Source organism: Plectropomus leopardus, chromosome 10 (assembly GCF_008729295.1).
Source record: "Plectropomus leopardus isolate mb chromosome 10, YSFRI_Pleo_2.0, whole genome shotgun sequence".
In the NCBI taxonomy this organism is placed as follows: domain Eukaryota; kingdom Metazoa; phylum Chordata; class Actinopteri; order Perciformes; family Serranidae; genus Plectropomus; species Plectropomus leopardus.
The window spans coordinates 33,531,155-33,634,893 of record NC_056472.1 but is presented as its reverse complement, the minus strand read 5'-3'; the positions used below and the strand labels follow the sequence as shown (position 1 = coordinate 33,634,893).

Sequence of the window (103,739 nt, the reverse complement as noted above, 5' to 3'; positions counted from 1 at the left end):
TTGTGAATAGAAAATAATGCCTCATGGAAAACATGTCAATTCTCATCATTTTCCATTTACCACAAAACGTGTTATTTCAGGAGATTTGAAAAGCCATACTTGGGAAAATGGCAATGGAAACACTTTTTAGTTTTATCTAGGTCACATGATGCTATGAGGTCACATGACGCTATGTCTATGTGCTCGTCAGTAGGAACTGGCTCCTTCATGATGCAGCAGGAGCTACAAGAGCTGTTACTGCATCACATAACTCTGAGAAAGTTGAGCAGATCATCTGGAAGTTTTGAATCCACAATTCCTCTGTGAAATCGTGGACTACTTCTCCCAGAAATCCCTCATACGTGGCCGCTCCCACGTATAAGGGGCTCGCCTTTCCATCATGGCTCCATAACACGCCTACGTGGCCTTGGATTATAATGACGGCTAGTTTGGTGGCTGCAATAGAAATAAAGCTGCTGATGTTTTGAACATCCATCGCCATGGTTACTGGGATATTATCGCCAGAGGACAAACTGCAAAACATCAGTCAGTGGAGACGCAGTCATCTCCACAATTGTGTTTACGAAAATATTGCTTACGTTTTGTGCAAATCTGTGATGGAAACCCAGCCAGAGATGAAAATTTTCTGCAAACATTTCAGCTATTGAGCTGTTGAACAAAGTTTCAAGGATGCTGTCTGAGAGCTCTACTGTACTTTAAGGACTGAGGAGAATACCAGCAATTCTGTTGAGATCTCAAGTGTCTGATGATTGCATGAAAAATAAATCAAAAGTTGCATAGAGCAGAGTCATTGGACGATAGTGGAGAGGGTGATTTTACTCTTCTCTCTCTGACCACAGCCCTCCTTCTCTTTTGACTCCACCTGCTCTTCAGGGGAATTTTCCACATAAAACTGACCCTCGCAAATTGCACGAGACGTCAGATCTAAAAATAGATGAAGCTAAAGGAGACTGAAAATTAAAAGGCTCCACGGCAGCAGCTCGAACAGTCTGAAAACAGGCAACTTTGTACTTCAGTATCACACATTCTACTTTTTCTTTATCTTCAAGACAAAAGTGAAATGACAATTATTCTACAATGATTTCAGTTTCAACATTTATATATAACCTCTGTGTTACTGCATGTCGTGACTTCCTGCCCATATGTGGTCGTTCATATGTATGACTCAGCTAAGACGAGGGGGGTTATTATGAAAATGTCCACAAAGAGATTGAAAGAAGATAAAATGCAAGAGAGAGAAAGTGCAGAATATAAAGGCTGCGTGGGAGGAAGTAAACAGTGAAGGAGGGCGAACATGCATCGATCAAACTGAAGTCACGTTGTCAAAACTCCTCACGCAGTCAGTGAAAACAGGAGTCTGTGCAGGCCAAACTGTGAATCATCTTTCATTGCCCTCACATAAAATGCATTCAATAGCGACGTTTTTCCAAAATCCACAATTTTTTTCTCATTCATATTCCACCACCTGCAAAACACTGTATGTCTGCAGCACCTTTCAGATGCTGACACACTTTTTTCAAATCTTTTTTCAAAACAAAAAAAAGCAGAGTTCTGGTGGATGTTTTGCATTTCTGCAGAAACCATTTTGAAATTTATAAAAAGTCTTAGCATCACGTCAGTGAAGAGTCTCAGTTATCCAGGTCACAGTGTTTCTCGGAGCTCAATCATTAGCAACTGGACTTTTTTGAGTTTTTTGAAGACGGTTTATCTCTCAAAAGAGGCTTCTTTTCTAACAGACCAGTGCAGAGTCGCAGGCTTTAAAACTGGTGTGGGTGTGAATTAAATCAGTTCACTGTTGAGATATTGTGTAATGTGCAATATAATAATAATAACAATAATAATAATAATAATAATAATAACAAGATAACAATAACAAGAACGCCTTAAATTGGATTCGAGGATGAACTGATTTGATTTTGGTGTTCAGAGGTCAAGGTCACTGTGACTCTGCATTCATACTATTCGTGTGAACACAATATCTCTGCTGGTATGGATGTCGTGTGTTCCTGTTTTTTGGCTGTGTTTCTGTGTGCTGTCAGAGGCTGGGCGTGGCCTCTCGGTGCCGGAGCTCTGCATGCACACCTGCTGCTCATTCCACACTCATCAGCTGACACTCTCCAGCTTAAAAACCCGGAGCTCTCTCTTCCACGCCGCCAGATTGTTTCTGATCTTTATAGTGTGCCTCTCTCCTCTGAGCTCGAACACTTCAACTCCATCCAGTCACCACCAGCCCCAGCTTTACTTCACCCAGGATTTCCACTGCTTGTATGTGCGTTGTGGCACGGCTCAGCTGCAGTTTCTTCCGTGCTCCCTCATCCGTCAACTCCCGCCGGTTGCGGTTTGAGCGCGGCATGGCGCAGCACTGCTGGATCAGCTGGAGTGGCGAGACCGAGGAGTTCCCGCAGTAATTACAGAATCATTATATCAGTACAGAAGAAGTTATAACTCCATTCAACTCTTGATATGGTCTTCCACGCCATTTCCTCTCTATGGTTGTCTTATAAAAAAGATAATTTTGTGGTTTTCCATAATTAGCTTCTCTTACTCCGTGTTGTTGGTAGTGACCTCCGAAATCCTCCCACCTGTTGACTCCAGGTCTGGATCTGCTCACTGTGACATATGTTGACGCAGTTCGGTGAAATACGATCAGATGTAAACACAGAGCGTTTTATTCTGAAAATTAACCTGACCTTGTGTTGCTGTCTGACTTCCTGTCTGCTCTGTGCTTAATTTGGCTGAATTGATGCAAAGTGCTCCGGCGTACGGCAAAAAAGGGGCCTTGCGTATCTGAACCGCAAGGGTCCGGACTGCCAGAGCTGGGCCGGAGTCAATTCACGACGCAGCGGAGTCAGTGGAAGTTAACACATAGACTGATCTATTGGCTCCGTCTGCCATGACGGTTTGGAGCCGGACCAAAACGGAGCCGGACCGAAATGGGAATTAGGGGTTAGTCTGCCTGCTTCATTCACCTGCAAAAACCCCACAATGAATTCCTTTTCTCCCGTTTTCCCTTTATCTTGTGGTGCTGTCCAATTTAAATCCGCAGTAAACCATTGTTATCTCAAGAACGTCTCAAAGGAATTTCTTCAAATTGGGCGTAAATGTCCACTTGCATCTGCACTATTCTTGTAAATGGGATATCTGCAGAATACCATGAAGGACGTTTTTGACCTCGTGTCCATCCAATATTCGTGAACACGATATCTCAGAACGTCTTGAGGGAGTTTCTTTAACTTTGGCACAAACATCCACTTGGATTCAAGAGTGAACTGATTTGATTTTGCTGGTCAAAGGTCACTTTAAAATCACTTCCATCCCATAGTGCTGAAAGCAAGATCTCAATGATGTCTTGAGGGAATTTTTTCAAATTTGCCACAGACGTCAACTTGTACTCAATGGTTAACTTATCAGATTTTCTTGGTCAAAAGTCAAAGTTGTTGTGACCTTGCTTCCATCTTATTCTCATCACACAGTATTTCACCCGTACCTCTAAACTGGTGACACTAATTTGGGGTTTTCACCTTGAAACTGTGCTGATTGTGCAGATCTTCTATGCTGCCATGTTGAAGATGTGTTTGAAGCATGCTTGTTTAAGAATATGTGGCGTCTTTGCCGCAACATCTGAAGCATCGTCATGGCAACACACATGAGTGTGGACAGACATTAATGTAAACTTAACAACTCAACCCAACTTTGTGGAGGCATAAAACCACAAGGCAGTAATTCTAGGTTGTTGTGGTTTTTGTAGTTATTATTGCAGCTCTGATGTTTAACTTTTTTTTTGCACCTTTCTTATTTATATAAAAATTGTTATATCCAAAAACAGAGAAAAAAAGACTAGAAAGACCATGCTAGAGACCTGAAAAGACGTTACAGTCTGTGTGTGTCCATGTCATTCAACAGAGCGGCTCTCGTGATTCTAAACAAACCCTTGTGGCAACATGCGGACCGTCTGATTGGTCAGAGGACTAATTGACTGTTAATTGGTTCTTCATAATCAGCACCAACACTTAACAGACAATTAAAGACGACTGTGTGGGCGGCTGGAGAAGTGTGTGTGTGTGTGTGTGTGTGTGTGTGCATATCTGTAATATATTCAGGTCTTTGTTTCTCAAAAGGCTTTTGAGGCAACAAGTAGAGCAACAGGGACAGAGCGGAGAGATTTAATTATGGACATTAATCTGACAGAAGCTATAAAGCAGCTACATTTTTTTTAGTCATTTCATGAACTATGTTTTTGAAGGATCCTCACCAGACATTTTTAAGGACATTAATCTGCTTTGAATAATAATTTATTTAGGATTTGTTTCCACAAAAAGTTTGATTTAAAATCACATCTACCTCTTTTATTTTATTGAAATGCAAAAATGGTTCATGGTTCATGTTCACAGTATATAATTATGATAAATATAGTGTTCGGGACATTTTTCCCTATTTTTCTTTATTTTTTTCTTTTTAAAAACAAATTTTCAGGTCATTTTCTTGTCACCTTTTACTTATTTCTTGCAATTTGTGGGACTTTTCTTGCCAAGTTGCTCATTGCCTTTTTCTCAATGTTTAAAAAACTGTTTTGCTCAGGTTTTAATGAAGATCCAGATTTAAACGGGTAAATAGAAAAAAACAAACATTTAAAATTGTGTCATTCTAAGCTCATTTTACACCACAACAAATTGCCTACAAGTGTCGACTCATTTCAGTTTATTTCACCTTATTGAACCTTCTTTTGAGATACATTATCACAATTACAAGAAGTTCAGTTCATTGTTCGTCCCCACAGCTGCTCACATCCACATCTACACTAAAACTATCTCATCGCTAAATATCACATGAATAATAATGTAATGAATAAATGGGCGAGATTTTAAAAGTTTAAAAAGCTTTTTCACTCGGAGGACTTCGAGCATTGAGACTGGTTTGCAGAGGTAGAAAATGACTTTCTAACCTGTCACTGTCTGAAGGGGAGACTCCTCACGTGACGTCGCCGTCATCACCACCATCTTCCTGTCCAGAGCGGAGCAGAAGGAGCCCATCGTCAGCAGAAACCAAAGGAGGAGGAGGATGGAGACGCCTGACAGACGGAGGACTCTGTGTCTCTGTGTTGATTCACATGTTGGAGAGACATCTTCCTCCTGCTTTCATCCGCATGCTGCCGAGCCGCTCTCAGGCTGTCTGACTGCTGCCGTCTCTCTCACTGCCTCCCTCTCGCCCTCTCTGCACACTCACAGGTGATCAGAGGTCTGCTGCCCTCATGAGCAGGTTTCAGCCATGGAAGAAGGGTCAGTCTGTGTGTGTGTGCGTGAGTGTGCGTGTGTGCGTGTGCGTGCATGGCAACCAGGATTTTACAGTTGCAGTAGAGCACTTATAAAGTTTACAGTAGGAAGGTTTGCATTGACCCTGAAATTGTGCAAACTGAAACAGCCGATATCAAAACTGTCTAATGGAAACACGTCAATTTAGAAAAAACCTCCCATGTGTCGCGAAAAGTTTATACGCTTGCGTGAGGTGGCATTTCAGACATATTTGTCCACACTGCAGTGAAAACACATTTTAGTCTTTTCTAGGTCACGTGACGCTGTGAGGAAACATGATGCTGTGAGGTCACATGATGCTGCGAGGTCACATGATGCTGTGTCTATGTGCTTGTCAGTAGGAACTGGCTCCCTCATGATGCAGCAGGAGCTACAAGAGCTGTTATTGCATCACGTCACTCTGAGAAATCGTGGACTACATCTCCCAGAAATCCCTCATACGTGTCCGCTCCCACGTATAAGTATAACAAAAGTCGAACAGCATATCATTCATAAAAGAAAACCTGGTAAAAAAAAAAGTGAAGAAGAAGAAGACGAAAACAAAACAAGACAAAGGTACCAAGTAAAGTGTAGGGTATGTATGAAATTTACAGTGCTCTATGTAGTCACAGTTTAACATGCAGTCTGTTTGCCACTTGCAAATTTTTTGGTATGTGAGGTAATGGGTTAACAGGAAAAAGGTCCAACAGCAACTAGCTGAAAGGGGGCGTTTTTCCACCGACCGTGGAGAAGCCGCACGTACGAAATGGTCAAATCGAACTATAACTGTAGCTCGACTTTACTGTTCATTTGAACAGTTTTCACGTGTATTTGTCAGCCCCTCTGTAACCACAGCGTTATAAAAACACTGATGTTTCTTAACACCAAACTGATTTTTTCTGTGTTTTACTGGTTTAAATCACCTGGTTTGTTAGTTTTGGAGAGGAGGAGACATCTGCGGATAACCTGGCTTTGGTTTCAGACGGTTGAATCTGCGAGCACACTGAGCAGAGGTGAAACACATGCACTCGCCCACTCGTCTGTGCATACGTGAAAGATGGTGCCATACAAAGTAATAACAGTAACGGCAAACGTTTCTGCCTCTGTTATTTATTTATTTATTCATTTTCATGTTTAGAAAGAAAACACTGTGGAGTTCGTGGCTGCCCACCGCTCCGAAACACTGAGGACGGGTCAAATGCAGAGGATGAAAGTCCCTCCACAGAGATTTAATTTAACAAAAAACACAGATGACTCAGAGAAAGAGAAGAGCACCAAAACACAAAGACAAAGACACGGTCCTCAACAACACGAAAACAAGCAAGAAAATAATCTTTGTTTCAAATCTTTGACAAATAAAACCACATCTAATAAAAAGCCTACTGCTAGAAAGAGGAGAGAAAATAAATAGCGATTTTTTAATTTGGATTAACTTATTTCCAATTACATAAAAAAAAATCTTATTTTCTTTAAAACTGGGATGCTTTTTAACTTTTTTTGATAATATATATATACACATAAATGTTATTATTATTGCTGTTTTTGTTGTTGTTGTTATTAATTATTAAATCTTTGAAACCTGAAACAAAAAACATGGAAAGAAGGCAATAAGCAACATACAAAAGAAATTACTCAAAAAATTTGAAAATGACATAAAATTACCTGAAAAGTTGTTTAAAAAGTCAATAAGATTTGGAAAAAGTGCTCAAAAAGTATACAGTTCTGTGACATAACTTTAAATATGTAATTGTGATCATTATAAATATGTTTTCCCTTGCTTTTTTTTCAATAATAATTTTCTAAATCTATTAATTCCTTGCAAATTTTTGGAACATTGCTTACTAAGTTGCTCATTGCCTTTTTGCCATGTTTTGGAAAAAAAACAAAAACAAAACAATTTACTCTGGGTTCAAAGGTTTAAATACGTGTGAAAGGCGCCTGAAAGGTGACGTCGCTCCAGGTTTCAAAGGGTTAAACTGTCTAACGGAGCGCTTTCTCTTCCTCCTTCAGTGTTTGGATCCGTTCATCGTCGGCGTTTTGTAGCTCCTCAGTTGTTCCAGGAAGCCGGGGTTTGGGGAGGAGGCCGGCCGAGCCGATTTGACCAATGAGAGGGCGGCGTCAAAGGTCTGGCCCTCACATGACATCAGGTAACCAATGACCACCGCCGGCGCCCGTGACACGCCGGCGTTACAGTGGACCAATACGATGCCTTTCTGAGGAAGGCAAAGAGGAAATGTTTATTTCAAAGATGAAATAAGAGAGTCAGTCACCTGGAGGACGAAAAACTCTTAAAAAAACTTTATCTTCTCATAAAGTTTCTGTCGAACAAAGTTAGCAAACGTTAACATGCTGCCTTCACATGCCACTCGGAAATATCATATTTGCGAGCAAGATTGTGATTTGCAGTTCAGCTCCTACAATAAGTCTAAAATACACTGTGGAAACTAAATAGTTACATTCAGACTGTTCAGGTCCAAAAATGCTCCATTGAAACCCATTCAAACTGACATTTTTGATCCCACAGCCATCAGAGCAGAAAAACAGGACTTGTATTATTTCTGGGTGTCATTCTGGGCTTTTGACTCTGAATTTGTCATTTTGACTATTTTCCACCTGATGAGGTCATTTTGACCATATTTGGCATATGGAGGAAATACATGCTATTTCCACTAGGTGACCTGTCACAGTCAATGTAGCTGCTGATCACTGACATATCCCAGACTGTCAGCAGCTACACTCACACACTGACATATCCCAGACTGTCAGCAGCTACACTCACACACTGACATATCCCAGACTGAGATAATAAAAGAAAAATCTACTTAACATGTAATATATTGAAAATAATGAAAAATTTAAAATTAAGATTAAAATTCTGAAAATTAATGAATACTTGATATTTGTAATCAGAACTGATGATTTTGTGTCTGTAATATTAAAGCTCTAAAGGTTAAAATCAGTGCGGGTCCATGGCTCAGGGTCTAGTGGGACTGAACTTGAACGGCAGAGCCGCTCTCTGAACGTCAGAGGGCTCCGCAGATCCACAGATCAGAGCTGACCGCCGCCGCTCCAGCCGCTCGCCTCGCCTGAGCTGTTAAGTTAATAGCCGGCTTGTTTGTTTGTGTCCATTAGCTTCTCCATTACAGCCTCTGTTTTCCTCCTCATGGAAGGTTTACACCACAGCTCTGTCCCACTTATCAGACCGAAACCTCGCAGCGCTGCAACCAGAACCAAACTGGCATCAGCGCTCTCATCTGAGGACAGAGAACAAAGAGCTTCACTCACATTAACACGCTCGTCCACCAGGACTTTACAGAATCCAGTTTGGACCGATTTTATTCTCACCAGAAGCAATAAAAACATCCTGACCTGCAACTTAAGTAAACTTTGATACTTTCAGTTTGTGGACGGCTGTTTCAAGGCTCAAGTTTGAGATATTGGTTGGTTTTTTGGAGCCAAATTTGGAGAAAAGTGTGGAGCTGTGGAGGAGTGAGACGACCTCAGACTGCGTTCATGTGATGTCTGAAGGTCGTTGTTTCTGAGTCGGGAAGACAATCTTTTCCGACTTTGTTGTGTTCGTGAGCTTTGAGGTCGTAAAGTGGGATCAACGTGGGAAGCAAGGCATGACTCGAAACTTTCCGTAAAACCCAGAAACTTTCTTGGGGCATATTTCTTGTTTTTCCCCGTATTTATTAATGTGTATTGATTATTTTTCTCTTGATTTAAGCTAATTTTCAGGTCATTTTTTGTCACCTTTTACAGATTTTTTGCCATTTTCAGACCGTAATGACAAGTTGCTTATTGCCTTTTCTTCCCCCGATGTTTTTGAAAGAAATCAACCCAAGTGCTCACGTTTCAAAAGTTTAAATGCTTGTGACGCAGCACAAGAAATCTGATGGAAATCCAGGTTTCAAAGGGTTAAAAACACACCCAGCATGTCCTCTAGTTTATGTATCTGCACCATGAACTCAGTCACATGATGCTGTCGTCGCCATGACAGCGTCAAAATGTGAATGTCATGATCAACCAGATGGCCTGCTGGGTAATCTGACCCTGCTTTTCAAAGTAAAAGCATCAGTTTGATTATCAGGGCTGGAATTACCCCATACACACACAGTAACATATCATAATGAACACACACTTCCTGTAATGATACACCTCTAATGACTGCCTAATGACTGTGTGTGTGTGTGTGTGTGTGTGTGTGTGTGTGGTGTCATGTTAAGGTGAGCCGCAGGCTTTGCTGCTAAAAGCTTGTATGACAGTGAGATCTGATCTGTGTGCAGGTTAATAAAACATGAACAAAACTAAAACATCTATTATTTAAAGGCGAGGAGAGGAGAGAAGGAGAGGAGATGTAGAAACATGTGTCACATGTCAACCCTCATTTTAAGACCCTTACACCCGTCTCCCTCTTCCCATAATCCTTTTGGCCTTATGGGATTGCTTCCTGTTGTTGGATTTGATCCGGTCATTTGTTTCACCTGAGCTGGAGCAGCTCTCACCTCACCTCCTTATCTAGCTTACAGTATCTGTAAAACTCCTGGTTATTTGTGTAGAATACAAAATTAAACGGCGGTCTCTTTGACTTTTAGTCATGATTGTCCACAACGAGGTGAAACGTGACTGCAGCCTATAAGAGATCAGCCTGGAGACGATCAAATGATCAGAAACGGAGACGAGCGTTTGATTTTCCTGCAGTGTTTGCAGACAGGATGTTTGAAGAGGATTCACGCTCTGTTTTATGTTAACAGAGCTGAAAACATCAAGGTCAACAGCTTCCCGTTAGTTTTCACAGTGATTAACCCTTTCAAACCTGCATCAGTTTTCTTGTGCTGCATTCAGCCGCCTTTCACAAGCATTTAAACCTTCTAAACATGTGCACATTAGATTTATGTTTTATCACAAGACAAGGGGAAAACAAGCAAAAAGCAACTTGGCATGAAATGTCAGAAATTGCTTAAATAAATAAAAAGTGAAAGTTGGTGAGAAAAGTACCTGAAAATTAGCTTTAAAAATGTCAAGAAAACTACAATTTTTAATTGTTATAATTATATATTTAAAATTAGGTTACAGGAAAAAATATTTTATAAATTGTATTTTTTTAATGAAATTTTTGATTTTTTTTTTTTTGGTGCTAATTGCAGGTCATTTTCTTTCATTTTCCTCATGTCTTGCTAATTTTGGTTAGTCATTGCCTTTTTCCAGTGTTTTTGTGAGAAATCAAGCCAAAGGGTTAATGTTTCAAATGATCTTTTTAGGGGAAAAAACACTCCAATCCAAGCACCTCAAATGTGAGGATTTACTTCTTTGTCTCCCTCTTCGGGTTTTAGGACTGTCGGTCAATAGATAAATGAACGAGTGAATCTGATGTGATGCAGTGACGGTGATGTTACCTCGCTGCGAGCCTGCTGGATGAAGTCACAACAGTCCTGCATGTAAAGCAGCACGTCGGTGTCGGGATGATCCAGAATACTGACGGTCTTATAGATGAACAGGTCAGGAAACACGTTTTCCACCCCAAACGCCACATTCAGGATGTGAGACACCTGAACAGGAAGAGGAAGATGATATACGGCCGTAAAATCTGAATGACAGACAAACAAGAATCACATGAGAGGCAGCTAACAGCTGTATTCAGGATTTACTGTGTCTTCAGGATTTATTTTGTCCCAGCGGTTCTTGCTCAGTTTTCTCTCCCCTCGTTCGTCACTGCAGGTCTGAGGCTACATCCACAGTGAGCCGTCTCAATTATCAACATGCTTTTTTGTTACATTAGGCTGTTTTAGTGGAGGCGTCTGCTGACAGATAAATCTCTTTTTCACCCTCTTTACTAACAACCAAGCTGCATCACAGCCAACACCTGCCGAGCAGTGAGACGGACAGCTCGCTGAATACATCATTGTTTCAAGCTCGAGACATCGTTGACAAAATCAACATAAATGCAGGTTGAGGACAGCAGCTGTGTTATTGTCTAAATCAGCGTTTCCCCAAAATTCTCCTCCAGTACCACTTCTCCCGCATGTTTTAGATCTGTGTCTGCAGCACAGCTGAATCAAGTGAAAGCTGCTTAATAACAGGCTGATCATTTAATTCAGCCGAAGGCGGGTTTTCGTTACAGATTCGTGCAAAACTTAAAAGATATTTTGGAAATGTCGATAAAACATAAATACGCGATGACCGCGTTTCCACTGAGCGATGTTCTGAGACTTCTCCTCTGGTGATGACTTCGACTTTCCATTGCAGTTTTTTGTGAAATATGAGTTAATGGAAACCCACCTAGTAATGCCTACATTGACGTTTTGAGAAGATTAATATGTTTGCAGTCATCTCAAGTGCAGTTGCATTGCAGTTTTGCGAAATATTCAAATTTCCTAAAAAGTTTTGTGGAGAATGTGATCAGTGTGAGGTTTATGGGAAAGTTAATAGTAAAGCCATAAACCCATTTTATTATGTTAAGTATATGCAGAGAAGTACCATCATTACATTCTATATTTAAAACTGTTTTGTTTTGAGGCTCCATCTGGTCCCGGAGACCATTTTGTTTTATTGAACAGTAGATTATCTGATAAGAGCCAGCTTTGTAAGACTTTGAAATCTGACTGAAGGGCAGATTGAATTTGTAATATTTGTAGTAAATGAGTTTTAGACGTATACATGACAGTGTCATCTGAATAGAAATGAACAGAGGAAGGATGATTGTTGATACATATCTCGAAAAAAGAAGTGGACCCAGTGTCGAGCCCTGGGGTACACCTCTTCGTTGAACAAATAAATCAGATTTACACCCTTTAATGACACTTGTGAAAAGACAAAGGGCTGAAATGCAGAGAATAGGATGAATTAAGTGGTTAAACCGCCTTACTGTGGACACTGTCTTGTCATTTAGTCTATAAATATGCATATCACCAGTAAAACCAGTTTTAGGACCATTTTCCTAAGAAAAGGTCTAACTTTGAAACAGTTTCTCTCTCCAATGGTTTTTCATTTACTCCTTTTCTCAATTCCATTGTGGATGGATATGATGTATCACATTTATTTGGGTTAAAAGAGACTTAAAATAAATCTGCCAATGTATGTGTTTGATGAAGAGTGAGTCATAAGTGTATTATTTTGATTTATTTTGATTTATGCGTGCTGCATAATATAATGCATGTACAATACAAATACACATGTACAGAACGTGTTTGATCTGTTTTTATCTTAATGCTGTTTCACTTGTTTGGCTGCTTTAATCTAGATGAAAGAAAGTCTAACCGGGGACTGAAGCTGCAAATTACAATGACATGTGTTTCATCCTTATGTAACACTGTTTACCTGTTCGGTTTTTGTTCAGTAAATGAATAAATTCAGCTTGTGTCTGAAAACCTTTTACAGCTCTGCAGAAGCCAAAGCAAAGATGGATTAGTATGTAGAATCAGTTCAGAAGGAAAAGAATCTCACCTTGTGTTTTCTCAGAGTGCCAAAGTCATGTGCAGCATCTTGAGAACCTACACACACACACACACACACACACACACACACACACACACACACACACAGTGAATTACTGTCTTTGTTTGGCATAAGGCGCTGTCCAGGGTGCTGAACCAAAAAGTAAACCTTAAAAGGAATTCCCTGCTGTGTGCGTGCACGGCGTCTGCTGCAGGTCACGGGGTCATGCATGGTCCACCCTGATGGGTCACCTGTCCCCCGTCCTCCCCCACGTCTGGGCTCAAGTTACCGTCTGCTCTGAGCTGACAGTTTTCAGTGTTGAGGTGATTTCCAGGACAGGGCGGGGGGGAGGAAGACCCGTCCATCGACTGCAGCGGCTGCTCGATGAATCAGTTCAGTCTGCTGGTTGGTTCGTCCTGTCGTTGGTTTTTGGGATTGTTGGGATGTTGTGAGTATGACTGAGACATCCTGACTAACTGGGCTGAACACAATCCAGACGAACACAGTCTAGAACCGCAGCCACGACATCACAGAAACACGCTAAAGCACAGATACTCAACCTGCTTTGTTTGGGGCCACTTTTCCAAAATGACAGCAGGCCATGTTCCAGTGCCAGCAGCCCCATACATGTTTCTAGGATTTTAGGACGTTTCTAATAATTTAGGATGTTTCTAGGCTATTAGGACATATCTAGAACTTTGGGAAATTTCTAGGGCTTAAGGACATTTCTCAAAATTTGGGACATTTCTTAGATTTTAGGACGTTTTAGGATTTTAGGACATCAGGGTCTTAGCTAGGACCTCTGTCAGGGAGTGCGGGGGATCCCCCACTGGTGCTTTTTTGGATAAACAAGTTCTTCTTTGATGCTTTTTTATGCACTCTGGCATATTATGGAGACTAAAAGCACAGAAACAATTCACAGTGTTTTTATTGTGAATCAGAAAATAGTTGGGGGCCACCCAACACCCTATTGGACGCCGTATTTGGCCCGCAGGCCATAAGTTGAATTCAGTCAAATGAAATGAGAAATGACTGAAGGCTGACTCCTTGATTTGGGGAATCGTTTGATGACAGAACTCTACATGTGGTCCACATGAGCTGACTGCTCAGTCAGTCATTATGTGTCCTGTTAACTCACCCAGCAGCAGGAAGGGCTTGACGATGCCGACCTGCAGGTCCCAGGAAGTGTCCGGGACATACCCCAGCATCTTCTCCGGGGGGACCGGTTCTTCAACCACAGTGATCGTAGAACCTTTCCAAGTCTCGATGATGCGACGGCCGCTCAGTGACGTCACGCGGGTGCACTGCTTCCTCAGCCGCGTCCTGGAGAAACTCTGGATCTCCTCAGTCAGGGACTGCATGGCTCCACCTGACTGAAGTGGGTTGGACTGGAGTGAACCTGAAAGATAAGAAAAGGCGGTTGGATGATTTTTGTAGTAGATATAATGATGCAGGATGAGGTGATTAATGTCTACAGTTGTGCAAACATGCTCACAGTGATGAGGATAACATGCTGATGTTTAATAATGTTACCATCTTTAGCTTCATCATGCAGCCCAATTATCAGGAAATAAATTTGCATTGGACCTTTCTGTAAACCAGTGATATGTTACATTTGCACAGTATTATGTAGCTAATACGTTTAAACTTGTACGGTAATGTTTAGACACAAAAACCACTATGATTCAGAAAAGATCATGTTTTGGCTTCCCCGCTGAAGAGCCGCAGCTGTGCTTCTGCGAAAAACAACTGCTTTTCTAGGCACTATTCTCACTGAAGGAACAGCAACAGGGCACCAAAAACACCCACACACTGTAAAGCTGCAGGAAACACAGTGACGGGTGCCTAAGAACACCTACATTTGTTGCCTACAGACTCACTGGAAATAAAAAGCTGCTGAAAAAACGTCAAAAAACATCCAAATTTGATGCCTAAAAAGTCACTGCAAAAATGCAGTGAAGGTGCCTTAAAAACATTTGAGCCTAAAAAGATGCTGGAAAAACAGCAAAAAAAACCCAAAACAAAACATGTTTGCTGCAAGTCACTGGAAATGTAACAATGAGTCGCCAGAAAACACCCAAATTTGATACCAAAAATGCCACTGGAAATATATATATATAAAAAAACACTCATATGTGCTGCTTCAAAAGCTGCTGGAAATGCAGTCACAAGTCGCTAAAAACACCCAAAATTGACTGGTACATAAAAATCTGCTCTAAAAACAGAAGTACTGAATTGCCAACAGTTGGTCAAAGTTTTGGATGGATGGACTTGAAATTCATGATCTTCACAGGATGAATTTAATAACTTTGGCTCCTTTTCATCCTGCACCATCATCAGATCAACATTTTAATGTGTGTAAAAACACCTGAAAAACCGAGCACAGCTTTAGATAACAGCTGTATTTTGTGGTTATTAATAATAAGCAGTACACGTGAGTATGCTCTGATGGTGAACTCCAGCTGCTAAATTTCAGCAGGTCTGCTCTTTTTTGTCCAGTTTACTGCATTTATTTGTCGTGATAAACAGATTCATCAGATTTAGACCTTCACTGTTCATTTTACTCATAAAATAAGCACAGGGATCATTTGAAATACAGTACATATTGTATGCAAATATGTAATATATTGTATGTAATAGAAAACCTGTTTGTTCAGATGGTCTGGGTCGGTCCGGCTCGGCTCAGAATGGCTCCGATTCAGCTCAGAGTCCAGTTCAGTTTCCAGAAAAGAAAAACACTTTCTCCCTCATTTTCTGTTCCAGGATAAAAAATCCTCCAGTCTGGTCCTACCGCTGAAGAAACCTGGTCTGCGACAAACCAGGTCCAGAACAAATCCAGTCTGACTGTCTGTAGTCCTGCAGTCCGTCTGTCCCACCTGTGAGCTGGACGACTCTGCAGGAGGTGACACCGAACTGCTGCCGAGTAACATGAAACCTGCCGTCTGTCACTGCTGCTCCATGACAGAGACGCCTCGACCACTGACGCACACCGACGCCACGGTCAGTAATGTCGGAAATGATTTTAGATACGTGAAAAAGGAAGCACACGGCAGGTTTGGTGCCACTTTCTTTAATGTCATTAACTCTCTAGAATCTTTCATTGTGCTGCTTTCAGAGGCCTTTCACAAACATTTAAACGTCAGAAACCTGCAAAAATGGTTTTATTTTTTCAATAAATTGCAAAAAAAAAAAAAAAAAAATAGTGTGTAAAAGGTTACAAGAACATGTTTTGTTTTTTTTTAAAAAAGAAAAATAAAAAAAAAATAGCTGAAGGGAGATAATACATATTACAAAAAAATGTCCAGAAAATTATGTTTTTAATTCTTATAGTTACATTAAAAAAAAAAATATATATATATATATATATATATATATATATATGTTATTACTTTTGGGGGGGGGGGGGGGTAAGTAATTTTCTTGTAACTTTTTACTAATTACTAATTTCCTCCTAATTTTTAAGGCAATTCTTTAGTTGATCGTTGTATTCTTCCTATGTTTTGCCAATTTACTCAAGTGGTTAAAAAAACTTACAAACACATCACACAAATGCAGAGAAAGCTTGAAACGTATTTTTTATTTGAAGACATTATAAAATGATAACATTAACCTCATGTCCATTCATATTTCAACCATTTAGACGTCAATTTAGGGTGTTACTTCTTAAAGAATCCACAGGAGGGAGCCACATTTCTGCTTTTACAGAAATGTTTCAGGAGAAACTGCAGCTGAAGAAGCTGATGAAACTAATATGTCTCTTTTTATAAATCCTGAAACAAAAATAAAAGAAAATGGAACAAAATGTCTTAAAATGTCAGAAATGTATTTGTTAACAGGACATCTTCGGTCATTTTAACACAAATAGACGTTATATTAACCTGTTAGGAGGAACATAATTTTCTTTTATGAATCATTTTAAAACTAAATTTGCTTGATTTTTTTTCCAAAATCAATGGAAGAAAGCCAGGGCAACTTAAGAAGAAACTGCACAAAAATTAGCAAAAAATATTGAAAAAGTTCACAAAACTTACCTAAAAATTAGCACACAAAAAAGAAAGAAAACAAACAAAAACACAAAATGAGAAAGTGAAAACAACAAACGACAAAAACAAGAAACTGACGTGAAAAAAAGTGCTGTAAATTAATATTCAACGTGTATTTATGTCATTTAAAAAGATGGTTTCTGGATATTTTCCCTAGCATTTTAAAAAGATATATTCCTTAATCTACTCTTTTTTTTGTTGCAATATGTAAAACATTTCATGCCAACTTGCCGATTGTCTTTTTTCCATGTTTTTGAAAGACTCAAACCGGCTTATAAAAGGTGTCTGAACGCGGCACAAGAAAAGAGTTGTCGATGCAGGTTTCAAAGGGTTAATATGACGTCAAAATAAACACTTGAGTCGATCGGTGTTCCATAAATAAATGCCCTAAAGTGAAATCACGTGACTCAGAGTCGGCTGAAGCGTTTGAAGCAGTGAGGCTTTTCTGCTCATCTCTGCTGCAGCGCAACACCTGAGTCTGTCAGCGCTCCAGGTGCATTGTGGGTAATGTGTGCATCAGGTTCTGACAGGGAGGAAGAGTTTTTGGGAATAAAATGTCCATCGTGAGTTCAACGATGTTACGGGAGTGCAAAGCTAAATCTGTGGAGTCTTCTTTTAATATTTAATATGAGCTTTTGGTCCCGCTCCGCCCTCAGGACAAACCGCAGCTCCACGTTAAAGCTCTGTAGCAAAATCTGTAATTGTTGTAGATTACTTTCAGTCCTCTGTGTGTGTGTGTGTGTGTGTGTGTGTGTGTGTGTGTGTGTGTGTGTGTGTGTGTGTGTGTGTGGACAGCTGCAGTCTTATTTATGTTGGAAAAGATTCTGGTAGTTTCCAAGAATATTTCCACATACAGAGAGAGAGAGAGAGAAACAGTTTTCTGGCTGAAATTGGACCTTTTCATTCCCCACAACACACACACACACGCACGCACGCACGCACGCACACACACACACACACACACACACATGCACACACGCACACCGCATATGCAGGTCAGGTTTCTACAGAAGTTTGTTTTGCCTCTTAGAAAGAAAAGAGAGGAAACGAGAAAAGGAGAGGAGAAAAAAGGAGAAAAATGAGAGAAGACAAGGACAGGAGAAAAGAGGAGAGGAGAGTGCATGAGGTGTGTGTGTGTGTGTGTGTGTGTGTGTGTGTGTGTGTGTGTGTGTGTGTGTGTTCCAGCGATAAGATTTTCCTGCCAAATGTGAGCAGCTTTTACGTCAGAAACACAAACACACTCGAGAGATGAAATCATGAGAACGAGGAGAACAAAAAGAAAAAGAAAGAGGGGGAGAGAAGAGAGAGAAGGAGGGATGGAGGGGAAAGTGCTGACTCGGTTTTCTGCATGTTGATCCATGAGTCAGAAAACCCGGAGAGACCGTGTGTGTGTGTGTGTGTGTGTGTGTGTGTGTGTGTGTGTGTGTGTGTGTGTGTGTGTGTGTGTGTGTGTGTGTTGGCTGTAACTCAACCCTAACATGGGAAGCTCCTCCAACATCTGACAACCATTACTGCTACACACACGCGCGCACACACACACACACACACACAGGTTGCAGCGTCATATTCAGGTTTAATGGACCAATAACGGAGCGGTTGATGCCAAGAGTTCACCGGGGTCAAAGGTCATCGGTTACATCACTGTCAGTCACCTCACTGGTCAACAGAAGTTTAAGGAGTTCATTTATTTTTGAAACACTGCAGCAGTTAATTGTGTGTTAAGGGCAGGGGGTTGCCATAGTAACGGGACAGCAGTGTTCCTGCAGGGCATTATGGGAAATGTAGTCTTGTGCATAATAATTGGACATCTTTCCAAAAGCGCTGCCGGAGGAAGCGCTCACTTCATCTTCTGACGAGATTACAAACAAGAGCAACCACAGCGGTTTGTTTCTGTCCAGTTTTAGTGAAGTGTGTTTTATGATGAGTTAACGAGGAAATTAATCCTCATCAGTCTCCTGTGACGGAGAGAAAGGTGAATTCAAAAGGTGGACAGGTGTTTTTTTCTGTTAAATAAGGAAAACAAGTGTGAGAATATTACTAACATTAAGCCGGTTTGAATTCGCTAGAATTCACATTTACCTACCAGAGAGACGCCGAAAGATTACAAAGAGACGCAAAGGGACTGCAAATAGACACGTAATTACTACAAAATCAGGCAAAACAACTGCGAAGAGACACAAACTACTACAAAGTAACATACAACATCCACGAGGATAAACAAAAGGACGACAAGGAGACAAAAAATGGAGAAGAAGGTAGAAGGTAGATTTATTTATTTTGTGGCATTTAAGCACAAAATGCCGCTCAAATAAACTCGCACCGACCAGTCAGAGGGTCAAAAAGACCACAAAGAGACATGAAAGATTCCAAAGTGACTCAAAGTTACTGCAAAGAGACACAAAATAACAACAAAACAGGCAAACAACCACAAGGAGACACAAAATAACTACAAAGTGACATAAAACAACTACAAGGAAACACACAATTACCACAAAGCATGACAAAGTTACCACAAGGATACACAAAATCTACAAGAAGACACAAAATGACCACAAAGAGACACAAAATGACCACAAAGAGACACAAAATGACCACAAAGAGACACTCAACAACTACAAAGCAGCACAAAATAACAAAAAAGAGACTCAAAATGATAAAGGGTGACACAAAACAACCACTAAATGTCCCTCAAAAAAACACGTCCTGACCAGCTGCTGCATTTTCATTCGAGTGACATTTTGTGGTCAAAAAGACCACAAAGAGACAAAAAGATTACAAAAGGATGCAAATGAACTGCAAAGAGACACAAAACAACTGCAAAGCAACACAAAAGGTTTTACAATGATTTAAACATATATATATATGTGTGTGTGTGTGTGTGTGTGTATATATATATATATATATTATTCTGCAGAACAAGTACTTCTACTTTTGATACTTCGTAGTACTTAGTAAATTTTGCACTACTTTAACTTGAGTATAATGAGTGCATGACTTTTTACTTGTAATGGAGTATTTTTACACTGTTGCATTTGTACTTTTACTCCAGTAACTGATGTGACTTCATGAGATGTAACGACACACACATCTATGAGCTTTTAGCGGATTTACTGGTGTTGACTTTTCATCTAAAAGGAATCTATCTTTTCGCACGGAGGATAAGAGAGGAGGAGGAGGAGGAAGGAAGACGAAGAGGAGGAAAGCGGAGAGGTGAGGAGGAGGGGAGTGGTGGAGAAGGAGGGATAGAGGAAGAGGAGGAGGAGGTGAAAGTCTGAATAAGAAAGCAGCTCCTCCCGCTTCCTCGAGCTGCCTGCAGTCCGGACAGCAGCGGCAGAAAAGCACCAATCAGCCGCGAAATCGCGTCCTTCTCTGGATTTAACGCACCGACGGTGAGCGACACTCCGCCGGAGCACCGACAGCGAACCCACCGCCGACATGCTCTCCCCGGGACTCTCCGTGTCTCTGCTGGCCGTGTCCTGCGCCCTGTGGCCGGCTGCGGTCCGGGCGGCGTCCTGCGAGTCGGTGCGGATCCCGCTGTGCCGGTCCATGCCGTGGAACATGACCAAGATGCCGAACCACCTCCACCACAGCACGCAGGACAACGCGGTGCTGGCCATCGAGCAGTTCGAGGGGCTGCTGGGTGAGTTTAATTAAACTGCTAATTAACTCTTTAATTAAGTGACTGATGCATTCACGGACTGACTCTACACGCAAAAAGTTCAAATCAGACTCTGTGTGCACTTAATCCTCACTCATGTGGTGATTTTTTTTCTTTAAGAAAAACTCTTTCTGTTAAATATTTCACACTTTTTAAACTGTGTTTTGATAAATATTTTACCATTTTACCAGACCGAAGTTCACATTTTTACAGCTCGTTTTTTACAGATGTTTTTGTCAAATAAGTCGAAATTCTTAAATTGTTTGATTTTTTTAAATGATCTTACCATTTCTCCTCTTTGCACAACATGCAGTCTGAATTTCACATTTATTTTTACTTCTGTTAAATAATTCCCAATTCTTAAGGCGATTTTATATATTTATTTTCTTGTTTCTTCTCTTTGCAAAACATGCAGCCTGAAGTTTACATTTTTAAACTTTTTTCTTTTTAGGGGTCTTTTTACAACTCTTTCTGCCAAATAATTCTTAATTTAATTGTATTCCTCTGTGTAAAACATGCAGCCTGAAGTTCACATTTTTATGCTTTTATTTTCTTGTTTAAAGATGTGTGAATTATTTAACACGGTAAAAGGTCCTGAAAGGGGGAAAAAGTATAAAAATGTGAACTTCAGGCTGTACGTCTTGCATAAATGAGAAATGGTAAAATAAAAAAACAGATAAAATGACTCTAAGATACATAATTCAACAGAAAGAGTTACTAAGATCCTTAAAGTGATTTTTTTTTTTTTTCATTTCACCATTTCTCCTGTTAAACGTGCAGCCTGAAGTTCTCATTTTTATACTTTTTTTCAGGACATTTTACAACTCTTTCTTTTAAATAATTCACATTTTTTAAAGTGATTTTATTTTTCTAATCTTCTTAAAACAAGCAGCCCGAAGTTCACATTTAAATTTTTTTTTTCTTTTTTTGACAGAATTTTGAATAAATAAATAAATAAAATATTTTAATACATTTAGGTTTTTATTTAAAAGGGACAGTGCAAATAAGTGAATACACAAGGTATTAAGTGCCAGAATTAGCCAGGAGGCTATTTTTCATCCGTAGTTTCTCAGCCGAGGTGTTACACAAAGCTTCCTGATTCATTTTCTGTAATATTTAACGCACTAATTCTCTTATTTTAATTGGCTCCTCGCTATCACACAGCCTCTGAAACAAGCAGCTTTAATGACTTTGATGAGAGCCAAATAAATTCATCACTAAAAAATCGATCTGGATTATTTTGATCATAAAGCACAAACAGGAGCATCTCTGAGGCAGACAGTGAAACCTGAAACACAACACATGATCACTCAAATAATGATGAATAAAAGTTAAATAACATCTAAACTGGATAAATCAGTTTTACTGTGCTGTGTTCAGGCACCTTTCACAAGATATTACATCTATTGAAACTTTAGAAAATTAGTTGTTTGGTTTTTTGGTTTTTGTTTTTTTTTTCAAAATGATAAACTTAGTTAAATGTTACAGGAAAATTACCCAAAAAATAAAACTTATTAGAAAACTATCTAAAAACAGGGAAGAAATGCCAAGCAAACTATGATAATTTTATACTCACAATTTTGTTACATAAAAAAATAATAAATCATAGGAAATATACTCTTTTCTTTCTTTTCTTTTCTTTTTTTTACTTTCAGCACTTTTTGGTCATTTTCTTGCCTGTTTATATGTTTCGGCTTTTTTGTTTCCCTTTTTTTGTTGCTTATTTTCAGGTAATTTTCTTGAAACGTTTTCTTAACTCTTGAATTTGGAGCATGTTTTTGTTAAGTTGCTCGATGTCTTCTCCACGTGTGTTTGTAAGAAATTAAACCAACTTTCTGAGGTTTCAAAGGGTTAAGAAACTGGATTAATTTACTTCTCAAATGTGATTTTTAAAATGTGACATTTTAATGCTGCAAACACCGCAAACTGAATAAACCATTTTATCAGAGTTTAGGCAGAAATCTCAGAGAAATACATTTTAAAAACAGACTATTTGAGCCAAAACTAAATTAAAAAAGATACTGTTTGTTTTTTTGGGTGAACTGAACCTTCGTCTTGACATAAACTGACAGATTCGACATGATGTAGCTGCCGCGGCTTCTTCTTCTTCTCCTGTTTGTTACTCAGAGGAGAAATAAAAGCGTCTGCAGAGCTGAATCTGCTCTGAACTCCACGAAACCTTAAACCATCAGTTCACTTGGAAATCATGGAAACATTTTTGTGGAAACCATCATTCTGATTGAGTTTATTCAAGAAGGAAGAAAAGCTTGGCTCCTGCAGCAGCAGGCGGTGATAAAGCAGCCGTGTTTTGAAGAGCTGGTCAGAGTCACGGCACGATGTTGGTTTCTGGTTTGACTTTAGATCCAAGACGATCACACCGCCAATCTCCGTCCCGAGGAACGTTTCGGTCGGTCAGATCAGTTAGAGGAAGAATGCTGGAAACACAAACCAAAATCCAGTTTTCTATTTGAGATGACTGAGTATCTGTAAAGATATTGATCTTCTTAAAATGGAAAGGCATCAGAAGGCAGGTTTCCATTAACCCTTTAAACTGTGCACATTGCAAATATAAAATACGCCTAATGGAAACATGTCAATTTTGGGGAAAAAACTCCCATTTATCGCAAAAAAGTTTCGACGCTCGCATGAGGTGGTATTTCAGGCGATTCAGAAAAGCCATATTTTGCAAAAACTGCAATTGAAATCTTTTTTGGCTTTTATAGTTGACATGATAAATGTCGGGCAGGAGCTGCAAGAGCTGTTACTGCATCACATCACTCTGAGAAAGTTTGAATCCACAATTCCTCTGTGAAATCGTGGACTACATCTCCCAGAAATCCCTCATACGTGGCCGCTCCCACGTATCAGGGGCTCGCCTTTCCATCATGGCTCCATAACACGCCTACGTGGCCTCGGATTGGAAATGATGACGGCTAGTTTGGTGGCTGCAATAGAAATAAAGCTGCTGATGTTTTGAACATCCATCGCCATGGAGAAGCAGAGTTTTGTGCAAATCTGTAATGGAAACCTGCCTGCAGTTTCTAACGGTAAACGGCGATGTCATGAAATGTCATGTTTTACTATGATAAGAAGGGAAAAGCACAAAATTCAGACCTCGAGAAGCTGGAACAAACAAATATTTCACATTTTTGCTTAAAAAAATAACTGAAGCAACAATTCCTCATGCTAATTTTTTATAATTTTTTTTCTGTGGCAGCGTGTCGTCCTGCCTCGGCCGTCTTTCCTGTGGTCACGCAAGTCACAGAAGGAAGATAAAGATCATTCATTTATTATCCGTCATTCTTTTTAACACCGAAATAACAGTTTCAAAGCATCATGAGAAAACCTTTAACCCTTTGCTCAGGTCAGCAGAGCAGACGGCATGTCAGTGTGTCAATATCATAACTTCACACTTCTTCAGACCTTCATCATCTCTTATCACGCCTCCTCCTCCTCCTCTTCCTCCTCCTCTTCCTCTGGATCTTTTACAACCACCAACTAAAAGAAAAAAAAGGCTGAATCATAATTCTGCGGCGTCTCTTCAGAACCTGCCCGTTGAATTCACAGTAAACGCGTCATGTTTTACAGTTTCAGCTCTCTGCGCTCACACACACTCAGCTGCGCGCTCGCAGTGACTGAGCCGTCGTGGTTTCGTGTTTACGGGGTTAACTGTCCTGGTTTAGGGTCCGTTTACACGGCAGCGGTTCTTGCATGAAACGTTAAACTTTTTGTTGCGGTTTGGCCTTGCGTTCACATGACAACGGCGTTTTGGTCTGTAAACCCAAACTTTTGAAACCAGGTTCCAGCGTGTAGTCTTTTGAACTTTGAACTGTGACGTCACGGCCGCACGTCGCACATTACGTTTCAGACAAACAGCCGCGGCGAGCAGGAGGTCAACAATAACAACGATGGCGTCCTGCTGAGCTGTGTTTGTGCTGCTGACTCCACTGAGATTATTAACGCTGTCGGTTTTTGTGCGTGCGTCACAATCGTCTTCTTCTTTGTTTATACTCAATGGTGGAAGAACGCCTTCATGTGCAGGCGCGTGGTCTTCTTCTATCGTGTGTCAGTACAAAGTTGCCTCGCCAACTCCTGGCCTGGCGTGCAGACTGCAGCATTTTCAGTTGTTGTGGATTCGTGTGCACGAGGATTGTTCTCACAGTGTTTTCATATGAACACAGATGAGCGAAGACTTTTCCGTGTGTAGTTTTGCCGTCCTCGTCCAAACGTGACCGTAGACCGTAAGACCGTAAAGAGCTGAACGTCGTTATCTCTGCACGTGTTTGATCATAAAGAAAAGTCGTGGCCACGCTGACATTTTGACCTGATGTTTGCTCGAAAGTGAAAAAGTCACAGAGAAGCACTTTAATATTATCATATTTCACTGAGACTCCAGAAGAGTCGGCCTGCAGGTGGCGCTGGAGGAAACATCAGAGGATCACTAAAGTCGGCATGCTTCATCCTCTGAGGACCATCAATATCTGCACAAAATTTCATAGAAATCTGTGCAAAGGTTATCCAGATATTTCAGTCAGGACGTAGTTGGTAGACCGAGCAGATGTGATACTGTAGTATTGCCATTTTCGAGGGTAAAATCCAGAGTTTAAAGGTTTATTCGGTGTATATTTATTCGGTGTGTATTGGCTCTTTGTTGTGTTGAGCTGAGGCTGTTTTACTGTCGGGTCATTATGAAGGAGGGCCGCTCCGTCCAGCTGCACTGCTGCCAAACCTTTGTTTTACACTTCAGTCCAGAAGGTAATAAAATCAAATCTGATCATTAGATGCAAACGGCCTGACTATTAAAAGTTCACCTAAATCATAAAAACACTCTTTTTATTTTAACCATGCAGGCAGTTTTGTTCTAAATGATCCGTCTGTTGAAATCTCTGCCTCCACGTCATTTCAAATATCACAGCTTTTGTTTCAGGTCTGCAGCTATAAAAGTGAATTTATATGCAGAAGATTCAGATTAATCAAACATGTGTCAAAGCATTTAGTCAGTTACATTTGAACATTTAACAGACAGAAACTGGCGACTGTTTTCTCTTTATTTCTTTGTGTTTTCTCTTCCAGCAGAAACTTTTCTTCCTTAAATGTCAGCTGATACTGAATATCAAAATCTGTGTGTGTGTTTTTTGATAAGCTGAGTTCATAACGCTGCTCTGCAAACCTGCACGTTTGGTACACAAACACTATCTCCACCTGCAAACGCTTTTATAGTTACCAGGTTTTTTTTTACAATGTACAGACTCGTTTCACTTTCTTTATCTTGATGTTTTTCTTTGTAGGAAACAAATATTACACACTTCCTGTATTTAAACAGGAAGCTGATTCAGTGAATCAGTTTAAACTGTTTCCACACTGATAAGATTTCATGTTTAACGCGGATATATTATTATGAGTTATATTTTCACGTATTTTATCGTTTTATTTATCTAAATAGGTGCTGCTAATATTGTTTTCTGTATTTATTTTATTCATGTGGAAAAGCTGTGTATCACTGTGCTTTTCATGATTATATTTAACCCTCTGATACATGAAATGTGAGCAAAAACATGGGAAGAAGGAAGAAATGACCCAGAAATAAGCAAGAAATTAGTAAAATTAAGTAAAATAATAACAGTAAGAAGATGAAGTTGTTTTGTTTTTGTTTGGTTTTTTTTTAAGAAAATTATCTGGAAAATGTGCTTTAAATTTAAAATTCCTGCAACATAGTTTTAAATATGTAATTATGATAATAAGATGTAAAAAATAATCCATCACATTTTCCGCTAGCTTTTTAAAAATAATTTCTCTGCTAATTTCTTGTTGTTTTTGGAACAGGTCTTACCAAGCTGCTCATTGCCTTTTTTCCCATGTTTTTGGGGAAAAAATGAACAACAATTTGCACGTGGTTCACAGGTGCAAATACTTGTGAAAGGCATCTGAAAGGGTTAAATTGCAGCTGCGATATTCACATGTACTCAGCAGTGAGTTATCTAACTGTATCTAACTTGTTGCATAATGTAAATGTTTGTGGTCACAGTCATCAGCGTTCTGTGCCGAGCTCGGGGCTTTGTGGCACGGACCCGTTTTTAAATCTTTTACTGTAAAGCGAACGTAAAGGCATGTGGACGACCTCGTTAACTGCAGACATATTTCATGATGCGTACACGCCTGCCTTCAATAAATACATTTAGGTATTGGCTGGCGCTCAGCTGCGGTCGGAGGAGAGGAGAGGGAAAGTGGAAAGGCAATGAGCTCTAACCAGAAAAATGTCCTAATGAAAGACCTGCAGGCCAGAAACCAGGAAGTCGTTTCAGGTCACAAGTTCAAAGTATTTCTGTGACTCCTTTGTGGAGCCGTGCAGCCAAAACCTCAGAAAAAAAACACCCGCGTCCTCCTCTACAGGCCTGAACTCTTTCTGGTCCCGTCCTGGGAAACCCACATCAGGGTAGCAGTCAGCTTTAGTCCTGTTTGGGTTATCCAGATGTCCCTGAACGCACCGTCCCCTCGCCGTCAGAGCAGGAGGACTCTGTAACGTCAGTCAGCCGCCGCCATGACAACCATCCCCACACAGGCCTGAAGCACACACCGTGTTCCCCCAAATATGTCCAAAAACAGGAGAAGCAAAAATATTGTAGTTCATTTTTTTTCAAAGTACTTTAAAGTTTCTTTAACTCAAACTTCACCAAATTCATCCTCATTGGTTGATTAACCCTTTGAAACCTGAGCAAACTGGCTTGATTTCTTAATAAATGTTACAAAGTTTTATATTATATATATATATATATATATATATATATATATATATATATATATATATATATATATATATATTACTATATATATATATATATATATGAGAGAGAGAGAGAGAGAGGAAAAAGTAAAAAAGACAAAATTATCTCCAAAAACTTATTTTCAGGTCTTTTTTTTTTTTTCAGGTCACCTTTTTGTAATTTCTTGTGATTTGTGGGGCAAACTGCTCATTGCCTTTTTTGCGATGTTTTCAAGAAGAAGAAGAAGCAATTTTGTCAGGTCTTAAAGATTTAAATGCAATTTAAAGCCAAGAAAACTGATGTTGTTGTTCCGTGTTTCAAAGGGTAAAAAAAGAAAAGCCCTCGTGGTAACGCGCCTGTCGGTGTTTTCCAGGTACCGGCTGCAGTCCAGACCTGCTCTTCTTCCTGTGCGCCATGTACGCTCCCATCTGCACCATCGACTTCCAGCACGAGCCCATCAAACCGTGCAAGGCGGTGTGCGAACGGGCCAAGTACGGCTGCGAGCCGGTGATGAAGCGCTACAACCACAGCTGGCCCGACAGCCTGGCCTGCAGCGAGCTGCCGCTGTACGACCGCGGCGTCTGCATCTCACCGGAGGCCATCGTCAAGGCAGAGGGACCAGGTAGCACTCCATGTTTATTATTAATATCACCACCTTTATATTTATGTGTGGAATTTGTATCCAAAGGCACCTGAGGTTGTATTTTTGTCAAAAACATGTTGACTGTTTGTACAAGGGTTTGAGGTCGAAGTAAAAAACGAGAAAAAGGAAGTGTTGTGTTGAACTCATGTAGCTGAGGGGCAAAATGTACAACTTTGTGCTGCTGCCAAAATCACATACTGTGCACATTATACCTAATATATGTACTTACAGCATAGAGGTATACGGTGTATGAAAAGTGTGCAGCATTAACCCCGGTTCTACTTATTTTCAGCTTTTTATACAAACACAATAGAAACCCTCAAAATATTGATAAAAGTAATATTCTCACACTTATTTTCCTTATTAAACAAAGAAATACAACTGTACACCTTTTGAATTCAACGTTCTCTCGGTCACCGAAGAGTGACGAGGCTTAATTGCCTCATAAACTCGTCATAAAACACAAACCGTCGTGGTTAATCTTCCTAGTAATCTAGTTAGTAGGTCCACTGTTCAGCCAAAGACTGTAGACCGAGATACAGACGTTGCCATCATGCGAGGGTGATGTCACTGAGAGGCGGAGTCTGCACAGTAGCGATATCCGCGGTGGGGGAGTTCCCGATAAAACACCCGTTAGACCAGTCATGAGCAGCTCCATTGAATGTGAGCACAAGGATTGGCTGTCACAGCTGCCAATCATGGCGGAAAATCCTCTTTTTATGTAGTTTAATAACTCATTAAAAGCAAACTTTTAAAAACAAACACTTGAACAAACATCAGGGGGATGAGAACTACCTTCAGTGACAGAAACCATCTTTGGGAAACATTTATGTGGTGTATACACTGACTTTTTAGTTCGGCCCGTTCACTAACATGGAGGGGCGGGCTTTATGAGTTATACTGCAGACAGACACCAGGGGGCGATGCAGATTGAAAAGATACACTTGGGGGGAGCTCTCATGTTGTCCATCATCATATACAGTCTGTTCCAAAAATCATCAGCTCCATTTTGGTTGAAATGAATCCTGTATTCGCTAAGTTAGATGTAAAAGAAAATGCGCCGTTATTCCCCACGCTCTCTCTGCCTGCTGGCCGCCGGCTGTTTACCGTCCTGTAACTTCTCCCTCCATCACTAGGTGTCGCTTTGTCTTTCAGCTCAGCTGCCTGTCCCACCAGGACAGACCGCAGACTGAGCTCTGGCGGTGCATGCTGCGCAATACATACAATTACTTAAACAGAAAGAGGAGTGCCTGTATGTATGACGGTATTGAAAAAAAATACCTTTGGGATTTCTAAATACCGTGGTATACCGTGATACCGCACAGCCGCGTTTCTGTAAATATTAAAAGTAATGTACTCTATGTACTCTGTTACATCATCATACATTTTAAAAGATAAAGTACATTAGAGATGAAACAGAAGATATGAGCTGTCACTAAATTTTAATACAAATATATTGTCTAATATCTTTTATTTTTATTTATTTATTTTAACATAATTTAAGATAATTTAGAAGATTTTTTTGTGTTTCCTTTTGCCCAACTTTTTGGGGTTGTAGTCAAGTTTCATATACTGTCGCATCTTCAGCACCAAGGCAGTTAAAGATGTTTTACATTTCTGTTTGTCCAACAACAATGAGAGTTATGAATTCATCATCCATATATCAGATTATTACGATATTGCTTCTGTTTTTACCTGAAACTGATAGAAGCAGTCTTCACAAAACTTCCATTGTAATAATATATTCTTACTGAAAAGGAAAATATGGAAAAAGTCAGAATTAATTACGTGTCGGTCTCTTATTAAAGTTACAGATCATGGACAGGGAACAGGTAGAGGAGCACCCGCACACACCCATCTCAGATATTCACGTTTAGTCTGATATCAGCGACTTCTTAAATGTCACAAACTCTGTAAACGTGTCAACACGGAGGCCACTTCTGCATATTTGACTCTGTCCAGTGAAAAACACGGACTATCAGGAAGCACTTTCCCTGCTTAGCTGAGCCCTATCAGTGTTTTCTATCGTGTTTCTGCTCACAGCAGTTTGTTTCTGCTCCGTCTCCCAACAGATAGCGTGAGTCATTTCCCCTCCGACTTCACTCCCACTGACTTTCTCAAAGAGCTCCTTGATACAGGCAGCCCACTCGTTTTACACTCAATAAAACCCTCACTGTCCTCTGCTTCTTTAAACAGGCCCCGGACCAGCGAGTCCTGAAAAAAAAACTCATCTCAATCCCCTCGACCTCCATAACGATACGCCCACGTATCTCGGCGCGGCCCCGGCTCGGCTCGGCTCAGCGGGGTTTGGGGATTTTCCCTCGGTGTGAGTTGTTGATTTGCTGAGGTTCAGCCAGGGCAGATCGCTCCAGTCGTTCAAGTGATTTTCAGCAGACGGTCTCCAGACTGAGAGTTTGTTTCTGAGCGGAGCAGAAATCTAAAGCAGTTTGCCTTCGTTCTCTGCTCGTGCCAAAAGCAAAACTCTGCAGTCACAAAGTCAAACCCAAAGCAGAGTAATCTCTGCAGGTGAGAACAGGTGATGAATAAACAGGACTGTGAGTCTGGCAGCTCTGTGAGGCTCCGCTCACGCACACAGAGGCCGGTTTTTACTACGAGCTCCCCCTGGACATGTGACGCCAAAAACACACCAAGCAGCAGCGAAGTGCAGCCGTCAGCGAGCTTCTTTTTCTATGAAAAGCTGCTGCAGCCGCTCTGAGCTCGACGAGCTGCGTCTGTTTGAATCTGCTGCAGCCAAACTAAACGGCCGTTTACACGGCAGCGGTGTTTGCATGAAACGTTCATTCTTTAAAAGCTGAACCTCACTTTATTTAAACCTTTGAAATCTGAGCAAAATGTTTTGCTTTCTTTCAAAAACCCCAGAAAAAAAGCCACAAGTAGCTTGACAAAAACTGGTCTGCAATTTGCACAAAATTATGAAAAAGCTATCTTTAAAGAAGCAAGAGAAAGATGTTGTTGGGGTCATCTACTTTTTTCATGTTATTTTTCTTTGGTTTTCTAATTTTTAGGCAATTTTCTTGTACTTTTTACAATTTATTCTTTTATTTATTTTGCTAATTGTTGTCAATGACTTGTCATGTTTGTTTTTTTTGTTTTTTCGTATGTTACTGTGAAGCAAGCAGCACTGTGTCAAAGACAAATTTCCCTTTGGAGACAAATAAAGTTTAATGGTTCAATAATCAACTGCATGTATTTTAATCCACTTAGAGGAAAAAAAAACGTGGCGGAGCGTCGTTTTTTGTTCGTAAAATCTTCTTAAAATCTTCTTAAATGAACTCCAACACAAAAATGTTTAAATGCATTTAACAAATGTTTAATCAAAACTGAAACGTTTAACATCATATAGAGCAAGTTCCCAGCAACTTTTTTTTTTAAAAGTCAAGTGAAAAAAAAAACTAAATAAAAATAGCCTTGAGGTTTTACGAAGCAGAAGTTTCGGCCCAGGTGTTTTTTTTTTTTGTTTTGTTTTTAAATCAGTTTTATTGGCGATTATTAAAATAAAATGCTGATACAGATCATCCAAAAATACCAAATATGGGTGCCAATAATCTTTCAGGCCAATAACCTGTCGAGCCCAGATGAACACCGTTAATTGTTGTTTCACATTCATGTTGCTCTGAAATAAACGCAGCAGTCTCTGGGGGACGCTGTGATGGGACATAAAAGCATCTGGTTTAAACGGCAGCATGGTTCAGTATTTGTGATTTCTGACGCTGACCGCTGCCTCTCTGTCTCTGCAGATCCATACTACCAGGACCCAGCCAGGTGTAACCCAGGTGAGGCTGACCTTTGACCTTTTCTCTGCCCACGCTCAGATTGCTTTCCTAGAATTGGGGTGAATAAAACAAACATACCATCTCAGTCAGAGCAACAACACAGTCAGACTTGTGTCTGGAGATTCTGTATTTCTCACTAACATGCATGTCCAGTTTAACCAGTATGCTTTTCTGGGTTTGATCCTCTGACAGAATCCAGTCCAGACTTCCCAATGGACTCCAGCAACCTCCACTGCAGAGGACCCAACGGAGGTAATGTGTCTGTTTACCTGTCTCTCCCGCTGTTCCAGTTCAGGCCTCTCCTCCGAGGAAGGTGGTAAAATAAGTCAGCATTTAGGGAAATCTAAATTCATTTTCTTGCAGAGATTTAGACAATACCATTCTCATATTTTTACATTAAATATCATGCAGTTTGAGTTAATATGAGACCTAAAAATATGAACAACAAAAATGTCATTGTTCTCCAGCTGTCTTTATTTTTCTGACACAATAACACAATAAATACAATAATTTGTCTGATGTTACTTTTTTAAACTATGTGGATTTTGGCTGCAGTTGGCTCCTGATGAAAATGTTCCTTATAACCACAGTCCATATGTCAGTTAGCTAGCCTGCAATCGAAAAGCATCTACCACCAGAAATAAATGTTGTATTTTTGGAGCTGGACCAAGTATTCGGAGCACTATTGAATATTTATACTGTTTGGTTATTCATTGCATCACACTGTCGGAGCACAGAGCATACTCTGGACACAGAAGGAGCAGCAGAGCGCCAGGTGCAGTGAAAGTGAAACTGAACTGGTTTATTCTTTGGGGTCTAAAGTTTGCTTTCACTCGCTTCTGCAGCAGCTGCTCCTCTCATCCATCGATGTGATCTGATGTGTTCTGATTGAATCAATAGAGTTATGCCTGAGCTGCATTCACGGACCTGCAGAAACCTCCAAATATAGAGAGGGGACACAAAATGATACAAGGGACACACAAAAGAAACAAAAAAAAAAGAAAATGGAAAGTTTGCCAAACCCCTCACCTCCCCTCGTCGTCAGCTGGCACCATGCGTAGATTTTAATTATTTCGGAAACACTGTTCAGCCTTTTTGAGTTAACGTGATCAAGACATGAACACGTGACTCTTTTCCATCTCTAGTATCCGTCCCACGTGACATGAACTCAAAGTGACAAATTCAGTCGAGTTGAATGGACTTGTAAGTAGGTGCAGCCTGAACAGTTTGTGTTTGTTTGATTGTTTTTGTGTGTGTGTGTGTGTGTGTGTGTGTAGATCGCTGCAGGTGTAAGACAGTCAAAATGGGCCAAAAGACCTACGTGAAGAACAACTACAACTATGGTGAGTTAGCTCGGACTTTTTCAAGTTTTTGCAAATATGATAATTTATTTTAGCGGGACGCGGATGTAAAAATGAATACCTGCTGATATATTGAGAAAATATCTGTCATCTTTGTATGAGATGATCTAATAAAGTTGTTGATCTAAGCAGTAAATCCTTCCCCTGAAAGTGTTTCCATTACTGCTAACCCCGCTGAGAATCAAAGGTCAGTCTGCAGCTCGGAGACGATTTCTGCAGTGTTCAGGATGTTTTCTATTTCATGTTAATGTTTCTTATAATAAAACAAACACAGAAGTTCACCAGAAACCCGGAATATTTGTGATTATGAGAACAGTAACTTGTATTTGCAACTTGCTTTAACTGGGTTTTTGGTAACTTCCCAAATCAAAGCTTCAGGGCAGCGATACGCAGCCTGCTTTGCAAAATGACAGGAGGCCAGTTGCAGCGGTGTCTAGGATTTTAGCACAATTTTAGGATTTAAGGAAATTTCTAGGATTTTTGTTGTTTCTCGGATTTTAGGAAGTTGTTCAAGTTCTAGGATGATTCGCGGATTTTAGGACATTTGCAGGATTTTAGGACATTGGGGTCTTGGCTTGGACCTCTGTCAGGTGTGGGGGATCCTACGCTGACACTTTTTTTTGGATGCTACTTTATGCACTCTGGCAGCTCATGTATACTAAAAATACTATTCTCAGTGTCACTCACTTTAGTTTTATTGTGAATTAGAAAATGGCTGGGGGGCCAACTGGCACCAAAAATCAGTTTTTCAGGTGATAATGTGGTCTGAACATCAGCAAATCATCACGTGAGATATCAAGTCTTAGTCCGCATCACTTCACTAACTGTTCTGTGTTAAAAAATCTTTGATGTGTCACGAAACTCTTCAGCGGATTCTTTCTCTCTGACTTGTTTTCCTCCTCCGTGTCGAGGGAAAGATTTCGGTGCCGAGGCCGTTTGGTTACTCAGATTGAATTAGACACACTAAAGCTAAAAGCCCAGAAAGGCTTTTCCAGATGATTTGGCAAATCCAGCAGAGATTTCCATGTGGAATTCTGGAGCTCACTAATGCCTTCGGCCACAGGATCCATTTGGGGAAGATTTTAGATTTTTTTTTTCCAGCCGTCATTAAAAACGAGCTCACTTTCAAAATATTCAGATATAATTACAAGAGTTCAGTGAAGCGTGGCGGCACGTCATGATGGTCTGTATAATCTGACTGCTGGCGTTCTCACGTTGCTAATTAACGCCGGTTTTGCTGTTGACTCCAACCTGCTACACCACAATGTTTCTGGCTGTGCTGGTTTCGCCTCCATCTCTGCAGCGTGCACCTTTTCTCTGTGCCATAATAACGATGCTTCATTCTCGCAGTCTCATACCTTTTCAGTTCTTTCTAAGAAAAACAGTGAAGGTTTACCTGGTTTGCGGCTGTTGGGTGTTCTGGATAACAGCAGGTTTTGTGACAGAGGTGGAGTCAGATGGGATGGAGTCCAGGTTTTTGGTGTCACTGGCAGCTGAGGATTACTCGTGTCCAGTTTAAACGAAAACAACTGCAAGACACTTAAGGAACGTAAAGGGGCTCTATGCAAAGTTCAGACCTTACAAGATGTCTGGACACCAATTTCAAGCCGGCGGGTAGCCACTGTCAGCCATGTTTTTTGTTAAAGTCTGCCGTGGTGTTCGATGAGCTTGTTGGTTGGAAGTTTGGTATTCCAGTTGGGAAACTCCGACCTCCAACTTTGAGTTTTTTAAGGCCACATCAGAACCAGCTGTCTTTCCAGCACCAAGGACAGCAGTTTTCAGAGTGACTCATTTTAAGAAATCCAACAAACAACAAAACAACAACAAAAGTTTCAAGATTTAAAGTCTAATGTTTCCATATATGCTGATGACACTCTCCTTCAGTGATCAGGGCCAGGGTGAGGGAGGTGAGGAACCGCGGCCTGGAGCCCACAGCGGTGGTGGAGGTGAAGGAGGTGCTCAAGTCGTCTCTGGTCAACATTCCCAAGGAGACGCAGACGCTCTACTACTCTTCCTCCTGCCTGTGTCCCTCTCTGTCTCCCGGGGAGGAGTACCTCATCATGGGCTACGAGAACGAGGAGACATCCAGGTATGAGTACGGTTAACAGATAGTTTAAGTGTGTTATAGACGACCAACTTGACTCCAACGTGATGCTCTTCTGGGTAAAGCGTGCGTCCAGTTGTCCAAATTGTAAAAACTCTGATGTTTTGTATTTTTTCCTCGCAGTTAAACACGCTGCTCTGATTAAATGTAGCACCGCTAGCCTCTCTGAATAAACCTCCCTCTGTGTTTGTGGTTGCAGGTTGCTCCTGATTGACGGCTCTATTGCTCAGAGGTGGAAGGACAAAATGGGCAAGAAGGTCAAGGTGTGATTCACATCCAAACGGACACACACACTGTTTCTGAGCAGCAGTTTTAAATCTAAAACACACTCACGCTGCTGGTTTCAGAGCAGCGTCTCTTTTCCTCAGCAGCGCTACAGGCCGAGGCTTTATAGGCTGACTGTCGTACATGCAGCCGGCTGCACCATCTGAACATTAGTATGATCGGAAATTTGGGTTCCCAGAGGCTTTAAACATTATGAACAGCATTGGTATCAACATTTTTTTTTTGGATATGCACAAATATCACAACAGCGACCTGTTCAAGAGAGAACAAGTCCGTTTTGAAGCAAGGAGGCAAAATAACAAGTGGCTCCAGCTGTTCTACTTTTCCATATTTTGATAATAAATAACATTTTAGGACAAATTAAAAACTAATATACACGGCTGCATGTAAAAGGGAGCGTTAGTGGAATATTCTCTTTCATGAAACATTTAAACACCTAATCCTAACTCCTCCCATTAACTTTAAATAAAATTTGCTTCGCTTGCACCTTTACAATAAATCAATCAAACAGGTGCTAAAAATCCTACAGATCACCATGGCAACAGATCATGAACATAACTTATTGTGTATGAGGTCACCGATCTGAAATTTGACTTCCTGTCTGTCTTTGTGTCCAGAAATGGGATCAGGTCCTGCAGGGGAAAGGCCGAGCAGCTCAGCGCCGGAGTCGCCACTGAGATCTGACTGTGTGTGCGTGTGTGTGTGTGATCATGTGTGTTTGCTTGCGTGTGTGTGTGTGTGTGTGTGTAGATATTGCACTATCACAGGCTGTTGTAGCTGAATGTAGTTCATCTCTTCATCCGTCAGACTGTTTGCAGTCTGAGATTTGTCTTTTATTTTCTTTGCACAAACAGTATTTAGTGTGCGTTTTAGTGTGTGTGTGTGTGTGTGTGTATTTGTGAGTTTGTGCATGTGTGCGTGCATGTGTGTGTCTGTGCGCGTGCGTGTGTGTGTGTGTGTGTGTGTGTGTGTGTGTGTGTGTGTGTACACCTAAAGCACTCAATTGAGACAAGAAGGGGGTGGAGCTTCAGAGCTGTAGTACTAAACCCTACGCACAGCCATGCAGTATGTACATGACACTTTTTTGGACCAAATGCTCCTCGCTGTGGTCACAGCCTCTAATTATCCGGGAGGTTGACCATGTTGCCGTGGCGATGTGACGGAGGACATTTGAAGCCGTTTGGACTTGGACATTTTGGACGATGTAAATCTGTAGCCACGACTTTAACTTTACTGAACTCTGCAAAAAAAAAAAAAAAAAAGAATGATATTCAAGCTGTGTTCAGACAGCAACAAGCAACCAGAGCAACAGCAACCAGAGCAACTAGAACAACAACAACCAGAGCAACCAGAGCAACAGCAACAAGAGCAACCAGAGCAACAGCAGCAGCAGAGCGTGGACAGCATGGTCCAGCTCCTCCTCTGGTCTCAATCACAACAGAAAAATGTTCATGTTAAAAACTGTCGGACAGGAAATCTACACTCAGTGGCCACTTTATTAGGTACACCTGTGCAATCTAATGCAACTCAGTGCAACAGTTAAGCCGTAAACACTGCCTTCACAAAGTGTATGATATTCAGTTTTTGTTGAAACCTGACAACATGGGGAAAAGGCATGAGCGACTTAGCAAGACACGGCTCAAAAACTGGCAAACATCTTTAAAATGCATCTTTAAAATGTGTATTTTAATTGATTTGGTCATTTAACAAACGTTTTGCTTTGAAGGGAAAAAGTGCAACTTAAACCATTATTGAGACACACTGCTTGTTTTATTGTTGTGATGCATTTCCTGTTGGATATTGGGTGAGTGAGGGATATTTAAAATGTTTTTTGTTTTTTTTCATAGCAGACAGTTCGATTTGGCGTAGTAGGAAAAACACGTGTTACTAATGCTGCATTTCCGCTTCGTGGCACGGCTCTACACAACTCGACTCGCTCGTTCTGAGTTTTCTGTTGGCAGAGGTTGATAGTTTTCGCTCTGTTTTTTATTTTTATTTTTTCATTTTTTGGTATCAGTAAAAAGTCGCCTGAATTGATACTAAGAGGTTGACTTAAATTCCTGCAGACTATTGAATGGTCAGAGAGAGTTGTGCGATGTGACATCCTGCACAAACTCACTATGTACAAATCATAGCAAATGCAAGAAAATGTATTCACTCAACACTGATTTTTAAAAATGGCAGCCTGAAAAACGAGGCCGTGCACTATGTACACTGCGCCAAAGTACACAGCAGACCACTGCAGGAGTTAATCTGTTGGGCTGCCAATGAAAGGATTCAGCGAGTGTCACATTAAAGATGATGTGGTGGCAGATTAACGCGGCCCCAGCCTCCCCTGAGGGCCCCAAAGCGAGTTGAGTCGAGCCAAACTGTGCAGTGGATACGAGGCGCAATACCATTAACAGTCGCTGTGTTTCAGTCAGGCGTCCCGGTCAGACACGGCAGTGTGACGGCGAATCAGCATAAACAAAACCAGGACCCTGAAACTGAAGCAGTGGAATTCAACCATCATTTTATTATTACGTTTGTGCTTTTCCTGCTGTCTGAACACGGCCTGTGATAAACAAACTCTCCATCATGTACACTAACACTCAATACTACACTTATTTTATCAGAAAACTATACCCGATATTTTGAACTCTGGATTCTTCAGCTTGAACCATTAAACATGATTTTAGACGACATGGTCGAAGTTCTAGTCTGTGGTGTTTTTGTCTGGAAGGTCTCACTGGTGTCCCACAGATACTTTGCATTTATGCACTATTGTTATGGCTGTCAACATTAACTCGTTCATTAAATCTGTACATAATGCAGTTCTTTTAATTGGCTAAATAACACTTCAAAGTTAGGCTAAAATTTGGGCGGTGAAAAAGCCTCATGGCCATTTCAAAGGGGTCCCCTGACCTCTGACCTCCAGGTACTTGAATGAAAATGGTTTCCATGGGTACCCATGAGTCTCTCCTTTATGAACACGCCCACGCAGTTTTGGGCAAGAGAAAAACATGCAGATTTTTGCATGCAGTATAAATATGTTATTTCATTGTATTTGAATATTTCTGCATATTTGGGTCCCTAAACAGTCTTGAAATTGCTCCCACCTACAAGCTGAGCACACAGGTGCAGCTAATCAGACTGATGTCAGCCGGCAACCGCATCACCAAAGTGGCAAAGCACTATTGTGGAGTGTGTGAATCTCCACAGAGCTCTGGATTAAAATAAAGAAATTAGCTACAGCGCTGCTTAATGGTTGGAAACTTACTGCAGAGGAGTCAATAAAAGCTGTCATTTGATTCCCAATCAAGATAATCTGGTAAGAACTGCTTTACTTTGTTGATATGGACTTCAAAACTGTGTTGAAATGCAAAATAATGGAATTGCAAAAATGCAATTAAAAAAAACGATCAACTAGTGAAATCCACCAATTAATCTCAATTTAAAGAATTTGTTTGACAGCCTGCGGTGCGACCCGTTTTCATTTATTGATGCATAGATCCTCACTTAACAGCTATGTTTAAAATTTATGAGGGGCTAGTGGAAAAATATGACATAAAATAAATCTAAAATTAGTGTGAAACAGGCCTCCAAAATTCAGATGGAGTATCAAACTAGAGGAGTTCAACCTTTAGACCTTCAGTGTTTCTTACTGAAGGGAGGAAAGGGAGCAGCAGCGTGAAACACAGCCAGAGAGAGTGTGTGTGTGTGTGTGTGTGTGCGTGTGTGCGTGCGTGCGTGTTGGTATGTTCAGTGTGTGTGTGTGTGTGTGTGTGCGTGCGTGCGTGCGTGCGTGCGTGCGTGTGTGTTGGTATGTTCAGTGTGTGCGTGTGCGTGTGCGTGCGTGCGTGCGTGCGTGTGTGTTGGTATGTTCAGTGTGTGTGTGTGTGTGTGTGTGTGTGTAGGCATGCTTCCAGTAGTTCCTGCCTACTAATTTCCAGCAGTGTTTTCTCAGCTGCAGTTTCCATGAGAGAGAAGAGAAAATGTTTTCATGGATTTACTGCTATTACACCTCCTTATCCTCCTCCGCTCTCCTCCTCGCCACTCGTCTCCTCTCTCCTCCGTGTTTGACTTCAGCTGACGGCCTGACTGAAAACACACCTGGTGTTGGTATAAGGTGTAGTCTGTTCCTCCGGGCTGAGTGCCTCTATTCATGTACCTGAGTGCTGACACAGCAAACAGTCACACACAGAATATTTTCATACCGACTGACCTCGCTGAAAGCTCTTAAAGCTGCGCGAAGTGAGTTTTCAACACTAGAGGGCGGAAAGTGGACAAAAACAAACAGCTGGAAGCCTCGATACACTGCATCAACTCACCAACGTCTCAAGGCCAACGCATTAACACAAGCAGAGACGCATATTCGTCCCATTTCAGTCCACTCTGAGCTTCAGTCCCATATTTGCTTTAACTCTAGTTTGGACCGGTATTTATTGCTGTTGGCCGGTTCGGTCTTGTATTCTGTGATGTTTTAGTTACAGTTTGGTCCAGTATTTGCGAGAGTTTTAGTCAAGTTTTAGTCCAACAGTTACATTTTAGCCTTGGTTTGGACCTGTATTTATTGGTGTTTGGCCGGTTCGGTCTTGTATTCTGTTATGTTTTAAGCCTGGAAGCCTTGGAGTAATTTCGGCATGAGATCCTGACGCCAAAAGCCACCTTCGCAGCCGTATGATACGACGCGGTCAGTGTTTTCATTTTAGCCTTGGTTTGCTCTTCTGTTTTTCTGTTGTTTTAACTCTGGTTCAGATCAGTATAATCTTGTGTTTTATTGTCCTAATATTTGGTGGCGTTTTAGCCCTGGTTCAGTCTAGTATTATCTGATATTTTAGCCCAGGATTGGTCTGTTTTGGTGGTATTTTAGCCTCGGTTTGGTCTAATATTTCCTAGTGTTTTAGCTTTGGTTTATTCTTCTATCCTTTTGGTGTTTTATCCCTGGTTCAGTCCAGTATTATCTGATATTTTAGCCCTTCGTTGGTCCATTGTTTGGTGGTATTTTAGCCTCGTTTGGTCTTAGTATTATTTTGTTGTTTACTCCAGTATTATCTGCTATTTTAGCCCAGGTTCGGTCTCACATTCGCTGGTGTTTTAGCGGTGAGAGTCAGAGTTTTGATATATTTTATTTCAGCGTCACAGGAAGCGCTGCTGTCCAACTCAAACACGCACATCCAAAGCTTCAACAATCCAACACACAGCGATTTTAATCTGACATCATCATCCAAACACACGCTCACAGTAATACCAGGTCGGTTCCCACAATACCTCGGCGAGCGTTTATCCAACTTGCTGCTCCATTTCACATCATGAAACAATAGAGCGCACACACAGTAAGTGGTTCCAGTGGTTTATGGAGCAGTGCTGCGTCAATGCTGACCTCCGACTGCCCACAAAACACAGAGAGGCTGAGCAGGAGGGCGAGAGGGAGACATATACACAAATGTCCCGCTCTAATCATACTCACGAGTGGAAAGTAGATGTCATTTAGATAATTACAGCAGAGAACATTTTTAAGTGGTGGTCTTTTATCAGAAATATTTCCACTGTGCGAGACCTTTTACTCCTCCTGGCTGGATTTTAGACCATGAGAGAAACTCCTAAAATCTGAGCTACGTGAAGTTGAAAAAGTATAATCTGGGGTGCGAGGTGAAGCACACATGAATCACTCTCCTGTTTTTTGCTTAGTTCTTACAAGTTTATTTGCATATTTAGATATGAAGAAGAAAAAACAGAGAAAGGGGTTATAAAACAGTTTACATGTGCACGTGGCATAAAAAGCAACAATGGGCTTTTTTAAAGAAAGCATAAAATATATATCGATTTAAAGTTACAACATGATGCAAAGTAAAATATCAATAGAAATGCACATCTCCCACCCAAAAATAAATCAACTTCCTCAGTGATTCCCAGCTGGTCCAGCCACTGTGTCCAGATTTCTACTTGGTCATTAATTCACATGCACATAAGAGAAATGACCACATATTCCATTTTATTTGACAAAATGTAAATAACATGAAGGCTTAAAACACAATGAAATAAAAGTATTATTATATTATAATACTATAGTATAGTAGTATAAACAATAAAGTGCTATTAGTTGAAATCAGGGGTGTTTCTAGGATTTGAGGACATTGGCGGCATAGCACAGACTTCTGTAGTAAAAACAATTGTCCAAAAAATGCAAAGAATAAAAACAACAAAAGTTTTTTAAAATTGCCCAAAAATTTTAAAGGAAAAATGTTCGCCAAAACATTTCAAAGAAAAAAAAATTGCCAAAAGTTTTTTTTTAATTACCTAAAAATTTAAAAACGAAAAAAAGAAAAAGTTTTTTGGGGGGCATGGATTCTTTTTGTACTCGTTTTTTTTTTCTCCCTTTGAAATTTTGTTGGTGATTTTCAAAATGTCTTGCTAATTTCCTTTTTCTCATTTTTTTTTCTTTTTTTTCTTCTAAAGGTTTTGACCCACTTTTGGACTGCGACCCAGCAGTTGGGAACCACTGATCTGTACAGCACTGAATGTTTTTGACATCAGGGACAAAGACGTAGAATCAGTTAAAAAGTTGAAGTTCATGTTTCATAATTTGTCTCTGTGGTTTTTCAGTAAGTGTGTGATACTTTGGTAGGTTTTATTTGTCTAATAGGATAAAAATTACCTCAGAATTACAGATAAGAAATCATTTAAAGCTTTCTGGTAAGTCTGTTGTCATATACTTTACTTTGAAAACAAACAAACTAAAGAGAAACATAAGACGATTAAAACATTATATTCCAAGAAAAGAGGAGACGCTGTCGCCAGTCTGCACTGACTGTTCATCACAGTTCAGATACTTCCTGTTTCCTGTTGAACTGTTTCCCAGAGGAAACACAGCTGAGGAGCAACAGTGTCCCCTGCTGCTTCACCTGGAGACGCTCAACGAACCGTTGGACAGCTGAATGAGGACTGTCTATCAGAGTCAGTGAAGGTTTTATGTTTTGTTTGTTTTGTTTTTTTTATTTGTTTAAGGTTTATTGTCTCATTTTATCACTTATGTTTTTGTAATTAATAGTTTCCTTTTTAAAATTTGCACTTTAAGAAATTATATAACATAGTAACACGTGGGTTACAGATCATGAAAGATGCAAAAAAAAAAAAAAAAAAAGAAGTCAAAAAAAAATACAGAAATAAAAATACATAAAAAAAATATGTAAAAAAAAAAAATATGTAGAAGAAAACAAAAACAATTACATAACATTTGGGAATAATTAATTTAGGACCGTGCGGCCCTGAACGCACCGTGCTGATGTCATCGGAATGCGGCCGTCGGTCGCTGAGTTTCGTCAAGTTCACACAGCTGATGAAAAAACACGCGGGTAAATCACACTTCTCTGCTGTCAAAATAAAAGCGCAAAGTCAACCGAGTAAAACATGGGGTTATTTGGATTTCCTGATTAAATTATTTCGACCCACTGTCTTTTTAACATACCATACAGACAATTAAAGATTTGTTTCTGGGCCCTGACAAGGTGCCAGGTGCTAAATTCTTTGAGCTCTTCTAAAATCCTAAAAATGTTCTAAAATTTAAGAAATGTCCTAAAATCTTAAAAGAGTGCTGAATTTCTCGAAATGTCCTAAACTCCTGGGAACATGTATGGGGTTGTTACGACTGGCCCCTGGCCTCCTGTCATTTTGGAGAAGTGGCCCCCAGACAAAGCTGAGGTGTGAATCGCTGCTTTAAGGCTCTGTTTGCTTTCTGGTTTAGATGCCTTTATTGTGAAGGGCTCCTGGCGGAAGCTGGATGTGTTGTTTTGTAGCTAGCTGTTAGCTTGATCCCGGTGTGTGTGTGTGCGTGTGTGTGTGTGTGAGCCGGACGCTGATGCGGATCTTCAGCTGCTTCTGAAAGTTGGGACACATCTGAGGTGAGGAATCTGCTGCTTCTTCATTCAGATCCAAAGTTTTGTAAACGATGAATAATTATTATCTTTAGCTTCGCCGAACAAAAGGCGGGAAGATTAACGTCCCGGCGAAGCTAATCGGCTAATTAGCTAGCAGGTTGTGTGAGAGTTGCTGCAGACTGAGGGACACACAGCTAGCTAGCCTAGCTTACTGCAGCGTAATTTTAGCCTTTTTATTGTGTCAAGAATGAGTTAAAGTCTGAGACATGTCGTGTTTGGCCGTCCTGATACCCGGCAGCGTCGATGTCACCGCTGAACTCTTTCCTGTATTCGTTTATCGCAGTATTTTTGTGTAAACATGTTATCTAATGTTAGCGACTGTTCATCCAAACTAAATGTTCCCAGAATGATCCGAAATGTGTTTTTATTCTAATGCGATTTCTAAAAAATCATTTAGGAGATACCGTGAACGAGTAATGGGAGAACTACGCAGATACTTTACTGTAGTAAAAGTACAAATACCACAGTGTGAAAATACTCTGTTACGAGTGCAGTACTGCACTGAAAATGTTACTGAAGTAAAAGGAAGTTTAATCAGGAAAAAGCACTTAAAGTACCCAGTGCAGAAAAGTCTAAAAATACAAACAAAACACCTCATAACCTCAAAAATACCTTTAAAAAACGAGAGGGCAAAAAAGAATAAAGTCAAAATTATTTAAAAACAGGCTTTAAAACTCACTCCAAAAACTAAAAAATTCAATTATAACTCTTTGAATGTACATGTGAGTATTGTGTTATAATAAACCTGAAAAAAAACTGGATCGGTCTTTATATTACAATTACATGACCGGGTATTTAACCCTTTGAATTCTTTAGATTTCTTTCAAAAACACGAGGGATAGAGATGGGTAACAAAAGAAGGAAGCACCCAAAAATTAACAAGAATTTTTTAAATGGTACAAGAAAATTACTGGAAAATTAGTTAAAAAATAAAATAATTTTTTTTGAGGGTAAACTAATTAAATCATAGAAATGTCATTGAAATCTAGAAATGTCCTAAAATCCTAGAAACGTGTGGGGCTGCTGCGACTGGCCCCTGGCCCCCTGTCATTTTGCTAAAGTGAGTTGAGTTTCTCTGCTGTAGGTGCAGGCAGCAGTAATTGAGAACAAATACTGGGACAGCAGCTGTAGAGATGCGGCTCCTGCTGACGGCCCAGCGTGTTTTAAAGTTTGAGGGGTTGGCGGCTGGTGAGGAGACACTCCCCCAACCGCCCTCAGCCAATCCTCCTCAGCCACATGTGCACACGGGACGTTCACACACTCAGAGAACAAAACAGAGCAACACAGTACAATTAGGTTTGAAAAGTACGGGCTGTAAGGGTTTGCACATCATCCCACTAAACTAGCGTAACTGGAGGATGTAAACGGCTGCAGGGCTGGGTGGACGAGTTATTTAATTTTGGGTTTTCATCACGCAGCAGTAAACCTGGCAGCACTGACTTACTGATCTGCACAGCGAGGAAGCCGGGATGTCCCGATCAAGCTTTTTTTTTGGCTGTAATCAGCCAGAAGTCATTTGACATTGAGTATCTTTATACAAAATATCAAAGTAAAACAAATAAAAATATTTTATATGGCCTTTATCACAGTTCCACTGCAGCTTTTGTTTTTTGTTTGTTTTTTTCAACTAAATAACAAAATTAAAAAGTGGTGTCAGTTGAACATGAAAAAACAAACGGCTGATCAGGCCTGATACCAATCCTTCTTTGGTACGTTCCTACATGGAAGCAATGACGTTTGTGTGTGTGTGTGTGTGTGTGTGTGTGTGTGTGTGTGTTAAGCTGCTCCTGCTCTGCTGGTGATCGTGGTTGTACTGGGAGAACTGGTGATGGGGCACAGGGTTGTCCTCGGGGTTCAGAGGTCTCGTCTCGTTCAGCTCATGGTGCCGCCGCTGCTCGTCGTCGTCCTGCTGGCGACGGCGTCGTGGGCGGAGAGCCAAGACTACTACGGTCTGCTGGGAGTCAACAGGGAGGCCACGACCAGAGAGATCCGACAGGCCTTCAAGAAGCTGGCGCTCACCATGCACCCCGACAAAAACCCCGTGAGTTACTCCGAGAAACTACCAACCATTCGCCAAAAACCACAAACCCCGAGTTTAACCTGGGAGGTCGGTGTACTTTTCAGTCTTTGAATTTTCCTTTCAGAAACTGAAATAAGAAAACAAAAAATAATAACTTTTTGATTTCAAAATCAAAAAAGGAAAAATAAAAACAGGTCAGTTTTCGGGGACAGAAATATAGAAATAGAAAAGTCCCTTACTGTAAAACTTTGAAGAAAAGTCCCACGAAAAAGAGAGAATTATTAAAATTTTCAAGCTTTTTTTCAGGTCTTTTCTGGCTTTGTATTTTTTAAATTTTATTTTACTTTTTACTTTCTTGTTTTTTTATTTTGTTTTGTTTTTCTGCAGATTTGTACAGGTTTCTTAATTTCTTTTTCTGAAAGTTAAATTCAAAGACCAAAAAGTACACTGATGCTGAAACCACCAAAAAACCCAACAGTCAACGATGTACAAATCCTGAGAAAAAGTGTTGTGTTTCAGGGCGACCCTGCCGCCCACGAGAAGTTCCTGAAAGTGAATCGAGCCTACGAAGTTCTGAAGGACGAAGACCTCCGAAAGAAATATGATAAATACGGAGAAAAGGGATTGGACGAGCAGCAGCAGGGAGGACGCTACGAGAGCTGGAACTTCTACCGTTATGACTTTGGTAAGTCTCCGTTATAACTGTGATGACGCTACAAGACCGACAGCTTTGGATCCTTTTTAGGACCGTGATAAGACAAATGTTGTCTTTGAAACTACCAACTGATTTTACTGTGAAAAAAATCTTAAATCTGTTCTTTTGTGCAGGTATTTACGATGATGATTTGGAGATCATCACACTGGACAGCGGGGACTTTGGTAAGAGCTCGTTTTATTTTCACACCTCTGTATTAACTGTTATTTTGCTCCTTTTAATCAGTATTTGAAGTTTCTAATTTCTTTGCTGCTGTCACATTTGCTGGTTAAAGGGTTTGAACAGCCCTGAAAAGCCTCCATAAATGTTCCATGTTTTCTTCAAAAATCACCCAATATTTTAAACAAAAACATTTTTTTCTTTTAAAACCACCTAAATGTTGGGGCGGCCTCTCGCTCAGTGAGTAGAGCGTGCGTCCTCAGCAGCGGCCCGCGTTCGATTCCAGCTTGCGGCCGTTTGCTGTGTCATCCCCTCTCTCTCTCCCTCTTTCCTGTCACTTAAATAAAGGCAAGACAAGCCAAAAAAAATAATCTTAAAAAACCCGCCTAAATATGTAAAGTTAAAAAAAAAAGTCACAATTTTTTAGAGAAAGACGTTCACCTAAAAAATAATGGTGAATATTGAAGCAGCAAACGCAGATATTTCCTGAATTTTAGTGCTCAGCAGCTCGATCTCACACTGCATTTTCCACAATAGTGTCTCACTTTGTCTCTCTTTGTCCCCAGTGGCTGTCTCATGACTTTGAGACAGTACAGGCACTAAAACATGATTACTGTGAGAAAACGCAGACGCGACATGCAGATGGGTAAACATGCAGTGACTGTCGTGTGTGTGTGTGTGTGTGTGTGTGTGTGTGTGTGTGTGTGTGTGTGTGTGTTTTCAGAGGCAGCAGTGAATTCTGGAGAAATCTGGTTCATCAACTTCTATTTCCCACGATGCTCACATTGTCACCAGCTGGCTCCAACGGTAATATAACACAAAAATACAAAATCATCACATGTTTGCAGCTCACTGTCAACTTTTTTTGATTCTTGATTTTTCTTGTAAGCTCATTGTTTTGCTCATTTTAAAGTCTTTGTTTTATTTTCCTCTTAAACGGCTTTACTGAAAAAGTCTTTAAATCATTGATTACATTCATCTAAAAATAAAGCCTTAATTGGCATTAAAATGTCTATTTTAATAGAACGTTAATAGAACTTTAGTTCTATTGAAAACACTCGAGTTAGAATAAAATGAAACCAGAGGACAAATATTGCAGTAATGCAGGACGCACGATGTCAGTATAAAATAGTACAAAGAAAAAGACCAAACACAACAACAGAAACAACAAAAGCAATAAAACCACAAATAAAAGGAAAATAAAATAGATCACATGTAAATAAAAGATAAAAGAAATAAAAGTTTCTCATTGTTTTCATGTGTTTTTATGAGAAATCAAGCCAGGTTTCAAAGGGTTAATCAGGAAGCTGTCTTCAATAGAAATCAGAAACACACAGACGAGTGTCCGTCTGTATGTCTCTCTGTCTGTCTCTCTCTGTGTCTCTGTCTGTCTGTGTGTGTGTCTCTGCCTGTCTCTCTGTGTGTCTCTGTATGTCTCTCTGTCTGTCTCTCTGTGTGTCTCTGTCTGTGTCTCTCTAACTAACGTGTCTGTCTCTCAGTGGAGGGAGTTTGCCAAAGAGATGGACGGAGTCCTCAGGATCGGAGCGGTGAACTGTGGAGACAACAACGGCCTGTGCAGGAGTAAAGGCATCAACAGCTACCCGAGTCTGTTCATATTCAGAGCAGGACAGGTCTGTGTGTTGATCCTGTCCTTATCATCTATAAATATGGAGCTGAACGCGCTCTGCATTTCAACCCACAGCAGTGTCTCATCTTCCTCCTCTTTTCATCTCCATGTGAAATGATCTGTATCTCATGTCCGTGTTTACACTAAAAACCACCTGCATTAATGAAATTCAGCAGTCATCCAATGACAGCTCACCGGTATGATTTTGGTGAACATTTAAAGTGCAGATTCTTATTTTATTGTATTTTATTTTATTTTATTTTATTTTATTTCGTTTTATTTCGTTTTATTTCGTTTTATTTCCTCTTTTAAAAAAATAGTGATTTATTTTTTTGTAAAATCTGATGTTTTCCGGTTCTAAGATGTGAGGATGTGCTGCTCTCCTTGATCCTACATTTTAGTAAATTTGATATTTGGGGATTTGTGAATGTTGTTTGGACAAAAAAAGACATGTACTTCAGTTACTTTAAGCTCCAGGAGATTTCGGACTTTTATCACTGTTTTCTAATATTTTGTAGATCAAATGATTCATGAAGATAATAATCTACTGGTTAATTGGTTATAACATAATTGTTATAAGTAGTCCTTATGTTATATCATTAGTTAATTCAGTGTTTATGTTTTGATTTTTTCCATTTGCAGCAAAAAAATTCCAGTTTCTGTAAATCAATTACATTTTTATGGAGCAGTGACAATATTGGGGAAAATTGTAAGAAAAAGATCAGCTTTCTCCTGTTTTTGTCTGTTGTTGCTTTAATGAGCGTCACCTGCTTTCTTTTTTTTTCCACTTGTCTGTCGTGTACAAATGTCAGTGAATATTTTGTTTTTCTGGAAATGTGTTTGTCTTTCTATAGAGACCAGAGAAGTTTAATGGGGAGCGCTCTAAAGACAGCCTGGTCCGCTTCTCCATGCAGTTCATCACGACAACCATCACTGAGCTCTGGCAGGGTGAATTATTCTACGTTTATGTCCTTTTGTTTATCTTCAACCTGATTATCAGGCTGGTTGTTGCGGTTCTGTGTGGTCTGACCTGTAGGTGTGGTTGTGTTTTATCAGGTAACGTGTTCAACGAGATAGAGAGCGCGTTCTCGTCGGGGCTCGGCTGGCTGATCACCTTCTGCTCCGACACCGGAGGTAACACGCAAACTCAAATTACTTTTTTTATGCCTCAAAGTGTTGTTGCACGTCACATACAAATACACAGGTGTGTGTGACGTGGCACAAATCTATCAGAGATGTAAAGTGTCACATCATCACACCTTTTTCTGTGTTCACACAAATTTCACATTTCCTGGGAAAACTTTTTTTTCCAAAGTTTTTATTGTTGATTTTTAAAAAAGTTTGGAGGGCATGTTTTCTTTAAAAACCCTTCACAATTATTTTATTTTATTTTATTTTATTTATTTATTTTTGAAAAATCTTTGCTTAAATCCCTAAATCTTTTAGCAGTTTTTTTTTTTTTTTTAAATTTATTTTTTATTGACATTCAGAATCAGACGTTCAGAAACAGACATTTACATTTGGGACATCATTTGGGCGTATATCTAGTTTCCGTTGTCTGCCTCAAATGTCCGGAAAAAAGGAAAAAAGGAAGAAAAAAAATTGTATATGTATATATATACATACAACATATATACTTACATACGCACATACACACCCATACATACATACATATACATACATACCCGCACATATGTATATCTTTCTTTTCCTTAAACATTAACACTAACATGAACATGGGGTGTTTTCTGTTGAAATATTACAGTTAAATAGATAATTAATCCAGTGCGTCTTTATATGGTCAAAAAATGAAAATAAAATAAATACAGAAAAAAGAACCTTAAATAAAAGAGGGGCGTTTCAGGGAGATATACATTTTCCATTGCTTCCAGATGTCATCGAACTTAGATTGCTGAAGCCTCATTGAGAAAGTGATTCTTTCCATAACGAAAATCTCATAAATGATATCATACCATTCATCTATAGTTGGGGTGTCTGGCTTAAGCCATTTTTTTGTTATTGCTTTTCTAGCAGCTAGACTCACTTTTAGCAGTTTTTATAGAAAAGTTTAAAAAATCTGGGCGATTTAACTTTCTTAAATTTTTGAAAGCTATGTCGGGAATGATGTCAGACGTTCTGACACAATATTCCTGTTAGTATTTAGTTAACCATATCGAGTAATAATCATGTACTTTCCTTGCTTCCTCTCTCAGATTGCCTGGAGTCGAAAACAAGACAGAAGTTGGCGGGGATGTTGGTGAGAACACAGCAGTAATATTGTAACACCGGATTCCTTCGACAAAAAATATAATTTTTTTGTGATAATTCTCTAATAACCCCCCCTTCTTTTTAAAAATAATTTGTAGGTAATTTCTTGTCACCTTTTCCTAATATACCACAATTTGTGGGACACTTCTCGCCAAGTTGGTCTCTATTCCCCGTGTTTTTGAAAGAAATCAAACCTGTGAGCTCCGGCTATAAAGGGTTCAATAGCTTCAGAAAGGCATCTGAAAGAAGCACAAGCTGTAGATCTGGTTTGAAAGGGTTAATTAATGATGGTAGATATGTGTGATCTGACTGTGTGTGCACGTGTGTTTGTGTAGGACGGTCTAGTAAAGGTTGGATGGATGGACTGCACCACACAGGGACAGCTTTGTGACAGCTTCCAGGTAAGAGCCAGTGCAACTGCAATACTGCTGATACTATTACTGTCAGATACTTAGAGCACTCACTTCCCAGTTTGTGGTCCTTTGTTGGTGAAAAGACTCCCAAAATTCTTTGCTAGTTTGGTTAATGTGGGAGATAAATCAGAGTATCGTCTGCAAAGATGCAGAGGGAGATCATTTGTTTCCGAGTGTCTTTGACTTCTCTGAACTGTAGATTTATTTTCAGCTACAAAAATGAGCCCAGCAGGAAGAATAGCAATTGTGGTTTTAAGTAGCTGGGGTATATTTTTTTACTGCAGTACTTGTACTCGTGCACTTCTGTTGTATTTCAGGTGACCAGTGGAGCGACTGCTTTATTCCCACCTGGAAGTTCTCTGGATCAAAAAGGCAGCGTGCTGGTGAGACACACACATTAACACATTAACGTCCGTATCTGCACAGCGTCTCCCGCGGATCCTTAAAAAGTCTTGAAAGGCATTGAATTCAGCAAGCTAAAAATAAGGCCTTAATACGCATTAAAATGTCTTAAATCAGTCTTTCAAAATTCTTAAAAATGCTTAGACATTGGAGTTAGGATTTTTTTTTTCATGTCGTTGCAGTGAAAAAACTCATTAAGAGCTTGAAGCTACAGAATGCCTCTTGCATTAATTTCACCAAAGAAACATGTTTTATGTTGGAATATTTTTCCATCAGTATTGGCAGTTGTATAACTGGTCTTCAATTTTAGTTCAAGTTGCATCAAAAGAGACTTAAAAAGTCTTAAAAGGCATAGTATTTATTTCTCTATAATAATAATTAAAATATCTTTAAAATGCTCTTACATTAGAGTTAGTCTTTTTTTCGTCTCTTTTTCTCTAATTCGGTGACATTAAAAGCATAATTCACAGAATGTGTCTTGTATTAACATGACCACAGAGTCATGTTTTAGGGTACAATAAATAATTAAAAAACTAAAATAAAATTCTCTCTAACCTTAAGTTATTGATTTCAGTATACGTTTTTTTTTTTGTTAATTATTGGCGATTGTAAAATTGGTTTTAAATCTCAGTTCAAGTGGCACCAAAAGAGTCTTAAAACATCTTAAATCCCACTTGAGAAGTTGTAGGAGCCCTTGTTGTACTGTGTTAGTAATACTGTGTATAGTACTGCAGCACTGACTCAGTGTGTGTGTGTGTGTGTGTGTGTGTGTGTTTCAGTGGTTGAGTACTCTCGACAGTAAAGAGATTTACAGTCAGGTCATCAACCATCTGCCGGATCTGGAGCTGCTGACCGGTGAAAACTTCCAGGTACATTCGTAAACGTACCGGAGGCTTCAGGTTTTACATCAACGCTCGACGCTACATATTTAAATCCTGTTGTCACTTCCTGTCCCCAGAGGAAGCTGGCACATCATCGCTGGTTGGTCAGTTTTACATTTGGAGACAGAAGCTCCGCCTCCAACGAGTACAAGAAGCTTAAAGCTTTCCTCCGAAACGACCACATACAGGTACCTGTCTGTCCGTCTGTCTCAGCGTGTCTCTCTGCCTGAACGTCCAGCTGACCGTCTGTCTCTGCAGGTCGGCCGAGTCGACTGTTCAGCGGACTCACAGTTGTGTCAGTCTCTCTACATCCATAAATCCTGCGTGGCCGTATTTAAAGGACTGGGAATCCACGACTTTGAGATCCACCACGGTCAGTACTACAGACTGTGCAGGGTTTTGTTTTATTTTATTTATTTTATTTTATTAAGTTTACAGTCAGGAAGTTTATGTGCTTTGAAACCTGAAATAAAATAAAATCAAACCACTTTGCTCAGGCTCCAAAGGCTGTGAAAGAAAAAAATCATATTTTAGAAGTTAAATGGATAATAGATTAGCAAAAGAGTTGCTGATTAATGCTGTTTATTCTCTCCGTCCCGTCTGTAGGCAAAGATGTGCTGTACAACATTGTGGGTTTTGCGAGGGACAGCGTTCGTGCTCACGTGACGACTTTGAGACCCGACAACTTTCCTTCAGACAGAAAGGAGCCGTGGCTGGTCGACTTCTTTGCTCCGGTTCGTAACTCTCCTCTTTAACTCTTTGAAAGTTGGAGCAACATCATTTTTCTTGTGCTGCTTTCTAATGACTTTTACAAGAATTTAAACCTTTGCACCCCGAGCAGATTAATCTGATTCTTTCTAAAAATTGTACTATTTTTTAAATGTATTTATTTTGTACTATTTGGCTCCGTTTTCTTTTCTTTTTTTCAAGCATTTGACCCTCCAGCACTTTGTTTCACTGCTGTTAACTCAACACACACTGAGCACGCCAGTCTCAATATTTTTTTTAGAGCTGGGGTAAATGTCTGGGGAAAAAGGGAAAATCTAAGGAAAATTATCATAATTAAATATTTTTATGTATGAATTATAATGTTTAAGCACTGTAATTTTCCAGCTTTTTTTTTAAATTAATTTTCAGGTAATATGTTTGTACGTTTTAATAATTTCTTGCTATTTTAAAGCTCATTTCTCCTTTCGTTGCTCTGTGCCTTTTCAGTTTTTTTTTTTAATCAAGCCAATATGCTTGGGTTTCAAAGGGTTAATCAAAAGATTGATCGATATTGCCTGATCAGGTTAAAACTTGACTCCAGTTTCTAAGTGGTGATACTTGGTTTTGGTCATTTAATCTGGTTTTTTTTGTAGCATTTGACAAAGTAAACCACTAATGACGCATCTGTATCTTTCTCACATGCTGTATCTCAAGCCTCTTCCCTCCCAAAAATAAATACACCGCGTACCTTAATACGTATGAGTTCGTCTCAGATAGAAGCAGGAACGTCTCATAAAACACGTCCTCCTGATCATAAATCAACAGGTGGAAATGCCACATCATCACTGACAGGCTTGATTTCAGCTCAGATCGTTTTGTTCCTCCCGTGATGATCGGCCCGTCTGACTCCCTGTTTACCTTCAGGGCTGGTGATGGTGTCACACCTCCAACACAAACACCGAGTGACACAGACAGAAAAAGAGAGGCGGGCAGGAATCTACCTCACGGTGCACGCCTTTATGTGTGCCAACGAGTGAAGATTACTGTCCAATCAGAGCTGAGAACTTAAATTACTGTGAGAAAACATTAAATGTGCGTGAAGAGGGGTTTATTAGACGAGTTTCCATCAATTTTTCGTGCAAATTCTGACTGAATTTAAAGAAAATTGGTTGAATGAATGCAAATTAATGCATGTCTCCATTTTTGCAAATAACAGAAGTGTCCGGACCACGTCTGTTTTGCCTCCTGACTTTATCCGGTGGTTGATATTGAGAATCTGCTGATTTACTTGATTTCTTTGGAAAAACATGAGCAATTTAAGAATAAATAACCCACAAATTAGAAAGACATTTGTAGAAAATTAACTGAAAATTAAAAAATGAAAGGAAAAAAAAGTTTAATAAAAAAGAAAAGAAAAGAAAAAAGAAAAAGACCGGGAAAAATAAAAATAAAAAACAAAACTAGATAATAATAAAGGTAAAGGTATTAAAAGGTTTAAATACTCTGAAAGCAGCACAGGAAAATCGATGATGATCCAGGTTTCAGAGGGTTATTAAATATTTGATTCTTGTGTGCAGTGGTGTCCTCCATGTCGAGCTTTGCTGCCTGAGCTGAGAAAAGCCTCCATCCAGCTGGCTGGACAGATGAAGTTTGGCACTCTGGACTGCACCATCCACCACAGCCTCTGCTCCATGGTAAGCACAGACACACCTGGGCTGCACCACTCTTTACAGACAGGTACATACCACGGACGGGGCGATCATTTTTTGTCTTTCTCTGTTTCTCAGTATAATATTCAGGCTTATCCCACCACAGTGATCTTTAACGGCTCCTCTGTTCATGAATATGAAGGACAACATTCAGCCGACGGCATCCTGGAGTTCATACAGGTACGACTGCACGCCAGTCTCATACTGATGCAGCATAAAACACACGACCCCTGTTGTCTCTGCCAGCAGGAAGTGACTTTTACAGCTGCAGCCTTCCCCCAAAAAAGGTTTCAGTTAAAATGGCTGCATCATAATCGAGTGAAGAACGTCTTTGTCTGAAAGAGATTCTCTTTGTCTCTGCAGGATCTGGTCAATCCATCTGTGGTGGTTCTGGATCCTTCCAGCTTTGCAGAGAGAGTTAAAGGTAAAAGTATTTCTGACAGCAACAGAAAGTCACAGTACAAACTGCAAAACCAGTTTGCACAAAGATGTTTTAATGCATCAGATTCACCCTGACCCTCGGGGGTGGACACCATCAATGATATACACATAATGGTAAATATCAGCCTCTCACTTAATTTACAAATGGTTAAATTCACTAAAATAAAGAATTTAGAGATCTAACAGACTTTTACAAAAACTCCTAAACAAACCTCACAGATATGATGATGAAAACCAATACGCTGTTTGCTAATGTAACTGCATTATCATTTAAAGAAATGCTAGATTATCTCCCTACAAAGGTGCTTTTTTTCTTCATTTCACATATATTATTGTTCCACACATCCCTGTTCTATGCTCCAATAAAAGCAGGTTCTTTTACCTCTTTTTATTTTTATTTTATTAAATTAATTTTTTTTAAATTTATTTTTAATTATTTTAGTCATGCTTAATATTTATTTTTTTTTATTATTTACTTTTTTACTTACTCATCTATTTTCTTTAATATGTAGATGTGTGTGCATACTTGCACACACATCTACATACTTGCTTTTTATTATTTTATTTACTTTTTTAAATATAATGCTGGATAAAAATAGACTCATACCAAAATGTAACTTTCTATCAACAGCAAAAAAACAACTGACAAAGTCAGGAATGAATGCAGTACTCTGAAAAAAAAAATTATCCAGGCTGCACAAAACTTTCTAGTTACTGACCGAACAGCTCAGTTTTTTTAGCAAAGCTCTTTCACCCATCAGTCTGGGAAAACAAAAAAATCCTCTCAAATTTAGAAACTGTTTTACTGTGAAAACACTTCAGGCAGCAGCAAACATACAGTGTGTATTCTGGAAAAACTTCACAGTTACGGGATATTTTTAGTGACTCTCCACCAGAATAAGTGTCAGTATTTTTAAAGGCATTGCTGCAGCCTGTAAAAGTTGTTTTTCCTGTTTTTTACTCCCTCGCTGTAACAGCTGAAAACACAACTCTCAGTTCTTAAATAGCCCTCAGGAAAGGTGGATTTTTACATTTTTAATTATTCATTTAATTATTATTATTATGAGTGTCTTTATTTTGATGCACCTCGGACCAAGTTTTGTTACTAGTTGTCATAAATAAGTTTCTCTGTCCTTGTGTGCTCTCTCCCGTGGCGTCGGCTGCAGGTCGAGCTGAGGGGCAGATCTGGGCGGTGGATTTCTACGCGCCGTGGTGCGGTCCCTGTCAGGCTCTGCTCCCAGAGTGGAGACGCATGGCGAGGGTACGTCACACATCATACACACCAAACACACAAACACACAAACACACACACACACACACACACACATACACCGAAACAACCTGGACCGTGTAAAGAAAACCAGCACAGAGCGATACTAACTGTAAACTATCCTGCAGAGAAACTCAAAAGCACCGGGGGGGCGGCTGGTCGATATGGCCAATAAATACAGATAATTAACCCTTTGAAAGCTGATTGGCTTGATTTATTTCTAAAACATTAGGAGACAATGAGCAACTTAGCAAGACAATACTGACAATAAATTTGTTTCAGAAAAAGAAAGAAAGAAAATGACCTGGAAATTGGCACCCAAAAGAATACAAGTAAAACAACACCAAGAAAATGACCCAAAATTAGCAAAATATAAAAAAATGACCTGAAAAAATGAAGAAAAGAAAATAAGACAAGAAAATTACCTGAATATTAGCAAAAAGAAATGGGATATATAAAATAATAATAATAATAATTTTTCAAATTAATTATAAGTATAAATAATAAAGTTTTGTGGTCATTTTGCTGTAATGTCCTAAAATCCTACAAATGTCCTAAAATCTTAGGAACATGTATGGGCACATTGAGTGTCCTTGCTCCTGTGACAAAGACCGCTTAAAGTGAGAATTTTTCGGGGCTATAGATGCCTGCGTTTAGTGGGGCAGGTGGAGTATTTTGAAGGGCATTGCCTAGAACCGCTTTAGCATCACATCACACGGGGTCTAGACTCAGAAGAAATGCAGTTTTTGGACCGGACAGAAGTGTAACTTGTATAACATGTGTCTTTCTTTCTGTCTCACCCTGCAGATGCTGTCGGGTCAGATCCTGGTCGGTTCAGTTGACTGTCAGCGGTTTCAGTCCTTCTGTCAAGGTCAGAGTGTGAGGGCGTACCCTGAAATCCGCCTGTACCCCGGCAACGCCCGGCAGCCTGATCGCTACATGTATGTACTACTACACTTAAAAATACTGTTCGTACAGACATTTTTTTCCAAAGTGTGTGCACACTATGACATGTTGGGAAACTCTGAGTTAACAAGTCAGATTTTTTTTTTTAAATAACACAATTCCAATACTTTAATAAATTATTACGTTTATTGACATAAGCTTTTAGCTTAGGTTGTGCAGATCATAGGGATATGAAACATTTGAAGATACTACAAAAATGACATCACAATAAGCAAAAACACCAATTTAAGCACTGGAGGACCATTTCTATTGCACAGAGTTCCCACCGATCCTTAAAAAGTCTTAAAGGAAATTAAATTCATTAATTCATAAATAAGGCCTTAATTTTGATTAAACTGACATAAATTAATCTTTCAAAAGTCTTAAAAATGCTCAGACATGGGAAGAGGAATTTTATCTTTTTTTCTGATAATGTATTGTAAAATCTCAAAATAATTGGCAACATTTTTTTTTAAATAAAATAAAATTAAATGATTTAATAAAACCATTTTCTTAATGTTGTCTTGATTGGAATCCAAGCCAGAAATACCCAATATTTTCCTTTTCTGTCGGTAAACCAAATAGATACTTTTATGATAATAAAATATTTTTTTGTCTGCCATGTGTTGAACTCAAAAAAGGGTTGTTTTTCCAACATTATAGCAAGATAATCAAATTTTTTTACTGGACTAAAAAAAGTCATGTTTTGTGTTACAATAAACATTTGGGAAAAATAAATTTGTTCTTAAATTTTGGTTTTTAGAAAAGTGGTCTTAAACTTAACTGCAAGTGGCATTAAAAAAGTCTTTAACAGACGTAAACCAACCTTGCCTTAAGCTGCAGGATCCCTGTCGCTGACTTCACAGGGTTAAAATGTGATAAAGTGTCAGTGTCGTGTTTGCAACTGTTTCCACAGCCACCCAGGTAGCCAAAAAAGCAGATATTGCAGTTTTTAATTCTTCAGGTAAAGTAATGAAGCACTGATTTGCTGTGGAGTTCCTCAGGGTTCTGTGTTAGGTCCTTGTCTATTCCCATCACATGTCCAATTTGGAACTTGTAATCCAAAAACACATCATGTCTTTCTAAATGGGATTTTTCTCATTACTTTTGAATGTTAGTATCATCAGTCACAATGGGTTTAAGAGCGTTTCTCTTATCTTATTGATCCTATCTTTGTGTCTCTTCAGGAGTTATAACGGTTGGCACAGAGATGCCCATTCACTGAGATCATGGGCACTAAGGTGAGTCACAGCAGTTATTACAGCGGCTCCCAACAGGTGGATCCACCAGGTGCAAATTTCTCCTTCATCATTAGTTCAAGGTCCGCACATACGAGAGATTACCACATATTCAGTTTCATTTCACAAACTGTAAATAACACGTGGGCTTAAAACAGAATGATAACATATTGCAAATGTACAGTGCAGTTAGTTAAAATAAGGAGCGTTGAGGACACTGGGGGCTAAGCTTGGACCTCTGCAGAAAAACATGCACTTTTTTTGTCTCTTTTGAAATTTTTGGTGATTTTTAAAACTTGTGGCAATTTTTTTTCTTTAAAACTTTTTGGCAATGTTAATTTTTTTACTTAATTTGTTTTTGGGTGAGGGGCATTTTAATTTTTTTTTTTTTTCGTTTTTTCCCTTTTTTTTTCAGTTTTTTTTTTTTTTTTTTTGCATCTTTTATAATTTTGGTCTATTTTTTAAGAAAACGCGCCTTCCAAACCAGCGGGCCTGCCAAAATAAGTCACCAAAATTAACACCATTTATAACAGCCAAAAACTGTAAAAACAGAAATTATTGTTGGATTTTCACGTTTCTGAAGGTCCCTGAATACATCATGTGTCTTGTGTGTCCAGCTCTTTACCGAGAGCGTCGGTGGACCTGACTCCAGAGTCCTTCAGGTCTCAGGTTATGTCAGGTCAGGATCACTGGGTTCTGGACTTTTACGCCCCTTGGTGTGGTCCCTGTCAACACTTCGCCCCGGAGTTTGAAGTCATGGCTCGGGTGAGACACCGTTTTGTTTTCCAAACAATTATTTTGATCTAATAACTTCAGTTCTGTGGCGCGGGTCAAGCACAGGAGCCACAGACATGAATTCGCTCGCTGACGTGTTAAAGAGAAGGTTTCTGTGTAGCTGAGGCTCTTTATGTGGGTGTTTTTTTGTGTGATTGACAGATTCTTAAAGGAGAGGTTCGAGCGGGGAAAGTGGACTGTCAGGCTCATTTTCAGACCTGTCATTCAGCTGGAATCACCGCCTACCCAACCGTCAGATTCTACCCGTACCTGGGAACAAGGAGGGTAAGTACACACAGAAATAAAGAGCTTCACCTGTCCAGACTTCAGTCTTTAGGTATCATATCAAAGTATGAAAACAGACACCTACGGGGTTTCCTACACATTCATTTATTTGTGGCGGACCACCACAATATAATTTGCCTCCACGTATGGATTTTCTCTCTGTGTCTTGCGTTTGCTCTCTCACTCTCCTGTGCGTGCTTTAACCTGTGTAACAGCAGCAACAGAAAGTTTGTTTTCACTCACCTCTGCAGCTGCTGCTCCTCTAATCCGCTGATTTAAGTCTGGTGGCTTCAAAGAGATCGATATAACAGCTTCAGTTTCCCATCAGAAAGGGCTTTCTGACGGCAAAGTTATTCAAAATAGTTAATTGAACACTTGAACTGATAATGACGTTTATCGGTGGCTAAAATGCATTTTGTGTTTTTAACCTCTGTGGCGGTACTCCTGCCTGCTTTTCCAAAATAATACACTGACGATGGAGAAGAGCCTCATGCAACCCCGCTTAAAAAAATCCCCAAACTCTCTCTTTAAACCTAAGCATGTACTCGTTTTTGCTGACAGTATGAACATAGTGGGGAACACATCAACAGCCGGGACGCCAACGTGATCGCCGACACCATCAGACAACGACTACAAAAAGTGTCGCCACAGTTACACAAGAAGGTGAGTCTCTGTTCACCTCAAATTCAAACACAAACCGGACGGAGAAACTGAGTCTGAAATTGTTGTTTTTTCTCTGCAGGACGAGCTCTGATGATCGGTGGGCGTCGCCGTGAGAAAGACCAGTGATCTGATTGGTCGGGGAGGAACAGAAGTGAATTTGATTGATCCGGCACAATAATCGATCAGTCGACACTCTTTGACCACAGCTGTAACTCAGAGACAGACAGACTGTCAGCTGCTGTGCGTTGAATGTACAGAACACTCCTGCCTTGTTTTTATTTGTTTTTCTTTTTGTCTCCATCGTTTGTATTTACTCTATGAAGTAAAACTGTGGGACGCTGTTTACGGGACACGTTACTGACGGGCGCTGTATGGCCAGCCCTTTTAACTTATTTAGTGACTTCAGCGTGTTAAAATGTTGATTTAAGATCTCTGTAAAACAGTTTTGACATGTTGCATATATCCTTCATTTAACCATTTAAAAGTCTCACTGAGATTTAAATCTTTTTATAGAGAAACCTGGCCAATTTATATAAATTTTCACTTGTAGATCACATTTCGCCTGACCAAAAATGATGCACAGATATCTTAAACTTTTGAATGAAGTACCTCAAAAACGTTAGTTGACCTTTTAATTACCATATTTATTTAGTGGAATTTTTTTCATATCTTAAAATTTAATTCTGTCTAGTTACAAAAGGTATAAAAGGATCTGTAGATATCTCAAATATAATTGTTGCTAGTCCAAATACATATTTTTTTACTAGTTAGAAATGTATTTAAGATATCTAAAATGCAATTCTAGATATGTTATTTATTCTTCTAGCTTAAATTCCAAACATACAGTAAATAATCAGTAAAAGTTGACTAGTTGAAATTAAAGTATCCAAAATGAACATTTCTACTCATGAGAAGTGAAGGGTAGATATCAGTAATTTGAAAAGAACAGTAAGTTTGAATGGAAGTCAATGGTAAAAGGTGATTTGTAATTGTTATAGATATCCACAAAAAAAGCATTTCAACCAGTAAGACATGAACAAGAAATGAACTGTGGATATTTGTAATGACTTTTGAATAGAAGTCAATGGTATCAGTTGACTAGTTGTAATTAAGTTTAAGATATCTACAATTTCACATTTTCACCAGAAAGAAATAAACATCACGTTTTATTTGAAATGAATTGTAGATATCTGTAATTCAGTTTGAATAGAAGTCAATGGTTTCTGGTTTTCACCAGTTAGAAATTAATTATAGATATGTTAAATTTCTATAAGCCAAAAAAGCAGTCGTTAATGTCTACAGTTGGTATTACAGCTGCTGATTAAATGTTAAAAGGGCTTGCCACACACACACACACACACACACACACACACACACACACACACACACACACACACACACACACACACACACAGCCTGATGTTGACAGTGTTGTACTTTATTGTTCATGTAGAAACTGTTGGACCTTCACAATAAAACGGTGTGTTTCTGTTTAAAGATTTAAAGTCACGTCACTTTTACAACATTTACTGCAGTTTTCTTTTTATTCCACTTTTTTTTATGAATTCAGTCTCATCTCAGAGGTCATAATAATAATGATGATAATAATATAATGTTAAAGATCATTAATTGATAAGTCATCTGACAGACAATTCAACTGTTTTAATTATTCATTAATTATTTAACTCTTTGCGATACTGGACATAAAAAATGCATTTTTGTGTGAATTAATGACTGTGGATTTTGTCCCCCTCTCTTCAGTGTAATTATGGATGCGTGACTATTGTTTTACAGCAGATTGGGGAAAATGTGAACGTATTCTTTAACCCTTTGAAACATCGATCAATTTTACAGATATTTAAAACCTGTTAACTCTGAGCAAACTGCAGCAATTTTTTCAAAAACATGAAAAATAAGGCTTTTTTTTAAAAAAAAAAAAAAAAAAAAAGCAGGGGAATATGCCTAGGGGAAAAAAAGATAAAAGCTATGGAAAAACTATATTTACAATTACATAGTTGAAATTATCATACAAAATCAGAATTTTGAAGTCCCTTTTCCAGGTCTTTCCTTGTTTAAAACTTTATTTTTTTTGTTTTTGTTTGTTATAACACATTTTAATTAGTAAAAAATAGTTTAGGAGTTAATAATAAAGGAGTTAATAAATAAAAAGGGGGAAAAGTCCAGAAAACTATATTTATATATGTCATAATTACATGTTCATTGTTTGAAATTATTAATTTTTTTCTGTGTTGTCTTTTCTGTTTGTTTGTTTTTCTATTTTTTTGATTAGTAAATATAAATGTTTAGATATAGAAAATTACTTTAATAAAAGCCAGGGAAAAATGCAAAAAAAAAGTAAGAGGTGACAATAGAATTATTTAAAAAATAAAGTCCAAAAAATATTTATAGCTATCATGATTACATATCTAAAATTATGTTACAAAATTATTTGCATTTTGAAACTTATTTCACGTCATTGCTTTGTCTGTTTTTACTTTCTTTTTAATTAAAAAAAAATGTGCTTCTAATTATTATTTTAATTGTGCTACTAATTTCTTGCTAATTTTTCGGTCATTTCTTTTTCGTTGCTTGTTGCCTCCTTGTACAATTTTGGAAAAAAAATAATGCCAAGTTGCTCATGTTTCAAATGCTTTAAACCTCGGTTCATCTGTCAAAAAATAATAATAAAATATTAAATAAAATTTGGTTTTATAAATTCCGCGGGAAAAAAAAAAACTCCCTTGAACGCATCTTCACACTGACGCAGTCTAAATGCGCCGGAAGTTCACCCAGTTAGCCCAGTTAGCCGCAGTGCTGCCAGCTCCGGTCAGTCCAGTCCTCCAGCAGCTCTGAGCCCCAGAAACAAACCACAGCGGGCGGAGACATCACGCATTTAACCGCTCAGCTCTGATTAATCGGATAATACCCGTTATCTGTTGGTTTGGGCCGAATACTCGGAACACAGGGAGTTACCGATACGTTAGCTCTGTGTTAGCCTCCGGAGCTAGCCGCGCAGCCCTGCGTGCTGGCGTCACTTCCTGCTTTTAAAACTCGCGGCCAGAAAATAACGAAAGAAAAATGGAGCTACAAGGTAAAGAAACTGTTTTCTAACGTCTCTAATCTGTCTGTGTCTGTTTTAAATCATGTCCTGCTGTTAACGCGTCTAACTGTCCCCTGTCTGCGCGGACTTCCGGCTAGCTGCTTTGTTTCCTGTTTCTGGTGTTTAAAAAGATGAAAACATTTAATCAAACGCTAAAGTTAAAGGATTTATTCTCAGATTTAGATATTTTATGATGTGTGTTACTGTTTCTGTGATCAAATTCACCCCGAACAGCGTTATAATCTCACTTTACCTGCAGATACTTTTACTTTTACGAGAAGGATTTATAGTCTTTTTTTAAGGTAATTAAGAAAAACTGAAATCAAAATGAGTCCCTAAATCCTACATCTTTACACACTTATATATATATATATATAAGTAGTAAAGTATGTACTTGTACTGTACTGTACTAAGTCGAGACAATATTATTTTGATTTTGTTGCCATGTACTGAATATTGCTACAAACCAGTGCTGTGCAACTTTTGTTTGTTTTTTGGAGGCCGCTTTTGTAAAATGACACGATTTTAAAACATTTCTAGGATTTAAGGATGTTTCTGGAATTTGGGGATATTTATGGGATTTCAGGACATTTTTATTTTTACACATTTCTATATTTTAGAACGCGTCTAGGATTTTAGGATGTTTAGATGGTTTTTGCACGTTTCTAGGAATTTAGGACATTTCAGTGATTTTAGGATGTTTCTTGGATTTTTGCACATTTCTTGATTTTAGGACATTTCAATGATTTCGGGAGGTTTTCTAGGATTTTAGGACTTTTCTGTGGTTTTAGGATGATTCTGGGTTTTTTCTGTAACATAATTTTAAAATCTTTGGACTTTTTTTTCTCCTTTTTAATAAGCTAATATTGAAGTCATTATCTTGTCACCTTTAATTTATTTCTTTTCTTGCCATGCTGCTCGTCACCTTTTTTCCATGTTTTTTAAAATAAATTAAACCAGTTTTCTCAGTCTTTAGCGGTTTCACTACTTGTGAGGAACACTGATCCCGGTGGTAAAGGGTTAAACTGTCCCTGTCCCTGTCTCTGTCTCTGTCTCTCAGTGGGATCTGAACCGATGACCCTGGGCTCTCCCACCTCTCCAAAGTCGACCCCTGGAGCTCAGTTTCTGCCCGGTTTCCTGATGGGCGACCTGCCGGCTCCGGCCAGCCCGCAGCCCCGCCCCTTCAGTCTGACCACGCCCATCGCAGAGAGCACAGGTGCCCCAGCACGAAGACACCTGTGTGGACACCTGTGTGGACACCTGTGTGGACACCTGGTTGTTGTTACTCTGTGGATTTATTCTTGTGTCTTGTTGTGAACTTCAGGAGGAGGTGGAGGTTCGGCCCCGCAGCCCGTCGTCCCCACGCCCAAAGATAAGAGCGGAGCCCCACCTGTTCGCAGTATCCATGACGACCTGATCAATGTGGCCACGCCCCTCAGCACACACAGACAGGTGAGTCCAGAGACGGCGTCTAAAAAACGCAAAGTATTCAGACTCGGACGGCTCCGATGATAAAAACGTGATCGACGTCTGAACTCGTTTCCTGTTTGTCTCTTCAGTCTTTTCCAGTGATGCAAACTCCTCTGTCGGCACGCGGAGCCTCAACTCCAGGTACGCTCCGCCCCGCTGCGCCCGAAAAACTGACAAGATGTTTTCTCTCAAAATCGCCAAAAGTTTTTGAAGGCAAAAAAAAAAGTTTTCTTCAAAAATCTCTAAAGAAAAGGCTAAAATGTTTTCTCCAAAAAGTAAAATAGAAATATGCCAAAATGTTTATTTCAGAAATCATGAAAAAAAAGTCTGTCTTCACCTGTCTGTCCTCTGCCTGTCTTCACCTGTCTGTCTTCACCTGTCTGTCCTCTGCCTGTCTTCACCTGCCTGTCCTCTGCCTGTTTCCTGTCTCTGTGTCCAGGTGTGCAGCAGCTGTGTCTGTCTCCGGCTCAGGTGGACCCGTTCTACAGTCAGGGAGAGTCTCTGTCATCTGAGGACCAGCTGGACCAGACCTGGGTCACCGTGTTCGGGTATTTATACCCCTAAAAATACTGCTAACACTGCTGTACTGCATCATTAATATACTGTGAATTCTCCTACATAAACTCTGTGTGTGTGTGTGTGTGTGTGTGTGTGTGTGTGTGTGTTAGTTTTCCTCCAGCGTCAGCCTCCTACATCCTGCTGCAGTTCGCTCAGTACGGAAACATCCTCAAACACACGGTGAGACACAGACACACACACACAGACACACACACACAGCCACACACACACACACAGACACACACACACACACACACAGACACAGGCACACACACACACACACACACACAGACACAGGCACACACACACACACACACACACACACAGAGACACACAGACACAGGCACACACACACACACACACACAGAGACACACAGACACAGGCACACACACACACACACACAGAGACACACAGACACAGGCACACACACACACACAGGCACACACACACACAGAGACACAGACACAGGCACACACACACACACACACACACACACAGAGACACACAGACACAGGCACACACACACACACACACACAGAGACACACAGACACAGGCACACACACACACACACACACACACACACACACAGGCACACACACACAGACACACACACAGCTGTGTTCGTTACTTTCAGCAGCTGAAGATGAAAAAACCTCGTTTGATTGTTTATTTATCAGGTTTCTTTTGGTTTTTGAGGCAGAAAATCGTCTGCAGACGCTCAGACTGCAGCGGTTCAGCTGCAGCTCGTCCTGCAGAGACCGCTGACAAATAAAGACGCGTCGTCATTTAAACCTTAATAAAATAACTAAGCTTTATGCGGCCTGATGCTGCGTTCACGTGATCGTAGTTTCTGAGTCGGGAAGTCGTTCTTCCGACTTCGTTCTTCGTGTTCAGGAGCTCTGAGATCGTAAAGTGGAAACAGCACGAAGCTACAGAGAAGACGGTTTTTATTTTAATGCTAAGAGCATTTAAACAGCGTTTATAGCTGTTTCCACTTTATTAAAGTTACATATTTATTTATTTATTTTAAATGTATTTTATTTTCTTATTTTGGTGCGCGGGAGGCAGATCCGTGCTGAGAGCGCGTGCTCGCTGTGGAAAAGCTTGTGGTGGTTTTGTGCTCACAGAGACGACGTGAAGAAGGACAGCATTATTTAACGTGACGCCTCCGTCATAACGACAGCTCTGACCGGCGGCGACGCCACGTTGAAAACAAGACAGGAAGTTGTGAAGATAGCAGGAAGTTTGAGTTTTACGTCATGAACTTGGAGAGAAATCAAACTAATGGACTGAATCATGTAAACCCGTCAGATCAGATTGTTACCATCACCGGATTATTAACCAGTTATGGCACTGGAGCGCCGTGACGCCGCCGTCGTTCGGTCTGCAGTTAAATCTGAAAACAGCTGCAGTCAGACTGGTGCGTCCCTGCTGTCCCCGCTGTCCCCACTGTCCCTGCTGTCCCCACTGTCCCTGCTGTCCCCGCTGTCCCTGCTGCGTCCGCTCGGAGTCTCGTTGCGGGTCTGTGTAGAGAAATGACGGCTGTGTCTCCTGACAGATGGCGTCTCCTGGAAACTGGATGCACCTCCAGTATCAGTCCAGGCTCCAGGCCAGGAAGGCTCTGTCCAAGGACGGCAAAGTGTTCGGAGACGCCATCATGGTGGGAGTCAAACCGTGCATCGACAAGGTCAGTGCCCGTCTGTTGCCGCCGCCGCTCTGCCGTCTGATCACGACATCGGGTGACACTTTGAAGTCTGTCTCTGTCTTTCAGAGCGTGATGGACAGCAGCGTCGCCGTCTCGCCTCCCCTCTCCACCTCCTTCTCGTCCTCCGCGCTCCCCTCCACGCCTCGCTCCGCCATCCGGCCGCTCAGCGCCGCCTACAGGAGCTCCGGCAGCGACTACCAGGTGACCTCTGACCTCACAATTCACTTAAAAATCCTAACCCAGGGTTCCCATGTGCATGGAAAACCTGGAAAAGTCATTCAATTTCATAATCACATTTTCCAGGCCTGGAAAAGTCAAGGATAAAGTAAAAATCATTTTATTTTATTATTTTTAAAAATATTTGAATTTGGCAACACTTTTGTTATTTTTGTTTATTTATTTTTTCATTAATGATTTTTTTCATTGTTTTGGTAATTTTTATAGAAAACTTAAGTTTGGCTTTTTTTAAAATATCCTTTAAAAGAAAATTTTGATTTTTTGTCTTTTTAATATTTGGCTAATTTTTATTTCATTAGAAAAATTTACTGATTTTTATAGAGATTTTGCATAAATCAGGGCTATTTATTTATTTTTAATTGTGTGACTTATTTATTATATTATATTTTTTTTAAGAAAACAGGGTTAACAGTCATTTTTCTTTTTAAAAATGCCATCATTTATCGCAGCCAGAAACTGTTCAAACAGAAATAATCGTTGGATTTTGAAATTAGAGCTGCTCCTTGAACACATCATGAGGGATGCTAAAATAATGTTTGATTATAGTTTGAGTCATTCAGGTTTTAAAAAACACCCAGCAAGCGGGGCACGAACAGGAGAACGATTTTGGGTCCTTGAAAAGTCATGGAAAAGTTTTAAATTTAGTCCATGAAAAACATGTGGGAACTTTGTTAACTGCATTTAGTTAACGTAAAAAATGTGTGTGTGTGTGTGTGTGTGTGTGTGTGTGTGTGTGTGTGTGTTTAGGTGTTGGCAGACAGACAGACTCCCAGGAAAGACGACAGTTTTGTTTCCAAGGCGATGGAGTACATGTTTGGCTGGTGACATCACACAATGCATCATGGGAGAGAGGGGAATCCATGGACGGACGGATGAACTGATTCACTACACTGTGTGTGTGTGTGTGTGTGTGTGTGTGTGTGTGTGTGTGTGTGTGTGCGCGTGTGTGGAGGTGGAGGATCTTTCTGTCTCTCTTCTTTTATAATCAGTGTTTTTTATTGTTTTTGTGTCAATAAAGTTTTTCTCTGATTTGAATTCAGAGAAGCAGAGGTTTCAGTCAGAGGTGAAGTTCTTTCTGCAGACGCATGGTGGCACCGTTCACGCCGTTCACACCGTTCACACCGTTCACACTGTCCACACTGTCTCAAAGTGTAGTCACGTCCTCATATGTTGTGGACAGAAGTTTATGGACACTGACGTGCCGCTCTAACTGCCTCCACTCTGCAGTTTTTGAGCCTTGAAGCTGCTGCAGGGATTTGTTCCCTCAGATAAACGTCACAGCTGATGTTTGGGGATCAGCTCTGACTCACAGTCAGTGTGCAGCCCAAAGATGTTGAAGTCAGAGCGCTGTGCACGCCAGTCAAGATTTTCCATGCCAAACTGGGGGCACGTATTTCTTCATGGAGCACAGGGACAAAACACAGACGCTGTCGACACAAAGCTGGAAACAATACTAAAATATGATTGTTTAATGCAGCATTTAGACTTCTTTTAGTGAAAGTGAGAAACCCAAACCACAGGAAAATAATATATTTATAATATAAAAAGAATAAGGAAAACTGTCTAGCAAGTTACATTTATTATTGCTATAATTATAGATTTAAATTAATGTTTTAGAAAAAAATATGTATGCATGCATTTATATAATTTGTGTGTGTGTGTGTGTATTAACTATAATTATAGATTTAAAAGAAAAAATGTGCATGTAAATATTTATTTGTCTATTTTTATATTACTATCAAAAAAATAGTGAAAACTGTCCAGAAAACTATATTTTTTAGTACTATAAATGAAGATTTAAAATGATGTGAAAGACGAAGAATATATATCAGTACATGTATATCTTTTTCAGTTCTCAGCATTTATTTATTTTATTTTTTTTTCAGGTAATTCCCTTTTTTTCTAAACCTGTGAAATTCCTTCTCGTCATGTTTTTGACAGAAATCAAACCAGTCAGGTTTCAAAGGGTTAAATTTGAGGTGGTCGGTCTCGGCTGCATCGATTGTCACAAAGATGCATTTGTATAATTTAATGGACTCTGGTGTGAGCGGGAATTTTATTTTGTCCAGCAGGTGGAGCCAGCATTCCTGCTGCCACTCAGTTTAAGAAGTTCATTACAAAAATCTGTGTTAAAAGTCCTTTAAGAGTCTTTTAGTGTTTGAAAGATGACTATAAACCTGCAGAGCTCAAGTTTTCCTAAAAAAGTAACAGAAAGGTTCATTAATTCAGTTTAAAGACGTCACAGGTTTATGTAATCAGTCCTGCCGCACGCCCTCTTACATCAAGTTCAGCAACATATTTTGAGTAACAGGCAGGAGCACCTCAGTGTTTGGCGTGTGTGTCGGTAAATACACGGACGTCACTGAATGACTCACGGATAATGACGAATCAAGTTGATACATGGTGCAGTTAGCTGCAAATACACACATCGACGTTCCTGCTCAACCTGCCGAAGAGGCTCAACGAGTTGTTTAGATTTAATGAATAAAAATCAAACTAGAGGGTCAGTTTTTCTGTCTCATGACGGCTCAGTTTCACCTGCAGAGTGACTGATGCCTTGAGGAGTAAGGGGGGGGGTTTCCTGTCCTTATCGCCTGTCATTTCAGGAATCTCTCACCGGTTGACCTCTCTCCCAGGAGCCAATTACCTCTGTGTCCCTTCTGCCAGCAACATATGGCCTCCTCAGCCCCCGCTCCTCCAGCAGCGCAGAGTCCGACGATCAATGACTGAGCAGGCCTCACGGGCGACACTGTGGACAACAGAAGGTCCACTGCCAGAGGACGGAGCGAGAGGAGGGGGCTGTGTGGAGGAGGACGGGGGAGGACGGGGGAGGACGGGCGAAGGCTTTGGTTGAGCTTCTGCTTAACCCTGCTGACCTTAAAGGGCATTTGAAACCACACGATCAGGGGAAACGGTTTATGTAAAATCTCATGTGATACTTAACTTACAGCTCCCGATAGGATGCATTTTTCAACATTTTTCTGTAATCCAAGAAACATCCCAAAATCTGAGATACAGACTAAAATCCTAGATTTGCCTTAAAATCAGGGAAATGCCCCAGAAACGTCCTAAAATCAGAGAAACTTGCCAAAACCCTTAAAATATTCCTAAATCATGGTAATGTCCTAAAATCCTACAAACATTCTAAAATCTTAGAGTCTTCCTAAAATTATATAATGTCTTAAAATCCAAGAAACATCCTAAAATCCTACAAACGTCCTAAAATCCAGAATGTGCTAAAATCCTACAAATGTCCTAAAATCCAAGAAATGTCCTAAAATCTTGTAAAAGTCTTAAAAATTCTATAACGTGCTTTAATACAAGAAACATTCTAAAATCCTAGAAACAGAAAAATCGTATAGATTTGCCCTTAAATCTTAGGAATGTCCTGAAATTCTGTAACGCCCTAAAATCCAAGAAATGTGCTAAAATCCTAGAGACACGGAGCTGCTGTCATTGTCTTTGTGCTGCAGGTTGTTTGACATCTTTCTGGATACATATTCTCTGTATGTTTGCACTTATTATGTTTATTCAAAGTGTACTCGTAACGTTGTTATTTGTGTATTCTGTGCATAAAACATTTCTTATTTGTATTTCTGTCCTGGAGGAGTTAAAGGTAAAGTTATTGTCCGTATAACTTTGATAAGAGAACCCCAAACTTATCTAGAAACACTTCTTAGTTTAGGTAAAGTGAGGCAATTTTAATAATAAAGCACATTTCATACACAGATACGGTGGCCCCGAGGGTCAAAACTCAACAGCATTTCAGAAAACCAAAAAAACATTTCACAAAACAAAACAACTTTTCATGAAACTAAACATTTGGCAAAACAAAACAAAACAACATTTCACAAAATGAAACTTCTGAAAGGCTTCAGGTGCTCACTGAGTTCGTGCATGTCAGCTCCCTTTTTGTGTGAAGTTTTCGGTTCCTTCGTGTCGTGTTAATGCTGCGTTATATGTTATGTGCACACGTCAAATGTCACTTAGTGCAGTCAGGCTGCTCAAGTTTTTCAGTGTTTTTTTTTTTAAATAAATACTGTTTTAGGTGGTGTACTTGTACTTCACATGAATATTTCCATTCTATGCAACTTTACACTTGTACTCCACTACATCTCAGTGGGAAATATTGTACTTTTAACTCCCCTACATTTGTCCGACAGATTCAATTACAGCTTTGATTTTACTTTAAATTTGCTTTTAATGCTTTTACCTAAGTTAAGTTTTAAATCCCCCCACACAGATTTTTTCAAGTGACTTTCTTGTCACTCTTTTCTTGTCACCTTTAAAAAATTTTTTTTAAATTTTCCTGACATTTCTTGCTAAGTTGCTCGTGTTTTCCCATGTTTTGAAAAAAGAGGTTTAAACCCTCGTGAAAGGCGTCTGAATGCAGCCCAACAAAACTGATACCGATCCAGGTTCTAAAGCGGTAATTCTTTGAAACCTGAGCACATTTGCTTGATTTCTTTTCAGGATGAATAACCCACAAATTAGAAAGAAATTGGAAAAAAAACAAATTACCTGAAAAGTAAAAAATAAGAAAATGACAGGAAAAAATAGTATTAGTCATAAAAATATTATTATTAAGTCAAAGTCATCTTTATTGTCAGTTCGAACATGTTTGTTAGACATACAGGAATTGAAATTGTGTTTCTCTCCATGCCCACAGTGCAAATAGTAAAAGAAGAAAAGAGGAGAGAAAAACAGGAGAAAAAAGCTAAAAAGTATATTTGTACAGAAATTAAATAATCGGGCAATAGAAAGAAAGAAAAAATATAGACATGGTGTATATACATACCTACATACAAATATATGATATGGACATTTAATAATAATAACAATCAGAATAATATTAATAATAATAATAATAATAATTATAATAATAATAATGCAGGAAGAACATTACTCCAAAAGCATCAGATAGAATAGTATAACACTGACATTGGGGACATTTTTCTAGTGCTAAATCAATACTGTTACTCGTCTTCATGCAGTATTTTGACAGTGTGGCAGCAGTATTTTTCCTTCGTTAAAGGCCGGAGTATTTGATGCACCGCTGCCGTAATGATTGGTTTCATGTGTCCGCAAATAGCTGCTTCTCTCTCCACCAATCCGCGACGAAAACCAAACATCGCGAGATTTGCCCGTCAGAGCGCCCCGGCCTCGGGTTACAGAGGCGATATCTCGCGCTACCTGCGCGCTCGGTGTCTCATTCCACCACGGTCACCGGCAGAGGCTCCGCCACCGCTCACACTAACCATTTCATCTGGAAACTTGAAACGGAATTTATATATTTATAACCAGCATCGTTTTATTTATTTAAAGTAACCGTCTAGATAAACGTCACAGGTAACCGTCGCCTCAAGGTCGTAATTTGTACTGAAAAAAGGAAGTTAACGTAACAGCAGAGCCGGTCGAGCTAACAAAGAAAATCCTTTCTCTTCAGAAATAATCCCCCATTACTCTCTTTAGTTATGAGTCATGTGGTCGTTGATAATCCACACGGTCTAGATCAGCAGGTGAGTACTTTAACTCTTACTTATTTATGTCTTTAAATTGTTAAAATGTGTTGGTTATTTTCCGCTACGCACATGTAGTTTCGGCTGATAAAAGCGTCGTTAGCCTCGCAGCTAAGCTAACGCTGCGGCTGCTAAAATGGAGGTGGAGATGTCGGAGGAGGTTGTGATGGCGGAGCTCGTCACTGCGCTCCGCCGGCTAACATCACCAACCGGCGTCCCAACGCCACATCCCCGCTTTAAAAACACAAACAGGTGCTTTAAACCAAACTACACGCACCGCGCGACTTCGCATTTCACCAAAATATCTTCCAATAAGGTGAATTTCCGCGGTTAGCTGTCATTAAACGTCGTGCCGGCATCGCAGCGAGTTAGCCGGCTAACGTCGGGCCTCCTCAACCTGAAACGTGGCGCAGGAAAAAATGTTGGCAGCGTTTTTTCTTTTTTTTCTTTCTTCAGCCACCATTAATGTTTCCGAAATTTTAATGATCTCGAGATATGAAACCAAACGTAGAATACGATTTTAGATTATCTATTTTACTGCAAGTATCACAGCGGACATTATGCAACGTTTTTATTTGATCTGCTTCAGTTTGTCACCGTTTCCTTGTTTGGTAGTCGGTTTTGCCAAGTTGGTTGTTTGGTAAATCATGCTAGTTTTACTTTAAGTCTTTAAAGGGATTGAATTTATTCATCTGAAATCGAGTATCAATCTTAATCGCTTAAAAATTCGCGTGGCGTTAAAAAGTCTTAAATCTAACCTAACATGTATGAAACCTGTTCTGATATGTTAAAAATAATGTTTGAGTGGCATTAAATACTCTTATATAGCTTTAAATCTAACTTAATGTATACAAACCCTGTTTTTATATGTTAAAATTAGCATTGCAAGTCTGTATTTTTAAAAGGCCTTGAGTTTATTCTTCTGTTAAATGTCTTTTATCGATCTTACAAGTCTTAAAAATTCTAAGACTGATTTTGTCTTCAATTTTGGTTGTTGCAAAGTTGATCTTAAACGTTATTACGAGTGTCCTCAAAAAAGTCTTGCTCAAAAAAGATGCCTTACATTTACCTTGCCTTAATTTACAGGAACCTTGTTTAAACACGTTAAAATCAAGATGGCTTTAAGTCCTAAAAGGCATTGAATTTATTCATTTAAAATCGAGGCCTTCATTGGTATTATAATGTCTTTTATGTGTTTTTAAAAAATCTGGGACTGGTTTTGTCTTCAGTTTTGATTGTTGCAAAGTTGAGCTTAAATCTTATTATGAGTAGCATTAAAAAGTCTTGAATCTAACTGGCCTTAATGTGTAGGAACCCTGGTTTTGTACATGTTAAAATCAGAATGTCTGTAATTTTTTAAAAGGCATTGAATTTATTCATCTAAAACTGAGGCCTTAATTGGTATTAAATATTTTATCAATTTTTCGAATTGTTAAAATGCAGGATGTTTTCTTTTCCTTCAGTTTCGTTTGTCTCAAGGGGCATTGAATTTATTGATTGCTGGCAATTATTCTAGAATTGTTGCCCTATTTGATATTGAAATGTGTTTCTGTTAAGACTGATGCTAAAACATTTCTAATGTTACAAATCTTTAAACCTTCCACTGAATCCAACATTGTTTTATACTTACTTGGGATGCACTATATAGCATTTTTTTTGCCAATATCCAATATGTTGATGCTGATATCAATATACCCTTTTTTCTCCACCTACTTCTAGTGACCATCATGTCTCTTTTGTAATTAAATTAATATCGGATTATGCATACTCTAAGTGTGATGTTCCACCAGCAGATGGAGACATACAGCACAATGCCCTTAAATGTCTGTAATCTTCATTCATTGTGCAAAATAAGAATACATGTTGGCCGATTCTGATCTTTTTAATGTCGATATTATATCAACATTACGACATAAAACCCACTTCTGCACAAGATCACAAACTACCGGCATTTATACGGGCCCGCAACTCTTTGAAAATTTGATTTGTTCCGAAAATCTGTCTTTAATTTGGTAAAAATATCTGGTAAAGCTTTTAAAAAGCATTACATTTCAGTGTCTTGGACAGCCACTCATGTTAAGTTAGAAAATAACTTTCATCATGTTAATTAAATAATACTCATTGTGTTGTTTTCCTCCACTATTTGTTGATTTGTTGAGATTCATAGGAACTGTTGATGTGATTTTGAACCCAATTACGTCTTTAATTTTTCCTTTTTTTCTGTAGCTTGCTGCCCTAGACTTGAACTCTGCTGACGGACAAGGCGGAGGAACTGGCAGTAAGTAATAAAACAGACTTTACTTGACATTATCACTCAAGTTTTCCTCTGTTTGTCTTCATGAAACTGTTTTTGCAAATCTAAATTAAAGTTACTAATGCAAACCACTGTCTTTGTTCAGCAAATGAGAGTATTTGTACAAGAAGAAAAGATAATGCCTTTTGTAGTGCACTTACCAAAGAAAGTCGGTGGTTTATTCTGGATAGCTTCCATCTATTGTAACAGTGTCTTGCTAACCCGAAATGCATGTGTTTAATTGTATGTGTGACATGTTTTTTTTTCTCCACCTAGGGCGTTACATTCCACCTCACTTGAGAAACAAAGATGCATCTAAAAACGGTGAGTTTAATCTCTCGACTGAGTCACATTGTGGCCTTCAACACGGGTTAGACTTGTGTTGTTCTTAATTTTAAAAAGCCCATCAGAGCATGGTAAAAGCAAGCACAATTGAGGGGAAAATGGGTGAGGCATTAATATTTGTTCTCAACCAATTGACCAGTCAAGAAAAGCGGTTTTGCTGCTTTAGACCACACGTGCACAGAATGAGGAGAGGGAGCCACGTCAAGTGGTTTTTCCATGTCTGTGCATGATAGCTTATTTTGGCATGGCTTAAGTAGGGCAAGTGGTTCTGTAAAATGCCTGGAGCCTGAAACTTTGACCCCAGACTGATCACAAATAAGAAAATGAGGCAAATTTAGAAAATACTTCACACTGTTAGTAACTATTTTTCATGGAAATCTCATCCCAAGTTTATAGTGTCTCACATGTGAACACGATGAGTGCTAGCTGTTGGCTGCTCTGATGAAGGGAAATGTGGAGGGTGGGCTGTTTTTAGTTAGACATTTATACTTTTAACAATGCTTTTAGCAAGGACGAGGTGGTTTTTGAATTTTTTTTCTGCACTTGTTTGGCCTCATAAAGGCGTTAAATCGAAACACATGTTGTGTCTGGCATATAATCAGCCACGTAATTTTACATTTTAAGAAATCATGGAATAATGATACTGTGTCATTGCACACTTGACGTTTTTCTCGTTCTACTGTTTTCTTATTCCACAGCAGGAAATGCTTATTCCGCTGGTAGACAGTGCGGTTATTCAGTGGCACCAGTAAATCTCTGTAAGTCCCTTCTGTCTGCTTTCGCTGAGGGCAACCTGCATTTCCAGATGCATGAAATAGCCATTTTACACACCAGCAAAGCCAGTGCGAAGGGGGAGAGGGTTAGGTTAGAGCTGCACACTTCACTGTAAAAGTTAATGATGGACTCATGATTAATTGATGTGCTTCTCTCAGCTGGGATGCTTGCATTCAAAATGAGAAATATTGTATGAGTAACAGGCGGTGGTGGACAAAGTACACAACTCTTATTGTTTTAGTCAAAGTATAGATACTCCTGGTCAAATATTACTCTAATACAAGTGAAATATGCTCAGTAAAATTATTTGTCGTATTTAAAGTACTGGAGTACTTGCTCTCTCTCTCAAAAATAAATTAAATGTTCACTATATATATTATGACTTTAAAACAATCCCCTGGATGCACTGACTTACCTGTAGGACCTGCAGAATAAAAAGCTCATTGAATATGCTGCAAACCTTAAAAAATACCCATAAAAACATAAAAAAACACTGCAGTTCATGTTTGTATCTCTGTTCCAACTAACTGCCAGCTCAAAAAATTCTTATCATCCAGCAAATGCCCTGACCAACAGTGACCTGCTGTTGATGCAGTTTCTTCAAAAAATAATAAATACAATTTAAAAAAACAAAAAAAAACCAAAACAACCCCACCGTAACATCGCAGTTTACACATCTGTAGCTTTATAACTGGTCAGCAGAAACTCAGCTAGATGAACAAATCTTTAAAAACATTGTTTGCATTCACATCCAAAAATAACTTTCGATAATTGATTTTAAGATAGGTTATCCTTTATCAGTCCAACAATAGGGTACCTACATTCTTACAGCAGCAAAAGAATATCAAAGCAAGGTAAAGATAAATAAAGCAAGAAGAACAATATAAACAGTATAAACTAAACAGTTGAAAATTATTTACACCAATTGCACATGGATAATTGCACATTTTGATAAATTGGACATTACAACATTTTAGTGTGTATGGTCTACTGGGAGCAGTGCTGGTTGTAATTTTTGGAAACATCCATCCAATTTTTAAGTCCAAAATTGAAATTCTGTTTGCAGTGCAAACAATTTGTTGTGGATTTATGAACTTTTGCATTTTAGAAAAGAAAAGATCCGCTCACTTATTGACTAACAAGAATCAAAGGTACACATTTTGGTATAAAATGTAGTTGTCAAAGAAATAAGTTTCTAAAAAATAATCACGTAAAGTACAGATACTAGAAAATTGTACTTAACATAAATGTACTTTGTCACTTTCCACCACTGGTAAAGGGTAATTTGATATGAGCATATGCTTTTTGGGGTTAATGCATTCCTTCACTGTAGCGTGTTGACTTTTAATCTATTGAAGCATACGACAGAGTCACACAAATGTTGTTTTCCACTGTATTTGCAAGCCCATATTTCACCTGCAAATGTCCCCTCAAGTTTCTTCAAAGCAGTACCCACAACCATGGCAGGCAGAGTGTCAGCAAAGGCACAGAAATGACTTTACAGCAGGATGGGATGACTGTAAGATTGGTAACTATTAGTGTAAAAGTCAAGCCCAGCACTCATACTGCATGAGCCAGTATTTATGGGTGAGTCTTTTTATAGCCTGCTTCCCTACCTTTGCTCAGGTTACCCAAGACTGGCCTCTCAAGAGCTTGCCTTTTACCATGCCTACAGTGGGGGTTGGCGAAACAGATGTGGTATACCTTGACCTCTACCTGCATGCCAAGCCATCTACTCGTTGGCAGAGATTAATAGTACATATAGCTGAACACTGGGGCGTAATCAATGTGCCCTTGCTTTGTCATGGTCACTTGAAAAAAAAAGCAGCAGAAATGTGGGCCTAACACAGCGTTTGTCAAAGCTTGCAAATGAAGTTTCTTATGATGCATGGAGATGGTGCCTTCAGAGACTCTGCACTGCATCACGAGTGGCTGTCATACTAATAATGAGACAATGTCCGCAGTGAAAGATGTATACCTCTTTTGAAAATCATTCATACGCTTTAACCTCTTTTAGTCAGTCATGAAACTAAAGAAGGGGCTTAATTTTTCAAAGGAACATTACATTGCTGCATTGACATGACTGAACCCCACACATTATTAATCACACGTCTTCTTCAGAGACCTTGTAGCTTTTTGCGTCTGCCCGCAGCACACTGTTGAAAAAGTGGGATTATTGAACACTGTGCTGAGAGTGCATGCAGGCTTTTGTTCTACAACCAGCCGCTCCAGGTGATTTCTTTTCACTTGTCACTTCTCTTTTGTGTGAAGTAGGGTTGCAACGGTATGCGATTTTCACGCTGCGATAACCATCTTAGTCAGAATTACTCTTAACCCTTTGAAACCATGAGCAGCATCAGTTTTCTTGTGCAGCCTTCAGACAACTTTGATAAGTATTTAAAACAATGAACGCATATTCCACAATTGCACTTGTGGATTTAGAAAATAAAAGCTTGGGAAAATGTTCAGGGAAGTATGAAAATGAGCTAGAATCATAATGGCATATTTAAAAGTATGTTATAAAGTTATTGTTTTTATGAACTTTTAGTCAAGTGATATCCTTTTTTAAAAACTAATTTTTAGGTTATTTTCTTTTACGTTTTACTAATTTCTTTATCAATTATAGATAATTTCTTCGACCATTGCTCATTGCTTTCTTCCCCTGTTTTTGAATGAAATCAAGCTAAACCTGAGCAAAGAAATGTTCCACAATTGCAAGAAATTTGTAGATTTAGAAAATTATTTTTTTAAACTTGTCTAGGAAAAAAGCTAACTATTTCAAATTGTGATTATTGTATATTTAAATTATGTTACAAACTAATAATTTTTGAAGCACTATGTCCAGGGCTTTAAAACTCATTTTCACTTAATTTTCTTGTTTACTTTTCTTTTGTTTTTTGTTTTTTTTAAATTTATATTTACTTTTTACTAATGTCTGAATAATTTGGGGGTCATTTAATATTTTGCTGCTTATTGCCATGTTTTTGAAAGAAAACAAGGCAAATCGCTCAGGTTTCAAAGGGTTAAAGGAAAGAAAAGGAAACATTTAGTTTCGGCTGAACAAACGTTTTATTACTAAAATGAAACTTGAAACCATTTTTAATGAAATCATGTGTAGAAAGTCTCCCTTTTGAAAGTAACTAAATTTGAGGAGAGATTCTCCATCCTGTTGCATTATTTTTTTAAGATATTGTTGTTCAGCAAACATACATGATATGATTTACCGTCAACTTTCATATCACAGCATACGTTAAAACCGGAATATCGTTGCAACCTTAGTGTGAAAGTAGAATAACTGTTGAAATCTTGTGGTGCGCTCGGTGGAGGAACAGAAACCTGAATGCAGTCACCTCTGCAGGTGATTGAACACTCCTGAGCTGCAGCGTCTGAAAGGGATGTTTCTGTCTGCTGAGTTATTTCAGAGTAGAGTGATTATCAGGTGTTTTCCTTGGCCTTTTCTTTGGCATTTGCAATTTAATGATGAATATAAAATCTGGCTTTTAGGCATTTTAATCTGGCTTGCACTGTGCATTTTAAAGTGCTCGGGTGATGATGCACCAGATTGTTCTGTAGCTGATTTATACTCCCAAGTATAGCTCTTGGGTGTAAAAAGGAATCTTGCAACATGCAGCTTTTGAAGTCGAGCAGGCTCGGGTTGCTGCACGAGTATCTCCAGAATATGCAGTTAATTTGCTGTCTGGAGTGTGGCGCACCTGGCGGCGTGATTAAAAGGGCGCATCATGACTTGCCTGGAATATGTGAGACTGTGCTAGACTTGGTCCTTTTCCAAGCAGTGGTGGATTCACCAAACATTTGAAGCTCATACATATCAGATTTGAATTTCCTCAAGTCATAAATGTGTGTTAACCTAGAATCCTTAGCTACACATTAATATATTCTTGTTTCTTCTGTAAAATTAAGACACGTATCTGTTAAGCATTCACTGTTTTTTGTGGGGCTTTTTTTTACATTATGCACAACACATCAGGAAAATTACATAACCTCTTAACTAAACAAATGATAAATCAAGCTTATTTTTTCCACTGATATCTTTCTCGTACCATTATCATTATTTGTACACCTAGTTTTGGCTTTTACATGCTATACTTGTATCTCTATATGTAGGCTGCTCAATTATGTCAAATCATTATCGCTATTTTGGTCAATGATGACACAATTATTTAACATAGTTACACATTAACTTTGGACCATCATGTATTAGTTAAACTTCTAAAAATTGAATATAATTGAATCCAGCATTGCTTAGAGAAGGAGAGTAGTTGCTCTACTACAGCTTTCATATTTTTGGTTGCTATGATGCCGTGGCAATATTTTAATATAACTTCAAGGGTGAGCTTAGTGATGTAGTTGTAACTTACAGTGTCTTAGTACTCGTAGAGTTGTCTGATGTTTGTTAATTTTGGTGGTTTGATGTGAATCATAACATCACTTGCGTTGCAGTTTTAGAAAGTTGGGCTGTGGCACTGCTGCACAGTGTGCGTTGCAGCGTGCACACTCATTATTTCTGTCTAATACCAGTCTGAGTGACTAAATTCCACCACAAATTCTGGTGCAGTATTTTTGTAGTTGACTGAAAATTGCACAAAGCACTTGTCAACCCGTTGAAACCCGTAAGAACACAATTTTATTGTTTTGGGTTCAGACGTTATTCACATACACTGAAATTTTGCAAATTGGTTTGATTTACTTAAAAAAATGGCTAAAAGGGCAATGAATATGATGAATGAGTGATGTCTCAGAAACTGCAAGAAATAAAGTTACCATTAAATTAGTTTTAAATAAGACATGAAGAAAAGGAGTTTTTTATTTTAGTTTTTTTTTTTCCTAAACCTATCTGTGTTTTTGAAAGAACTCAAGCCAATTTGCTCAGGTCTCAGAGTAAATGGGACGCTCAAATCTATTTGTTTGACACTTGCTGTCAACAGCAGAGATGTGTGAACGCCACATCTGAAGTTGTAGTGATTAGTCCCACGCCCTCTTTGATTGCAATGCAGCCCCAAATACTCTCCAAACTGACCAAAATCTCTATCTTGTCACTGTCAACATGTGACCTCTTAAGCTTGTTTGGAAAATGTGTTATTGTATGTTGTGTAATAAAGAATTTAATTGCTCAGATCAGTATTAGAGACAAAAAATGACTTGTTGATGGATGGATCAGTGTGTGCCTGTGTGAAGCATTACAAGGCTTTTCCTTTGTGCGTACTTTAACGGGGCACCGTGATGGAAGCATTTACCTGTCGGCCCACAGGTAGAAATCAAGATCCTCACCACAGATCTAGAATCGGCCACTTTGGCTGAACCAATTGAAAGCGAGACTAATGAGACTAGATCTGTGTGGCCGGTCTGCCTCTGGGTGCTGTCGTGGCGTAGCCTCAGCTTCTTGGCGAGCCTCAAACCGTGGCAGGGTTAACTGTCCATTGTCCCCCAGCAGCCTCGTCCTCAGCCTGCACTGATAACAGTGTGGCCAACGATGGGAACGATGACACAGCCAGTGTCCACAGCTGGGCAGATCGTTGTGGTAAATGTCCCATACCGGCAGAGGACAGGGCTCAGTAGGTCTCTGGGTACAGACGAGTCATCCTACCCAAAAAAAGAAGCCAGTGTTCTGACGGTTATGTAGTAAAACAGTAGATTTTATTTATTCTACCTATAACTTTTTGATTTCTCTGCATCTGTTCTCTTCCCGTTAACTACATTAACCCTTTGAAACCTGAGCAAATTGGTGTGATTTCTTTCAGAAACATGGAGGGAAAAGTGGTGATCAAACTGGCAAGAAATGTCCCAAAAAAGTTTTATCAAATAATCAAGAAAAGTTTAAAACGTCCAGAAAAAGATATTAACTAGAACAATGATTATTATATTTAAAATTGTGTTACAGGAAAAAAAAACGAATAAAATAAATGCATACATATGATTTAATTTTCAGCACATTTTGTAAATTACATTCCCTCTTTTTTTCTTTCAATTTTTTTGGGGCCATTTCTTGTCAAGTCGCTTTTTTCCTTTCTTCCTTTCTTTTTTAAATAAAATCAATTCGCTCAGGTTTCAAAGGGTTAACTTGTGACACAAATATTGCAGCATTTAAAAAAAAAATTGTAATAGTTATACAGGCTTTCAGTCCAGGTTCAGGTCTACTATGGAGTTGCTTGCATCCCTCCTGTCAGTTATTAGGCCAAAGGTCAGTCACTTGAATTGAGACTCATGGCGAGGAAGAACTATGAGTTCAGCCAGCAGTGAACCAGCTTACTGACACACAAACATCACGTGTGCAGCGTTACGCTCTTCCTCACACTAATTCTCTTTCCCTTTCTCTTCCCGTTAAGACTCACCTGGATGGGACGGAGGACGCAGCAATGGATTTGTGAATGGTTACCACGACAACCGCACAAATGGGGGCTTCGGAGGGCGAGGACCCCCTCGCAATGATAGAGGTGGGCGTGGCGCCTACCGTGGTAACAGGGGTGGAGGCTCGTTTAATCAACCATTACAAAATGCAGGTGGGGAAACCCTGTCGTGATGTAAAATGTCTAACTTTAGCGCCGGTTTTTAGCGATGACAGTGTAGCTTAAGATGGAAACTCGACCCTCCCCCACCCTTGTTGACACAGTTAAGATATTGCATATGTAAAATAGATTTGCAGCCAGGCATAAATAATAATTAGCATAAGCTGTGCAAATAATTTATGGGAATGATCTTTGCTCTTCTTTTGGTAAGAAAGTGGCGCCCTCTGATGCTGATTTGAAGAAAGCGTCCCTAACAGGCTTTGTTTGTTACAGGTTTTGGCGGTGACGGCAACTGGGGAGGAGCTCCTCGGGATGCTGCATACAACAGCTTCGGCGGGCGTAACGATAGGTCAAAGTCAGCCTTCTTCAATGACCGCGGGGCGGGCTCAAGGGGAAGGTGGGTACAGTCGATCAGTATCCAGCCGTAACTCTTGTCGTGTGGGAATGGGTCTGTTTATTGATGCTACTTGCAGCTTTAATGTCATAAAATATCTGAAAACTTGCAGTGAAGCATTAAATATTATTTGAACATTTTTTTAATCTCATAATTTGCTTTGATGATAATGAGCATTTGCTTTATTTGTACTCTGCTTGTTTTAGCAAAGAACCTAATCAGTATGTTGGAGGTTTGATCCACATTTTTATGTCTAAAACTTGCTCCTATTCTTTTACAATGTGCAAATACTGTTACATTAAATCAGACATGAAACTTAAGGGTTTCTTTTAGCTCCATACTTAAAAACACACTGTGTGTGTGTGTGTGTGTGTGTGTGTGTGTGTGTGTGTGTGTGCAGATACGAGCGCGGGGGCTTCGCTGGTGGCGGAAACAGCCGCTGGGTGGACGACTCCAGAGAAGAAGACTGGTCCAAGCCAACTGCTCCCAATGAGCGCCTGGAACAGTAAGATGGATTATGCTCACAAATAACAATCACAGCCATCTTGTATTTGCATTCGCTCTCAACTGTTGAAAACATTTCTGTTCTAGTGAGCTTTTCTCTGCAAGCAACACTGGGATAAACTTTGAGAAATATGATGATATTCCCGTGGAGGCCACTGGAAGCAACTGCCCTCCCCACATTGAGAGTGTAAGTTCAGACTCGGGATTTTTGCACATTTGTTTATTTCTTTTTTTTTTATTGGTTGATGTGAACTTACAAAGAAGATACACAACCAAAAGAACATCAAGACCTTTCAGTCATGTTAAAAGGAAAAAATAAATGAACAGATTAATAAAGAATGCTATAAAAAAATAAAGGAAAAAAGGGGAGGTTTTTAGATCAAATTCACATTCACAAAATATCCATCTGTATAAATTGATTTAAAATATAATTTACATTTTTTTATAGAGCAGTTTGTTTGCTTTACTGACAACATGTTTGACTGTTCTGCAGTTCCACGATGTGGACATGGGGGAGATTATTATGGGGAACATCAACCTGAGTCGCTACACTCGCCCGACCCCGGTTCAGAAGCACGCGATCCCCATCATCAAGTCCAAGAGAGACCTGATGGCTTGTGCCCAGACTGGTGAGTTTTTCTGTTTTGCATTTGACAGCCTTAAATACATCAGTCAGCATGATTACAACTATATCTTATAAGATTAAAGAAAAGAAAGATTGATGAATCATTTAAGTAACACTTTTAGGCTCCCTGGTTTTATTTTGTAGTTGTAGGTGATCCAAATAATGTATGAATTGTCCCTGCTGTGTTTCAGGCTCTGGAAAGACTGCTGCTTTCCTGCTGCCAGTGCTGAGTCAGATCTACAGCGACGGGCCCGGAGACGCTCTGCAGGCCGCCAAGAACAGCGGACAGGTACTGGGGAAAGAAAATGCACTAACCTTTAGGGACTGTTTGGTGCATTTTAGCCGCTTTCTTTCTTCTTTTTTTTGACGATTGTGTGTGTGTTGATGCATGTGTCCTAAATGTGGTCCAGATTGTGTATTTGAGTGTAATCAGTGAATTTCCAGCTCAGCTCCTACAATAAGTCTAAAATACACTGTTGAAACTAAATAGTTACTTTCAGACTGGTTTTAACCTAAAACCATAGCAGCAACATGACAAAAACCTGGCATTTAAAGGGTTAAAAAGAAAGTTAATGAATATATATATATATTGTGCAGAGAGCGATACGAATGTGTGTAATATTAAAGCGGGCCCTAAGGGTTAAACGTATTCTGCATTACTGTTTGATTTATTCTAACATGATTTCTTTCACCTGAAGGAGAATGGAAGGTATGGCCGCCGTAAGCAGTACCCAATCTCCCTCGTCCTCGCTCCCACCAGAGAGCTGGCTCTGCAGATCTACGACGAGGCGAGAAAGGTGAGCGCCAAACACAGTTATTGACACAAACATAGAACAAAACATTGTTTACCTGAACATTGAATATGCACCTCAGAGTTTAATTGTTTCCCCATTCTTTTTGCGTTTTAGTTTGCCTATCGCTCGCGTGTGCGTCCCTGCGTGGTGTACGGCGGCGCTGATATTGGTCAGCAGATCAGGGAGTTGGAGAGAGGCTGTCACCTGCTGGTGGCCACACCTGGACGTCTGGTCGACATGATGGAGAGGGGCAAGATCGGCCTGGACTACTGCAAGTCAGTATAACTCAGAAATCCACACTTATATTGTTAATTTCTTTTATTGAAACAAACTGACTCGTATATTAAATTTTTGATTTGTAACTGAATGTAAAATGTGTCTGTGCAGCTTCTTGGTCCTGGATGAGGCTGACCGCATGTTGGACATGGGTTTTGAGCCTCAGATCAGACGCATTGTGGAGCAGGACACAATGCCGCCTAAAGGCATCCGCCAGACCATGATGTTCAGCGCCACCTTCCCCAAGGAGATCCAGGTGTGTTGGATAGTCAAAACATCAAAATAATCTTGCTCAGTATTTTTTTTTTGTTTTGTTTCGTGTTGTTTTTTTATGTAAGGGTGTTTTTGTGCCCTAAAATGCCTAATGTGGTACATATCTGCATACTTACCTGATTGACTTGTCTGCGTAGATCCTCGCTCGGGACTTCCTGGAGGACTACATTTTCCTGGCAGTGGGCCGCGTTGGTTCCACTTCAGAAAACATCACCCAGAAGGTGGTCTGGGTAGAGGAGACCGACAAGAGGTCCTTCCTTCTTGACCTGCTCAACGCAACAGGTAAGATCTGCATAAAGAGAGCTGAGAACGGTTTGGGTTTCTGCTTCTCACGAAGGTCACTTTGGGCTCTAATCCATCATCCTGTGTTTGTCAGTCTGCCCCATATCAAGCTAATATTGACTTTGCTACATCTCTGTTAACAAATGTTCATTATAGCCAGAGCTTGCAGTGAAAGATAAAATATCAACACAAAATGTCATACAGGGGTGAGCAGGGACTGAGCTGTGTTTAGCGGGTTTGCTTCTCATGATGATCTAAAGCTGTGATGTGTGTACTGAAGCAGCCTTACGTTTACTGGCCGGTCTGGTTTTATATCTTAGTTATTCCCAGTGAGGTTCAGGAAAATGTGACAGAGGCACCAGAGAAACCGGGTAAGTGTGAACATATCATAATTTCACTCTGACCACAAGCCAGAGACATCACATCCCACAGCTCATCCTGTCCCTCTGCTCCCCAGCTGACATGCTGCCTCCGTTTTGTTTGTGTGTTTTTTCCTTTTCATTTCCAGTGAGAGCTTATAGGACCAACAATAATGTTTGCCTCGCACCGCATGGACTATCCGAGTCAATAGTACAGTCCTTTTCAGCCACGGCGTTACAGAGTGTTATCAACACTGGCACTGAGGTCAGCTGGCTCGCCGTGATCACGTTGGCTGGTTGTCATAGAAAGGGCTCTCAGTTTCCATGAGTCATGTGGCTGTGACAGATTTAATGACACCAATCTGTTACTGTGTTGACCAGAATACAGCAGATTGTGTAGATGGTTCAGACCGCTGAACGGCCATCATGGAAATAAGCAAAAAAGAGCACCATTATTAATGTTCATTTTCATGCAGTGCTATGCAATGCAGGAAGTTAGCAGTTCCTTTACTTTGGTCAAAGTGCTAATACCACACTGTGGAAAAAAATGTTCCCACAAATAAAAGTTCTGCATTGGAAATTTTACTGAGTATTAAAAGTAAAAGTACCCAGTGCAGAAAAAAATCTAACAAAATAAAAAATAATAACATGCCCCCAAAACTCAAAATTATAAAGAAAAAATGGGGAAAAAATACATCCAACAAACTCAAAATTATTAAAAAAAAACAAAAAAAACCAAAACTTAATTGTTAAAAAAAAAAAAGCCATGAAAAAACTCAAAATTATAAAAAATTAAGATAAAAACCTGAATTTTAAAAAGTGGAACCCCCTATTATTTAAAAAAAAAAAAAGAGAAAAAAAAGAAACAAAAGTAAGTTATTAAAAGAAAAAAGCAAAACACTGAAAAATCTCAAAATTGTAAAAAAAAAAAAAAAAAAATCAAGTACATGTATCTCAAAGGTCTTGTCAAGTATATTCCTTGAGTACCTGTACTTGGTTAAATCCCAACTAGTCGTGCTGGTGTTATTATGTAGAAATCTTGTGTTTTGTTACTTTACCTCCAAAGAAGTGGCACACTCTGCTTTTGTTGGGTTTGCATGTTAACTGGTGCAGCTGCCGCAATGAAAGGCGAGCTAAGGTGTCATTTATGTCATGGATGTCCCTGCTAACACACACCTGGCTGTGAGGTAAAGAGGCTTTGGCTCGGTGGTCAACGGCACGGAGATGTTGAGCCAGATGTCCTGTTTCCATCTCAGCTGGTCTGATTAGGCTGATCTGGGCTTTATTTTAAAGTACTCGCAGGCTTAAGTGATGTGTGATATGGAGGCGACGGAGCTCGGGTGGATATTTGGTTTCCTGGCTTGTGCCAGAGTGCTTTGGCAAAGCGGTTAGCTGCAAATGGTGCGACTTGGAATGGCCTGTCCTATCCCATCACCCCTCAGTCATTTTTATTATCTCAAGCTTTTATTCTGATAGCCATTAATGCCAAATATCTGGATTGTAGCCAAATATCTAATTATAAAATATTTGTTTAAACAAGGGATGTCTCAAGCACCAGTGTCAGACATCCCCAGTTTAAACGTGATAAGTTCTCAGGTATCTTCAGAACAGTGTGCAGAAAAACATTAAGGTTTTATATTAATGGTTGTCAGTAAATGTAAAGCTTTTTACGCAACCCTCGTTTCCATTTCTAAGTTGTCATTTTGTTTTGTTTTTTTTTTTTAATTCTCCTCTTTTACTCCACAATCTTGCTGACCTTTTTCAGTGTGACCATTTTAAGTTCCTGCTCCCATCTTTCTTTTTGTTTAAAGAAAAATCCATCCATACCCTCGTTCCCAAATATCGATTATTAATTTATTTCTCTTCTCCTTTCGTGCTCTTTATCCTGCTCTCCTTCCCTTTTTTGTCTCGTCCTCTTTGTTTCCCGGCTGCGCAGGCAAAGACTCGTTAACTCTGGTGTTTGTGGAAACCAAGAAAGGAGCAGACGCTCTGGAGGACTTCCTTTACCACGAGGGCTACGCCTGCACCAGCATCCACGGAGACCGATCCCAGAGGGACAGAGAGGAAGCTCTGCATCAGTTCCGCTCTGGACGCTGCCCCATCTTAGTGGCTACAGCTGTAAGTGACTCCTCTTTGTTTTATCCAAAACTGAGCTGTTACATCCCAAATTTTAATTATGAGTGAATGAATGAAGATACTTTATTAATCCCTGAAGGAATATTTAACTGTCAACTTAAACTGAGTGGTTAGATTGGCTCCTTTGTATGTAATTTAACCCTTTGAAACCTGGATCGACATCACTTTGTGCTGTTTCAGATACTTTTACAAGTATTTAAACCTGAGCAAGTTGGTTTGATTTCTTTTCAAAACATGAGCGGAAAAAAGGCAAGAAATAAGTAGATTTGGGAAAATTTTTAAACAAGCTCAGAAAAATGTAAAAAAAAAAAAAATGTAATTATCAGAATTATATTTAAAGTTACTTTACATAACTATTACTATCATTTAAATACTTTATCTAAGTGAGTTCCTGTTTTATAGATTATACATTTTTTGTCATTGTTTTGATGTTATTAGGTTGTTCTGGTTTTTTTTACTTGTTTTTGGGTAGTTTTATTGTACTTTTTAGAAATTATTTGCTTATTTTTGGGGTCATTTCTTTAACTTACTCGTTGTTACCATTGTTTTTAGTTTTTATTTTTTTATTTTGAAAGACATCAAACCAAATCACTCAGGTGTCAAAGGGTTAATATAACTTTAAAATCAGATCTGACAGGTTTCTCTTATTTCTGATAATTCAGTCATCTAAATATCATTCATGTGAGCTCCTTTACAGAAACTGTGAGCAACCCATTAACTTGCAAAGGCTTTATTACAATCTGTTTTTGATCCACACAGATCAACAATCTTTTTATTTCTTGTTTGAAGAGGGGGCAATAGACAAGAAGTGGAGACTGCAAGCTTTAATTTATCATTTGATTCACATTATGGGGAAAAATGTGGATGGAAACGGGCCAACTGGGTCATACAGGAAACTGTGGTTTTGGCTGCACTGAGAAACATTGTTGGTGGATTTTATCAGCTGTTCCATAGTTACTTTGACCAGCGAGCAAAATGAATGTTTGATGTGGTTTTGGTTTTTTTGTGGTCTCACTGTCTTGATATTTAACCTATTTTCCCTTCACTTTTTTTCCCAGGTGGCTGCCAGAGGTCTGGACATCAGCAACGTGAAGCACGTCATTAACTTTGATTTGCCCAGTGACATTGAGGAATACGTTCACCGTATTGGCCGTACGGGACGTGTGGGCAACCTTGGTATGATTTCTCATTTTTCTTTTAAAAAAGAATTTCATCTGAGTTTATGCTGCCTGTTAAGTACAATAATATTTGACTAAATATTTATTTCTTTTTATTTAGTATTTTAATATTGTATTTTTAGGTATCTTAAAATGTTATAATCTTGCTGTGTTTCTTGCAGGTCTGGCCACGTCGTTCTTTAACGACAAAAACAGCAACATAACCAAAGATTTGCTGGACATTTTGGTGGAGGCCAAGCAGGAGGTTCCCTCCTGGCTTGAGAGCCTGGCCTACGAGCACCAGCACAAGAGCAGCAGCCGCGGACGCAAGAGGTGACTCGCTCACGCGTGGCGTATTTATATAAAACTACTTTTGGCTCGAAACATTTGAACTGTTTGCTGCTGTGCATTTTTTCCTCTCCTCTCACTTCAGGGCTCGTTGAGTGTTACTCACAGTACTTAATGTTTCGTTGATGCCCTTTTAGTATAAATCCAGTCAGAAAAAAACATCGACTCAGCTAAAACCACTTCTCATCTTTGACTCCGCCTTCAGAAAATCTTCAGAAAGTCTAACAAAGTACGTTCTTGTCCAGGTTCTCTGGCGGGTTCGGAGCTAGAGATTACCGTCAGACGTCTGGCGGCCCTGGAAACTTCAGTAGCAACCGTGGTGGACGCAACACTGGAGGTCACGGAGGAAACCGTGGCTTTGGTGGAGGTAAGAAGACAATATTTCCCCTGACTTTTAATTTTTTTAATATCCTTCTTAATTCCCCCCTCATATTGTGCACTCATTTAACAATAAATGCCAAAAAACTTCTCATTGTCAAATCACAGCACAGCAGTGTTCTTCCTGCAAAGCAAAACAAAACAAATCAAAATGTGTTCGTACATAAAATGGCAGAAATGATATAAAAAAATAAACAAGGTTCTTAAATTCTAATTTTCTCAAACAACATTTGAACATAGACCAGAAGACTTCGTTTTACAACTCAAAAGTATTTCCAATGTTTTCAAACACACAAAAATCTGATAATTTTAAGGTTTAGGATCCTCTAAAAAAAAAAAATCGTAAAATCAGAATAGCCAGCTTTTTATATAATTCTAAGAGCTCTTTTCTGAAATTTACTCTTTACAACTTAAAATAATTAAATCAGTTAATTACTTCTTTTAAATAAAGTTTGATTTTGGAAATCGAGTTGAGGAAACTTTATTCGTTTATGAGTTAACGAGTAAAGTAGTTATTTTAAATGTGTTAACAGTTCTCTTTTTTCAGTGTAATTTCAGGGACTAGATTTGTTTTCTGTGCATTTCCCAAAAATTCAGCACAGTTAGACATTTCAGGCATTACAAGTGAGCAGTTCAAAACAGATCTTTCTCGCTCGACAGCTGCCTTCTTTTATAAAAATAACGATTTTTGATCATTTGAAATTAAAATGTTTTTGTTGCTGTGCGCTTTTCCTCCTCAGGTGGCTTTGGTGGCAACTTCTACAGCAACGACGGCTACGGAGGAAATTACAGCCACTCTGGTAGTGTGGATTGGTGGGGCAACTAGTCGCCATAGGAATAGGTTGCCATGCCAACCCGACCCAATGGAAACCACATGTTAACTTAAAGCCAGACCATAACAACCCTCCCTGTGTAGCTTCACTGACACACAGTACATTACCAACCCTGGTTCTCTGCCATTCGCTTCTCTCAAAAAGGAAGTGCAGCACGACGCAAAGGAAAGTCACCAGCACGTGCAACGCACCGCGGAGACCGCCGCAGAGATTCGCACACCTCAGAGTGAGCATGGATGCTGACGTGCATCGTCCGATAGCAACTTCGGACTTTCATTGTTAAAAGTATTTTTGTTCTTTTTTGTGGAAGGAAGAAAAAAAAAACCCAATCGAATAACCTGAGGATCATTTGTATGTTAATGTACTGTGCCTTTGGAATTTAGACAGGAAATCTGTGTTTTTCATTTCACCAGATGAACATGGCCAAGAGCTCTAAATTTGATTTTACGATTTTGTTTGGTGAAAATAAAAAATATATATATATATTAGAAAGGTAAAACATAAGCTTGGACTTGATCAAACCTTGGCAAACACTGGGGTATTGTGGCTCTGAGTCATGATTCCATTTGAACTTCAAATTTATCGCAGGAACATCATGTAGCCTTTTCTATACTCAAACAGCTAATGGAGCCATTACTATGTCTAATACAAACTGGGCCACTCTGTGAAGCATTTTAATCCGAAGGGACAAAGTTACATTTTGTTTTTCGTTTTTCTTTTTTTTGCTCACTCTATCCTGGACAGGCTCCTTTTTATGGATACGATAGTCTTTGAAATAGCCATTCCTATTGTAATCTTAAGAAACACATAAAGTCATTAAGCTCAGTGCCAACGATGGCCGAGGTTTAAACGAGTAAAATCACTGCTGGAAACTTGTTACTCCACATTTCTCAAATTTGACTTGACAGTGTTACGGCAGCTAGTGTGTTACCAAGTGCTAGCTACGTTAAGTGGGCGGTGTTTTTTGTTTATTTTTACTTGAGACGTTTTTTTTTTGGTGCAGGTGTGTGCGAAAATCGAAGAACTGAGTCAGTTTTTTGATTTGTGAATCGTTTCTCTGCAAATGTGCATCAAAAACAAAAAATGCCTGCCATCTTGAAAGTGAAGTTCAAAATGGCTGCATAAAGGACCACAGCATCGGGAGGGCACAGCGTGGTGTTGGCGGTTTACAGAATCAACCGGCAAAAATAAGAAAAAGAAACCACGAGGCCCGGATGGTATTCTACGCTTGCAAGTGTTTTGTTTTTTGGTCAAGGAGGAAAGACACGTGAACTGAGTCGCAGGCTTAACTTAATTACAAACGTTTTCTCTTTTCAAGCTGCGTTGGAGGCATGGTTCATCTTAAAGAGACAGGAATGATCACTGAGGTTTATCAATTTAAACGGCGAGGAAGCGGCGGCGCGGGGTAGAGCAGCACTTCCACCACCGGGGGTTTTATGGGAACGGGGTTTTCAGTGCACCGCCGTCGTCCGCGGCTTTGGGCTCCATCGCTGCGTCGTGAAACTGTGGAGGTGGCCAAAGACGGGGGAGTGTCCACTTCCTTATTTAAGTACTGTCAGGTCCTCTGGGAGTTCATCTGCTCCGACGTGAATAAAAGTAAACAAAAAAAAAAAAAAAAAAAAATCTGTGGCTTCGCGGAGCCAGAGCCGGCTTTTCCTCTCAAAGAGGAGCAGCCATCGAGAAGAGGAGGAGAGACGGGGGTGTTTTTTTAACCTCAAAATGCTCCCAATTTTCTCATCATCGGGTGTGTCGTGCCTTGAAACCTTTTTTTTTTTTTTTTTTTTTTTTTTTTTTTTTTTTTTTTTTTTAAATCGAACTAAAAGCGGATGCACTGACAGTGTTGAGAACTTGAGATTGAATGGTGCTACTTGATTTAGGTGTGTAGGCCCGTGTACGTCGTGCCCATCAAGTTTTACAAAAGTTCTTTTATTGCACATCTAGAGTTTTATATAGATGTCTTGGATATGTGTCCTTAAGCTTCCAAATATTGTGTGTGAGGAGATTGTGAAAAAAAACGCAGCTTGTTTACAAAGGGGACGGGTTCTCAACGTTTAAACCAGGATTTATTTGGGACCAGGGGATTTAGCAGTCGGGGGAATTTAGCCATTTGCACAGATTTCTAGATTCTACTTTTGCTGCTAGTTTTGTGTAATTTATTAAGCATTTTTGACAAATATTTATTTTTGTAAGCCTCAAAGTGATTCTTTGAAAGTTTCAGAAACTTGACCAAAAGACAGTACAAAAAACACTGGCACTTGAATGTTGAATGTCACCTGTATGCGTGAAATTTATATATTTCGGGGTAGTGTGAGCTTTTTAATGTTTAAGATACATTGGACTCAGTAAATAATATCCACAGCTGTTTCAGGGCCTCCTCAGGGCCGGTCATCTCGATTTAGATTCTACCAATTGGTCAACGAAATTTGAAATGGAATTGAAACAAACATGCCAAGGTTTGGACTAAAGCTGTCAAACGAGCAAACAAAAAAAGAAATTCTTGAAGCATATCAGTGCTGAAGTGTTCAGATTCTCCAGTTGTGTGCATTATTGATTCTTTACTCTAATTTGACCTGATGATAATTGTTTTTCTCCAGTGAATGTCTGGCACATGGCAATCCTTAAAGAAACAAACATGTGGTTTATTCTCATTGTTGTATTTGCATATATGACCCCTCTGGAGTTCTCCCCGGGTGTGGAGCACGTCTGCAGCCGTGGTTTCCGAGGCAGCTGTTTGAACGCGAGGTTTCTGTCCGCGGGCCGAACCTCGAGAGACCTGTTCCACACCCCCACCCCCCCGAGAACCCCAGAGCTCTTTAGACGTAGACTTTGCTTTCTGTATTAGCTTCTAGGCTCCTGCACTGCATGGGAAATACTCAGCTGTGCAAAAATTGTATGATTTTACCAAAATAAAAATGTTTTGAATGCAAAAAAAAAAGTATCTGGAAAAATCAAGCATGTTTCATGAAGAGTTGTTTACTGTAGATGTGCAGAGAAGACCTGTAGCAGCGGCCTGTTGCCTCCTGTGGATTACGGGGCGGGCGGGCGGCAAAATTCAATTTGGTATAGATTGGATGGGCTTCTTTTCTTTTGGAAAAAAATATATAAAGATTTCATTTGTAAATTCATCTGTGTCAATTGTGTTATTTTCACAAATTTCAAATCGGAGTATTTAGTGTTTCTGCTCAAACTTCACAGCTCACGACGGAAGTTGTGAAGTTTAACTAAAATACAAAACAGAAGCAACACTCGTGTTACTGAGGATGGAAGCTGCCAAAATCAAACACTAAATACATTTTTGTGCCTTTTGATGTGCAAAAAAACGTAAATGTAGCTATTAATTGCTAAAATGGTACAATTTCTGCTTTAAGTTGTTCTTTATTTACCTTTCTTTATGTCTGTTTATTTATATTCATGTTTAATTTTTACATTTAATAATTTGAATTCATTTCTGGATTTATTTAAAATGTGCTTTTATTTTGTTTTCAATTTTAAATGCATGTATTTCTTTTCTTTCTTTTGCATCTTCTTCCTTTTTATTTCTCCAAGTTTGTTATTTCTGTGTATTCTTTATAGGTGTCTGTTTTATTTTGCTAAAAGTTCAAAATAAGGTTAATTCTTATTTTTCAGCATTCAGTTATATTTTCAAGATGATCCGACTTTGTAAAGCAGTTGATGTCACATCATCGAAGTTAGTTACGCACGAGGACAAAATGTCCAGTTCTTTGTAAAGATTACACTGTACCAGTCTGACCATCACAAACGTGATTCTTCAATGGTTTTTTTAACTCTTTGTAGTCGATATTCAGCTTTTTGTGTCTCCTTGTGTTTGTTTAGTGTCTTTTTGTGGTTGTTTGGTCAGTGTATTGTCTTTTTTTGTATTCTCTTGTGGTTGCTTTGTGTCTTTTTGCAGTTTTTTCCTCATGGCTCCGGTAACATCTTCCAGCCGCTGGTTTGTGGGTTTTTCTCCTCCTTCGCTGTCGCCCGTGAGCCGCACCGACCAGCGTTCAAGGTCAGTCTTTTGGTCAAGTTGTGTCTCCTTGTTGTTTTGTGAATCTGTCGGGGTAGTTTGTGGCCTTTGAGGTCATTTTGTGTCTCTTTATTGAGTCTCTTCCTGGTTTGATATTTGACATTTTGCAGCAGGTCCTCTGACTCTCTCGGCCCCTGATCCTGTGCCTGTCGGGCCCGTTAGGCCCGGTAATTAATCCATGCTGTCATGACAACTGGGACACAATAGAAAGAAGACAATGCCCTTAAATCCTAGAAATGCCCTTATATTGTCTTTATGTCCGTCAGTCCTAGAAATGTCCTAAAATGTTAGAAATGTCTTAAAGCCCCAGAAATGTTCTGACATCCTAAAAACTTCCTAAAATCGTAGAAATGCCCTTAAATTCTCATTATGTCCTACAGTCCTAGAAATGTCGGAAAGTCTTTCGGAAATGTCCTTAAGTCCTCGACACGTCCCAATGTGCTAGAAATGTCCTAAAATCCTAGAAATGTTCTGAAATCCTAGAAACGTCCTTAACTTCTGGAAATGTCCTTAAGCCCTAGAAGCGTCCTAGAAAAGTCGTTGAAATGTTTAGAAATCCTAGAAATGTCCTTAAGTCCAAATATTGTTCAGAAATCCTAGAAACTTCCTAAAATCCTAGAAGTCTGAAGTCCCTGAAACATGCTACGGGGCCGCTGTGGCCCCTGGCCTCCCGTCATTTTGTAAAAGTGGCCCCCAAGCAAAGCAAGTTGAGTCTCCCTGATCTAAAAGCACTCGTGTCTGTAGTTTTGGAACAAAATGTTCGTCCATCCTCTGTGTGCGTGTGTGTGTTTTTGTGTATTTTGTGTGTGTGTGTTGCAGGTGAGCTGAATCCCCCAGACGACCCAGATCCAGAGGGTCGTCGCCGCCGTCTCCTCTCACGGGAACCAGATGTGCAGATTAGGGTTTGTGTGCTGAACTTTGCGGTAACGTTCTGCTGAATCGAGGCTAAAACGAACAAAAAAGAAAGAGAGCTGACCTGTTTCCGATGCCTCCACAGATGGTCTGCGCTCGTCTGCGGGAGCTTTTTAGGCAGAAAAAGACAGAACACCCGTTAACATCTATTCATCCTGCATGAAAACTATTTACCCCAATTTTGGGAGTTTTTTTCATGTTACACTGAAAGGTCACATGGTCTCTAATGTGCTGAGAGGGTTTCATAACCACTGAGCCAGTGACACCCATTAAAACCCTGTTGTATAATATCTGTGCCACTTTGGAAATCATATTTTAGGGACATTGAAGTGGAGGAGGATGAGATCAGATCTTTACCTCCAAAATGCACATTTATCGTCTCACCTGTGGTGCTGTTTCGGTCCAGATAGTTTTGGTGTTTGAGATGTCTGCAAAAGACAATGCATGTAAAGTGTTTTATTTTGGCGGGGGGTGATCGGGAGAGCTGATGTGCATGTTTTTTATTTAACTGATGCTTGTCGATTTTTTTTTTCAGATTTTTAGTTTCTTTGTTTGCAGCGCCTACACCAATTTACAGCTCCCAAGCAAAATCTGGCCCCCAATACGGTGCCAGGTGGCCCCCGCAAAATGTTCTTATTCACAATAATCATGAAAAAAATCACACTGGGAATTGTTTTCATATTTTTCATCTCCATAAGGTGTCAGAGTGCATGAAACAGCATCTAAATAGAGCTTGGTTTAAAAAAAAAAAGCTAGTGGAGGAGCCCTCATCCCCCCGACAGAGGTCCAAGCTAGGACCCTGATGTCCTAAAATCCCAGATAAGGCCTAAAAACTTAAAAATAAAAGAAAAAAAAAACCAATTATAAAACACATGATAACTTGGTTTCAGTGAGAAGAAGAACAAACTTATTTAATCTTCTCCATAAATCACCGAATTTAATGAACAAGCTTCCTTATTAATTCAAACCTATACGCTAATAAATTAAATATATATGCATACATACCCCAAATCGAATATCTACAAATCTGCATTCAGAAAAAATTAACTAGGAGGAGATGAACTAGGAAAAAGTAAATATTAACGAAATAAATAAACAGTAACTCCTATAAACAGCCGCTGATTGTCAAACCCCCTTTTTCACCCCCAGTGCCTTGTGAAAATAATGTTTATCACTATTACTATTATTAGTAGTAGTAGTATTACTTTATTTTATACATTAAAGTCATAGGGCAGCACGGTGGCTTTGTGGTTAGCACTGTTGCCTCACAGCAACAGGGTCCCTGGTTCAAATCCCAGTCGGAACAGGATTCAGTCTGGTCAGAGGCCCTTCAGTCATCACATAATTGTAATGTAGAAAAAGAAGACTGGCATGAGATAAAAATACTCCAGCATTTTACTTGAGTAGATGTATTTATTTATTTTTAATTTCTCTTAATTAATTTATACAATATCTTTATTGGAGTTTTTTTGTTATATAACAAACACCACAAACAAACAAAATAGTCCTGGCAGCAAACATAGCACACCACAAAATGGGAAGAACAAAAACAAAAACACAAACAAAACAATGATAATAATAATATTTATCAATTAATTGATTACTTTAAAAAAAGCAGAGGTGAAAAACAGATGCTTTCACAGCAGTTACAATTCATGGAAATCTTGAAAACCCATAAGGGCCAAGACACTTAATGAGATGTACTCTGTTACACTCCAGCACAGGAAGTCGGCCGAGCGCTCTCCGCTCTGAGCAGGAAGTTGTCTGTCCGCGCAGCGCGGACGATAAAATAATCTTATTTAACACATTTTGTATCGATCGCCTCTCACATCAGATCGTACAGCTGACGGCGAGCTGATCCTCTAAATCCATTTCAACATCTGCATTTCTCATAAGATTCATGTCCAACTTCATGCTGTGTGTGTGTGTGTGTGTGTGTGTGTGTGTGTGTGTGTGTGTGTGTGTGTGTGTGTGTGTGTGTGTGTGTGTTTCTAAGTTACCTCTCTGCCTCGTTCGTTTCATCTGAGCGCTTCACTTTACTTCTGTAATCCTGCCAGCCGCCCATCTCCATCTCCATCCATCACTCCATCCAGGGGATTTGACTGCCATTAAGAGATGGCTTTTTGCTGTGTGTGTGTGTGTGTGTGTGTGTGTGTATTATGGGGAACACACACACACACACGGAGTGAAGGGGGGAGGATGAAGTGTAAAACCACGAGCGCACACACACACACTGAGCAGTGTGTCAGGCAGGAGCAGCGGTCGAAGGCGCAGCGTGCAGACTGATGTGGGACGGTCAGGATGGACACACGCACCAAAATTTGGACCGTGACCTTTAACACACATGGATGCAGCTGTCCGGAAAGATCTACAGGTACGAAGTTGTGCATATTCCCACGTTTCAGTCGCTCTTTGTCTTTGTGATATTCTGTAAAAGTTATCAGAGTCAAACGGAGCTAAAACGACGTCTTTGAAATCACTCAGACTTCAGACGAGTGTCTGTGTTTTGTTTTTTCACATTCGTATGATCTCTGCTCTTTTTGTGCAGTTTCAGACCTCCGTTAATCCTGGCATGTCCCCGATGAGAGACCACAGTAATGACTGTCATCGCTTTCACTGGTTAGTCTCAATCCCTTCACTCCTCTGATGTTTTTATTTCCTCCACAGCTGAGACTAAAACAGCCGATAATAACTAAAGAGAAACCTCACAGTTCAGTGATAGCTAACTAACGGCCCACAGGTCAGATCCGGACCCTGATAGGGTGCCGGGCGGCCCCCCTAACCATTTTCTGATTCGCAAAAAATAAATTTATTAATAGTGGAAATTGGTATTGTAATTTTAGTATACATAAGGTGCATCAGAAAAAAAATACTGTAAAATCCAAGAAATGTCGTTAAATCCGAGAAATGCCCTCCGTTCTTAGAAATGTTCTTCAATCTTTAATTTTTCCTGAAATCCTAGAAATGTCTTAAGAAATCCTAGGAATTACCTAAAATCCTACAAACTTACTCTGACAAATGTCCGATAATCAGAGAAATGTCTTATAATCCAAAAAAATGTCCTCAATCTAGAAGGTCCTAAAAATGTAGAAACACCCTAAAATACGAGAAATTTCCTAAAATCTAATAAATGTCCTAAATAGTCTGATTGACGGTCTGGTTGGCGGTCTGGTTGACGGTCTGATTGACGGTCTGGTTGGTGGTCTGATTGGTGGTCTGGTTGACGGTCTGGTTGGCGGTCTGGTTGATGGTCTGGTTGACGGTCTGATTGGTGGTCTGGTTGATGGTCTGGTTGACAGTGTGATTGGTGGTCTGGTTGATCGTAGTGATTGATCGTAGTGATCAGACTAAATGACCTGGAGCGAAGGTGAACTGGATGGAGGCTGAAATCCCAGCGGGCACAGACAGTCCCTATTGTTGTGGAGCTAATCTCTGATCTAAGCCGTTCTGTCTTAATCACATCATCATTTCAGCAGCAGCTGGCAGAGCGACGGTTCAGTTCTCGACCTGCCGTCAAACATCAAATCATCGCTCCGTCAGCGTCCCTGCGATGCTGCAAAAAACCCGACAATACCAGCGTTTTATTTTGGTGAGAGCTGACCAGGACAGTTGATGTGAGCTTTTTAATTTACTGATGCTGAAAAGTTTTGTAGATTTTTTTCAGATTCGTAGTTTCTTTGGTGTAAATAGAGAATGGAAAGGTTTATGTCGTGACTCAAACTTGCAGAGCAGACACCAGTAATACTCAACTTATGGCCCCCAGTACGGTGCCAGGTGGCCCCCCAAAATGTTCTAATTCACAGTAAAAAATGTTTTGTCCTTTTAGTGTCCATAAGGTGTCAGAGTGCATAAAACAGCATCAAAATAGAGCTTGTTTATCCAAAAAAGTGACAGTGGATGATCCCCCACACCCCCGACAGAGGTCCTACATAAGACACTAATGTCCTAAAATCCTGGAAATGTCCAAAAATCCTAGAGACATCCTAAATCACTAGAAATGTCCTGAAATCCTTAAAATGTCCTAAAATGCTAAAAATGTCCTAAAATGCTAGAAATGTACTAGAAAACTTGAAATGTCCTAAAATTCTTGAAACATCCTGAAATCCTAGAAACATCTTAAATTACTTTAAAACGTCCTAAAATCTGAGAAATGTCTTTAAATCCAAGAAATGTCCTGAACCGACAAATGTCCCCAAATCCTTGAAACGTGCTAAAATCCTGGACATTTACTAAAATCGTATATACATCCTAAAATCTGACAAAACTCCTTATATCCTACATATGTCCTAAAAATTCTTGAAGGTGTCCTAAAATGCTAGAAACACGTACGGGGCTGCTGAGACTGGCCCCGGGTCTCTGTCTTTTTGCAGAAGTGGCCCCTAAGCAGAGAAAGTTTAGATTTTTCGGTGTGTAATTGGACCTGATTCTTGAATCAGTTCGTTTTTAATGTTGATCATTTATGTCCAGAGTGCTGCTTTGCTGTAGAAATGCTCCGTGTTGTCTGCAGCCGCTGTTTTGCGGCTCAGTATTTGGGACTGACTGCAGTGCTGTCCCCTCTCTGTCCTCCTCCAGTCTCCGTGCTGCTCCTGCTCCCTCAGGCGGTGCCGGCTCGCTGGGCGTGTGTGCGTGCGTGTCCGGCCTCCTGCTCCTGCACTCAGGAGAAGAGCTGCAGCGTGCTGTGCGACCGCACCGGCATGTCTGAGCTGCCCAAAGAGTTCCCCTGCGAAGCCTCGGCCATCAACCTGGACAAGAACAAGCTCAAGTTCCTGTCCGAGCGCGCCTTCGGGACGCTGCCGTCCCTCAAGTCTCTGTCTCTGGACCACAACAACATCTCCTTCATCACCCCCGGAGCCTTCAAGGTCTGTGACGGCTTCCTGCTTAAGTTTGACGGCATTTTTCTGAAAGAGAATCAGAGATTATTAATAGCATGTTTTTTTAGAAGTCTGCACTGAACGAAAGGAAAAGGGAGGTGTGGTCTGTGAATTTTGGGGGTCGACTTGCACGCTTCACTCTCTGCTGTTTCCCTGGTTTGATTTATGTTAGAATATAACCAGCAGCAAGTCGAAGGCTACAGTCTCAGTCACGAATAACGTTTAAATTTAGACTTGTTCCAGTACTGATACCACTGTCGGAAATGCCTTCGATGCTGCTTAAAATTATAAATGAGGTATTAGTGAGTATTGAAAGTAAATTTAGAGTAAAAGGTTACTTTTCCCAGTAAACTGGAGCAGATATAGTCAGTCGTGCAAAGTATTCTGATTAAAAAAGTTTGTATGATATGCTATGAATCCCATGAGTTAGTGCCCACAAATGTCCGTCAAAGGCATGTGTTATTCAAAAATCTCCAAAAATGAATAATGAAATTGTTTTTTTTACCAAAATAATTTCTTCAAAAACCACCAAAAATTTTTCAAAAATGGCAAAAAAGGCAAAATGTTTTCTTAAATAATCTTAAAAAAATAAAGGAAGCGGCAAAGCAAAAATAACTGCCCAAATGTTCTCTTGTATTACAGAATACTCTTATCTAGTATTTGGTTTGTGTCTACATTCTGAAATCTGCCTATTTTATTTATTATTTTTTTATTTGTCCGCCAGGGCCTCGCCAACTTAGTGGAGCTGAAAATGGCGCACAACGAGTACATCAGTTACCTCCACACGCGGACGTTCACGGGGCTGAAGAAGCTGGTGCGCCTCGACCTGTCGGACTGTAACCTCTTCAACATCCCCGACCGCATCTTCATCGAGCAGACGGCGCTGAAGGAGCTGCTCTGCTTCCAGAACAACTTCAGGAGGATCCCCGGGGCCTTCAGGGGCATGGAGAACCTGACCCACATCTACCTGGAGAGGAACAAGATCGAGGCGGTGGCTTACAACTCGCTGCTGGGCCTGGGGAGTCTCAGGTAGGTCTCCGCCCGGATCGTGTAACCCAGCAGGGATTATTTTAATAGTGCCGGTAAGTGAAAAGCCTAAATGTGTAATTATGCATTAAAGGTGCGTTATGCAAAACTAACTGTTTTTGTCACGTGTCCTGAAACTGTCACTGTACGTGAGACAGATATTCATACAGTCATGAAAAACCTGGAAAAGTCATGGAATGTGCAAATTGCAATTTGGAAATAAACCTATTTAATGAGGTGTTCAGGACCGTCAGCAATTTGAAAATCCACAGATAATTTCTGTTTTTACAGTTTCTGGCTGTGGTGAATGGTGTAGTTTTGGTGATTTTAAAGAACAGAAGTAAAAAAAAGTAAAACTGCAATATTAAAAAAATCTTTCCTTTAAAATGTTAAAAAATACCTAGACATAGAAAAAACAATCGCCAAAATGTCATCTTCAAAATTTGCCAAAAAATCCCAAATATCAGCAGTTTTCTGTAAAAATCACTAAATACTTCTTTAAAACTCACCAAAACTGTTATCTTGAGAAATTGCCCCAAAAAAGAAAAAGAAAAATGATTACCAAAATGTTTTCTTTAAAAATTGCCACATATTTTACAGAAAAGGAAAAAAATGGCACGTTTTCTTTTTTTAAAATCACCAAAAATGATAAAATAAATCAATAGTGTTTTTTTTTTTTTAAATCTCTAATAATCTTTTTAATAATATTTTTTTTCTTTTTTAAATCACCAAATGTTTTCTTTTAATTGCCCCAAAAACTTTTAAGAAAAAAATACATCTACATCTACTGTCGAGGATTACAGTTAAACATCAGCAGAACTATGAGAGAACGAACTCTCACAGCTGGTGTTTGAGTCCCTGTCCTCCTTTCATCTCAGGTACCTGAACCTCCAGGAGAACCGCATCAACGTGATCCACGACCAGGCCTTCCAGGACCTGGTGCGGCTGGAGAACTTCTACCTCAACGACAACCTTCTGTGTGATCTGCCGCGGCTCGCCTTCAAGGGCCTCATCCGCCTCAAGATGCTGAACCTCGGCGGGAACCAGCTGACCAACGTGTCCAGGACCTGGTTCAGCGACCTGGTGGAGCTGGAGGTCCTGTACCTGGACCGGAACCAGCTGCTGAACATCGAGGAGGGCTCGTTTGAGAACCTGACCAGCCTGATCACGCTCCACCTGAACAGCAACAACCTCACCAGCCTCCCCTTCCCCGTCTTCCAGCCCATCTACTTCCTGGGCCGCCTGTACCTCTTCAGGAACCCGTGGGAGTGCGACTGCTCCTTCGAGTGGATGAAGGAGTGGATGGAGAGCTATAAGCTGGTGCGAGACATCCCCTGCGCCTCGCCCTCCTCCGTGGCGGGACTGGATCTCAGCGAGGTGGTTTTCACAAAGGTGAACGGCACGTGCGTGGACCCCGGAGAGTTTAATCTGACCACGCCGTCCTCGGAGGTCGTCTCCACCACGGAGAACCGCTTCAACAGCCTCATCTCAAAGCTGCTGCAGCAGGAGCTCAGGGAGGAGATGGGGAACGGGACAGAGAGCCTCCGCAACGGGACTCTGCTGGACCCCGAGGAGGGGCAGCTCTCCGCCGGGGTCGGGGGGCGGCGGGCCCAGGCGAGCCAATCGCATCTGTGCTTCACTGCAGCGTGGCTCTTCTTCGGTTTGATAGATTTCTTTTACCGTCTTTCTTGCACATGAGAACCGTGGAAATGGAAACGGGGTTTGCTTCCTGAATCACGGAGCAGCTTTTCACATTTCAGATGAGATAAAAGTTTATCTGTGAAAGCACAGAGGAAGACTCCTCCTCTCAGGTGTTGTTGCTGGTGTGAGTCTGACCTGCCAAACGTACGATTTGGGGAGTTTTAGGCGTCTGCGCTGTAGCTGGTGGCATTAGTTATTTGGGGTTGTTTGTTCGCCTGTACCGTTCTTGCAAACGTGATATCTCAAGAACGCCTCGAGGGAACGTCTTTATTTAGTACAAAAAAACACTTAGATGTAAGGATGAACTGATTAGATTTTAATGGTCATAGGTCAAAGGTCAAGGTCCCCGTAACCTCATCTGTATGATTTTTGTGAATGCATTATCCCAAGAAGACCTCGAGTGAATTTCTTCAAATTTAGCACAATGATTCATTTGGACTCAAGAATGTAACAATTAGATTTAGGGGATCATAGGTTAAAGGTCAAGGTCACTGTAACCCTGCATCTTTTT

At 39.7% G+C, this 103,739-nt stretch overlaps 6 protein-coding genes across 11 annotated transcripts; 5 read left to right on the top strand and 1 right to left on the bottom strand.

The window, feature by feature from the left end:
* Positions 1–7,294: 7,294 nt before the first annotated feature.
* Positions 7,295–14,083, bottom strand: dusp19a (dual specificity phosphatase 19a). Its single transcript, XM_042494037.1, has 4 exons — positions 13,861–14,083; positions 12,732–12,778; positions 10,685–10,837; positions 7,295–7,501 (listed from the first exon to the last, which is right to left on the bottom strand). Exons 1-4 carry the CDS (start codon positions 14,081–14,083, stop codon positions 7,295–7,297), a joined length of 630 nt encoding a protein of 209 aa, XP_042349971.1.
* Positions 14,084–20,011: 5,928 nt separating this feature from the next.
* On the top strand, positions 20,012–36,264 carry frzb (frizzled related protein). Its single transcript, XM_042495253.1, has 8 exons — positions 20,012–20,405; positions 27,558–27,806; positions 31,586–31,621; positions 31,814–31,873; positions 32,899–32,964; positions 34,867–35,071; positions 35,286–35,349; positions 35,989–36,264. Exons 1-8 carry the CDS (start codon positions 20,201–20,203, stop codon positions 36,046–36,048), a joined length of 945 nt encoding a protein of 314 aa, XP_042351187.1. The 5' UTR covers positions 20,012–20,200; the 3' UTR covers positions 36,049–36,264.
* Positions 36,265–43,133: 6,869 nt separating this feature from the next.
* Positions 43,134–61,304, top strand: dnajc10 (DnaJ (Hsp40) homolog, subfamily C, member 10). Its single transcript, XM_042495244.1, has 25 exons — positions 43,134–43,251; positions 45,069–45,328; positions 45,827–45,992; positions 46,136–46,186; positions 46,906–46,988; positions 47,681–47,812; positions 48,663–48,756; positions 48,865–48,942; positions 50,022–50,065; positions 50,412–50,477; positions 50,807–50,872; positions 51,671–51,760; positions 51,850–51,960; positions 52,031–52,145; positions 52,379–52,506; positions 54,058–54,174; positions 54,268–54,369; positions 54,553–54,613; positions 55,797–55,891; positions 56,708–56,841; positions 58,033–58,086; positions 58,701–58,848; positions 59,020–59,142; positions 59,704–59,805; positions 59,885–61,304. Exons 2-25 carry the CDS (start codon positions 45,116–45,118, stop codon positions 59,894–59,896), a joined length of 2,385 nt encoding a protein of 794 aa, XP_042351178.1. The 5' UTR covers positions 43,134–43,251; positions 45,069–45,115; the 3' UTR covers positions 59,897–61,304.
* Positions 61,305–62,599: 1,295 nt separating this feature from the next.
* nup35 (nucleoporin 35) lies at positions 62,600–67,820 on the top strand. Its single transcript, XM_042494941.1, has 9 exons — positions 62,600–62,896; positions 63,966–64,121; positions 64,230–64,357; positions 64,465–64,516; positions 64,815–64,923; positions 65,044–65,113; positions 66,494–66,622; positions 66,707–66,841; positions 67,625–67,820. The coding sequence occupies exons 1-9, from the start codon at positions 62,884–62,886 to the stop codon at positions 67,700–67,702; spliced, it is 870 nt and encodes a 289-aa protein (XP_042350875.1). The 5' UTR covers positions 62,600–62,883; the 3' UTR covers positions 67,703–67,820.
* A 4,253-nt stretch (positions 67,821–72,073) lies between these two features.
* ddx3xa (DEAD-box helicase 3 X-linked a) lies at positions 72,074–93,816 on the top strand. Of its 6 annotated transcripts, XM_042494182.1 has the most exons (21): positions 72,074–72,226; positions 72,324–72,396; positions 74,623–74,674; positions 74,966–75,013; positions 75,733–75,792; positions 82,153–82,326; positions 82,606–82,729; positions 83,127–83,231; positions 83,318–83,417; positions 83,724–83,859; positions 84,047–84,144; positions 84,554–84,652; positions 84,764–84,924; positions 85,037–85,181; positions 85,336–85,480; positions 85,801–85,851; positions 87,776–87,957; positions 89,034–89,151; positions 89,315–89,465; positions 89,726–89,847; positions 90,599–93,816. In XM_042494182.1, the coding sequence occupies exons 2-21, from the start codon at positions 72,352–72,354 to the stop codon at positions 90,682–90,684; spliced, it is 2,202 nt and encodes a 733-aa protein (XP_042350116.1). In that variant the 5' UTR covers positions 72,074–72,226; positions 72,324–72,351; the 3' UTR covers positions 90,685–93,816. The 6 variants fall into 6 exon arrangements, with proteins under 6 accessions (XP_042350116.1, XP_042350119.1, XP_042350121.1 ...); XM_042494185.1 differs by having other exon boundaries at positions 72,076–72,396; positions 82,153–82,260; XM_042494187.1 differs by lacking the exon at positions 75,733–75,792 and having other exon boundaries at positions 72,076–72,396; positions 82,153–82,260.
* A 4,411-nt stretch (positions 93,817–98,227) lies between these two features.
* On the top strand, positions 98,228–103,225 carry nyx (nyctalopin). The gene is made up of 4 exons (XM_042494167.1): positions 98,228–98,249; positions 100,203–100,489; positions 101,226–101,530; positions 102,406–103,225. The coding sequence occupies exons 1-4, from the start codon at positions 98,228–98,230 to the stop codon at positions 103,223–103,225; spliced, it is 1,434 nt and encodes a 477-aa protein (XP_042350101.1).
* Positions 103,226–103,739: the final 514 nt, after the last annotated feature.

What these genes read in the sequence shown, in the direction of transcription:
- ddx3xa (XM_042494182.1), top strand. Translation starts at nt 72,352, where the DNA reads ATGAGTCATGTGGTCGTTGATAATCCACACGGTCTAGATCAGCAG. An exon ending in TCTACGACGAGGCGAGAAAG is followed by an intron (nt 84,653 to 84,763) that starts GTGAGCGCCAAA and finishes TTTGCGTTTTAG; the next exon opens with TTTGCCTATCGCTCGCGTGT. An exon ending in CCTTCCCCAAGGAGATCCAG is followed by an intron (nt 85,182 to 85,335) that starts GTGTGTTGGATA and finishes TTGTCTGCGTAG; the next exon opens with ATCCTCGCTCGGGACTTCCT.
- dnajc10 (XM_042495244.1), top strand. Translation starts at nt 45,116, where the DNA reads ATGGGGCACAGGGTTGTCCTCGGGGTTCAGAGGTCTCGTCTCGTTCAG. An exon ending in TGACCGGTGAAAACTTCCAG is followed by an intron (nt 51,761 to 51,849) that starts GTACATTCGTAA and finishes TCCTGTCCCCAG; the next exon opens with AGGAAGCTGGCACATCATCG. An exon ending in CGACTTTGAGATCCACCACG is followed by an intron (nt 52,146 to 52,378) that starts GTCAGTACTACA and finishes TCCCGTCTGTAG; the next exon opens with GCAAAGATGTGCTGTACAAC.
- dusp19a (XM_042494037.1), bottom strand. Translation starts at nt 14,083, where the DNA reads ATGCAGTCCCTGACTGAGGAGATCCAGAGTTTCTCCAGGACGCGGCTG. An exon ending in CAAGCCCTTCCTGCTGCTGG is followed by an intron (nt 12,779 to 13,860) that starts GTGAGTTAACAG and finishes GTGTGTGTGTAG; the next exon opens with GTTCTCAAGATGCTGCACAT. An exon ending in GCACTCTGAGAAAACACAAG is followed by an intron (nt 10,838 to 12,731) that starts GTGAGATTCTTT and finishes CTTCCTGTTCAG; the next exon opens with GTGTCTCACATCCTGAATGT.
- frzb (XM_042495253.1), top strand. Translation starts at nt 20,201, where the DNA reads ATGCTCTCCCCGGGACTCTCCGTGTCTCTGCTGGCCGTGTCCTGCGCC. An exon ending in GAGAACGAGGAGACATCCAG is followed by an intron (nt 35,072 to 35,285) that starts GTATGAGTACGG and finishes TTGTGGTTGCAG; the next exon opens with GTTGCTCCTGATTGACGGCT. An exon ending in AAATGGGCAAGAAGGTCAAG is followed by an intron (nt 35,350 to 35,988) that starts GTGTGATTCACA and finishes CTTTGTGTCCAG; the next exon opens with AAATGGGATCAGGTCCTGCA.
- nup35 (XM_042494941.1), top strand. An exon ending in GAAACATCCTCAAACACACG is followed by an intron (nt 65,114 to 66,493) that starts GTGAGACACAGA and finishes GTCTCCTGACAG; the next exon opens with ATGGCGTCTCCTGGAAACTG. An exon ending in GCTCCGGCAGCGACTACCAG is followed by an intron (nt 66,842 to 67,624) that starts GTGACCTCTGAC and finishes GTGTGTGTTTAG; the next exon opens with GTGTTGGCAGACAGACAGAC.
- nyx (XM_042494167.1), top strand. Translation starts at nt 98,228, where the DNA reads ATGACTGTCATCGCTTTCACTG. An exon ending in TCACCCCCGGAGCCTTCAAG is followed by an intron (nt 100,490 to 101,225) that starts GTCTGTGACGGC and finishes TTTGTCCGCCAG; the next exon opens with GGCCTCGCCAACTTAGTGGA. An exon ending in CTGGGCCTGGGGAGTCTCAG is followed by an intron (nt 101,531 to 102,405) that starts GTAGGTCTCCGC and finishes CTTTCATCTCAG; the next exon opens with GTACCTGAACCTCCAGGAGA.